At 34.3% G+C, this 121896-nt stretch overlaps 1 pseudogene; it reads right to left on the bottom strand.

The window, feature by feature from the left end:
- Positions 1 to 3691: 3691 nt before the first annotated feature.
- On the bottom strand, positions 3692 to 79971 carry LOC149532708 (ATP-dependent zinc metalloprotease FTSH 2, chloroplastic-like; annotated as a pseudogene).
- Between the last annotated feature and the right edge of the window lie 41925 nt (positions 79972 to 121896).

The following is a 121896-nucleotide window of genomic DNA, read 5'->3' as shown; positions in this document are numbered from 1 at the left end:
GTTTAGTCTGATGGTTGATTAGCTAGGTTTTCCATCAATGCCAAAGAGGGAGATTGTTGTAAAAGAATGTTTTAAATCATTGTTTTGCCATTGATGTCAAACCTACTATTTTTACGAATGATATTTTCTTATAAGGTTCAAGCACTATCACTTAATTGATTGATGAAGAGGATTTGATCAACAAGATGTAACAAGAGCACCTAAAGGAAAGGTTGAGTTATGATGTTGTAATAAAGTGCAAGGATAAAATAAGACAATGGTTAAGTAGAGTATTGATAACATACTCAAAGATATAGAGGATGGTCAGACTTAGACATATTGGAGGAAGAAGTTGTAACAAAGTTCACTACAAAACTTTAATCTTGATCATCAGTTGAAGCCGAGCACATTCTTAGTGGAAGCCAAGTAGCAGACATTTTCAGTGTGTGCCGAGTGATCTTCAAGTGCTGAGTAAAAGATTAGGTGTCGAGCATTAGGAAATTTTTTAGTTGGTGTTGAATAATCTTCAGGTGCTGAGCATCAGGAAAAACATAGTTGATGCTGAGTAACACAATATGCGTTGAGCACTAGTATTTCAATAGTGTCGAGCTATTGCATTATTTCAAATAACAAAGATTCACCAAATCCAAGCTGACTTAGTAGTTACATTAAATTTTGGGAACAAGTTGGAGGATAAGCATGATGAGTTATTGGCACAAAATCCTATGTAAACCATTTTTGGGTAAATTCTAATGAATTATTCAAGAAGTTTCTAGAGGAAACAAAATATGGGTTAGATGCAATGAATCCTACCTAATCCATGAAAATTGAAATTGAAGAAAAGAAGAATCAAGCAGGAAAAAGAACTCCAAGACTTCTATTTAAGAAGTCATAGACCAAGAAGAAAAGAGCTACTGATACTATTGCTTCAGAAGTGTCAAATCTGCAAAGAGATTGAAAGAGTGTCAAGAAGGAGACATTGAGGAGAAGGAAGAGCATAGAGGCTCTACTTCTACAAGTGGTCATGAAGAGATGATTTCACTGGTACATTAAGTATGGATACTTAAGGAGACAAATCTTGAAAGATAAGGCAAGTAGTTAAGAGTTGTAGAGATAGAATGCCAGGCAAGGGTATGTGTAGAGAAGTTGTCTGAGATCTGCAAGATAAGTTGTATTTTGTAGTCAGGTCAAGATTTTCTAATACTCTCTAGAAATTGTATTAGATCTGAAAATCCTATGGAATTAGGTTGGCCTAACAACCATTTGTAAATCCTTTAACATGGTGACATTCCAAGTGAGTGTTCTAAAGTCCTTTAACTAGGCCCACTTCTAACAGGGTGGTTAAATCCTCTAACAAGGTCACATTTAACAATGTGTGTTGTAAGCCTTTAATAGGGCCAACCTTTCATAGGGCATCACTTTAGAAGGGTGAGAATCGAGTAGCATGTTATTGTTGGTTTTTCCCAAATTGGGTTTCCACATAAATCACTATGTCATGTGTTGATTCTTGTGTGTTATACTTACATGTTGATTTACAGTAACTTGCTAATTAGATAAGTTAAAGCTTGAATGAATGAATGATTGAATGGATTCACCACATTTAGTGAAAATTTTGAAAGGGACATCTAGACCTTGAATAACTGATTTGTCCCCCCCTCCCCCCGCCCTCTCAATTATTCTAAAGCAATTCTAATACTTCTTTGAGCAATTCATCCTTTGTTTCAGTCTATTAGCTATGTTAGTCAATACCTTCCTTACACTATCATGGCGTTCCCTCATTGATTGGGAAAAATCCTCAGCATAGCTACTACTTGGACTCCCATATTTCAAGGTCCTCAAATCAAAAGCTCCTCTAGGATGAAAACCACAAACCACTTCAAAGGGATTCTTACCTATTGATCTATTTACTGTATCATTGTAAGCATATTTAGCTTGACCAATGAGTTGATCCTAAGTATACCCATACTTCTTTGTAAGGCACTTTAGTAGGTTTCCAAGACTCCTATTTATGACCTCTGTTTGACCATCAATCTATGGATGGTAGGAAGATCCAAAAGACAAGTTAGTTCAAGTCTTTTCCACAGAGTTTTTTTTTTTAAAGTGGCTCATGAATTTGGTGTTCTTATCTAAAACAATACTCATAGTTAGCCCACGAATCCTAACTACCTCTTTGAAAAAGAAATAGCAATCTAACAAGCATCATGGATAGTCATGTAAGGAAAAAAGTGAGCCATCTTACTAAACCTATCCACAATCATATAGATTCTATTATACCTCTACCTTGTTTTGGGTAGACCAAATACAAAGTCCATACTTATGCATTTCCACCATCTGCTAGGGATTGGAAGTGCACTAGTACATTATAAATCAAAATTCAACCTAAATTTTTGACCAACATATGAAGAGACTTGTTCAATAATTTTTTTTTTTCTTTTTATGCCCAAGTTGGTTGAAATTTTGATCAACTAAGGGTTTCCCAACTTGGTCAAAATTTAGACCAACTCGGGTTCAAATAAGAAAATAGCGAAAAGTTTGTTTATTTGTTATTTCATCTCCATGGCATTATTGGAGCTATTGGAGATGAGGATTGTGAGAGCTATTTAAGATAAGGATTTTAGGACTATAGGAGCTATTGGAGCTGAGGATTTTGGGCATATCTTGTGGGAGGTATGTGATCGATTGGATAGGGTTCATGCTTCCAATGGATTAAAAACAAAGGGTTCTAGAAGAAAGCTATTCTTATTGGGATCTCTATTAAGGAGCATAAAACCCTAATGAAAGAAAAGATATCTCCCCATTAGCAATAGGTAATCCCCCTACAACAAGCCACAAGAAGGGATCTCCTACTAAATGATATGCCCAACTGGGAAGTTCTTCTAGTTGGCATTCATTAGTCTAGGAGCACCTAGTTGATTGCCCAAAAAAAGATTTTTTTAGTGGAAGAAAAAATTTGTAAGAGGTATGCAACTAAAAATTGAAAGAATAGAAAGTGATTTTAATTTTTCTTATTCTCATTATCCTATGAAGAAATATTATTTAAATGATCCAAATTCTCATATATTAATATGAGAATTAGATTTAAAATGGAATTTTTTGATTATGAAAGGACCTCTTAGATAAAGAAGAGGGAGTATTTTCAAAGAATAAATTATTTATTTCCAACTAAATTTTTCAAACAAAAAATAAAAAGTGAACATGCAATGACCCATAAGGAAGAAAAGAAGGAAGATGATCAACCCATCATTATATATAATCAATAGCTATAACCAAAAGTTTAAATGGGATAATAGATAACAAATGGTCTAAAGATTCAATGAAATGACCACATAATACTCAAGGAAATAAAACTTTAATCCTAAATTTTCTGAGTCTTATGCCTATAAGAAATCTAAGTTGTGTTGTGAGCTAGGAAAGGCCCCAAGTTTGGGAAGAAAAGTAGCTAACCAAAATAAGCTACATGGAATGCTAGAGTGTTTCATGGATTATATTTTTATTTCATTACTTGTTATAGAGCCACAACTCTCTACAAATCACATATAATAACATGTATGTTTTTATTATAAAAAAATTTATACATACTGTACATAATAAAACACATGTCTAATAAGAGACACACAATATCTCTACATACCCAGAAAATTCAAGGGTTCTTGCATCCCATTTTGTTGTATAACTTTACACTATATTCTTAGAATCTTCTTAGCCATATCCATCAAGCTAATTCTAGTTGAGGAGAAGCTTGTACATCCTTGCTATTGACTAGGATCTTTATAAACTCAAATAGGATGGCCCTAAACTCATCCCCTGAAAGAGTTTCTTTTTCTAATAAGATCTCTACAATCTTATCCATTGCTGCCCAGTTACTCCTGATGTGACTCTTAGCCACCTCATATGAATTATTTGAAATGCCTCTCACTGCTCTATCAATGTTTTCTGCTAGCTTTTCTAACATGGAATTCCTTTCCATCATGCGTAATCAATATCACAACTTTGGACTATAGGTTCCAATAGAGCCCATGAACCAATTTCAGACATTCCAAACATCATAACCATCTACAAGTTATAGAAAAACATACTAAGTTTCCCATTTGATGCCTCACTTATAGAAATTTTCAAATAACAAGGCTAAAATTAGAGTTGACCTATGTTACCAAAAATGAGAAATGAGAAACAAAATCCTAATGACAATGCAATGAGAAACAAAATATTCAGAACTTGCATATATACGTACATACATATCGATAGATAGATAGATATAATTTCATAATACATAGATAGATAGATAGATATTATTTCATATTTAAAAAAAAAATGGGTTTAGAATTAATGATAAAAAATTTTAGCTCCATATTTTATGTGCATTTGGGAGTGCTTTACAATCTCCACTTAGAGAAAAATACCTATTTTTCCATTTGTGTTGCTTGTTGCAAGTCATTGGTTGCACCTAATGTGACCTTAGGTTCACCAAATATGACTTCTTCTGTAACTCTACCCCAAGAGCCCCCATGCTCTGATAAAAGACTTGTTGCTTGGTAATAAGTCTTGGTTCATCTCCAGGAAAAAACCATGTAAGACCTGTTGTGGCCTCACAATGCACAACCCCATTTTGAGTCACAAAATGAAGACCCCCTAGTTTCAAAATTCCCTATGAGGCATCTAGTCCGAAGCCTTGATCATTTTGGATCCTCCCCTAAGTCTAGGTTAAACCTTGGTCTCTGATTAGGAAGGGTCAGGTAGTTAGACATGAGTAAAAAATCAAGTTTAAGACTTTAATGTGCTTAATGTGCACATATTCACACTAGTAGACATACACACATGTGCAAATGCACTAAGTGCACATATGCACACCTCACCCAACTCTAGGGAAGAATACATACACATGTGTACACCCTCAGAGGTGTGCACTTAACACCCCCCCACCCCTCCCCTCTATTGCATAATGCAAATGTGCATGTGCACAGTTGCGCACATGTGCACCATGCACACCTTGTCAAGGTGTGCATGTGCGTAGCTCCACACTTTTCCATTTATAGGGAAAATTAGCATGCTAATGCACCTTCCAAGGTGTGCTAGGTGCGCTAGTGCACAAAACTAGCTTTTGGGAGGAAAAATCCACTGTCTTGTATGTTTTGACTAGTGTTGACCTAATTTTTTAGTAGTCTAAGTCTTATCGAGTCCTCTTTTGGGTTTTTCAACATAAGATAACTAATAATTGCTTCTTTGTGTAGATAAATTGACATCCTCATTATCCCTAGCACAAAAAAATCCATGATATTGCATGTGCATGGTATTGGATAACTTGTTAGGGTCATAACTTCTGACCTAGAACTTGGAATTCAAAACCATTTAAACCATTGGAAAGAAGAAATAAAATATAATTTTAGTTCCTAAAACAACGAGCCTTTGGCATCCCAAATTTATGGACCAATGAAAGTTTTAACTTTAAATTTTGAGCAGAAGACCTCTGAAAAAGCCAATTAAAAGGACCTAGAAAAGCTTGTTAAAACAGATATGAAAAAGTTTCAAACATTTGATCATTTTGGATAATTTAGGTCTCTAACTGGAAAGGATCAAGCAATTGGAGAGAAGAAAAAATCAAGGAATAGAATTCACAATGCACGAAGATGGGCATAACACAAAGGTGCACAAGTGTGCATAACACGAATGTATGGCACATAATGCGCAAGTGCACAGATTATCATAGTATCTTCATTATCAATAGCAATAGAGATCTCACCTAATCTAGTAACCTTCACCTTCAAAGGAGTCACATGTAAGTTTTGATTCATAAATTTACACTAAAGATCAAAGATACAAAGGTTGGACACATGAACCATCTCAAGTTCCTCATCTTATGAAACTATTAATGATAAGATTCAACACATGTACTTTGGGATTTCAGATAGAAGAAGCAAAAGATGTTCAAGTCTATGACAATTTTGGGTTATAAAAAGGGTATAAATCATAAAAAAGGGAAAAATAAATACATAAGAGTGCTCCTAGACCTCATCTAAGAAAAACCCATAAACCATTTTCAAAACAAAGAACTTTGATTTTTTGGTGACTTGAGCACCTTGCACAAATTCCTTGAAGGTGTGTAGGTGCATAGGTGCACATGTGTGCTATTTACAGAGGTACATCGACAATTTTGAAGAAGTAACAATACACCAATAGTTAACTACTAGTTGCTAATTTAGAGCTTTCCATGCACCAGAAACACATTTTGATGATAGTTCAACTCCCAGAAACACTCAAAGAAGGTCAAGCTTCCATTTTTAGAGGTTCCAGTGACTCTCAGATCATCTTGCAACTTTCTTCTCCTCATCTACTTCTTATTTCTTTGTTTTAAGTTATGTAAAGGCTCATGCACCTATTAATTGATATGAACAAGGGTGGAGTCCTACTTAGCACCATTTAGAGAGTTAGTTTGTATATAATTAGTTTTTTTTATTAGTTTAGAAGCATATGTTTGCATTAAGAGATCTCTCACTCTCAAAAAAAATTAAGGAGATGATTTTTTATAAATAAATGGATGTAATATGTAATCTAGGCTGTTATTTTGATGCAATAATATATGTTATTGGTGCTCTCATTTTGAGTGTAGTTATTCTTACTAGAGTGTGTTATTTTTGTGAATGCATGTTCATGAATAATAATGGAGCCAATGGTTTTGTTGTGTTAATTTGATTGTGTGATCTTTTAGTTCTCATGTTTTCTATGTGTTAATGATTTCTATTGATGTAATGAGTTGGAGAAGAGATCACCCTATTGTTCCTATACAACTTCTTTTCTTGCATGAGTACAATTTTTAGGGTCTTGTATTTTGATGAGAAGTGAAACATCTTTTAGTTTTTACTAAGTTTTAGCCCTTAGATAGTTTTGACATTTGAGTGTCAACACACTTAATCACTTTTTGTATTGAAGCCAAGTACATTGTGTATGATGAGCCACATTGTGCCGAGCTAGCATTTTAATAGGTGCCAAGAGGCTTCAAGTGTCGAGCAAGTAATAGATGCTGAACAAGACAGAGCATAGTATGTGCCAAGTGATTTAGGAATATACATGTGTTGAGAAACATAGAATGCAATAGGTGCCAAGTCAACTAGAATCATATATGTTCCAAGCAAGATAGAGTGTAGTTGATGCCAAGCAATCCAGGATAGTATGTGCCAAGCATCAGTAGTCTAGTATGTGCTGAGTAACATAGAATCAACATATGAGTTTATGCCTTCACAAACTTAGATGTAAGCCATTTTTGGAGCTGACTTAGAGAGATTTCAAAGGAGAAAAAGGATATAGACAAATCATTTACATTCCCTATGCGATCTACATGCAATCAATTAGAAAAATGGAGAAGGCATGCAACCAATGAAAAAAATGCAAGGTATGAGCAGAAATTTGAGATTAAATATGGATCATAGATCTATACCTAACCCTAAGTCTTCACATTCTTTAAAAGGAGGTAAAAAACCCATTGCATATGTGGATGAGAATAGTTTATGAGGAGATTATAGCAAAAGTTCAGTGAGAGGAAGGAAATACTTAGAGAAACAGAGCAAGAATTTCATATCCAATTGGTTAGAACAACACAAGGGACAAGGAACACATACAGAGATTAGATCAAGCAAGGATTAGAATAGGAAGAGAAAATCTAATACCTAACCTAGAAATTGAAGATTGCACTCTATGAAGTCAAATATTCTAATGCTTTCTCACAATTGTATTAGATGCTGAAATCCTATATTGATAGGTTAGCTTAACAGCTAGGTAGGAGAACCTTTGGAGAAGGTGATTGAAAATCCTATGTATTAGGTAGGTTTAACAGACTATTGTAAATCCTTTAACAGGGTGACATTTCATGTAAAGTGTTTGTAAATCCTCTAACCAGGTCACTATTGATATAGTGTAAAGCTTTTAATAGGGTAGGCCTTTCACAAGGCAGACCATCAGAAGTGGTTGAACATATATTGCTGCAGTGATTTTTGTGGGTATCATCCCCACCCCAGTTTTACCTTCTTATTCCTGGAGGGTTTCTAGGTTACCAAATCTCTTGTGTTATGTGTTGATGCATGCTTTCATTTCATGTTTTCTTATATGTTTACATGCATGTAGTTTATTTTTCAATTATATGTTTAAAAGATTGAATAAGGTGAAAAGTGTGTTACTTCTGATTCACCCCACCCCCCCCCCCCCCCCCTCTTAGAAGTTCTCTTCCCATTTGAACATTCCAAAAATTGGTATCAGAGCTACTAGTTCTCACAAGGAAGAAGCCTAACAACTTGGAGAAAAAGATCAAAGGATGGAAGTCTTCAAACTTGGGAAGATTATTGAGAATCAAGTGATTGATGTGCACTTAGCTCTACACAAAGTAGAGGAAGCTAGAGAGGAATTGAAAAAATCCTTGAAAAAAAGAAAAGAGATAGCCATAGCTGAGAATGACATCCACTACAAGGAGATCGACACCACACAAGTGTTTTCCAATGGAGATTCCAAGGAGTTTGACACAACAATAGCTTAATTGATGGAGAAAAATAGAGCTCAAGCAGAAGAGATAAGATCCCTTAAAATGGAACAAGAATCACAAGCCATAATGCTTTGTGAAGTGATTGAACAAAAGAAAAGAGAAATTGAGGATAGAGCCATGCTTGAGGGTGACAAAAGAAACCTTGCAAATAGGCTGGAAGAGAAGACAATTGAGTTTGAAAAGATCTCAAACATACAACTAGACACCTTAAGCCAAATGATGAATGTTCATCATGAGCTAAACATGAAGGACATTGAGATCTCTACCTTGAAGATGCAAAATGAAAAATTATAGAATAAATTGAAGAGAGAAAAGGAGATAGTAGAAAGCTACAACAAACCCAATGAGGCTATCAAATACTTTAAACAATTACTAAAATCACCACAGGCCAGTAATGATACTTTAGGACTTGGTTGCACCAACACTGAACAAGGAGAATCATCCAAGGTAGTAGTAGAAAGGATCAATAAAGGTAATAACTCCAAACCCACTTGTCATTTTTGTAATAAAAAGGGACATACTACTAATGTTTGTAGGAGTAGAAAGACCAATCAACAAGATACATCCAAAAACAAAGGTTATTGTCACAAGTGTAACATGCAAGGACATTCAACACAAGACTGCAGAACCAAGACTATGAGGGCACCAAGATTTGAGGGTCATTGCTACAATTGCAAAAACTATCGACATAGAGAATTTGAGTGCAAATCAAAGTCTATGTGGACAACTAATTAGCTTGCAAGGAGAAATAACAATGTACACCACTACAACTAGGATTACAATACCATGTATAGTTGTCACTATTGTCAAGAGTATGGAAACATTCCTAAAAACTAAATAAGGAAACATTTCAAAGGAAATTACAACAGTTGGTTAAGACAAATCACATGTTTTAGTTGCTTAAAGACAGGACATGTTAGCAAAAATTGCCCAATGAAGGCCAAGGCACCCAAACTAGAAGTCAACAAGGGTAAAGAAAAAGTTGATGTAGAACACATCAGGAAAGAGATGAAAAAGACATGGCAAAGAAGAGATGGATCAAGTTCATCCAATGGAGGGATCACTTCACCCAAGAGGTCAAGTGATCACACTTCATCTAACTAAGCAAAGAAAGATGTATGGGACTGATATACAAAGTCAAATCTAGTTCGAAAGAATAAAGGAGTACTGCCAAGAAGAAATTAGCATGAGAAAAGATGCCAAGCAAAATTTTGTAGAAGATACCAAGCTCCAATGGATGCTGAGTTTCCAATAGTTGCCGAGCTAATAGTTAAAGCTGAGTGAAGTAAAAGTCTAGTTGAGGCCGAGTAAATGAATTACAATGGAAGCCAAGTGATGGTGAAACCTTCAAGTCCCAAGTGTATAGTTGCAAGCCCTATGCAATAAATGCTAGGTTTTGAACCTAATAAAGTAAAAAATCACTCATTTTCAAGTCATTCAAACACAAAACAAAAATGAGAAGAGCAAAGAGGCAACCAAATAGCAATTTTGTAGCGATTTGCACCAATCTCGATAGAAATCCAACTAGAACTCTTCGACTCAAAGGTATTTCATCAAGTACCAAGCTATGCAGTATTTGAAAATTTATTTAATATTAAATGCTAGTTTGGGCAAGATGGCATCTGGGTCTAAAACCACAAGGGGAAAGGATGATCATGAGATTCAATTTATTTGTAATGAAGTTAAATAGCCCAAATTTAGACCAATACCCGAAGTTTCCTATAAGAACAACCTAATTGGTGCTTTGTCAGTTATTCCAAAGAAAGTAGTAATGGTCCAATATGTTAGAAAATGTTATAACTATAGGATTGGAGCCATAGGTGACTTAGAAATTTTCAATGCTTTTGATAAGCTGTGTGACAAGGGTATATTGAAGGACAAGTTTGAAATTGTTGAAAAGAAGGGGTTTAACTAAAGCCCTAGAGTTTTCCCCATTTTATTAAAAAAAAAATGGATTCAAATTGTTTTGAGCCATATTCATGATGGATCATTTTTTTTAGAAATAGGGTTAGTGAAGATTACAAAGAAAATTTTTCATAGGGTTACTGGATTCCCAAAACTAGATCAGCCCAAGACCCTAAGAAGTGACAAAAAGGAGACCATAGAGAAGAACACTGGTGCCAAATGGAACAACAGGGGAATGACCATAGATACCATTACTAATCCTCTACTTGATTTTTTTGTCAGAGTCATATCACATAAATTCTATCAATCAAGTAGGTTGAACAATGTACCATGCATAGTAGTAGATGTTGCATATAAACTTGTGAAGAAGGATCACACTTATGATCTAGCAGAGCTCATGTTACAAAAAATTAATGAAAATCTAGGAGCCATAAGGAAATCAAAAGGAGTTCAATGAAAATTTGGATCAATATTAGTCTGCATATTCTTCTATGTTGTGAAGGAATTTCCATTAGTTGGAAAGATAAGATGGGACTTAAACAAGACAATTGTCACACAAATCAATGAATTTATTGATCAAATGGGAGACAATTTTGATGCTCAAATGGCAAGCTACTTTGAGGACTTTGAGAAGCCCATGAAATAAAGGTTGAGGATACCAGTATCACTAGTTGAGCAACATGTAAATAACATTTGTTTCCTGGTTGACATAGATTACACCTACATCCAAGTTGTGATACCTAGAGTAAGATGGATTAGGCCACTTGGATATGAGCTTGATATAGACCAAGCCTCAGCTACAATCACCAATTTAATTACAAAAGAGATTGAAAAAGATGCTCCTCATTTGGGGACTTATGATATTATCAAATCAAGAGTGGTGACAGACATGAAGACAACATTTGTAGTGAAGAAGAAAGAAAAATGGTAAGAAAAATAAAGAAGACATTTGGGGCAGATATTGAAGGTGATGCAAGTGAAGAGGAGGTAGAAGAAGTTGAAGGTGATAGTGAGGAAGAAGGTGAGAAAGGGAAAGAGCCAAAAGAATTACCACAAGGCCCAAAAGAGGACAAGGAAGAAGAAGCCGAGGAAGCACTCACTAAAGCCAAAGCCACCAAAAGGAAAGCCAAAATTTAGCCTGCACTCCAGCCCAAGGAAAAGAAAGGGACAAAGTCCATTGAAGTCAAAGAAAAGAAACCTAATACAAGGGCTACCACCATGGTTGTAACTCAAAAGGAAAAAGATGAAGCCAAAGAGAAGAAGAAAGCCACAACTCAGACTAGTGAAGCACGAAGGAAAAGAAGAAAATATGTTGCCCAATCAAACTTAGATGAAGAAAGAATAGAGTCTGATGATATCAACTAGTTTAAAGTGGTAAGTCATCCCACAAAGTCTGCCATTGATAAGTTATGTGTAAATATTAGAAAAGAAAACTTGAATGGTTTAAAGACTGTAGATTTTAATAAGCTCAATAAAGAAGAGCAAAATAAAATAGAGGAATCAATGTATGCAATGATGGCTGAATATAAACACACACCTCTAGAGTTAGATAGTACAATGCCTAAGGAACTACATAGGATAATTGTATATAAGTGGCATTTTTTCTTGCAAATAGAAAATTAGATAAGAGAATCAACCCTAGCTACACTACTACTAGACTTGACTAAAGGTCAAATAGCTAAAGCAAATACAAGGCACAATAGTAAATTTTCTCCTAAGAATAGAGCATTTTGCATTCTCCAAAATAAGATAGAGGATGTTGTAAATAAATCCACAAAATTGTGGAATTCAATATAGAAGTCAATTGATGATGTATTTGACGAAGAATATAAGGTAGGGGCTGGTTCAAAGAGAAAAGTAAAAGAAACAACAATGAAATTAAAGGAGAAGAAAAGTGGAGAGGAGAAGAAAGGTGAGGAAGGAAGAGTAGAAGAGGAAACAAATAATGAAGAAGAAAAGAGAATATAGCTAAAGGAGAGGAAAAGGAATTAGATAAATAGGGAAAAAAGAGAGTGCAAGATACATAAATGCCACATCTTAGCCCTCCTCATGCCACCATCACACCTGCAAAGACCATAAAAATAAAGGATGTTATTGCCACCTCATGCCAAAACATTAATCCTTTAACTGTAGAGGATCTCTCAAAGATCCTTCACTAATCTACACTATAGTCACAATTGTGTACAAGCCCTATATTGGTGAGTGTAGATGAACTACAAAGAGCAGTAGCAACACCTCAAAGAGAAAAGGTGAAGCCAAAGGAGCAACCTTTTACACACACTATACTAAACTCCTACTACTTCCTCCACCATCTCCACCTAAGGAAGCAAGTGATGCACTTCAGATGCCGAGTACAACAACAGGGGAAGATAAAAGAAAATAGGAACAGTCAACAAGATCATCCCCAATAATTGTTAAAGGTAAAGGGAAATTAGAAGAAAGGAAGGAAGAGATAAGAGACAAGGAGCAAGCTGCAATACAAACATTGGTTGAATTACCAAAAACTGGTACTCCCACTCAAACTCTTCAAAAGCTGAGCACAGAGATGATATCAACGCAAGTGCAAACACTAGGCTCAAGCTCTAGATAGATAGCCAGGATACTTCACTATGGAATTCCTGAACTTGATGAAGAGATCATCATTCCCTCCTATGAATCTAGCACCCTCACCATAGAAAAGATAAATGAAATACAAGGTGCACTAGATAGGAGAAAGAGACAAGAAGTAATAAGAAGAAAATACAAGTATAGGCAAGCATTGAACGAGATAAAGGACATCTTCATGGATGCCTTCAACTTGCAGTCACCAGATGAAACAAAGCCTATAGTAGAACAACTATCAGATATAGTTGACCAGGTGACTAATGAAGACCTTGATACAAATGTGAAATTAATGAAATGGTTAGAAAGAAAATTCTAGGGTAAAGTTAATGAGAAAATATCAAATGATGTAGCATTGGCACAAACTAAATTGGCTAAGAAACTAGAAAGGGTGAAAGTTGTACTTGGGAACATTTTCTCATTGTACACCAAACTATGTGATTTTTCCAACTTCACACAAGAGACTAGCTAAAGAATAATGAGCTTGAAAATAAATCTCAAGATTTCTAGCATGCAATTTCCAATAAATCTAGCTTAGAGTGAGAAGTATTTTTCATAGACGCTTCACACACAAAGGGAATTAGTTGTATTAATAGTAGATGAGGCAAACATAAAGGCAAAATTGATGCAAATCTAGTCCTCCATAACCCCACACTTAGAGGTCCTCCACAAGGAGCAATCATATGCAAAAACGGTCCTAAAGAAAGATCCAAATATTTCTACCCTAGATGGACTTATACACCTTGTTGTAGAGACTGCAATCCAATACAAGTCATTGGACATTGCATTGGAGAATTGGGATGCAGCTCTAAAAACAATAATGGAGGTAAACAATACATTTTTTGCTAAGTATGGTATTACTCCTTAGAACCCTTTAACATAAATGTCAAAAAGGGGGGGATATATATATTAGGGGGAGATATGTAAAGATATATGGAGAATACCAAATTTTAATAAGTTTTGATTACATTCTTTGATTTCAAAAAGTTTTGATTACATTCTTTCATTTTGAAAAATAAAGTGGAAAGTTTATAGATAGAAAAAAAGAGGGAATCAAGTAATAAATAGTCAGGGGGAGATGTAATTTTTTTGAAACAGATCAGATATAATATATAGGTACAAGAATAGGACAAATAACAAAGAGAATCAGGCACACCAACACATAATTTCATTTTAAGAATGGACTAGGCATAATCAACTCAGGGGGAGTCATAATTTAAGTGTTTTTGACACTCATGTCAAAGGGGAAGATTGTTGGCCCTTAGATAGTTTTGACATTTGAGTGTCAACACACTCAATCATTTTTTGTACTGAAACTGAGTACACTATGTATGAATAGCCATAATTTGTGTCGAGCTAGCATTTTAATAGGTGTCGAGTGACTTCAGATTCCAAGTAAGTAATAGATGTTGAGCAAGATAGAGCATAGTATGTTTCAAGTGATTTAGGAATATACATGTGCCAAGCAACATAGAATGCAATAGGTGCTAACTGAACTAGAATCATATATATGCCAAGAAAGATAGAGTGTAGTTGATGCCAAGCAATCTAGGATAGTATGTGCCGAGCATTAGTAGTCCAGTATGTGCTGAGTAACATAGAATCAACATATGAGTTTGTGACTTCACAAACTTAGATGTAAACCATTTTTGGAGCCGACTTAGAGAGATTTCAAAGGAGAAAAAGGATAAAGATGAATCATTTACATTCCCTATGCGATCTGCATGCAACCAATCAGAAAAATGGAGAAGGCATGCAACCAATGAGAAAAGTGCAAGGTATGAGTGGAAATTTGAGATTCAATATGGATCGTAGATCCATACCTAACCCTAAGTCTTTGCATTCCTTAAAAGGAGGTCAAAAACCCATTGCATATGTGGATGAGAATAGTGTATGGGGAGATTATAGTAAAATTTCAGTGAGAGGAAGGAAAGACTTAGAGGAACATAGCAACAATTTCATATCTAGTTGGTTAGAATAGCACAAGGGACAAGGAACACATACAGAGATCAGATCAAGCAAGGATTAGAATAGGAAGAGTAGATCTAGTACCTAAACCTAGAAATTGAAGATTGCACTCTATCAGGTCAAATGTTCTAATGCTTTCTCACAATTGTATTAGATGCTAAAATCCTATATTGATAGGTTAGCTTAACAACTAGGTAGGAGAACCTTTGGAGAAGGTGATTGAAAATCCTATGTATTAGGTAGGTTTAACAACTTATTGTAAATCCTTTAACAGGGTGACACTTCATATAAAGTGTTTGTAAATCCTCTAACTAGGTCACTATTAACACAGTGTAAAGCCTTTAATAGGGCAAGTCTTTCATAGGGAAGACCATCAGAAGTGGTTGAACATATACTGCTATAGTGATTTCTGTGGGTATCATCCCCACACTAGTTTTACCTTCTTATTCTTGGAGGGTTTTTGGGTTACCAAATCTTTTGTGTTATGTGTTGATGCATGCTTTCATTTCGTGTTTGCTTATATGTTTACATGCATGTAGTTTATTTTTCAATTATATGTTTAAAGGATTGAATAAGGTAAAAAGTGTGGAACTTTTGATTCACACCCCCACCCCCCTCTCTTAGAAGTACTTTTCCCATTTGAACATTCCAACACTAAGTTCCCTTTGATGATTGCATCAATGGATTTGAGGAAGTGTTGCTCCTATTTTCATTGGTTTCCTACCAGATCTTTTCAATGATTTAACTCATAGACACATTGTTACTATGGTTTATGTCTGTTAGGAATTTCCCTTTCAAGTATCTTTTTTATTTGCTTTGCTAACACTTGGTTAAATTAGGAATTCATGCAGTTAGATTGGCAGACTTACATTCATCATAAAATAGAAAATATGAAAAATATATCTCTTTTGTGGTTACTTTTCATTACAGTAGATCAAACATCTTATCTGAATTGGTTCGAACTAGCAAAGGCCTCCCTATGAAAAAATACATTTAATTTCAATTGAGTGGATTCTAGTAGGTCACAAGATCACCCAAAACCTTGGAGTTGATCCCAGATTAACTTTTCAAGAGAGGAGTTTGAAAGGATTCCTTCCGTTAAACATCGTACAAAACAACAACTCAACAATACCATGTGCTTGTCCTCAAGGTACAAGAATAAATTTTTGAATTGGTTCATGTCCAAAGGTCATCATGCTGAGCTTGTAACAACTACCAAAACAAGATTTAGTTGCCTCTAAAACACACATTGATATTATATATTATTTCAAATTAGACTTCCAACTTGTGGTTGATACATATGGGAAGGTCTACATAAAAGCATACAATAAAGTACCAATATTTGTTTAGTTTTGTGTACTTATGTACAAATTGCATGTCCAACTTCATGGTAAGCTAGAAAACTCTTACTCTTTCCATTAGTCATTGTTGTGCCCTCCATACCAGCCACAATCCTGTCTATTGCATCATCTATTTCCCTACTTGATACATATTGTTTACCTCATCTTCCAGTAAGAATTGCTACTTCATTCAAGAGGTTTTCAAGATCAACACCACTAAACCTGGGTATTCTTATGGCAAAAACATCAAGTAAGACATCTTTGCCCAATTTATTGTTTCTTTCATGAACCTTAAGAATGGCTTTGCGACCTTTTATATTAGGAACATCAACAATGACCTGCAAGTCATAGGTAGATGATTTTCAGCATTAGCATCATCATCTCTAGCTTCTCAACTATTTTGATAGTATTGAATGTCATTGGACCAACTACATTTTTAAGGAATCCTATCTTTCTAGAAAATGATCATTTGGACAAAAAAGTTTGAATTCCTCATTTCATTGAAGAGTTTTTATGGAGAACTAAATTCAAATCCACTCATCTAAAAAGATGTGCAAATTGGAAAATGCAACAATAAAGGAACGTAAAAGAATTTCCTTGTTTTCTAAAATAACTTGTCCCTCATTAAACATATGTTAATATAATGTTCACGATGGATCACTGAGTGTGATCTAAATATAAATAAAATGTGCATAATTGATTCTAGCCAAATTAAATTTTAGTATAGAATATATCAATTGTTAATTTTCTCCCATTGGTGATACGTAGGAATAACGTGAGGATTTATATTGTATCCTAAAAATGATGGCTTAGAACTCTCCTCTGCAACCATTCTAACAATATTAGGGGCATTTCCATAGAGTAGCTTATAGGAAGGACCTCCAATATCTTGGGCTTCAAAGTAATTTTTTAATGGAAGTGGCATCCACCATATATCTCTTGCAACCTTTAAGAGAAGTAATACTAAACTAGCTAAAGCTAGAGCTACCACCCAAGAAAGACATTACAAGATCTTAATCGAGAATATTTTTTAGTGAAACCCAACACTCTGAGCTCATTGTTTACATCAATTTAATTTTCTATCCCCCAATTCCAAATTCTAAGGTGACCACTAAATATAAATGATAAACAAAGAAAAATATTTATAGATGGAATATAAATCACAAACAAAAGATATCATCATGATGATATTGTATCATACAAACAAATCAAGGAGGCTTAGCTGGTTGTTGGTGGAAGCTATGATATTTATGATAGTATGTAGACAAGATTATGTTGTAAATTTAGACTTTTATATATTGATCATTGCATTACATTTATAATTGATCTTTATTTGTGGGCTTAAAATCATTTCTCATGCTAGCTATCTTGAGGACATCCATAAATTTTTATTACTAAGATGCGAGTTAAAACCTAGGGTGGGTCTGTGCATCTTCTTTCTTGCTACCTATAAATATTGTGGTTTTATAGTGCACACTCCATTTTTCTTAGAAATGGGGACCCCCTATTTTAATTTTTAGCTTTCCAAATCCCTAGTTCGGGGTCTTAGTCCTTTTTAGGGGCTTTGCCTAGTGTTTTTACCTAACCTGGGTCTTTTCCTAAAAACCCCATTGTCAGAAACCATGTTTTTGAAGGAGAAAATCAAAATTTTTAAATAAAAGGCACACTAGCACACCTAGTGCACCCCTAAAGGTGCGCAAGTGTGCTAGTCATATGAAGAGAAACACAATTCCTCTTGGAAGTGTGTAGCTACACACCTCCAAGAGGTGTGCTCAATCCCAAGACTATAAATCCTAAGACTTCACCCCTATCCTCACTTCATTCTCCTTCAAATCAAAGTGAAGACAACACCTCCACACCTAGTGAGCTGCACTCTGCCCCTCTCTATCACCTACACATAACACACATGTTAATTAACAAACAAGAAGGTGCACACCATGTGCACCCTCAAGGTGTGCACCTTTTTTACATTAACTAAGTTCAAAATACAATTAAAACTTAAACTAAGAGCCCTCACCCGAGTAAAGGTGTGCAGGTGTGCACCTATCCAAGGTACGCACATGCACACCTTTACTAAGGCTAAACATCCCTTAAGTATAATAAAGGGTGCATACATAGTGCACCCCATAAGGTGCACTAAGTGCACACCCTTTTCTTACCTTTGTATTGTAAGGGTGCACACCTAGCATACCACATAAGGTGTGCTAGGTGCACACCCTTAATGGTGTTTTGAGTGTTAAGACAAGGCACACCTAGCACACCTTTGAGGTGCAGAAGGTGTGCCCCTTTTTTGTCTTCTAGAGATAGAAAGTAGGTTTTTAAATATTTTTAAATAGTTTTTAGTAATTAGGGTTTTTGGGTCATAATTTTTTAGTAATTAGGGTTTAGTTGAATTAGTTTTTTCCACCTCTAGACTAATGGATGTTTGTTTTGGGTATATTAAATGGCATCCTCCTTGTCCTCCTTCACTATGAAAATGGCTCCAAAATGAGTGGTCTTCAAATTTCAAGGTGTTCTTACAAAATCACGCTTCTAGGATGAATATTTAGAGATCTAGGATACTAAGCTTGACCATATCGACTAGAATGCCTTCCTAGTTTTATGTAATAAACCAACTGAGACATCTCTTGTGGTATCTACACTCATCAGATCGGGACTAGTAAACATAGTGTCACATCCAGTTTTAGTATAGTTTGTGGAGTTGATCATGGCATTAGTAGGGAATTATGTTTTAGAAGAAAGGATTGTGAAAAGTATAACTAGAGAGATCATCCTAGATCTAAGACCTAAGAATATAGAGAAGGTATTCCATCTTTTGAGAGAAAATCAATACATCAAGTTAGGATATCATCAAGCAGAAAGGTGGTATAGAGAGCATGGAGACGAAGCATCATAAATCATCCAATCTTTGTATCTCATTGATAAGACTCCTCTTGGATGAAAAGCAAGCAAAGTAGATATAACAAGGGGCTATATGAAGGATGATATTAGGTATTATATAGTACTTTTGAGTGGAGTCATGGGGTTACCGGCATTAGGACACTTGAACATATGGATGGTACACTTCATTGAGACCATTAGAACAACAAAGATGCCAATTGATTGGGCTTCAATTCTCAGTGAGAATTTAGATGAGCAACTAGTGGCAGTCACAAACAACCAAAAGTTCTATATGACATCCTATTTCGTGTACTTGTTAGCTACAAGAGCAACAAATTATCCAAGATTGTTCAAAAAGGGAAATATGCAAGATGCAAATGCATGGCCTTATGTGGTATACCCCTAGTTGGTAAAGAAAAAGATTTCAGAGCATAACAAGGAGTACAAAATAGTGAATGATGCCTTCATTTTTGTAATCATCCAGTTCATTAAGGGAGATAATGCAAAAAGGATGTCAGATGAGGTAGTGGAAAAGATTAAAAAAATTGATGCCTATTATATCCAATTTAAAACATTCACTTATTTAAGGGTAGAAGGTATGACTATCAATCCAAAGAAGCTCCCCAAGTATTTGTGTGATAGACTCATATTGCTAGAGATTTCTCAACAACTCTTCTCTTCATATGAAAGAGTAAGGAAGCAACACAAGAAAACCTAGGTATGGCCTATCACTATAGGTCCGTTTAGTGTTGTCTAGAAATAAGATATTGTGATTTTTAGTCTAAGTGGGATCAATATCCCTTGGAGGAATATAACTCTCCTAATCCCTATTTTGATAACATTGGAAGAGTTCAATACTTGGTAGGGAAACAATTCCAACATGAAGATGCCATACAAGATCATTGCATGAATGCAGTGGATGACTATGAAATTCAAATAAGGGATTATTGTAGGATGACTTTCTATTTGGAAAGAAGTGCCTTGAAATTAAAGGTCCCTTTAAAAATAGTACAAAAAGACACTAAATAGGTCCTAGATCCATTTTAAAATAGGGATAAGATATCTAATCAACCTATTATGAATGCACAAATTGATAAAGAGGAGAACACATATAGTAATCATAGGGTGAGGCATGCCATCCAATTAATCAAGGATTGGATTAAAGGACCATTCAAGCTTGATCCAATTCTACAAACTATAGTTTTCAAAGCTACATCCTACCTAGTGAAAGGTAGAGGAGCAAAGGTGATAGTGCCCACATTCACAGCTCAGTCTCTAGTAAGACTAGAAACAATGCATCAAATTGATAGAGAAGTTGGATACTTTAGGGTACATAAGGGTAAAGGCAAGAGGAAAAGAACTTCCCCTCAACAAGCTGAGCCTAGAGAAGAGGCAACTCAAGCATTAGAGAAACAAGGGGTTAGAGAATGTACAAAGAGCAAAAAATGTAGAAGCTATCCAGATTCAGGATAATCCTCAAGTGCCACCGCTAGAACAAGGGCAAGAAACATAAAATAGAAATACAAGAAATGTCTCCACCTACACAAGAGATAGAAGCATCCCCATCAGCTCCCAAGAGAAGAAAGATGAAAAACCCAGTTAAAAGGAGACAAAAAGTGATAAGAAAGGTCATTCCTTTTCAATTAGTTCTAGAGGTTATTCCAAAAGAGGAGGAAGAGGATGATGAAGATGAAGAAGATAACCTTCCCTTGAGTCAAAGGAATCATCTTGCTAGGACTATAGAGATAGAATAAAGAAGAAGTTCTACTATTACTCCACCATCTATTCCTACATAACCTATTTGGGCTACAACTTTTGAGGATAAATTACAACAATGGATTGATGAGCAAGAGGATGAAGAGTTTGATGTCTTTAAGATGTCAAATTTTGATTTCATGTCAGTAGGCACTAAGTTGGTAGGTGATAAGATAAAGGATACCCCAAAAAATCAACCTCCTCAATAGGATTGGAGTCAATTGCTGCCTCAGTCACCAGGACCTTTTATTGCTCCACCATCACCAAATCTATTTTCATTTTGCATGGATAAAGATTCAACTACTCCTCTCCCTTAGGATAATAAAGAACAAGTGCAAGCTGAAGAGGAAGAAGAGCCACAACAAATACCTACTGATGAAGTGTCAAAGGAAGGGTAGATATATGAGGAACCTCAAAAGATTTCCTAGGATATAGAGCTGAGGACTGTGGACTTGACTGACACAAAGATGTCTAAGGTGGATCTCTCACAAAAGGAGAAGACTCCGGAGAGGAGTGATAAGGGAAAAAGCATAACGGTACAAGTTCCATCTTCATCTAAGGATAATTCTCCAATGAAACATGCTCCAAGATGGAGAAGGAAAGAGGTAATGGTTAGACACAAAAGGAAGTGGTATTCTTCTGAGGAAGAGGGAATGGGGGAATTAATTGAAGCTCTTAAGAAACTTAAGTCATCTGTAGGTGATGCATGAACACTAGTCTTTATCACGAGTGATCAAAATTAGGACTTGTTCACCCATGTTACTATCCCTCCTCTATATGTAGATATTGAGGATTTGACTCCAAATGATTATCAAATCAAGGAGGTCATGCTTGGAAAACCCACTGTGGATACTACCAAATTAATGGTCGCTACAAGAATCAAAGAAGTGTTTAGGCACTTAGAACGTAATGAGATTGAATTGTTAAAATTTTAAAAGATGAATGAAATACTAATAGGATATCTAAATGAAGTAGTTGGTCCATTGGATCCTAAAAATTCTGAATAGACTCTAAATGTAGCAATTGAGAAGAGGGATAAGGAGACTATACAAATAGATCCATTTTTGAAGGCTTGTCAGCAATGGAAGGAAAGTTTTGAAGAGAAAGGTGTGAAAATCATACAAGGAAATCTTAAATTGCTACACCATATGCAAAATAATGTGGATAAGATGGTTGCTATATTGAACCAAGATTTTGGATTAATGGATGAAGTACATACTTGGGATAAAGACCTGCAAGCATTATAATCAATAAAGGGTCAAAGGTATCAGATGTTAATAGATGTATATACCATAGATGAGTTAGGTAAGATAGATGATTGGATAGAAAAGATTGTGGATGGCAATAAAGTAATGGAAACATTACATGTGGATATTCATAAGCTTAAGGATCAAACCAAGAGAAAATTTTGGAGGTAGAGAGACATTATAGTGATGCTTGCTTAGACATTTTTGAAGATTATTCAAGTGATAAAATAATAGCTATAGAAGTAGTTGTTGAACACTTTTAGAAGACTTTTGAAGAAGCTTCCACTGATGAGGATATCAGAGAAGCATTTAAAACTGAAGAGGCATTGCTATAATTAGATGTGAAATTAGGAGATTTTGCAAAGACTCCAATAGATGTGGGAAACTATAGGCAAAAAAGTAAAGGACAAATATGAAGCTTTAGATTTTTTGGATGCAACCCAAGTAATGAGGATTATAAAGAAATTCATGAGAAAATACCCAGACATAGTGTTGGTATGAAGTGGAACAAAATCCATAACCTAGAATTTTAGTTTTGATACTTGGTAAAATTTTGCATTTTTTGGACCTACCTTTCGAGGTGCACAAGCTTTTGAGGTGCTCTAGGTGCGCTAGGTGTGCTGCTTCTAAGATACACTTCTTTTGAGGTGCATAGGAAGTTTTTGAAGAAGTTAGAGGTGCATCGATAGTTGACTTCCATTTCCAAATTTTGAGCTTTTCATGCACTGGAAATGCATTCTAATGGTAGTTTAACTCCTACAATCATCCAGTGAAGGTTGAACTTCTATTTGGCACCTCCAAAGACTCCTACATCATCTAATGGATTTCTTCTTCTTATTTTCTCATGCTTTCTTTGTTTTACGAAATGTAAAGGTCCATGCATCCATTAAATGATATAAATAAAGATGGAGTCCTACTTAGCACTAGACAGAGAGTCATTTTGTACATAAATAGATTTTTTTTATTAGTTTAGAAGCACATGTTTGCATAAAGGGATCTCTCACTCTCAACACAAATCGAGGAGACGATTTCTTATAAATTCAGGAATGTAATATGTATTCCCAACCATTATTTTGATGCAATAATATATGTTTTTGGTGCTCTCATTTGGAGTGTAGTTATTCTTGCCTAAGTGCATTATATTTTGTGAATGCATGTTCATGGAATTTAATGGATCCAATAGTTTTATTGCATTATTTTTATTGAGTGATCTTAATTTTGGTGTTTTTTATGGGTTTACAAATTATGCTGACATAGTTAGTTTGAGAAGAGGTCATCCCTTTTGTTTTTGCATAGCTTTTTGTGTCACACGAGTGCACTTTCTATGGCCTTGCGATTCGATGAGAAGTGAAACATCTTACGGTTACTAAATTCCCATCGATGATTGCACTACTGGAATTAAGGAAGCATTGTTCCTATTTTCATTGGTTACCTATCAATCTTTTCAAAGTCTTAATTTGCAGATGTGTTGTTTTTGTGGCTTATGTCTATTGGGGATTTAATTTTCAAGTCATTTTCTTAAACTTCTTGTTACCGAATATTCATTATTTTCTTTTACAAACACTTGGTTAATTTTAGGAATCCATATAGTTACATTGTTAAACTGCATTTATTAAAAAATAGACAAATATATTTCTATTTTGTGTGGTTACTTTTTTTGAGATAGCAAATCGATCCAAAATCTTATCACAAATCTGTCAGAGCTAGCAAAGGCTTCCTGTGAAAAAATACATTTATCTTCTACTAAGTAGATTCTAGTAGGTTGTAAGATCACCCAGAACCCTGGAGTTAATCCTAGATTAGCTTTTCAAGAGAGGAGTTTGAAAGGATTCCTGTCATTAAGCATAATGCAAAATGATAGCCCAACAATAAATGACATATGAAAATAGGCTCATGAGTGTTTCGTCCAAATTATTTTTAAATTTGGATCTTAAGAATTATTTGACCAATCTTCTTCTTTCAAACATCTTCGTAGAAGTGGGCAGATCATGCGATTCAATGCTAAAGAGTTTAAAAATTGATAAATTAAAAAGCTTCTGAGATGTAGTTGAATTGAAAAGGAGATAGATGACTTTCAGTCACAATAAAACTATGTAAAGTTAAGGCAACAAGTCCATTTTTTAATGGAAGACATTCATTTGGTAGGCTAAGTATTATTATGACATTTTTTAGATTATTCATATTAACTTGATATTAAATGAGCTCTTCTCTATCAATTAAAATTCATTTTATTTAATGGTTTTCTATAAATTTTATGTTTCTTTAAAAGTACATGCCAAATGTTTAGCTCTATAATATATATATATATATATATATATATATATATATATATATATATATTCTAGATTTTGATTTGATGGTAGTCAATTTCTTTTTGTTTACAATTGATGAAATCAACTGTAAAATGTAGTTCTTTTCTACATGTATTTATATCTCTTCCTACACATCTACAACATGTTCCTGTGCATAGAAAAATAAGTAAAATGTTATGTTGATATGTAACAAAGGTTGTATTTCAGAAATAATGCCTTATACCTTGATGATGTGATGCTCTTTTCATTTGATCACAAGTATTGATGTAAAAATATAGTTGAGATATCTTAGATTAAAATTCATTTCATTGAAGTTAATTGGACACTTACCAAAATGATCGAGGCACCCTTGTTTATATACCTCTACTAGCCATTTTGGGATGCAAATCTCAAATGAGACTAAAATAGGCCTATAATCCCTACTAAAACCAAATAAATATTTCCCAATTTAGATTTGATACCAAACACTAAGGATAGGGGCAAATTTTAGGGAAAGAGCAACCCTAAGTTTCCCTTGTCCTCCTCAATCATTCTTGTCTTCCCAATATGGATTTGAATTTGGAACAAAGATCCCACTTGGAGATATGATATTACAAATATGTATGGAATCAACATAGGATAAGAAAAAATGGATGCAAAAGGCCACATGGTTTTAGTGGGACCTAGATAAGAAATAAATTATATGGGGATACAATTTACAATGTTTCATTTACACAGGTGAGAAATTATATGGGGATACAATTTATGATGTTTCATATCAAACAAGTGGATTGCTAAAGAAGCTATGGTTGAATATAGTGAGAATGGAATATATGGCTTGGATGACAAGCCATATCAAGTACCTCCTCTCTCAATAGAAAATCATCAGTGCATATTGGACATTTACCCACATTATTGACATGATGGACTAAAATAGTTAAGAAGGGTAGACCTTTTAAAATGCTTATCAATATGTTAAATTGATTCTTAAAACTCTTTTTTAATGTAATCATCATTTCAAGTTCAACATCAAACATCTGGACTTCAAAACAATTTTTCTAGAGATCATTTATAATTTTGGTATTACATGCATGCAGATAAAGCCTAGATATCTTCTATTTCAACAAAAAATTCCAGCATTCAACAAACCTCAGTTTCTCTTTTATGTGATGTAATGTTTTCAATTGAGAACCTCTAAAATCATAAAGTTTAAAAGACATATAGAGTTCATTTTGCATAGTGTTAAGGTTTGAAATCATTATAGGTACTTCAACATATGAATTTGTATAACCCACTTTATTTGATTGCCTAATTAAATGATCTGCTCGCTCTCTGTAAGAAAGTAGACAAAGCTCAATACTTCTTAAGAATTGATTTTATCGATGACATCCTTTTTCTCCTAAGATTCTTCCATGGCGGTTTTGTTCCCATCTAGTCATTTGTTCTCCCCCCTTATGTACTTTTAAAATTGGTCACATCTTCCAAGAGTTGTCCTGTAGCTAGGCGCACTCACTACTTTCACTTAGCACACAAGAAAATTCAAGGTCATAGAATTTCTTCGATTTTGCCTCTTAGGATTATTTATGTCCACCCTCCTCATAATCATAATCCTAGCATCAAACCAATGGGGGTCATTAAAATCTCTCATGATATTTCATCTTAGATTGCATTTATTCTCTAAGCATCTTTTACCCAAGATTATCAAGCGATTCTATTGGTCTTCATCTAAGTTTACAAGAAATGTCGATACATCAGTTTGGTTCCTACATGTGTCTTAGATATGGTTTGTGCCACATTTTATCCTTGCTACTTTTTTAACTGTAGAATCTATTATGTTGTTTCATATTGTAGATATTTTTGCCAACTTTTCTTTTATCCCCTTGCATATTTCCTTCAACATATAACATTTTTTCCCTTCTTCATTTGGGTTCACACCTCCCATGTCTACAAGTATATGCTGCCCCACATTGGATTTTTCTATATCCAACATATAAGAATTCCATTTTTTTAGAAGATTTAAATTTTTTGAGTTTATTGGAACCTTGTCCAACTCTTTTGCTTCTCCATCTTGCATTTCTACAAATTCTTTCTTTTTGTTTCTGTGATTGGATTTTGGGAGGTGATACTTGTAATGAAATCTTCGGATTCTTCTAAGATTTGGTCTTGGTACCTTCTAGTTTTTGCATATTGTCATTCTCTCTCCTTTGCTACTTATTTATTTCAATAACTCACAGTGGAAATTCAAAACTAGGAGTGTACTTTTGTCCTTTCTTCCTTACCAATTTCCTTAACTACAAATCTTTAACCACAAATAATGAAATTTTATATTTTAAAATTACCAATAATTGGTTAGATTTCATCACTATGTCATTCTAAAAGTAAATATAACTAAAAAATATTTCAGAGCCAACTTTCTCATAAAATATAGATATAAACATTTTTCTTTCAAAACCATATGTGCAGATATAAACATTAAGTACAACATTTCAAACATTTTTGTAGATATACAAATTAATTACACCAAATTTTTATTTCAAAACCATATGTTCATATAGAAACATTAAGTACAACATGTCCAATAATTTTGTAGATATATTTTCCTATGAAAAAAGACAATGCCTAGCAATATGAATGTAGAACAAAATAATGAGACAATTGCCAGATTGCGGTATCAGTTCTAAAGAAAAGTTGATAAATGTAATTGTCCTTGTAAAAAGTGTAAGATCTTAAAGAATCAAAGAATTATAATCACAACAATCCAGAGTCATTATAGGCAACATGGTCACATTGAAAGGGGCCACAATTTTCATCAATTAGTGATGTGGATTTCCAACTAGAGGAACATAGATGTGTGAATATCCAAGCCGAGGAAAACACACCAATGGAAGAAGATGATAATGTGCTAGAGAACATGATTGAAGAAGATGGTATTGGTACAACTGATGAGGATGATCATGATGATGGTACTAGCACATTTAATAATTATGATGAAGATGGTCTTGATAAACCTATACTTGAGAAGGCATACAAGCCCCTAGACAATGGCTCCCAAACAAATCTTCTCTCTACTATAGTGTTGTTGGTGAACTTGAAGATTATGAATGGTTTATCCAATGTAGCAATGTCACATACAATAAGGTATGCCATTTTTGTCATCTTCAATGTTAGTATACCATTACTATTTATTGTATTAAGAATTCATATTTGTTGTTATAGGTTGATAGGTGAGTTTTTTCTACCACCATCAAACATTATGCCTTATTCGTACCGAGATTTCTCTACCAATTTGAATCAAATTGCAATGAAGTATCAAAAAATACATGCATGTCCCAATGATCACATTCTATATCATAAAAAACATGAATTTGTAATAGAATACCCTAATTTTCATATTAGTAGATATCAGTCAGATCAAATAACAAAAAAAGTGTCTCACAAGGTTCTTTGGTAGATTCCCATTATTCCATGTCTTGAATGATTATTTAGGTGCACTAAATTGGCATAGTTTGTGGATTATAATGCACACAATAGAAGTCAAGATGACATTATGTGAATGCTTACACATGGTTCTATATTTAAAGAAATAGAAAAAACATGGTCACACTTTAAAGAAGAACCTCTTAATCTCAAAATTTCATTGGTAGTGGATGGTGTCAATCCATTTGAAGATATGAGATCTATTTACTCAGTGTGACCTATTTTTGTTATTAACAATAACATTCCTCCTTAGATGTCCATAAAGAGGGAACACATAATGTTGTCAATGATTATACTAGGTATTTTTTTAATTTAATAGTTATCTAAATTAATTTATAAACATTGCATAAAAATGGTCATAATAATTATGTAATATTTGTATTCATTCAATTACTAGGTAAGTACTAAGTTAAAGACATGAATGTGTATATTGAGCCCCTTTTTGATGAGTTGTTGAAGTTATGGAATGGGGTCACTATGTATGATATCTCTAGACCAATAGGACAAAGACAATTTCAATTTCATGCAATGCTTGTATGGATATTACATGATACCCTTAGGCTAAATCATTTTTGCAATATGCTATATTGTTAAGGTCACATATTTTGTCTATTATAGTGATTATGCATTATTTTTGTATGTATAAGTTGTGCATGATAATTGTACATGATCAAATTATACATGATCTTTTAGGTCTTCAGACAAAGGTAAAATTTGCATGTCCAATTTGTGGCCCGAAGATGAAATCTCACCATTCAAGGAGTTTAAGAAAGTAGGTGTTCAATGAGTTCAGACACTTTCTCCACAATAATCATAAGTATCAAATTATTGAAAAAAAATTTATTAGGAAAAAAGAGACAACATCAAGGCCATGTAGAATGACACCTTATCTATGGAATTTGGAATATGATTGACTAAATTGCTGAGGTAATGTTCAATTTGTGGTCTGAAGTTTGAAATTTATATTTTGATATTGTCTTATATTTAGTAATGATGTAATTGATGCTCGTGAAGGTTGTCAAGGTATCAATGACCAACTTCTTAGAGGAATAAAAAGTTATCCTACTCAATTTAGTAGGTACCATACTACAAGAATATCACAATTGTACATTTTATTTGATGCTATGCATATTGGAAAAAATGTAACAGAAAAAGTATGGAAAATATTAGATGGAAGGCATGAAAGAGAAGAAATAGCAAAAATTTGTAATAACATTCATGAATCCAATCATGCACTAAAAAATTTCATTGAATCAAATAGAAATGGAGACTGCATAAATACGATTGCCCTTCCTTGGTTATTAATGAAGCAACAAAGTGATGCATTAAAAGAAGTCAAAAAAAAAGTTCTCACAAGATTTACTACAAATATAAGTAGTCTTGTATCAAAGAAAGATGATTTTGAGTCAGGGTTGAAAACACATGATTGACATACCTTCCTCAAGGTAAGTCATATTCTCTATTTACAAAATATTTGTAAAATTGTATGTAATACCTATTGTATTATTTCATAATATATTAAAAATATCATTTTTTAATGATTGCAATATGTCCTACCTCCATCCCTCCCACACTAGTTTGACAACAATATTAAACACGCTAATATGATCTTGGACAATACATGAGGTTAGAAGTGTTATTTCTTAGATTTGTTGTACATATATTATATTTATGATGTAATTTACTTTTTATTTAATTTATTATATATTTTTATCTAAAATCTCATTTATATGTTCTTGTGTGTTGAATCTCTTTTAGGTGGTTATCATCTAAAAAAATTGAAAGAAAAAGATATAAAATATTGGAAGAGAAAAATTTCATAGCTTATGTGTGAAATGCAAAAGTGTCTACCTTCAACTTTTTTCAATTCTCAAGAACACTACCTCATACATCAAGTTGAGGAGATTGAACTATGTGGACCTATACAAACTAGGTCAATGTGGATGGTTAAGAGACACTTAAAATTTATGAAAGGCTTGGTTCAACAAAGAGCACATCCTAAAGGTTCTATGGTAGAAGGATATATGGTATACCAGACCATGGTGTATATTAGTGAATATCTTTCCCAGTTTGCATCAAAGATCTATGTAGATCACATTTGTGATCCCAACTCCATTAACATATTTGAAAGGGGGTACTTGATAGAGAAAGGTAGATTGATGAAAGTGAGAGGTAATTTGGGTACCTATAATTGAATACCATTAGTTTTCTCTATAGTTGGTCATGAGTGGAATGCACTATATTTGTATATTAAAAACAATATTGATTAGACGATGGTATGGATTCAACAATTTGAAGAAAATGGTTGCTCATTAACATGGGATGAATTTGCATCATTGGTTGAAGAAGCTCATTGTAATAGAGATTCTAATGTTATGCCAATGGTACCTAATCTAGCATATGAATTAACAAATAGAAAGGTACATAGAAGATTACTAATGATGACCCATAAGTTTAATACAAACTCACAGATTGATGCAAATAATCTTGACATGTTTGAATAATTGCAAATCAAATACCACAAAGCTATGTACTACCATGGCCATAAATTTTGCATAAAAAGTTAGATGAAATAAAGGAAACTTGTGATTCTGGGTTAAGTGTAGTCTTCAAGGTCATTGATATTTTGTCTAGAAATGACATAATCCTCAACAATTTGAAAATCGATATTATGGAATTTTGGATGATATAATTGAGTGCGATTTTAATTCATTCAAATTAGTTCTATTTGTCATCAAATGGTACAGGCTATAGCTGAATCAAAATGATCCTAAGAGAACTATTATTGGATATGATAGTGGATTTACAATGATTAATACAAGGTCATTTGAGCTAGTTAGAGATGAGCCCTATGTTCTTCCAAGTCAATGTGAGCAATTATTTTTACTTTGACGTTCCACATAAATTGGGTTGGTCATTTTTTTTTGGACATGATCCAAGAGGAAGGCCATTAAATATGATGTGATGAAAGAAGAATATACTAAATAATCAAAAGATGCAGTAGCTGATGATCACAAATGATTATTACACAATGATGATGAAGAAGAAGATGATGATGATTTTGGTGATGCTAATGATGATGGTGATTATAATGACAATCATGTTCATGCTGATGAAGATGGTGATAATCAAGGAGATAATGGTCATGATGATGATGGTCATGATAATGGTGATGAAGATGATGATGATGATGATGAATATGGTGGTGGTGATAATGATGATCAAAGTGACAAGTACGATGATGGTGATGATCAATGAAATAATCAATAAAATGTATATCTACATATGATCAATGCCAAGTATGATGGGGTTATGATTTATTTATATAATTTTTTTTACTTGTATGTTTTTATAATTAAGTTATTATGTGTTGAGCTTTTCTATCATGGAGTTCATAGCTACCACACATAAAGTAGAGGTAAGAAATAAAAAAATATACAATGATTTCAATGAATGCATCATGTAATTTTTATCTTCTACATAATTTGTAGCATATATACCATGTAATTTTTGGCTAACTTAAGATAAATGATTTACATATGCATGCTATTTAATGCCTTTGACTAGGATCTTGCATAGTCACATGGATTGACAAGTATAAGTCAATAAACCTTATAGATTTAATTTTTTATTTTCATATCTTCTCTTTACCATTAACATCAACTTTAGTCCTAGTATGTCTCTCATTTTATGGATTACAGGTATCACCAAATAGGTATTTGTTTGATCTGTCTTCATCAAGTGAGGAAAATGTAGGAATAGAAGATAAAAGTGAGACATCTAGTAGGTCTAAAATAGGGAGATCAACTAGAGGTCAAAAGATTAGAAGAAAATTTTTAAATGATGGCAATTTATTCTTTCTAGGGGGGTCATGTTCTTATGATAATGAGAGAAAGTGATAGGCAGGTTCCCTTAAGGTACACACATCTTCAGAAAGAATGGGTACCCAAGGAACTACCTCCAATTAATACTAATTTTTCTATTAATGAAAGGATATATTGCATAGATCCATCTTCATTACATGGTTTGGACCTATTTTCCATGTATGGCATAAGTGTCAATTATAATAATTTTTTTTGAATTGGTGGAGTATGTAGGACCTTGTTAAAATTACAACAATTGGATGCAAATTGTACAATATAGAAAAAGTATGTGTAGGTATGCATTGTCACCAAATTATATAAAATGCAAAGAAAATGCTCAAAGTAAAAGGCTTTCTAAGTATATTGATGGAAGGCCAAAAACAATAGGGAATATTGAAGGATTTTAAAATAGTTCTCAACCTATGTCAACTAATAAGTAGTCAAATTGTATATTCGAGTCACACGAGGGAAATCATATTTTTGTATGTACAATAAAATTAATACATGCAACATAAGAGGTTTTGATAGATTGCAATTTGAATCGTGTAGATAAAAAAAATTCCCTATCATGGGACTAGTAAGTATAACATTTAAACCAATTGCCTCCAATTAATATTGACTCCAATATACAATCTACTATTTTATTAATATTTTTTTTGGTAAGTCTATTAGTTTCATTTCACTGTTGATTGCTTAGAATTACTAATATTTTTCATAGGGTGACATGGATACACCACAAGGAACAGGTAGGGATGTACCTCACACACCTTCTTCAATGAAGGTAAACCTTAATTAGTGTAATTGTACAGATTATATAGAAACAAATGTCATATTATTATTCTCTTTTCTTTATTGATTTGGAGTTATTTTGATGGAATATTACTGATATTGATTTCACAACTTGATACTTATTTATAGGGAAAAGCCAAAATGATAGTAGATCAAATGCAATCTAAAACTCGGGTGTCATTTGTAGATGACACCGCATGTATTGCTGACCCCATCTTCATGGCCCATTAACTTATAAAAAATATAGCGATGAAATTCTTAACCCTGTCCTCAACCAAAAAATAATCAATAAGACAAAGGCACTAAAAGAAGAATTGATACTTAGAGTCAATTATTTGAAGGTAATTCATAATTAATCTTAAGCAATAATAAAAACTCAATAGATGTTTATATTTTATATTATCTTATGGATCATGATTTAAAATATTATGTGTTCTTCTTTAGGATTTTATGACACTTGTGAGACTGTGTGGTCAATATGGTGAGGGTTGTAGCACACAACCTTCATGTAAATAATCCTTAAACCTTTAACCATTCATTTAACCTTTTAGATGCTTCTAGCTAGTATCCCATTTGATCTTTATCTATTGCAACTATCTTTTCTAAAAATGTATTATTCAACTCATGATGAAGTGCAAATGACTCCTTTGGTCACTACTCTAATATTGTCAACAGCATTGTCAGCAACAAGGAGCTTGCATACATCACTGACTATAGCAAGTACAATTCGTAAAACCTTATTTTGCTATATTTTGTTATATGCTAATAATGCATTATTTTATTTTTTGAGTGGATTTTATAATCATGGACCTATTTTATGCAGTAATATATACACCTATAGTTGATAGAACAATAGAGATCACTACTAGTGAAGCTAAACCATTTCTTGGAGCAGCCCGTGTGACTATTACTAGTTCATTTGTAGGGACATTGTTGCTGAAAAAGAAAACTATGTTTCCTTTAAAATTACCAAAGCTTTCAGGTGCTTTAAAATTGTTATTATTTATAGTGTAATTGTAGTTTACTTGTACATAACTAGTTTTGGACTGATAATCTCATGATTTTTTCTATGGTCATCTTTTTGAAATGGCATTAAAGCTATTTGGACCCACCATACATAAAAGGTACATAGTTTCATATCATTGCTACAATATTTTTCTTTTCTTCCATTTATTATACTATATTAAAGTTATTGATCTAACAAATTTTTTTATTTTAAAAGTGGAATAAATAGGGTCCTAAATTAAAAAATCAGCTCATTACATCTATTTAGAACCTCTTTGGAAAAAAAACATTTTTGACAGTGCCCTACTTCTCAAAAGAGCATCCAAACATATAAAGACTGTGAGAGACCAATGTAGAAGGGTTCTAAAGGATAACCCAATGTATGAGCATCCTCTTATGATTCCACCGATAGAGTGGAATGAAATTATAGAAGATACAAAAGAGAAAAGACTTCATTGTAAATGAATTAAACTAGAAAACAAAAAAATAAGGTATGTCATGGTACTATTAAGTAGAATGTAATCATACACTAATTAGTGATCTTTGTAAATATATAATCTAACATGTTTCAAACTTTTCATAGACTACAAGACACATCAAAATCTACATAAGTGAGACTACAAAAGGTTGGCCAACAAAAACTTGGCTTTGGTGGCTATATGAATCTTCACTCTTGACTTGCAAGTAGCAACAATGGAATTTCATATATATATTTTTAATATAATGTTACAAACAATTTTTTTTAATCAAATCATACATGAAAAATTGATGATATTAAGCAAAAAACATAGGACATAGAACTCAATGTAGAGCCCACGGATGAAGATAAAATAAATTCCCTTGAAGGAATCCTATAAAGTCACGGTTGTATGCCTATGCCAAGAATCTAAAAGCCATACCCAAGAATTTGGTGCTTCAAATGAGAAATAGGTAAATTGGTCAAATGAAAAGAAAATCAAATTGAATAGTTGAGAAATTTCTTTTTTAGTGTTAGTTTCCAACATAAATTGACTGCATAATAATGCACATAAAATTTCACTATAGCCTTCAAATCCTATCATATAACTTGTGCATGATGAAGGCCATGATGTGCATCATAGTGGTGGAGGTATTAATTTTCTATTGGAAATTAATCACATAATTATGAATAGAATTTAACATCTTTAGTTGCAATTTGACGTGTAACCTTTTTTGAATATTTTAGAGCATGTTCAAAATGGTCAACATGTTGAGGTGGCAATAGATCAAAATGTTATTGTACATGATGTGGCATTGTCAAGTAAGAAAAATGAATGTTATGTTCTATTGGTTAATGAGATATTTGTAACAATAAAAAAAGAAAAAGAGTATGCCAATTTAACCCATTTACTTGTTATTGCAACAGAGCCCCCTTTAGTGCAACAACCTTATGCTCCTCAAAATAGGAGGAGGCATCATAATTTGAAATTACATGTGCCACAAGAGGAGGAGAATGAGGAAGATATTGACGCTCCTATCAACCTTTACCTTAAGAAAGCTAAGAAAAATAAAAAGAATAAATGATTTTAAAAAAATGCTCTTTGATAAACCTTGTTTGATAAACTTTGTTGGATAGTGAAAGAACATTCTTTTAAGTAATTATCTATGAACATTGCATATTAATATTGATTTTCATGTCATGTTAATGAATATTTTTGTGTTAATGAAGTCTTGATTAGTATTGTGTATTGATGAATTTTATATCATATTTATGAATGTTCTGTGATTGTATTGATTGAATGTTATAATTCATAAATGGATGAATGAAATATGCAATTAGATGTTAATGGAAAATTTAGATTTTGTTTTGGGGGGGGGGGGGGGGGGGAGGTGTGGTGGTGGGGGGTTGAGGCAAGATGATCTTCCACCTTCACATTGTTTGCCTTGTTAAGTAGAGAATATTAAAGTATTTTTGAAACCAAGTGAAGCTCAAACTAACATAAGTTTATTAATTAATCAATTTCATTCATTGCAGGTCTAGAATGATGGGATGATACTCTATGGTATAGGTATGAATCTCTAGAGCAAGATTAGGTACTCAATCTTCTAGCTTCAACATCTTCACCGCTTGCCTCATTTTGGGTCTTGCAACTGGATCTAGGTGGGAGCACCACAACCCTATCCCTACCACTTGTTTTATTTCAACCTTCTTAAACTCCACATTTAACTTTATATCTGCAACATCCAAAATGTTTCCTTGACCATAGGTCTACTACTCTCTTTCCAAATGCTTAAGTAGATTAGAATTGTATCTCTAACTTCCTAGCTTTTCTTGTTTAAGATAGTCTAAGTAGTTTCCAAAAGAAAACTAGAACTCAAAATGAAACCTATTCTAGAGATCCCATATTTACCTCTTGCAAATTTTGAAATGAAACTTTTCTAAATCTAGAAAACCAATGAATTCTATAATATAACGTACCCAAATTTTGTTTTCTTGCCCTCTTTATCTCTGATTTTTGAAGAGACCTGCTTATTGTCTAAATTGGTCCTTCCTAAAAAATCCCCCCTCCCCCTACCCTTTAGATAGTTCACTTCACATTATGATGGATTATTTCTCTTTTAGGATGAGTTCATTGTAATTTTAGGAGGATAACATCACCTTAGATGAAGAGAAATTACTGCTAACAAGATAAGTCACTACTAATTAATAGAGTTAAAACATCTTTTTTAAATGTTAAAATGAATTCACGTGTCCTTAATATAGGCAATGAATACCTTGATGATGTGTATCCCTATGAAGGCAAAATTGACCTATTTAAGCCAGTAAAAATATTTTATTTAATCATTTTATTCCTTCTACAACAAGATCAACTTGTTTTTATAGTGAAGTGAATGCATTTTGTAATCTTTTGATCTCTCAAAGCATCTCCTTTTTCTTCCTTGGTCCTTTTCTTCATGGGGCAAAATTTGAGCATGAGGGAGGATTGATTCATCCCGCCATCCCTCAAGAAATTATCTTTATTTGTCTATAAAATTCAATTCCATTCTTCAAATGGTTTTCATATTTGTCATTGTTCTATATGAATTATGAGATCATTGATTATCTCCTTCTCTTTCCTCGTGACTTTGAGAGCCAAAGCATTTTCTACATTTTCTTAGAATTTTTGGATGATAACTCACAACATGGCATGGAAGTTTATTGGGTATAATACATACCAAGAGAAGCTTGTAGAGAGGTAGAAATAAATGTTATTCATTTACACTTTTGTTTTATTATCATAAAAAGTGGAGTTCTTATATGTTTATTTATTTATGAGTGAAGGTCTTATATATTTATTCCTCTTTGAAAGACTACAAAAACTTGGGTGTTGTGTTATGTTTTTATCTTGTAGATATAGTTGAGAATCTGTTTCCAAGCTTCTTGTTGTGGATGTTATCATCACTACAATGGATTAATTCAAGGAGCCGCATTGATAACTACTGATACAATTCTTTCTATTCTTGCACTTGATTATCTAGTAAAAAAATTTGCTTGTTATATCTCAGATGATGGTGCATCTCCCATTACTTTCTACTCTCTTGTAAAAACTTTGAGCTCTGCCAAAAAATGGGTACCATTCTATATAAAGTTCAAAATAAAGAATAGGGCACCCTATATGTATTTCTCCAAAGAAAATGATTCATTTGTTCTTGATTTTGTTTGAGAATGACAAGATATGAAGGTGACGATGATGTGATTAAAATGCAAAAATCAATAGTTCCTATGTTATTAAATCATTATGCCTCCTTAACATTGTTAAATTATATTTTGTAGGATGAGTATGAAGGTTTCAAGAAAAGGATAAGCTGAACATTGGAAGAAAAAAGTTCCACTTGATTTTACTTCTCATCATAGTGTTGATAGTTTTGTGTATAGAAACTTAGATGTTCGAAACCATACAAATATAGTATAGGTAATAGGGAGAGTATGAAGTTAAAATGATTTTCTAGTATGATTTTGTAGTATAAAATTTAATCAAGATAGTTAGAGCTTCTCTAGAGGATGAATATCTCACACTATTACATCTTTATATGTACAAGTTATTCATGAAAACAAAATGGTTCATGAGAAGAAAGTTGATGCTCTTCCCCACTTGATATACGTTGCTAGAGAGAAATGCCCCAATGTTAGCCATCATTATAAGGCTCGTGCCATGAATGTCATGGTTAGTAAATTTTTTTAATTTATCTTTCTAGAACTTATTTACAAATTTTCTAGTATAAATTTGTGATTGACAAAATTTTTGAATAATTGTTTGGAAATTTTAATAGTAATGTCATCTATGAAGAATAACATGAAATATATAATATTGTACTATCAACTATGATAGGTTTTGATGGTATTGAATATATACTATTTCTTAACATGATTTTTACTGATCTCATGTGGTGTTGGGTTTTTAGGCAAGAGTCTCAAAGTTGAGGACAAATGCTCCTTTCACACTAAATCTAGATAGTGATATGCATGTCATTGATTGCAGAGCTATACAACATGCTATGTATTTTTTCATTGAATGTAAATCAGAGAAAGAATGTGTTTTTTTTAAATTATCTCAATTGTTCCATGGAAGTGTCAAGGATGATCCCTTTGGAAACTAGTTGAAAATACCCATAGAAGTAAGAAATAGTTTACTATCTTTTCTGAATTGATTATTCAAGGCTCTATAGCATTTTTGGCTGAGTTATTAAATTATTATAGATGTAACAATGGAGATGTTGGGTGTATGCCGACTATTGGGAAGGGATAAAATGCACTCCAAGGCCCTCTTTATGGAGGAACCAACTACTTTCATAGAAGAAAAGGCTTGTATGGGTTGCCACCTGAGAGTGATCAACACCAAGAGAAAGGAAGTAAAAGGAAAAAACAAGCTAATAACATATCTTCCATAGCATAGATGCTAACTCACCTTTGATTGGTTTTAGGTAGGATGGTTGCATGTGATTTGACAAAGGAATGTGATTAACGATGGAATTGTCATCATGGACCCTTTTTCTATGAATTGTTACCAATTTTTTTTTTTGTTTGGTAGGGTTTTGTGGGTATGATGTTACATGAAATTAGATAATTGAAAAACCTTTGTCACATAAGCCATTACTATTACTTCACCAAAGAGTTAACTATTTAAAGTGATTTAACTATATCATTTGTGAGTTTTCACCATGTTATTTGATCATTCACATGTGAAGGCACATAACCCAATTCAAACAATTGTCACATTGTAAGATTGCATCAATATAAGCATTATTTTTGTCATTTGACTTATCCTTTTGATCGCCCAATCATGAGTCCCATACTTTAATGGTAGAGTTATGATAATGTAACTATGACGCCTAACAATTAAACTTTAAGTGAACTAGAGAATGTGCAAGTAGCTGTGTTTTGCACCATTGCTATCTTGTACAGGTCACATTTCACTACCTTGTATAAGTCATGTTAAGTGAAACACCAAAGACACGAACATTGTAACCCTCATTCGACAAAATATTGATGGGTTCATACAAAATGTCAAGTTTAGCTTTATTGTTATATCTTTAGGAGTGGATGGTGTAACTCACCTAGATGTTGTGGTTAGAAATTGTGTAAGTATTGGTGACACTAATTCCACCAAACATTTAGCTGATGTAATGAAACCCTACCTTGACTTCTCTATAAATTTATTCAATGCCCCACCTCACTCAAACCATTGAATAAGCATTGGAATTCATCATTTGACATTTCATTTAACCATTAATGAGATTTATTTTGTACAGGCACATCAGAAACCTCAATTGATATAAATGTTGTTTCTTCGTTCGATGTTTCATACAATGATTAGGCTTTATGAGTCAGGATATGCTATAGCAATAATAGTATGATCAAAAGAGATTTTGGGTACTATGGCACTATAGAATATAGCAAACTCTTCTATTGATATATGAAGTAGGCCTCATCTTGGCATAGAGATGAGCGATGAGGAAAGTATATATAACTATGATATATAGCAATCCCTTTTATCACTATGCAAAGAAATTGTAGAAAAATATAGCGACGATCAATAAAGGAGGCTTATCATTATAAAATATAGTGATCATTGTCAAAAATAAAATAAATATAATAATTACAGTGATGAGCGATAGAGATGTTGTATTGCTATAAGTCATTGACCAGGATGTCATCATGGATTTGGCATCCTGGTTGATCGAGGGATAGCATTGGTTAAAATCTTGACCAAAGCATTGACTAGAATGTTGTTGTGGGTTTGCCATCATGGTTAATGCTTTGGTCAAACTTTCAATGAAACTTGGTCAAAATTTTGACCAATGATCTCATTAACAAGGGAAGCAATTTTTGACCAAATGCATCATTGAATGTCTGACATTGACAAGAAATGGTCAAAGTTTTGATAATAAAAATAGAAACAAAATAGTTTGTCAAAAATTTGACCAACACGAGTAAAAAATTTGACCAATTTTCATCGAAAAATGAGTCAAAATATAGTGGTGGTAGTTGGTAAAGACCAACATTTGAGGATGTCCCCTTGCCTTTTTGGCACACTATGCAACTCTCAACATACTGTTTAATGTCTCTAGTCATCCTAGGCCAAAAATAGAACCTAGTGACTAACTCTTGTCATTATGCTTCTCTTGGATCAAATTCTCTCTCATTAAACTTGTAGGATCACAAAGTTGACTGTCCTTAAACTATAGATCATTTTGGAATGTATATTCAAAAAAGTCACCATGAAAGTTATTTTTAAATTCCTTGCATACCTTATAAATTTGTGCAACATCTTCATCATCAATATATAGATCTTTGAAACTGTTTATACTATTACATCTCAAAATTTTGACGTAATTAAAATTATTATAGCCATTGAGTTGAATGGATTTTTCTTTCCTATTCATGTGAAATGGGTAGTTAGATGTAATCATTGATTCCTATAAAATTGGTTGTTATCAATTATTATTCATAACTATTTAATGATGATGGTCGTTAACTGTTACTTGTCATACGTTGATGATAGTAGTTACCAATTTCTTGGTTTTAGAATTATGGTTACTAACTAATCTCTTTACAAATATCTATGTTAAATGTTAATATGGATTTATCTTGGGAACTTGTTATTATTGTGGAAAATGTTGCATGGGTGATTGTAGGAGTAAACAAAGGGGAGAAGGATTGCTTAATGGGATCTACAGAATGGGGTGCTACCTTAGTCCATTTATTTGATCAATAGATATGACCTCTAATTATCTTGGTAAGGACCCAGTGACTTTCATAACATGGTGCACTCATTGGACACACATGAGCTATTGGACAATCATTAAAACATTAAACATTTTAACTTAATCAAAGTACATACTTTTAATGGTTTATATTGAAATTATCATCACTTCAAATAATACATATATATGTATGTGCACATAGGCATAAAAGTATGGTGTCATCATAGTATTAATTTTTACAAGCTCATATCTATTAAAATATGTATACCTGAATATGTGCTTACCTTGAGAAGATATGAAGATAAAATAATCATCCAAGTAATACACATATTTGAATATGCATACCTTAGTAGGTATAACCTTAGACAAATGGTAATAATATAATGTCACCATTTGAATATATATATGTGCATATATATACATATATATGTGTATATACATACATACATATATATATATATATATATATGTATATGTATGTATATATATATATGTATGTATGTATATATATGTATATATATGTATGTATGTATATATACATATGTATATATATGTATGTATGTATATATATATGTTTATATTTATATATATGTATGTATGTATGTATGTATGTATGTATGTATAACATATATATATATATATATATATATATATATATACATACATACATACATACATACATACATACATACATACATACATATATGTATATATATATATATATATATATATACATATATGTATATATATATATATATATATACATATATGTATATATATATATACATATATATATGTATATACATACATATATATGTGTGTGTGTGTGTGTGTGTACATACATATACATACATATATATATATATATATATATATATATATATATATATATATATATGTATATATACATATATGTATATATGTATATATACATATATATATATATAACTTTATAATTTATCCTTTTTGATTTAGTAACCTTCAAATTCTTCCTCATATCTATTTGTCTTTATGAGAGATGAGAATGAACACTTGGCATCTCTTATTTATTGGTGGTTCAACAAGTCTATTTTTTGTTCTTCTTTTTATAACTATTCCAAGAGCCATGGCTTCATCAAAGCCTTTATAATTCTTCAAATGTCTTCTTTTGAATACAAGTGGGGAGAATTAAAAACTTCAGTTCTACAATATATACCTCTGATCCCTTATTTTCTATCATCATTATTTGCTACAATTGATTGAAAAGCCAAGTCATTGCTTATCTGATTTTGGAATACATACTTCCAAGAGTTGGTTGTATAAAGTCAAACCCAAGCTCTATATTTATTTTGATCAGGTTATGTGGTCAAATTTTCTCAATTAATATTTTTTATATGTATGCATTCAAAAACATAGAAGCAAGAATTGTGTTAATGAATTCTATATATCATTATTTGATTGTAATATTGAATAGAATGTTTGAAGAGTCCATCTATCCATGTTGAGTCTGAATCAAACGTATTTGTTATGCCAAGATGCCTCTTGTTATCAGTTGGATTCCATATTCAAGCTATTTCTTTGTAAATTCTTAAAACAAGCTCGTGGGTCTTAAGAACTATATTATGACAATAATGAATATATATTATTTCTTTACACTAGTCGAGATACAACAAAAGATTTGAATCACTCTGAGATTTGACACCTAAGACTCACTATCTGGATGACCAAGAAAGAGGGTGAAGAGGTGAGAGAACAATATGCAAGAAAATGAAAATTAAATCATGTGATATAATAAACTTATTATTTTTAATAGAATCATTAAATAGCTCATGCATGTCCACTTAATTATCTTGTTACAAAGTCAAGTGATGGTGATTAGGTATGAGAAACCCATCCAAAAACCTTGGCCAAGGTTGTTAAAGGCATTATTTCCTTCTAAAGATCACATGATGTTGGTAGTGCTAGTTATTTAGACGTGTACATTCATAATTGTGTAGACATTCTAAACACTTGTATTGCTCAGATGGCTGGACTAGTAGTGCCCCAAGCCTAGCCCTTGGGTAGGGAGGGCCTTTATTTTCAAAAGATTATGTGCAGATGGATATGGTTCATGGTTGGGAGGCTAAGCCTAAGCTAATGCTTCTCCTCTTATCTAAAAGCCAAGGCTTGCACAACCAATTCAAGACTCTCCAATTCTCTTTGTATGTTTCTTCCTCTATTCTTAGCTATGCATTTACTTTATTTTGTGAATATAAAACATCATAGTATGAATGGTAATTTTTTAATTTGCTTTAGAAAAGATGATAGGAAACAATTATTTTAGTTGGCAGTGATTTCAGTTGATAGTTATTTAGTTAAATGTTATTTCAGTTATCATCCCTTGAAATGGAAATAAAGATGTTTTATTTCAATTGTATAGTTGAAGTATTACTTTCATATTTAGTTGAAATCAGATTTTAGCCCTATTTTTTCAGTTAAGAATTTTTTTTTGTTATATATACTTATGCTTTGAAGTTGAATCTCTTGTACTATGAGGAGTCTTCTACTCAAAGCATCAACTACTTTATTCTGCACTCCCTTCTTGTGCTTGGTTGTAAATGTGTAGGCTTGCAAATGTTCTACCCACTTCATATGCTTGTTGCTTATTTTTCCTTGAGAATTAAGGAATATGAGGGCTTGGTTGTTTGAATACACAAAAAATTCCTTTGGGAGAAAATAGTGCCTCCACTTCTTGAAAGCTTAGACTAGAGCATACAATTCTAAGTCATAAGAGGAGTACTTTCTCTTGGCATAATTGAGTTTCTCACTGTAAAAGGCCACTGGTCTCCCTTCTTGGCTTAGGAAAGCTCCAATGGCTACATTTATAGCATCTTATTCCACTTTAAAAAGTTTGTCAAAGTTAGGAAGTACTAGTGTAGGTAGCTCTGCTACTTTCTTCTTGAGTGTTTCAAAGCCTTGATCTACTTGAGGGGTCCGAAGGAAATTTGTCTTCATTCCTCTCTTGATTGTGTCCAACATAGGAGCACATATGCCATTGAAATGTCTTATAAATTTTCTATAATATCAAGCTAATCCATAGAAGCTTCTGACATATGATGCAGCCTTAGGAGTAGGCTAGCTTAGAATGACATCTACCTTCTCTTGATCCATTTTTAGGTTACCCTACGATAGAACAAGGCATAGATACACTAACTCCTATTTCATGAAGTCAAACTTCTCCAAATTTATCATTAGTTTTTAACCATGAAATTTCTTAAAAACATTCTACATATGCCTAATATGTTCCTCTTTAGTTTTGCTAAAAATTAAGATGTCATCTAAATAGACAATAAAAAACTTACTAATGTAATCTACCAACACCTCATTCATCAACCTCATAAAAGTGGATGAAGCATTGGATAAACCAAATGGAATCACAAGCCATTCATACAAACCTTCTATAGTTTTGAAGGCCATCTTCCATTCATCCCCCTCATTAATCTTGATTTGATGATAACCACTTTTCAAGTCCATCTTGGTGAAATACTTGGATTCGCCTAAATAATCCATTAGGTATTCAATTATAGGTATTGGGAACCTATAACTAATGGTGATCCTATTTATGACTCTAGAATCCATGCAAAGCCTCCAAGTTCCCCCATCTTGGGTGCTAAAATAGTAGGGACTACACATGGACTAATGCTCTTCCTAATTAAGCCTTGGTTTAGGAGCTCTTGAATTTGTTTGGAAATTTCCTCATTTTGTTGAGGATTCATCTTATAGGTAGCTTTATTAGGTAGGGTAGCTCCTAGGATAAAGTCCATTTGGTGGTTAACAAGTCTCTTGGGAGGCAAGGTGCTAGGTTTCCCATCACTAACAATGGTCTTATATTCTTTAAGAAATTCTTGCACTTCAATTAGTATCTCTATATTCTTGATAAAAATCCATCTTTAGGTTTTAGAACCAACATAAGCCCAACTCCATCCCCTTCTTCTAGATTTTTCAAGAACTCCTTCTCACCAACCATAAGAACACTTAGTCTTGAGGTCTTCAACTATCCCTCTTCTTGTTAGGATAAACCACATACAGAAATAAAAACTACATGCAAATATAACCAATAACAGAAAAATAATAGAACACACAGAAATGAACACAAGGCACCAAGATTTAACGTGGTTCACCCAATCCCTGGGCTATGTCCACCAAACAAAAAGTTTGATCTTATTACAATCGAGTGATTACAACCTAATTACAATCCGTAATCCCTTACAGCTCAATACCACCGAAAGAACCAATTTCGTATCACAACATTATAAAAAATACCCAACCCTAAGCCCTTTTATACAAGTATTAAACCGATTTAGGGTTATAACATGTCGGCCATATGTCGGCCATAATATGTTGGCTACCATGTCGGCTACTGCCCAAAATTTTTTTTTTGGGGCAATGCCCCGAACCCCACTATTTATGAAGTATGTACAGTACTTTCCTAGTCAGTCACCACAATCTAACAATCTCCCACTTGGGGACTGATCAGGATCCACACTAAACAACAATCTCCCACTTGGAGATTGATCCTGTAGCAATACCACTACCACATGGGGCTCCCACTGGATCAAACCATCCTGGACTCTACTGTTCTTTTATTCATGTTCAGTCTAAAAGACCAACCGAAGCTGAAGAGGAGTTCAGCTTCTCCCTTGTTACAACCTTTGTCAACATATCTACTGGATTGTCATCGGTATGTATCTTCTCCAGCTTTAACTGTCCATCCTCCAAAACTGATTGAATAAAATGGTACCTCAACTGTATGTGTTTGGTCTTAGAATGCAGAGTTGAATTCTTCGCAAGATGAATGGTACTCTGACTATCTGTGAACAAATAATTATCCTTCTGAGGATGTCCCAATTCTTCCAAGAAGAACTGAAGCCATATCATCTCTTTGGCTACCTCTGTAGTAGCAACATACTCTGCCTCTATAGTGGAGAGAGCATTAATCTTCTATAACCTAGAAACCCAGCTCACGGCTACCCCACCAACAGTAAAGACATAACCTGTAGTACTCCGCCTGGTATCAATATCCCTAGCCAAATCTGAGTCAACATAGCCCTGTAAATCAGTAGTAGAGCCCCCAAAGTGTAAACACTTATTGGATGTTCCTCTCAAATATCTGAGAATCCACTTGATAACATTCCAATGCTCAAATCCTGGATGACTCATATACCTGCTAACGACTCCCACTGCATGTGCAATATCTGGCCTAGTGCATACCATAGCATACATCAAACTTCCTACAGCTGAAGCATAGGGTACCTTGGACATCTTATCCTCCTCTTCCTGTGTCTTGGGACACATCTCCTTAGTCAATTTCAAATGACCAGGTAAAGGTGTGCTGACAGATTTAGCATTCTCCATAGAGAAATGTTGCAACACCTTCTCAACATAATCAGCTTGAGATAGCATCAATGTTCTGTTCTTCCTATCTCTACAAATCTTCATACCAAGGATTTGTTTTGCTGCCCCCAAATCCTTCATAGCAAATGTATGTGCTAATTGGCATTTCAGCCCCTTAATATGATCCATGTTAGACCCAGCTACAAGCATATCATCAACATATAAACATAAAATAATGTAGCTATCATCATCCAACCTCTTAAAATAAACATAGTAATCTGAATGACACCTATTATATCCATGCTCATGCATAAAACTGTCAAATTTTAGATACCATTGCCGAGGTGCTTGCTTCAAGCCATATAAACTTTTCTTCAATTTGCACACTAAGTTCTCCTTACCTTTGACCTCAAAACCCTTTGGCTGAGCCATTTATATTTCTTCATCCAAATCACCATGAAGAAAGGCTATTTTAACATCCATCTTCTCTAAATGCAAATATTCAATAGCCACAAGACTTAAAACAGTACGAATAGAAGTCATTTTAACAACAGGAGAAAATATCTCATCAAAATCAATTCCCTTTTTCTGTGCAAATCCTTTTACAACTAACCTGGCCTTAAATCTTTTCTTACCTCCTTCCTCTTCTTTCAACCTATAAACCCATTTATTCTATAAAGCCTTTTTACCTGTAGGCAACTTGGACAAATCCCATGTCTTATTTTTCAGCAAAGAATCCATTTCATCTTTCATTGCAGACTCCCACTGAATCTTAGTATCCACCTGCACAGCTTCATCATAACTTTCAGGTTCACCAGCATCAGTAAGTAAAATAGAATACAAAGAGGGAGAAAACCTTTGTGGAGGTCTAATTTGCCTTGTTGACCATCTAACATTCACTGGTGTGTGTGGTATTTGTTGTTGTAGTTGTTGCACATCATGAGGAATGGCTGGAACATCAGCTTTTGGAGTATCATCTAGCACTACATAATCATCTTCTTTCTTCTCATGTTGCTGCAACAGATCTTTGTACAACACTTTCTCATTGAATATGACTTCCCGACTTCTAATAATTTTAAGATTTTCAAAATCCCAAAGCCTATAACCAAATTCATTAATTCCATATCCAACAAAGACACATTTCTTTGATTTAGCTTCTAGCTTGGTTCTATTTTCAGAGTCTATATGAGCAAAAGCTTCACAACCGAAGGTCTTGAGAAAAGAATAACTCACCTTCTTACTAGTCCATGCTTCCTCTGGAATACCATAGCTCAAAGGAGTAGAGGGACCTCTATTAATCAAATATACTGCAGTATTGATAGCCTTCGCCCACATGTGTAAGGGCAACCCAGCATGCAACCTCATGCTCCTTGCGCGCTCCATTATAGTCCTGTTCATGTGTTCAGCCACTCCATTTTCCTGTGGAGTCCTTGGAATATTTTTTTGTCTACGAATACCATTAGTGGAGCAATAATATTCAAATTCATGACTGCAATACTCACCACCATTATCAGATCTGAGACATTTTAATTTCTTACCAGTCTCATTTTCAACCAAGCATTTCCATTTCTTAAAAGTTTGAAATATATCAGCTTTTTGTCTAAGGAAATAAAACCATACTTTTCTAGTTGCGTCATCAATAAATGTAACATAATAATGAGAGACACCAAGGGAAGATACCTGGGCTGGTCCCCATACATCTGTATGCACAAGCTCTAATTTCTCTTTTTTGTTTTCCTTCCCTATCTTTACAAAACTCACTCTCTTTTTTTTTCCATACACACAACTTTCACAGAAATCCATATTCACACATTTTAGACCTGGTAAAAATTTCCTTGAATGAAGTACTTTCATACCTTTCTCACTCATGTGCCCAAGTCTATTGTGCCACAACGCTGTATCAAAATCTACAGTAGCTATTTGTTCTCCCTGCTCAACTGCAGTAATTGTTCCTGAATATTCATTTTTCTCTAAAATAATCAAAGTAGAAGGAACAATATGACTTGTACAAAGATATAAGGTGCCTACTTTCACACCTTTTGCTACTACAAGGGAACCTTTTGAAACCTTCCAATTTTTATCATTAAAAGTAACTACACAACCCTCATCACCGAGTTGCCCTACTGAAATTAAATTTCTACTTAGTTTTGGAACATGTCTTACCTCATGTAGTAGCCAATGATTCCCATTCTACAACTTAATCTTAATTTTTCCCTTTCCAACAATCTGACAGGGTTCATTATCCCCCAAATAAACAAGCCCAAAATCCCCTTGGACATAATCAATGAAATAACCTCTATTAGGTGTAGCATGAAATGAAGCACCAGAATCTAAAACCCATGAATCATCAACACTCTCTAAAGATAGAGGCAAAGCATCCTCTTCGAATTTGTTACTTACCACATTTTCCTCCTTGTCTCCATCTGATTTATCTCCTTCATTTTTTTTTTGATTCCAACAATCTTTCTTTTTGTGCCCTGGTTTCCCACAGTACTAGCAATCATTTGGTCCTCTCGATTGAGACCTCCTCCCCTTTGACTTTCCTCTTGATTTCCCACAATTTCCAGAGTTACTTCCTCTTTCAGTCGTTCTGTGCTTTGTGCATTTAAAGCACTTCCTGATGTAGATCCACCTGAGGATTTTCTACGAGTTTCCTCACTTAAAATAACACCGATCACATCATCATATTTTAGGGTACTAGATCCAGGAATAGAATTACTCACCACCATTACCAAGCCATTCCAGCTTTCAGGCAAATAACACAAAATCAAGAGAGCCCTAATTTCTTCATCAAAATTGATACCCACAGAAGATAATTGACTAGTAATAGTATTAAACTCATTTAAATGATCTGCAACAGATCCACCTTCTGCCATTTTCATATTAAATAAATGCTTCATGAGAAGTACCTTATTTGAAGCGGAGGGCTTTTCATACAGTGTCGCTAGGGTTTTCATCAAATCTTTTGTGTCTTTGCTTTTGTAATATTAAATGCCACTGATGGTGCCAAGCATAACCGAATGCTTTTGAATGCCTTTCTATCCAAAAGATCCCACTTAGCCTCTGACATAATTCCCTGATTCTTGGCTTTTCCTTCCAACGACTTCCATAAATCCTTCTGATATAAATAGTCTTCCATTTGCATCTTCCATAACTGGAAGTTTTTCCCATTAAACCTATCAACCCTCAACTTACCCTCATCTGCCATTGCTCCCACTCAACCGTGGGACTCCCACTTAACCATGAGACTTTCTTGTAGAGGATAACTGAAAGACAACCTTGCTCTGATACCACTTGTTAGGATAAACCACGGACAGAAATAAAAAATACATGCAAATATAACCAATAACAGAAAAATAATAGAACACATAGAAATGAACACAAGGCACCAAGATTTAATGTGGTTCACCCAATCCCTGGGCTACGTCCACCAAATAGCAAGTTCGATCTTATTACAATCCAGTGATTACAACCTGATTACAATCCGTAATCCCTTACAGCTCAATATCGCTGCAAGAACCAATTTCGTATCACAACATTATAAAAAATACCCAACCCTAAGCCCTTTTATACAAGTATTAAACCACTTTAGGGTTATAACATGTCAGCCATAATATGTCAGCTACTTTCTATTTATGAAGTATGTACAGTACTTTCCTGATCAGTCACCACAATCTAACACTTCTAGCAAGGATTGGATCTTGAAAGTTACTCCATCCTTCTTGAATGAGTAGGAATTTTTAGTCCCATCATATATAGCCTAATTGTAAAATTTCTATGTCCTTCCAAGTAGAAGGTGGCATGCACCCATGGGAAGAATATCACATAGTACTCTATCCTTGTACTTCCCTATAGTGAAATCCACCCATGCCTGCTCTCCAAAAAGTATATGTTGACCTTTATTGAGCCATGTGACCTTGTATGGATTGGGATTATTTTTAACTTCAACTTATTGACTACCTCTTTATTGATTATATTGTCAGTTGAGCCTGAGTCAATGATAGCCCTACACACCTTTCCCATGATCTTACATCCGATCCTAAAAAGTTCTCTCCTCTGATTTGGTTTTTCTTTGACTTGATCTTTTAATAATGTTCTCCTTGTCATCAGATTCTCCACCTCCTCTGATTCTAGGGGTAGCTCAAAGTGTTTGTTGCTGCTACTAGATTCCTCTTGTACATAATTAACCCATTTTTTATTTCCTTGGGAAGTTGAGTCTTTTTCAAGACACCTATATGCAGGGTGTCCTAGCTGATGGAAATGATAACACTTCATGGTGTAAAAGTAAGAGCCTCTTCCATGATTGCTTCTCTGTCCACTCCAAGTTGTGTTAGAGCCTCTGCCCTTGCTAAAACCTCATCTTCTTGAACTTCCTTCTTGTTGTTTAGTTACCTTATTGTCTCCTTGTGATCTATAGTCTAGTCCTCTTCCTCTAGAGCTTCTCCCTCTTCCATATGTTCCCTTACCTCTACCTCTAAATTTTGAGTCTTCCTTCTTTTTATTCTTCTCTTCCACTTTCAAATCAAGTTGGAAGCATTTATGGACTATTGTAGGAGTTCATAAATTGATCTCTTCTTGAACGCTCCATTTCAATCCCCCTATATACCTAGCTACCTTGATGGCCTCATCTTCTTACACTGTTGACCTTAAATAAAAACTTTGGAACTCTTTAGTTTATGTTGCTATATCCATATCTTTCTACTTCAAAATTTGTCTCTTTTTGTGTAGTTGAACCTCATCATCCTCTAGTAGGTATTGCTCTTTCATCTTTGTTACCATGGCATTCCAATTTGCAATGGGTTTCTTTACCACTTTTTCCCTCTCTACTTGGAGATACTTCTAGCATGTTAGGGACAATCCCCTTAGCTTAGAATTGGCCACTTTAAATTTTTGTGGTTCACTCACACCTTCACATTCAAAGTGATTCTCCATTCCTTCAACCCATTCCATCACCAACTTAGTATCCATCTTCCCACTAAACAAAGGAACTCCTTCTAGGGCCTCCCCACCTAGGGCTTTGATGGATTTTAGGAATGGCTCTTCATTTATAAGAGGGCCAAGTTTAGGGATAAGGTATTCTTCATAAATCTTCTCCTTACCCTTACTACTACTTTCACCTTCTTGATCCTTCTTCTTAGCTACCTCAACAACTTCTTCCAACTTGGTCTTCATTACTTCTAGAGCTTCCTCAAGGATCTTGTTCCTCTCCTTTTACTCACCCATGTCTTTGGTCAATTTTTGCATTGGTCACAATATCAAACTCTCCAATTGATTTTTTAAGTTGAAACATCTACCCACAAACCCCAATCCTCTTGCTTTGATACCACTTTGATGTAATGCTAGGTTAAAATGCTTCCTAATCCTTACCTTCCTAAGGATTTACTTAGACTTGATACTAGCATACTATGGTTCCTTTGATTTCCTAATCCCTAGAGGACATCCATCCTATCCTCTATCCACTCTCAACCTAGTTACACCAATGATTATGGTTCCTTCTTTACCCAAATACCTTTTCACAACTCAATTGTTGGCCTTCTTCCTATGGCTTTCCTGACCAATTTACTCAACCATGTTGAGTGAAGGCTCTCAAAAGTAGTGTTGGAATTCCCTTGGACTTCTAGAAAACAATCTTACAAGATAATATTAAGTTCCTTGCTCCTAAGACAAAACTGCCACAAATAGGGCTACTAGGATTAATCCTACAACTTGGGTTTTTGGGATTTAGTCCCAAATTTATCCCAAGGAGGTGGAACAAAAACCTTATATTTTAGAACCCTTTTGGAAACTCTTAAATATTTTATGGGTCTTAGATCTCTAAGGTGTCCATACACCATAAAGCAACTTTTAAGCCTATTTTTAAGGGTTTTACACCAATGCTAACTGGTCCGGTTAGGATATGTTCTTTCCCCCCTTCAAAAAATATCATGATACATTTTCCTATAGTAGGTGTTGACACTACTCAACCATCCTCATTCTACATCACTTGGTTTGAAGTATCAGATGCTTTCAAACCCCAAAACCTCTCCTTCAAATCTATGATTTGCCTAACCAAGTACAACACATTTGCCTAGGGCATCACTTTTAAATGCCTTTCCATGATTTGGAGGCCCCCAAAACTTATATAAAGTATGCATAGAGGCTCTACTTCTATGTTCCCTAAAGCCATGAAAAAAACATGGTAGGAACTCATGGGGGAGTCATTATTGCTCAAATAGTCAAAACTGAAACAACACACATGCTACTTAGAAAAGAATTTAAAAGCCTAAGTAGATGAACACTTAAAAACTAGTAATATGAATAGAAAATTATTGTACAATTATAAGAAACATTAATCCAATATCAAATTTGGTGGTTCAATCCATTTTTCCATATAGGCAATTCAAATGTTAATAACTATCTTAAATTGAATTGGACAAACATGCTTTCACTTGCACAAAATTGCTCAATATAATTACCTACCCTTGGGATGTGCTTGATTGATTATTTTATAGGTTCCAAAAGAGGTTGTATATGGTTGGCATAACCACCAAGATTTTCCTTGCACTTTACAACTATTTTTCCAAGAAGTTGTCAAGCAACTTTTCAAAAAGTTGCACAATCTATACAACTTTTGACATCCTTGAGAAATTTTTCTCCCTCATTTGGGAATCTCCAAACTAATCTAGTTTGATCCAAAAATATTTCTAGAGATGATTTAACCCCTAGGACATCAATATTCATGATTTAGGGCATTTTTTCCTTCTTGACAACTTTTCCCAATTTTTACCCAACTTGACATCTACTGTCTTTCTGTTAGAATTTATAATCTTTCCTCGGTTGTATTTATTAAATGGGATAAACCAAGGTATCCCTTAAGTTGTTTGTCCTCTAGTCCATATGTGAGGACAAGTCTATTTTGTAATTCCTTTATTAAGGAAAATAGTTATTCCTCCTTAAGAGGATTATGACACTTGTTATGCACACATATGAATGTGGCAATCATTCACATGGGAGTTACAAATGACTCCTCCTCTCATCTCTTTATAAGAGATGCTTCTTTCTCATTCTTAACACACAATCACTATGTAGTTCTTGTAATGAGCCAGTGGCTCCATTTTCTCTCTTCTCTCTCCTTCTTTCATTCTTTAGGCATTTTCCTCATTCATATTATTCACAAGGGGTTTTCTTTGCTTTCCCCTTTCAAATATTTGTCTCCTCTTGTTGATTCATTGATGGTTGTTCATTCTTTCACGCTCTCTTTGGATATGAGTTTATGGTAACTATTTTCACAAACTCTCTTGGATTAATTGATAATTCTTTTATTTTAGTTCATTTCAATATTATTGTTTCTAACATGGTATCAGAGCAAACTAACCCTTGTTTTGAGTTTTGTGATGTTGGAATGGAGCTCACCTTATTTCGACCTAGGTCTGCATCATTATTCGCCTGTTACAACATCTATTCTAAGTTATTCTCTGACAACCTTTTATAACTCTTGTTTATTATTTTCAGAATATTATTCAAAGTCTTCCATTTGCAGCATTACATGATAAAGAAAAATCATTGCTAAAAAAAAGGTTGTTGCTATTTAACCACGTTAAAACATATTTTCCTATGAATTCATGTAGACACTTAATATAGTAAGTCTATTTCAAATGAAATGAGTACATAAATGTCTCTTTTCTCTCTCTTGCTATCATAATTAAACCTAAACCTTTTGCATGCCTAAATTTTTTTTAACCCTCTCCTCTGGGCCCAACCCCCTACACTTGATTAATAGAACCCACTGACTCCACTATAATCCCTATGTTGTCATCCCCAGAAGAGGCCCTCATCTGAGGATGAACCCTTCGATTTTCATAGTATCGGACCACCACTAAGATTGTACAAATAATGCATATGCCCTAGCCACCATATCTGTTGCCAGTAGCCCTGCAATATGAATAATTTCCCTTTCAAAATACATGCGATTCCTTAGCCGCAACCCTATCCTCATTGTATCCAAAAGGGTCATTCGTACCATATCCTCATCAAATTTATTCATGGGAATAATTCCTCCCACCCATGCCTTTGAACCATGCAAAAAATAACCACTGATTGCCTCATCTAGTATGGCTGCATTCACAAAAGGTGGATTAATACAGACCTCTTCAATCTTCATCATCATCCTATACTCGGGTAACATATCATATATGTTTGAGTACACTATGGACAATATATTTTTTTGATAAATAGGACGTGGTGCTCTTGGCCTCAACACCCCATCTCCTATAATGCTCCTTATTGCATGCTCTACCTCTCTAGGCATTGCTTGAAATAGTTCATCAAAATCTCCTCTCAGGTATGTTGACTCTAGTGGAAATTCCCATGTTAAAATGGGTATCATAACTCAGAGATTCAACACTTTGTGATCCATTTCCTTTCTGCAACCTGCATTAAAAATTCATAAGGAATATAAGTTTTTTTTTCATGTCAAATATGATGCTTTTTCACACTCTACTTTCATATGCTTTACCTTCACCTAGAATCAACTCGATTGAAGTAAGATTCTAAATGCTTCTCTCTAATTCATTCTCTTTGTTTGCATCTTATAGAATTTTTTTTTCTTTTCTATTTGATTACATTGTTGACTGTCCAATGCATGTTAGCAGATTCATTTTTGGCTTACTTACAACTATCTATTCTAGTTATATTCTTTTGTAACTACTAAACTTTTCTAATCATTGCTTTAACGTCTCTGTTCATGTATGCATAAATTTAAAGTTTTTTTAGTTGTTCATGTAAGATGCTTTTTCGGCTTTCATCATTCTGAAAATTCAATTTTTTTAATTAACAAAAAAGAGTACTCTATTTTGCTTTGGCAGTCATTACTAAATATTGTGATTAGATTTTTTTATTCCAAATTTATCAAAAAATTAATATTTAAGAGACTTTGTCTTTATTTAAAATGTTCATTCTACTTGATATATATATATATATATATATATAAGGATCCTCTCAATATTGTGACTTACCATATATTTATTTAAGTATATATGGGTGCACACATATATATCTAGATAAATATATAATTTTATGACTATAATAATTCAAAAATTGATATATACCTTCACAAAATGAATTAAGTACTCATGTTTACCCTCAATGGAGTTTTATACCTGATATACATATTCTGTTTATTTATTTTCTCAATGATCATCCTTGGATCTCTGCATTTACCTTAATTCTGATTGGATTATGAGTTATCTTACACATTTTTCCTTCAACCTTATTGTGATATTTTGATGTGCACATAGTTGCATTATTATGCTTTTATAGCATCATTCTATACCCATGTTGGCACTTTATGGTTCTATACCATTGATATACATGATTTATATGATATTTTGTTTTGCGTTGCATAGGGAGCCAATTTTTATCAAGGATAACTATGTAGGTCCCCTTAGTATAACTGATACATATTTTCCTTATCTAGCACATGGAGTATCCCTCCATCCTATATTGGTGAGCACTCATTCTATATGGAGTTTCCCTCCATTTGATCCTATCTGTTCCACTTTGATAGGATGATTTCTTTATGGAGTTTCCCTCCATTTGGTTCTATTGGTTCCACTTTGGAAGATTAATATTTATATGGAGTTCTCCTCCATTTGATTCTATATGCTCTACTTTGAAAGGTTGATATTTATGGAGTTTCCCTCCATGTTGTTCCATCTTTGTTCCTTAATGCGAGGATGATATTTTATGGGGATTTCCCATTTCTATCTCTTTGTCTCCTTGGTGTATGCTCCTAGTTGTGATCTATTCATGGTATGGCTTCCTACAGCTTGCTCATGTTTTAGTGTATAGGTGACGAGGCTACCATATCTTGGAGTGCTCCAATACTGGAGACTCTATTTGAGAAAGTTGTTTTGACCCATGATGATTTTTTTTCCTCGTGGCAATGATGTTGCTTCCATGATGGATTTCCAATTTGAAGGCAATATGTTGTTACACCCTCATAATCCATTCGTTTGAGTATCCTATCAAAAATCATGATTATACTAATTTGATCAACATTTCTCTCCTTTTTTATTTTCATATATTAATGTGATAATGATCTTCATACTTTACTGCTTAGATCATGAGTCATGCATGTTATGGATTGATCACCCATTAACTTGTAGTGGGATGATTCATTAAGTGGACTGTCTATATCCACATGATTGATGCAATGTTGATGCAAGTATCATTAGTTGGCCTTGTCTGTGGTCATTAGTACATTAGTATAATATACTTGTCATGAGAAAACTGATCAAACATTTTTGTACTTATTGATAATATTTTGAGCATATACTTTATCTTGATATCAAGTTATCTCCATTTCTTTATGGTAACATGTTTTATTTTCCTCATTGTTTCTCTATCAGAGGTTTATTATCCTTATTCAAAAGGATTTCTAATTTGTATATATGATGAAATACTTCTTGTGGATAGTTGTCTTGTTTCTCGTGTCTATGTTTTTCAGGTAATCCATCCAGGCACATACAAGATTTGGTGTACTTTAATGACCTATCCATTTCTCTCTTGGCTGTAAGAAGATGTACCTACACTCACAAGAGACCTTTTGCATAAAATAAGACATTGTCAAAGATCAATTTGCTGCTATTTTCATTGGAAATTTTTTGGTTTAATACCCTTTGATGTAATTTCCCTAAGTAAAGATTAAATGGGGGTGTTAGAATTTATAATCTTTCCTTGGTTGTATTTATTAAATGGGATAAACCAAGGTATCCCTTAAGTTGTTTGTCCTCTAGTACACATGTGAGGACAAGTCTATTTTGTAATTCCTTTATTAAGGAAAATAGTTATTCCTCCTTAAGAGGATTATGACACTTGTTATGCACACACTTATGAATGTGGCAATCATTCACATGGGAGTTACAAATGACTCCTCCTCTCATCTCTTTATAAGAGATGCTTCTCTCTCATTCTTAACACACAATCAGTATTTAGTTCTTGTAATGAGCCAGTGGCTCCATTTTCTCTATTCTCTCTCCTTCTTTCATTCTTTAGGCATTTGCCTCATTCATATTATTCACAAGGGGTTTTCTTTGCTTTCCCCTTTCAAATCTTTTTCTCCTCTTGTTGATTCATTGATGGTTGCTCATTCTTTCATGCTCTCTTTGGATCTGAGTTTATGGTAACTATTTTCACAAACTCTCTTGGATTAATTGATAATTCTTTTATTTTAGTTCATTTCAATATTATTGTTTCTAACACTTTCCAACTCCCAAATGACATGTTAGGAGTCCTAAGTCATGTAAGAGGATTAAATCACATCAAAGATGAAAAAGTGGGTTAAAAACACACCTTCTCCAAACTTTTTCATGGTCCTAGACCTATGCCTCTTGATAAAAGCTATACTCATAAACACGCATCAAAAAAATCAACTTTTGCAACCCAAAAAGATGACCTCTACAAGGTCCAAACTCACCCATGCCCTTGACTTGGTTAGAGTCAATACAATCCCAAAATATAAAAAAACTATGAAATAAAAAATGAAAGCTTTGACTAGGTGATCCTACACCATTTTTGGAAAGACATTTTCTCTTCTACCATTTATTCACTAAATTTGGTATCTGATCTTCAAACTATGCAATTTTTTGACTATTCCTTGGGCTGGCTCCACATGCATGTAATTTTCTTGAATTGAAAGTTAAATTGGCTATAGATGTAGAATCAAGTGTATAGCTAGAGGAAAACCCTTACACATGAATTATTCATCTTATTCTAGTGCTCAAAAAATTGACATGCTCTTTTTAGATTAAGTTATGCCTTAAACTATCAATACTTTTTTTTTTGCATCTCTTCGTATACAAGTTTTTTTAATAGCACGACCTTAAGTTGTTAAGATTGGTTAATCTCCTAGCCTCTAAATTAAAAAATCCCATTACTAGTAACTAGAAGCCTTCAATATCTACCTATATTCACATGATGCCCAAGGATAGCTTATGACCAACTTGACAGTTATGTATGAACTATTGTTTATGATAAAATTAGATTTGTTTATAATGTTGGTCTGCCCCACAATAGGTGTATAATAATAATGCCCAAGGCCATACTTAGGAATATTATATTCAATCTAAGGACTATTTTCCCGACCATGAGGTGCATTTAATTTGTCAACCCAAGGATGCATACTTGAAATGGTCGACACAATATGTGCACTAGGTTTCTTAATGAGTCATTAAATTTATGCTGCAGCAAAGTAAAATACAAGGAAAGAACCTACATTAGTGTTGTAGGAAACTAACACACTTAACTCTTCACTAAAACTAATACTACAAATATAATTACATGTTAACTTATATTCTAACTCAATTCATCCACTAGAACTGTTCTTACAAATGGTGCAAGAACACTAAAAAAGTATGATGCTATAGGAAGGAACTTATAACTTCTACTCGCAATACTAGAAATACTGAGAACAAATTTATACTACTCTAATATAATTCACCTTCCAAGTGGGCCCCCTTGGTCAACTTTTTCTAATCTACTAACATAGAGTGTAAACCAAGAGCTATTTCATTATGTTCCAAAAATTCCTTACACAAGAACGATACATAAAATTATAAGAACAAGTCACTACAAGAGTCAAAAACTTCTTTTTATAAACTTTCTTCTAACCTTCTAACACCCTTGATCTAATCCCTATAAATAAAGGATTGACACTTATTCAAAATAGGAAAGCAAAACAAACTAACTATAAATCTATCAGAAAGAAAGAAATAAACAATTCACAATATGAGTAATAAAGTCTGAGCAATTGATTTGATACAATAGTGAATGCAAAGAAAATATAACAATTCTTCATAGCCCCTCCTTGGTAGTGGCCATGTTTTTTAGTACTATTATGACTCCTTCCACTCCACCACAGCTAAACCTTAACATTTTCTCCTTTAATGCCATCAACCACCTTCAACGTTCTCCCTTAAATGCTTCCAACCATCTTCAACTTCCCTTGCTAACAGGTTAGTTATAGTGTAGAGATATTTGCAAATAAACATAATAAAATTAAATCCAAATATTAGAACACACATTTTGATGGTTATATGAAATATTGCATTAAATATATAATATTGGCAAATTATGACATACTATCTACCCATGGGTTAATGGTTCTATTCTGGATTTTAATCATCAGTTCAAATAAAGACAAGTTCACAAATGTCTTGGTGGTATTGAAAAAAATTATTAAAATTAACATAAAATAGAGGTAATAACTAGCGTCATCATTTTCCCCATTGTAAAATGATGCTTGTCCTCAAGTATTGCATTTCTTGGTCAGTGATATAAATTCTCCAACATCAGTCCTTCCTCTCCTACTACTTTTGAAGGTGTAGTAGAATCCTTGTATTATCTCCCAAACTTCCCTTCTATTGTCCTCTTGTAGTTTGTTAGGTCTGTTAGCATTAATATCATACAAGGGCCACATGAGCATTGGAGGTTTCATTTTGAGTGGGCTCCATAGTTTTGGCATTGCTTGTTTCCCCAACTATATATACTTTGATACTCGGTGAAGGGCGGCTTCTAAATTGATAGGACTGTGTGGCTCTAATTTTTTGAGTGTCTCAGGTAATCTAGCCCACCTACTTTTAGCATCAACCATGGCTCCCTGAAAGCTAAAGTAAGGTAGGTTCTCATATTCTGCATAGACCTTGGTTCTAGTAGTGAAGATTCTATCCCTTACTCCCTTGTTCTTATCCCCATAAGTTAATCTAAACCAGTCCCTAAGAATTTCTTCTGGTTTACTACTCTCAGTTCTCAACAACAGGGGCTCTGTTCTTTCCTCATCTCTATAATTATTCAATTTTATATCATAATTAGCTTCATTATGCATCCAATACATCAAAGCCCTCAGATGTATATCCCCTATGTAGAGTAAAGGATTCCATTGAGTTTCTATTGGAATGATAAAATTGTGCTTATATAACTCATAGAGAAAGTTCTGCTACCAAGATGGTAGAGTCTGGCATGAACCATATAATTCTTGAGCTGATTTGAATTCTACATTTATATTATTGAGGGTTAGCATAAGTTGGAATAAAAGGAATTGTTCCTTTAAACATGTAGCATAAATTCGAGGTGGTGTTCTACAAGCAAGTGCTTGATCAACCAATTTAAGGGCATGATCCATCCTTTATTTTTGGTTTTCCAATTGCTCTTTCAAATCTATAATTTCCTTGCCTTGGGACATTATGACTTTCTTCATCTTCTTCCTCTCCTCTTTCCATAGGGCTACAACAAGCATATGTTTTCCATACAACTAGAAAAGAAGTTTTTGCAGTTTAATGGGACCACTATCCTCTTCATAGTTATTTTTCTTTTTCCTCTATTCCCTCACAACTGCTCTAAGAAATTTGTAAGCCATGTGGGCTTGTAGGGAACTAGGCTAGTGTCTTTATAGTTTGGAGTACCTTGTTGGCCTATTGGGGAATCATTTTGATTTTGATTTACTTTAACCCTACATTTCTCATTAGGGTTTTTAGGAATTCTTGAAGTTTCAGGGTGAGGAGGAGAGTCATCTGGAACAATTTGTACTAGGGATTTTTTAGTGGATGGTTTGGATGAAGTAGATTGAGCTTCTATTGACACTTTAGAAGTTTGTCCCCTCATTCTAGGACTTCTTCTCATAAGGGTCTCCTCAGATATCATAGTCTTATTTCTACTACTTCCTTTTAGTGTCTCTACTATAGGAGTGACTATTGCAGGATCCATCTTAGTTTTCTCTTGCTTTGCAACTACAGGGTTTGGTTTTTCTTCTACCGGAGCTGAGGTCTCTTCTTGTAATTTTTGTCTTCTCTTTGCTCGGGTGGAGGTAGGTATTTTAGTCTCTTGAACAAGTAAGGGCACATTTTCTTGCACATTCTCTTGTGCATTGTCTTGCACATTGTTAGCTTTAGCACCTTGAATGCTTTGCTCAGTAGGTTCATCAATGGGAGCTATACTTTCTTCACTGGCCTATTTATTAAGGACAACCTGGGGTTGTAGGTTTTTAGCTTGGACAAATTCTACCCATGTCATGGGAGAGGAATCCCTAAGTGATCTCTCTATAAGTAATTTGATTAGGGCATGATGGGTGACAGAGTTGTCCTTCCCCTTTTGGGTTTCTTTAGCATGAATACATAACTTGTTATACAAGAAATTGGGAACATTTACTGGATTATTTTGCATTATGTAAGTGAGAAATTTAAAATGATGTGCATGAAAATATGAAAATATTCCTTCATAGGTGAGGTACCTGATAATGTGCATAACTAGCTCGTTATATGGAAGCAAAAGAGACGTCCTCTTTCAACCCTGCTTGTTATATCCAGCTGAGGATCAGTTGGTGTGATAAACTAAGCCTTGGCTGATCTTACATCATGCATATAAGGGTAATTTTATCCTTCTACTAGTAACCTAGTTACTTTTACTATTCTCTCTTCTATAGCAACAACCATCAATCCCTATATAATAGTTTCTCCCTCATTAAATGTGCTGGTAAATTCTATGGCTACTTCTTCATCAAATGTTGTTAGACTTAAGAAATACCCTAACCAACCAAACCATTAAATCTTCTCACTACCTCCACGTATGAGAGTAAAATAGTATGCTCCACTAGTTCTCATTGCTGTAATTGTCCACCCATTTCTACTTGAAAATTCCACTCCCTACTTTGCTTGCACTATTTTTCTCTTCTCTCCTAGAAATTCAGGCTTTTTTTTTTTTACAAACTCATTTTCATGTTTCACACTCTTTTTTTCTAATTAATGTCATAAAAATTTGTTATGAGCAATAATAATGTAGTTTAATGAGAGTAAATCATAGATATATGAAAATCATCCAAGAATTGAATTTGGATCACTTGAAAATTAAATTTAGGTCACATCATCGCCTGATAGTAAGGAATCATTTAGGAATAAGGGTATGACACCTAGACACTTGCATACTTATAGCAACTAAGTTTTAATCAATAAAGGGAGTGTAAAGATTTGAAAAATCTTAATGGATAAATAGGAATATCATTGGGTTTTAGTAACCTTCCCTACCCCCTATGAAACATGGACAAGTGTCCACACTTGTCATACTTAACACAGGGTATGGAATTGGCATAATGCCATAATCATATAAATAATGCAATACTAAATATAAGTAACAAAATCTATATACTATAAATGAATAAAGATTTGAAAATCTTATATCTATTAGTTGATCATTGCATGTACCAAAAGGTGGCAAGAAATACATTAGTAGTGACATCATATGTCAACAAAGTGGCGGTGTTTATTGTAAGCATTGGAAAATGATGAAGTGGAAGGTAGATGGGTGGTAGGTAAAGAAATGACATGAGTTGGAAAAGAAGAAATTAGAAAGTAAATGGAGAATTTTTGAACTTTATGTGAACATAAAGTTTTTATTATGGGCATGCTTGAAGAAATTAGTATTGAAGAACTGTAGGCAAGAGGTCAACAACTTCTACTATAGGAATGTTACCTATTGTTCATTTGAAGTTGCCACTGAAATTGCTGTAGGAAGTCCTCTTTTGTTTGGGGCCATTTATATAACTTGAGTCTATGGCCATTGACTAAGAATGTAAAAGGCATTGGATCAATGGTACTTATCAGGATGGTTCCATTTGGAAATACATGGTTTATTTCATACGGACCTAACCATCGTGTCTGCAATTTTCCTGGAATATCTTTAAATCTGGAATCATATAGCAATGCCCAGTCACCAATTTTAAATTGTTTATTCTTAATGTGAGTGTTATGCCATTGTTTCCTTTTCTTTTGTATGATTTCAGTGTGTTCTAGAGCAGCCTTGCACATTTCATCAAAAGAATTAAGATGTAGAAGATGTTCTCTCTTTGCTATAGGAAGTTCAATGTTCAACTCTAGTGTTGTTCTTAAAGTTTTATGTTGAAATTCAATGGGGAGAATTGATACTTTCCCATACAGTAGCTCAAATGGTGCGAACCCTGTAGTAGTCTTCCATGTTGTTCTGTAGGCCCAAACAACTTCTAGTAGTTTGCTATTCCAATCCCTTCAGTGCAAATGAACTATTTTGTTAAGATGGCCTCTATCTCCTAATTCATAACTTCTACTTGTACATTAGCATGAGGGTGATACGAGCTTGATTTTTGGTGTCTGATATTATATTGTTTCATAAGTTCTCTGATCAAGTTAGAAGTGAATTGAGCACCTTGATTAGTGACAAGTTCTTTGGGTACACTATAGTGAGTAAAGAATTCTTCATACATAAATTTTGCAACTTTGTGATCATGAGCATGCTTCATTTCTTTGACTTCAACCCATTTTGTCAAGTAGTCAGTGCACACAAGGATATATGATTTTCCATCAGACGGAGGATCAATTGGACCAATGAAGTCCATGCCCCATTTATCAAATGGTGTTAAATTTAGTTGTGGATTGAGAGGCATTTCATCTATTCTTGTTGGTCTACCCATCCTTTGACATTTATCACACTTTCATGTATAGTTAGCTACATCTTTGTGAAGTGTAGGCCAATAGTAACCAGTTGTTAAAATTTTCAATGTTGTTCTTTTTGTTGCAAAGTGTCCTCCACATGGTTTATTATGACATGCATGTAGAATTTCATATGTTTCATCTTCTCTCACACATCTCCTCATAACTTAATTAGGTCCAGAGTAAAATAAGATGTTATTAATCCAAGAGAAATGGAAACTTTTCTCTACTAGGAGCTTATTTTCCTTGCAAGAGAAAAGTGCTAGCATTTTATTAGGTACAATATAGTTAGCAATGTCTGCATACCATGGAGTTTGGACAATAATATGAAATAAATGCTCATCTAGAAATGCATCATCTATTAGAGTAGTTTCGTTCTCATCATGGTGGATTCTTGATAGATAATTAGCTACCATATTGGCTCTCTCAAGCTTACCAATGATGGTGATATCAAATTCCTATAACAACAATAGCTATCTTGCTAACTTACCTGTAATGGCAGGTTTGTTTATGAGGTATTTAATTGCTGCATGATTAGTATGAACAAATATGGGATAGCCAATTATGTAATGTTAGAATTTTTTTAGAGCATATACTATTGCTAACAGTTCTTTTTTAGTGACTGTGTAGTTTAATTTTGGTCCATGAAAGCTCTCTCTAATATAGTAGATTGCATTTTCAAGATGTTGGGATTTTTGTCCTAAGATTGCACTTATGGCATAATCAAAAGCATCTATATGTATGTGAAAAAGCAAAATCCAATCAGGAACCCTAAGTATTGGTGCAATGGTCAACAATGATTTAATCTTTTGAAAGGAGTTGTCACATTTCTTTGTCCAGGTAAATTCAACCTCTTTGGTAAGCAAGGTATAAAGAGGACTAGCTATCTGTCTAAAATTCTTAATGAATCTTCTATAATAGCTAGCATGTCCTAAAAAAGATCTAACATCTTTCTATTTTTTAGGAGTGGGGAGTGTGAGTATTACCTCTACTTTTGTAGGGTGTACTTGGATTCTATCTTTAGAGATAAAATGTCCCAATACTATTCCCTCCTACATCATCAAGAAACATTTCTTGTTGTTGAGAGACAAATTGTGCTCTTCACATCAGATGAGTACCTCCTCCAAGTTTTTCAAAGCTTCCTCAAATGTGACACCAAATGTAGTGAAGTCATCTATGTATATCTCCATGTAGTCATGTGATATATCAGCGAAGATGTTGATTACAACTCTCTAGAAAGTAGCTAGTGCATTACATAAACCAAATGGTAATACAAAATAAGCATAAGTACCCAAGGACATGTAAATGTGGTCTTCTCTTGATCTTCTAGAGCAATGCTTATTTGGTTGTATCCACTGTATCCATCTAAAAATGAGAAGTATTTCTTTCTAGCTAGATTAACCAAAACTTGATCAATAAAAGGTAAATGAAAGTGATCTTCCTTTGTGACATTATTAATTCTCTGTAGTCTACACAGATCCACCACTTTCCTCCTTTATTAGGTACAATAACTAAAGGTGATACCCATTTACTATCAGAGATTAGATAGATAAATCCAACATCCAATAATTTTTGCAACTCTGTCTTAACTATTTTAGGCAATGCTAGGTTTATTCTCCTTTGAGGCTGTCAGAGTGGCAAACTTTCTTCATTGATATATATCCTATGGGTGCAAAGTTTAGGACTCAATCCTACCACACCCTTACAGTCCTGAGCAAAGGTTTTTTCATGTTGATTGAGGAGCTTGGTTAATAGTTCCAATTGGGATATGGGCAACTTATTGTTTACATGAAGATTATGACTAGGGGAAAGTTCAGCAGTAGTTGTTAATTATACCATTGAAACTTTTGGTACTGGTCTTGTAGATATTTCTCTTGGTAATAGCTGGTCAATTATTTTAGGAGTTGTTGGGTAAACACAATCTTCATAGGTACATAGTTATAAGACATAACTTTCATCAATATCTTTGGAAACTATACACTCATTGGTGAGAATACTTTGTACTATATCATCTTCTTCCTACATTTCAGAAAAGATTATTTATGCAACATCATGAGCTAGGCTATAGAATTTAGTTCTTCCTCTTTATCTCCTAAATTTGGCCAAATAGGTTCTCCCAAATCTAGTTGGGGTTGGGTAGGTGGATATAGTTCTAACTTCCTTATATTTTGACTATTTGAAATTGTCATATTGCTTAATCTACAACTAATGTTGGCATTGATAGTGGCTAACTAGGGTCTTCCTAATATGATAAGATAGCCAACAACTTTGACTTTGGGTGATAGGATAAGAAAATCAACAGGGTACTCCCATGAATCTAAAGTCACTATCACATCTTCTATGAGACCATCTGGAGTGATTTTTGAACTATGTACAAGTTGTAACACTATGGGAGTTGTCCTTAAGCCCTCCATGCATAACCTATGCATTATATCTTTTCTCATTACATTGATTTCTGCTCCAAGATCAACTAAAGCATTTTGCATAACCTATCCATTTATGATCAAGTTAACCACTGGACTACTAGGGTCTGAATACTTTGGTGTTACTACCTTCTCTATCATGATATCTACTAGTTGTTGGATACAATTGTCTAATTGTGTGTTGTGTTTGATGTTACAAAAATGTCATATTAGTTGTTAGTCACTTCTTACTAAACTAACTTGGTCAACAAGATAGTTTTCCTTGTCTATCGAGCATTCCTAAAAGATTACTCTATGAAGATAGCATCTACCAAGCTCATTCGAGTGTCAAAAGAATTCTAGAAAAAAATAGTGTTAACCAAGTTTTCATGGTTAGCGAAGGAAAGTTGGATAGAGTTAGTGTTCATCGAGTTTACATGGTTGCCAACAAATTTTGCAAGTTCACAGTGTTAACCAAGCTTCTATTGGTTAACACAAGAAATTGTCTCAGAAATAATGTCTACCAAGTAGGGTCGGCCAATCAAGGATTTTGTTGTTTTGACATAAGAAGCTTAATTATTTTAAGTATTGTTTATAGCCAACTATGGTGATGATTATTGGTCATTATAATTTGTAATTGAGTCGACTTGATAATCTAGATGATATAAATGAGAGGTCAAGTTGAGATTCTAGTGTGTATGCAAGTATGTTGATTGAATTAAGATAGTAAAGAGTAAGAGTAATCTGGAAGGATAAGTAGGTATCCTTGTGGAGCAGAAAAGATTTATTCAATCAAGAAGGATCTAGTATGAAGCTGAATAGAGATCTATAATTAGTAACTTAGTTGCATCACAATCAGGTCATTTCATTATTACTTTCTTACCATTGTAGGAGTGATCTAAAATCTCTTAACAAAGTTGGTTTAACAACCAGTTGTAAATCCTCTAACAAGGTGACAATTATATTGAATTGTTTTAAGACCTCTTGCAAGGCCACTCCTTACAAGATGGCTAAATCCTCTAACAAGGTCATGCCTAATAGTGTGTTTTGTAACCTTTAACAAGGTTGGTTCCTAACAGGGCTCACTTCAGAATAGTGAAAACAATAACTAGTTACATTTGTGGTTTTTCCCATATTAGGTTTTCATGTTAAATTTTGGTGTCTCATTTTTTCATGTTATTTCTCTTATGCTTGCAAATTAATCACTGTGAATGTTTTAAGATTAGTTAAAAGTAAATCGCACTCTGCATTTACCGAGTTACAACATTTTCTATGTGCTTACCGAATATCAACAACAATCAATTTTATTGTTAGTATCCAAGGGATCTAGGAAATATTTTAGTGGTAACTAATTTACCCCCCTCTTAGTTACTTATTCAAATATTTCCAGTAATTAGTATCAGATCTTTTGGTGCTTGTAGGAAAGGTTTCAAGGACCTAAGCGAAAGATCAGGATGTCTTACATGAGATAAATTCCAAAGTTTAATAGAGACAACATTTCAGCATGATAGGGACTCATGAGACTTCATTTGGCTTCCATTAGTGATTCAAGATTGAAATACCTTGATGAAGAATACACAACTCCTACAGGTATATTATCTATTGGAGATATTGTTGAGAAAAAGAACCATAACACCATGATTATAGATATTGCATCTGCTCTTAGCTATGATGAATTTGATGAGATCAAGGACTACAAAACCATTTTTGATATGTGGAAAAAGCTAAAGGATATCTATGGTAGTGACGAAAATGTGAGGAGAGCCAAAGTAGAAAGCCTTTAGGGACAGTTTGATCAAATGAGAATGAAAGAGGATGAAAAAGTTGCCAAGTATGTTGAAAGAATCAAAGCAAGTGTTAGTGTAATCAGAGCTTCTGGAGGAGAAATCAAGGAAGCAACTATTATAAGTAAAGTTCTCAGAACATTACTTCCTATCTATGCAATTAGAGTATCTACTATTCAAGAAAGGAGGTGTGAGACATATCATAAGATAACTTTGGATACCTTAGTAGGAAGATTGACAACTTTTGAGCTAGACAACTATGACAATTATGTTCCAGCTTCCTAGAATATTGAATATGCATTTGAGTCCAAGCTTTCACTTAAGGGGAAAGGAAAAAAAAAAAAGGACATTCAGTCAAAAAGTGAAGAAGAATCAAAGGAAATTTCTAATAGTGATCTTGAATTTTTTGAAGCTTTACTTGTAAGAAAATATTCTAGAGGCAGAGGAAATTACAAAGGTAAAGTTCCCCTAATCTATTTTTCATGTGAAGAAATTGGTCATATTGCTTCCGGGTGCCTAACAAAGAAAGAAAGGATGAGAAGAAAAGTCACAAGTGTAATGGCAAGAAGGATTTCAAAAAATCACAAAACATTCAAGGAAAAAAGGTAAGAAGACTTGTTTTATGGCTAATGATTCTGATAATAGTGAAGATGAGATTGTATACATTGCTATGAAAGATGAATCTAATGAAGAAGAAGATAAGATGGCACTTATCTCTCATGTTAGTAAGAATGATACATGGATCATAGATAGTGGATGTTCACATCATATGACTGGAGAAAAAACAAAGTTTGAACAATATGAAGACTATGATGGTGGTAGAGTAAGGTTTGGAAACAATGAACCTTGTTGCATAAAAGAGAGAGGCCGAATCTCATTAACCAAAGAACTTGCATGTGACAATTCCTATTAGGTTGAAGGAATAACACATAATTTTTTGAGTGTGGAAAAACTAATCAACATTGGATTCAAGGTGGAATTCATGCATGACAAGGAAAGATTGCTGGATGGCAAAGGCAATCTGATTGGAATAGGCAAACAAACAAGAGGTAACCTACTTGATCTTGGTGATTGTTTATGCTTTATTGCTCAAATGGAAGAAAGTTGGTTATGGCACAAGAGATTATGTCATGTAAACTTTGATAATATGGTCAAGATAAGAAAATTCAAAAAAGTGAGAGGTATTCCTAGTTTGAAGAAACCAGATGTTGGTTTATGCAAAAAATGTCAAATTGGAAAAATGGGAAAGACTTGTTTTAAAAGCAAAAACTATCATTCTGAAGATGTCTTGAAAATTGTGCATACTAACTTATGTGGACCCATTGGAATAGAAATCTATAGTGGAAAAAAATTCTTTATTCTTTTTGTTGATGACTATTCAAGAATGATGACTATTATGTATCTTAGATAAAAGTCAGAAGCATTTGAGAAATTCAAATGGTATCTAGAAAGAATAGAAAAGGAAACATGAAAAAGATTGAAGTGCTTAAGATCAGATAGAGGTGGTGAATTCATCTCTAATGAATTTAGTAACTTTTTCATTGAAAGAGGAATTAAAAGATAGGTACCATCCCTTGGTACTCCTGAGAAGAATGGAATAGCTAAAAGAAGAAACAAATCTATCATGGATTGTGCAAGGACTCTAATGATTAAAAAGAATATTGCTATCAAATACTGGAAGGAAGCCATCAACACTGTAGTTCATACTTTAAATTGAGTACAGTTGAAGAAGGACTCATATAAAACTCCCAATGAATTATGGTATGGCTATAAACCTAATGTAAGCTACCTGAAAGTATTTAGAAGTAAATGTTATATCTTGAAAGAATCTATAAAGGGAAAGTTTGATGTGAAAGGTGATGAAGGTATATTCTTAGGATATTTTTATAGAAGTAAGGCATATAGATGTTTGAATTTGTCTACTCATAAAATATAGAAAGTGCACATGTGAGAATTGATGAGTTTGTAGAAAGGACTAAAGAAGAAAGCAAAAAGGAACCAAAAGATTATAGGAAATTTGTTTACATCAAACCTAATACATTGCTAGACACATTTATCAACAAGGAGACTTCTACTCCCAAATCTCCCTCAGTTACCAAGTTGCAAGAAGTTCAAACCGAGTCACAAGGACCTAAGTCACATTCTAAAGCTATCGAGCCTATGCATACCAAGTCTGAGAAACCAGAGCCTGAAGTTGAAATTCAAAATGAAGATAGTGGAATTCATTCAAAAGGAAAAGAACCTATATTGGCTAAGTATGTCAGAAGGCATCATGCACTAGATCAAATTATTGGAGATAAATTAGAAGGCACTATGACAAGAAGTAAGCTAAAAGGTACATGTTTACTTGCTGATTTTGAACCTAAAAATGTTTAAAATGCATTGGAAATTGAAAGTTGGATTGAGGCTATGAATGAAGAAATAGAGAAAATAGAGAAGAACAAAACTTGGACTCTTGTTTCTAGGCCTAAAGATAAAAAAATGTTTGGAAAAAAATGGTTATTTAGAAATAAGATAAATGAATATGGAAAAGTATCAAGAAACAAAGCAAGATTGGTGTGTAAAGGATATTCTCAAGAAGAAGGAATTGATTATGGTGAGACTTTTGCTCCTATTGCAAGATTAGAAGGTGTTAGGACTCTACTTGTGTATGCTACTCACAGAGGATTCAAAATATATCAAATGGATGTTAAATCTGCATTTCTCAATGGTATTCTTGATGAAGAAGTCTACATCAAACAACCAGAAGGTTTTATTGATCTAGACAAAAAGGACATGGTCTGAAAATTACACAAAGCATTGTATGGTCTGAAACAAACTCCTAGAGCATGGTATGATCTCTAAGTATGAAAGGTTGCAAAACTACCTCATACAAATTGGTTTCTAGAGAACTAATGATAACGATAGTTTGTACATCAAGGAAGTACCAAATAACAAGATTCTATTGGTGGAGATATTTGTGGATGACACTCTATTTATAAGGAATGATGATCTATGTAAAGACTTTTTAGAACAAATGAAAAAAGAGTTTAAAATGTCCATGTTTGGTGAGATAAAGTTCTTTTTTGGATTGTAGGAAACAAAGAAAGAATGGTATCTGCATTACTCAATCTAAGCATATCAAAGAGATAGTCAAGAAATTTAGAATGGAAGATTCTAAACTAGTTGGAACCTCCATGTGTATTGGACTAAAGCTTACCAAAGATGATGATTCAAAAGAGGTAGATTAGACCTTATATAGATCAATAATTAGAAAATTATAGTATGTAGTTCATACAAGGCCTAATAGTGCTTTAGTAGTTGGGATAGTAGCAAGATTCTTAGCTAAACGTAGAGAAAATCATATGATGGCAATCAAAAGAATTTTGAGGTATCTGAAAGGTACTGAAGACTATGGCTTATGGTACAAACTTGGAGGTAACTTAGACCTAAATGTATTCACTAATGCTGATTGGGTAGGAAATCTTGATCACAGAAGGAGTACAAGTGGTGGAGCATTCTTTAATGGTAAAAGGTTGGTATCTTGGACAAGTAAAAAGAAAAACTGCACATCCCAATCTATAGCAAAAGCATAAAATATTGTAGCAGTAGTTAATTATTCTAATATTGTTTGATTTAAATGGTTGTTGAAAGGCATGAAGGTTGAGATCAAAGAACCAATTTTCATGTATTATGATAACACTAGTGTAATTAACATATCAAAGAACCCAGTGATGCATTCCAAAACTAAGCACATTGCCATAAAATATCATTTTGTCAAAGAATTGGAATAGAATAAAGAAATCAAATTGGAATATGTTCATACAAAAGAATAGATTATAGACATATTCACCAAGCTATTACCTAAGGATGCATTATTGTATCTAAGAGGTAAGCTAGGGGTCATTCCCCTATTTGAAGCTCACTGAATAAAGTTTTAGTGATGCATCAACATGAACCAAGTTGAAGATCAATTAGTTGATGTAGCATAGTCAAAAGGGAATATTGCATATGAATCAGTACTCAAGGTACATTAATATTGGTATGTGTTGTTTTTGGAATATGTTGTCAAAGAGGGAGAAGTTTACTATCATATCTTTTTGAAATTTGTTTTAAGAGAGAAGTATACTATCATAGAAGTTATGTAATTCCTTCATAGAGGGAGATTACTGGATGAAAGAAGAAGAATTTTTTTGGTAAAAATATAAGAGGGAGAAAATTTCTATTAGAGAAAGTCTTGTTCTCAAATTTTATTATGCTATGACATGTTGTGTTGCCATCAATGCCAAAGAGGGAGATTGTTGGATACAATTGTCTAATTGTGTGCTCTCTTTGATGTTACACAAATGTCATATCAGTTTGTAGTCAGTGCTTACCAAGCTCACTTGGTCAAAAAGATAGTTTTCATTGGTCTACTAAGAATTCCTAAAAGATTACTCTATGAAGACAGTGTCTACCAAGCTCACTTGGGTGTCAAAAGAATTCTAGTAGAAAATAGTGTTAATCGAGTTCTCATGGTTAGTGAAGGAAAGTTGGATAGAGTATGTGTTCACTGAGTTCACTTGGTTGCCAAAGGATTTTTCAAGTTCATAGTGTTAACCATGCTTCTATTGGTTAACATAGGAAATCATCTCAGAACCAGTGTTTACCAAGTAGGGTTAGCCAATGAAGGGTTTTGTTGTTTTGACATAAGAAACTTAATTATTTTAAGTATCGTTTCTAGCTGACTATGGTGATGATTATTGGTCATTGTAATTTTTAATTGAGCCAACTTGATAATCTGGATGATATAAATGAGAGGTCAAGTTGAGATTCTAGTGTGTGTGCAAGTATGCTAATTGAATTAAGAAAGTGAAGAGTAAGAGCGACCTGGAAGGATAAGTAGGTATCCTTGTGGAGTAGAAAAGCTTTATTCAATCAAGAAGGATCTAGTATGAAGAAAAACATAGATCTATAATTAGAAATTCAGTTGCATCACAATTAGGTCATTTCATTGTTACTTTCTTACCATTGTAGCAGTGATCCAAAATCTCTTAACAGAGTTGGTTTAATAGCTAGTTGTAAATCCTCTAACAAGATGACAGTTCCATTGAATTGTTTTAAGACCTTTTGCAAGGCCACTTCTTATAGGGTGATTAAATCCTCTAATGATGTCACACCTAACAGGGCTCACTTCAGAAGAGTGAAAATAGTAACTTGTTGCATTGGTGGTTTTTCCCATATTGGGTTTCCACGTTAAATCTTGATGTCTCATGTGTTCATGTTATTTCTCTTATGTTTGAAAATTAATCATTGTTAATGTTTTAAGATCAGTTAAAATTAAATCACACTTTGTATTTACCGAGTTACAACATTTTCTATGTTCTTACTAAATATCAGCAACGATCAATTTTATTGTTAACATCGAAGGGATCTGGGAAATATTTTAGTGTTAACTGATTCATCCCCACTCTCAATTACTTCTATATTTCCAACAATAGTTGCCTGACAACATGAACTATTTTAGGGTCTTTTTGCTTCCACCCTGGCTTCTTAAAACAAACTTCCTTAATAGCATTTCCATAAAGAGGGACATCCTTGATAGCTTGAAACAGAGGAATTTGAACATGCATGTTTTTTGGCTGCTCAATAATGTCAAATGTCTCTTCCTTTTGGGGTATATATTTCTCTTTATCTAGCCTTTTTTGGAAAGGAGGATTCACTATAGTATGGTCAGTAGTCTTGCTAGATACATCACTTGGCAGTTAATATCTAGTAGTATCACTTTGAGAAGGGGTGTTGCAAGAGTATTTGCAACTATTGTTATAATAGGGTATTCTAGTGCAAAAAAGTTTTACTTGACCTTAAATGTATATCAGATACTTCTAAGTAATATGTAGGGGATTGCTAAGTATTTGTAGTGTACATTTGTTGTTGTGGATGCTTGTTGTTTGGATTTGGCTGAGGCTAAGTAAGCAACTAAGTTAGCTTAAGATTAACATTAGTTGTTGTAGGAGGTGGCATTATTGAAAGAGGTGGAACTGGAGGTGGTAGTTGTGGATTACCAAAATTTTGGTTAGGCCATTGTGAAGGTCCTCTCCATTGATTATTAGGCTATCAATTTCCCTACGATGGTTGCCAGTTGTTCTATTGGTTTTGCCATTGATTGTTTTGCTGCTTTTTCCACTGGTGATTGTACTAGTTTGGCCACTAGTTATTATACTAGTTTGTCCAAGAAGGTTGGGAGTACTAGGAGGGATTCTAATAGCTTTAGTTCTGCCATTGATTATTATAAGGATTTGAAAATTGTAGAAGATCTTGAGGCATACCTTATCTCAAGGCCCATGGTCAACATTGAGCAACAAAGAAAACTTGATCATTGTCCCCATCTATCTTCATGTACTTAGTTGACAAATGCTAGTTCTCTAGGTTGGCTACTAGTTTACATGTATAGTCTTGCTTCTGTTTGCAACAATGAGGATAGTGCTCAACCAATCATGATTTAGCTTATGCATGCTTCTTCTTTATAGTCATTGTGTCGAGATGTGTAGTGACATCATTTATGATGTCCTACTTGAAATCTAATAGTAGGTTAGATATCTCAAGCTTTGAAATACCCTGACTGATTCCTTTAGTGACTATGTAATGAGGTCCTCAACCTTTCTTCATAGTTGACCTTGAATAGTTTTGACAGATTTTCTTGAGGTCATCCCAGGAAGATTGATATACATCACCAATAGCCATAAGGTCCAGTGCTTCTAGACAATTATCATGCACACCTCTCAAAAATACTAGCTTTTATGAATCCTCAAACAATACATGCTAAGGGTTCTTCTATAGTGTATACAAGAAATGTGAAACATAGTCTTCCAATGTTTCTTCCTCCTTTTGTGATATCTTGAAGATATCATCTCCTCTTAAACTAGATGCTTTGCAATACTCTTTATATTTATCTAGAAACAAAGTTTGCATTAATTCATCCCAAGTTCTTGCTACATTGGCTCCTAAGCCCATGAACCATCATAGAGCTAATTATTTTAGTGTTTCTAGAAATAACTTAAGCTTATGGGCATCAGTGTTGTAGTCAATGCTATGACAAAGTATGTCAAACTCAAACAAGAAAGTATCAACTTCTTTAGTTGCAAGGTCATAGAACTTTGGAAGAGTAGTTGTGGGTATATTCTTGAGATTAGCATTATTTATGAGGCTTGGAAGAGGAAATGGAAAAGTAGGTTGTGCCATTAATAGAGGTATTACATTATGAGGTTACTACTGGAAAGGAACATTGGGTACTAGATTGTTAACAAATGGTGGATTTGGATTAGTACTATGAAGGAAACTGGCCAAAATTTCAGCAAAAAGTTGAAGACCACTTGTATCTATAGGTTCTACTCTTGAGGATGATTCTATAGGAAATATAGGGCTTGCATCTTGAAAAGGCAACTCAGCTTCTTGTTCTTTAATGTCTTCATTCAAATAATAGATTCCTGTGGAAGAAATTTGCCATATTCATCTCGTCATCTTTCTCTTCGATGCATGTAATTGAATTCTTCACACTAGTGAAGAAAGTTTTAGGATTGCAAATTCCTCAAAAAAAAGATTTGAACTAAGAACTATGACTCAAAAATGCTCCTAGCTTGACACCATCCCCAGCAACGGTGCCAAAAATGGTCCACCTCACAATAGGTGTATAATAATCATGCCTAAGACCATACTTAGGAATAATATATTCAATCTAAGAACTATTTTCCCCACCATGAGATGCATTTAATTTGTCAACCCAGGAACATATACTTGAAATGGTCGACACAATATGTGCACTAGGTTTCTTAATGAGTCATTATGTTTATGCTACGAGAAAGTAAAATGCAAGGAAAGAACCTACAATAGTGCTATAGGAAACTAACACACTTAACTCTTCACTAAAACTAATGCTAGAAATACAATTAAATGCTAACTTATATTCCAACTCAATTCATCCACTATAACTATTCGTACAAATGCTACAAGAACACTCACAAAGTATGATGCTATAGGAAGGAACTTATAACTTCTACTTGCAATACTAGAAATACTAAAAACAAATATATACTACTGTAATCTGATCCACCTTCTAAGTGGGCCCCCTTGGTCGGCTTCTACTAATCTACTAACATAGAGTGTAAACCAAGAGCTATTTCATTATGTTCCAAAAATTCCTTACATGAGAATGATACATAAAACTATAAGAACAAGTCACTGCAAGAGTCAAAAACTTCATTTTATAAACTTTCTTCTAACCTCTTAATACCATTGATTTGATCCCTATAAATAGAGGATCAAAACTTATTCAAAATAGGAAAGAAAAACAAACTAACTACAAATTTGTCAAAGAGAATGAAGGAAATAGTTCACAGTATGAGTAATAAAGTCTGAGAAACCAATTTGACACAATAGCGAATGCAGAGAAAATATAGCAATTCTTCATAGCTCCTCCTTAGTAGTGGCTGTGTCTTTCGATACCATTATGACTTCTTCCACTCCACCATGACTGAACTTTAATGTTTTCTCCTTTAATGTCACTGACCATCCTCGATCTTCTCCCTTAAATGCTTCCAACCATCTTCAACTTCACTTGCTAATAGGTTAGTTATAATGTAGAGATATTTGCAAATAAGTATAATCAAATTAAATCCAAATATTAGAATAGACATTTTGATGGTTATATGAAATACTGTATTATATATATAATATTGGAAAAATATGACATAATATCTACTCATTGGCTAATGGTTCTATTCTAGATTATAATCCTCAATTTAGATAAACACAAGTTCACAAATGTCTTGGTGGTATTAAAACAAAGTATTACAATTATCATAAAATAGAGGCAATAATTAACCTCATCAAATGTATTTTTCCTTAATCCCTAAATGAAAGTATAGTCCTTTTGTGCATATAGAGTAGCCAAATATGAGAGTTTGATTCATCAACAATGGACTGACACCTATGATAAAGTGATATTAGAATTAAAAAAAAAACTAAGCATGCATGGTTATGTAGAGAACAAGAATGAAAGATCAAAGGTTGTAGATGATCAAATGAGTAACCAATGGTTCTTAACAATTGAAAAGGAATCCAATTGCAAGAGGCCATCATTCTAGGTGTTACAAATGTAGGGTGGAAGGTTTATAATGATCAAACATTACAAATGCTCAAAAAACTCTTGTACATTTGTAGGTTTGTAGACAAGAGTGTAGTGCACATACGTTTTTCCAACATACATGATTCCAAGGGTGCCAAGGCTTTGTTACATGGAGTCTTGGTTGGATGATGAGTTAGAAAAGTGACAATGATGAATGAAGGTGACATGTTTTATATCTTATGCTAAGGAGAAAAAAATGAAAAAAATGGTCTTTATATGTGAATTTAAATTTTATGCCATTACATAAACATATAAAACCTATAATGCTAGCTTGACATCAATGATAGTAATTTTTGACAAGCTCATCGATACTTTTGATATTAATGACAATCACTTACTAGTTTGACAATATTCCTTGATAAAATGTTATAGCTCTAGCCCTATTCATCAACATCTATGATAATATTTTGACACAATAATTATCTACTTAGAACTCTAATCCAGCAACCTAATTGAACATGTTGAATATTATAGTTAAGATGAATTTTCAACTTGTGAGGCTTCAATATTGAGAGAGACACATATTAACCTCATATTAAGGGATTTATTGATGAATATCTTTACATAACTTTTTGAGTGTAAATTAAGATTTATTCCAATTTTTATTATGCTTGTGTTACTTCTATTCTTTTACTTGATATTGCTCTTTAAGTGTCAAATTATCATTTCTTAATATAAGTATTATGTCTTCATTCTTGATCATGAGTTTAAATATGTAGAGCACTTTTTTGGGTATGTAATTCACATGGATCACAAAGAAAACTACCTATTATAAGAATACAATAGGTACACATTCTTCACTTATTTAAACAACATTTTGTATACATTTGTTGCTAATAATAGAAAGTGAAATAAATCCTAACTCTCAACAATTGAATAGAAATTACCATGGTGGTTCTTGTTATCACTAGCTTTTCCCTTTGGATTGTTGGAAATATTATGATAGGCTAAGTTACTGAGAGGGGAGGGCTGAATTAGTGACCAATAAAAATTCAATCCTTAATTAGCCATTAATCCTTCATGAGTATTCTAATCTAATTGCATGCATGAGAAACTAAAAATGTTAAAGCATACATAACACTTTGACACACAATTTGGTGACCTAGAAACCTTCCAAATATAAAGTAAAGCTAGGGTGGATATGATACCCACAAGCTTTAGTACTACAATATAAAGTTGGCCTAATAAGGCTTACAATGATCACTTCTAATGATTTTCCCTATTAGGAGCAATAAGGACTTCTAGGTCCACCTTGCAAAAGGATTTACAAACATACAATGAAGTATGCACTTGGCAAAGAGATTTACATAAGATTGTTAAGTCTACCTTGTGAAAGGATTTGATTGATCCACCTATTAGGATGAAACAATAGCTGATCTCTAATCTGCAACTTGGTTTTCTGAATGAGATTCCTTTGAGTCTAGTAATTGCCTTGCTATGATAGATAAATCTTATGCTTCTCCTTATACTATGATAGCCTTTGTAATTCATTCTTTTTCTCTTCTCTACTTATTATATTACTCCATGCCATACATTGGATGTGATAAAACACATGGCATATATAACAATCCAATTACAATTTACAAAGTTGGCCACAATACAAGTTTACACAAAAATCACAAAGTCAGCCCAACTGCAGGAACTTAGGTTTTGAAGACTAGCTCGATAAGGTTCTGATACTCGACATCCACTATCAATGCTTGACATTGTCCTACAATTGGTAGATGTAGAAGCTTAGTCCATATTGATCACTTCCAAGTAGTCTTGAACTCAGTCTACACTGGTGACTCAACAAATACTGTGTAACTCAACATATAAATTGAATCACTCGATTTACACTGCATAGCTCAATCAATGCTATCACTATGAGCTCAGTATAAATAAGTCACTTGGTTAATACTAAGTAGCTTGGTTAACACTAGACTCACATCATAATAACTACAAACTCAGTATATATATGCCCTGAGCTTTTTCACCATACCTGGAAAATATGCTGAGAGAATGGAAAAAATCCAAAGGGATTTTTTATGGACAGGAATTGATAGGAATAAAAGGTACCCCCTTGTTGTTTGGGACAAAGTTTGTCTCCCTAAAAAGAATGGGGGTCTAAGGATTAGGAAGATCACTCATATCAACAAGGCCCTCCTGGCAAAGAAAATCTGGTGCATCTTTAGTAGCATGGGGGAATGGAGAGACACTGTGGTGAACAAGTATATAAAAAAGCCATCTTTTTAGTTCACTCTTTTCAATGAGGATTTACCTAGAGGCTCAATTGTTTGGAATGGATTCTTAAAAGCCAAGGATTTGGCTAACTCTAAGGTATCCTTGAAGCTGGGAAATGGGGAGAACATTCTTTTCTGGTCGGACAGATGGCTTTCTCAGGGCCCACTCATTAATAACCCCACCAATGGTGTTTGGGCTAATGATTACATCAACCTTTTTGGGCACAAAGTTAGTAACTATAGGATTGATCAAGGATGGAAGGACTTTTCTATCATCTTAGAGGAACTCAAACCAATTATGATCATGCTTAACTCCTTATCCCTTAGCACCAACAAGGATGAACTGGTTTGGAGGGATAATGCCAATGGCCTCTATTCGGTTGCCTCTGCATACTCTACTTTATAGAGTACTAATGCATCCCCTACTTGGTCGAGGGCCTGGCTCTCGGGCCTAATGCCAAAAGTCAACATTTTTTTTGGTTGGCACTTCAGGACAAGAATCTCACCCAAGAAAATCTCATTAAAAGAGGTCATATCATGCCCAGTAGATGTGTTTTATGCAAAGACGAGTCAGAGATAGGAAATCATTTGTTCGTTCATTGCTCTTATTCGAGAACAGTCTAGGACTTCCTCACCTAGGACCTTGACCATAGCTGGTGCATTCCTTCCAACCTCCTGGACTTCTTTAGCCAATGGCAAGGAATATTCAATGGGACTGCCTTGAAGGAAATCAGCTTCTGGCTCCTGCCCCATTTTTGTTGGAGCATATGGAAGGAGAGAAACAACCGAATTTTCAAAGACAGGGAGGAGCCGGCTTTGGTTGTTGGAAGGAAGATCTTCAGTAACATAAAGGAAAATATTTCTGTGAGAAAGGGGGGAGCTTTTGAGACAGCAGGTAGGAAGAAGGAGAAGGTAAAAGACAAAATGAGAAAAAGATAGGAAGCCAAATGGCACCTCCCCCCTGAAGGCTGGCACAAAGACAACTTCGACAGAGCCTCCAAGGGTAACCTTGGATCCTCGAGTAGTGGAGGTGTGGTTAGAAATGAAAATGGTGATAGTATTGCGGCTTTCACTCTTCCATTGGGTTTCTAAACAAATCATTTTGCGGAAGCCAACGTTGTGTGCAATGCAGTTAAGCTGGCTTTTGAAATTGGGGTCACCAATTTATGGTTGGAGGGGGACTCAAATAACATTATTAAGTGCATTAATGGCAATTCGTATCCTTCTTGGATGATTGCAAATCTAATCAATGAGATGAGATAGACACTTGCCAAATTCAAAAAATTCCATGTCACCCATACTTTTCGTTAAGAAAACCCGGTTGCCAACAGGTTGGCAAATATAGGGGTCGACACAGACCAAAAAATGACATGGCTTCCCATAACTTCTTTGCCAACAAACATCAAGTGTCTGATCAACTTGGAGAAAATCCAAGGAAGTATGGAGGATATCAAGATGTAATTATGAATATGAAAGGGTTAAGATATATGGGTACTTTTCATAATAGAAAAATGGGTATTTGTAAATGTAGATATCCTACTATGATTAATTGCCATGCTTTGTGGGTTCTTCATTGCATTCATTTCAGGGGCAACAACAGAGTTATTTTTCTCTACTCCTTGCTTAATCTTGGCGATTCTTTCTAGTCTCACAGTGAAGAGCTTATGAGTAAAACGGGTGCACAGAGTGAGGAGATGGTGGGTGAGAGATGCAGAAAGGAGCCGGCAGGGGACTTTGAGAAATGGAGAAGTAGGTCGAAAGTTTGGGAAAAGCTGGAAGAGGGTGGGGTAACCAAGTATCTCATGAAGCTACATAGTTATGATCATGAGGTGACTAACACTATGGTGGGGTCATGAAAAGAAGGCAGGGTTAAGGTGAACGACATCAACTTCCAAATAATGGAGGAGGTTATCACGATTGTCACAGAGATCCCAAACAAGGGTTTCAAATTCTTCAAGGACAAGAAGCTCTCAGCCAATGCAGTAAGGGATTTTGTGGAGAGTGAGAAGGAATTGAAGGCATTAAAAAAGCTCAACACCTACTATGTCCCCAATTCCATGAAGAAATGGTGGAGGTATGTGTTGAAAGCTATCATTGAATATATTACTTTGGACTCAAGATTTGATAGAGCCTGCACCCACCACTTTGTTATTTTAAATCATTTTCAAAAGAAAGCTAAAATTTCTTTTCCTTTTTATCTGTTAACCTCTATGAGTAAGGCGATGGACAGCTTCAAAAAGAAGCCCATTGCAAACCCAGCTCTACATGAAGGGCTGCTGCTTCTTATCCATGAGCACTTGAAAGCCCAGACCATTAGTAATGCCCCCCTTCAGACTGAGATTGTGGAATTTGGAAGTTCTAGTTACTGCTTAGACTCGGATGACATTCAGAGCCTCAGTTCTAAGAAAGATAGAGTCTCCTCCTCAGGGAAATTTGCGACTGTTAAAAAATCCCCTTTCCCCATAACCCCAAGCAGAAAAGCCCTAGGGATCTCAGGCAGAAGCAAGCTGAGAAGGCTGAGGAGGGTAGCAGTGATGATGAGGAGGATCCAAAGTCTGAGGAGGTGGTGAAGGAGACACAGGAGGAAATAAAGGTTGATAGTGGAAGGAAGAAGTGCAAGAGGGAGAGCTTGGAGGATGTGCGCTCTCATTATGAGGAGAAGTCTATGCTACCCCTTTCTCCTATCCATCTCCACCCTAAGGATCAAAAAGAGGAGAAAGCTGGGTATGCAGAAGGGGAAGTGCAAATAAATGACAGGAGGAAAGCATGGATTAATTTCAATGTCAAGATTGCCAAAATGGGAATCTTTAGGGAGGCCATGAATCCCTAAATCCTAGTGGATAATCAAGAAGAGCAACGGCTTGAAGAATGAATTGATCCAGTGATTGTGGCTATTTCAGACAGAGCCAGGGAGACAGGGATGAATCTCTTAAATAATGCTCACAACAACATGATTGATAATTTTAGATCAATCAAATGGCTCTTCCATGAGCTCGAGAAGGTTAAAGACCAGGTGAAACACATTGAGGCAAGAAGGGAAGGAAAGGATGCCAATAGGAGGACAGACTCGGTCGATATGCTCACTCTGGTGGAACAAAGGATACACAATCTAGAAAACTACAATCACAATCTTGCCAACCAGATGTTTTCCTTGTTAAGCTCCATCAACAAAAACATCATCTCTCTCATGGGCTGGGTCAAAGACAGAGAAACACACAAGGATGAGGATGGAAATGACAGAGACAAGGCCAGAATGAAGGAAGACCTTGCAAAGGACAACTCCACTCCTGCATAGGACCAGGGGAATCAAAGAGGGTAATAGATGGAAATGAAGGAGAATCAACAGGCCTTTGAGGCTACTTAGGTGATGCAGGATCTGGAGCAAAAGAATGAGGAATAACTCTTGCCTATTCCTTTGTTTTTTGCTGTATTTTGGCTTTTTGTGTTGGCTTTTGGCCGTGGCTTTGTCTGTTTCCTTTTCCTGGTCTTTTCTCAGGACTTTTTCCTTTGGCTGGGCTTAATGCTATTATCAGCCTTTGAACTTAAACTTTTTTGGCTGGGCTGTCATGCTTATTATCAATCTTCTTATGTACTAACTTTTGGGTTTCAGGTTCCCTGTAAAACCTGTTTATCTAATCAAAAACTATAAACTCAGTAAGAACTACACAACTTGGTTTGCATTGATAAACTCAGCATACACTAAGATGCTCAGTTTATACTACTGATTATAACCATAGTAGTAACTACTCAATGCAGACTGAATATTGTCCCTTGGACTTAGTAGCAACTATAGAACTTGGTAGATATTGAAATGCTTTGTTAACACTGTTAACTATACAATATTCTTAGTAGATGCTTACAATTTGAATAAGTGTATGTCACTAATAAAAACCATGACTATAATGTCAACAATCTCCCCCTTTGGCATTAGTGACAAAACCACTTATCACTCAAAACTAAATTCACAATGTTCAAGAACATCTTTTATCCATCACCTTATGTCTCTGACTTGGTAGAGTATACTATTTTGAGATTTTTCAAAATTGGTTTTGTAAGAGATGTACCTCTTAGTATCTATATGTGAATAATATGATAATACTCACCCATACATAATATATAGTATACTATACATCTTTTCATATATGATATATACATTTTGTCTTTTTTTTTTTGTACATCTTCTCCCCTTTACACAATACACATCTTCTCTACAATCTTCTCCCCCTTTTTGACATTAATGCCAAATATGTATGCTAGATATACTATACAGTAATGCAAAAATGTGACAAGAAATCTAAATGTACCTTCAAAATTAATGCAATTGTCTTGTCCCAATTCTCTTGCAACACCTTGCATGTGTGCAATGCAATGTGCACTTCTGCTAATAGTTTTATCATGTGGTTTGCAGTGGAGAAGTTTTTGTCATGGATGAGCATTTTAGCATGTGCAATATGTTTCTACAATGCATCCATTTGGGAGAATCATGCCCTATATATTTATCAATGTAGCTCTTATTCTTGCTTCTTCTCTCAGCAATTCTGCCTACATATTAGTTAGGAATTTGATCTTGTTGTAGTGGGTAGAGCTATAGCTTGGGTCAAGTTGTAATTGTTGTGCACTTGCCTTCAGATCTTCATCAATTTTTGATAGTTTATCTTTTATTTCCTTAGTGAAAATTGAAATATCACAAAGTTTACCAAATAGTGAAGACACATTGTTGCAAGAGGTCTCCAGTGAGCCTCGAATAATAGATAATTCTACTTGATGGATAACAATTTTTTGAGCATTAAGTTCCAAAACTTTATTTCAAACTTCTTCTCAGCTCTCTGCAACAATTTCTCTTGTCCATTTAAATCATCATTGAATTTCTAGACTATCTTTGCTAGCTGAGTCAAAATTGGTTGAGAAGTATCAACCTCTGTATTTAATGCCTCTGCAAGGATATTCTTTGCATCTTCTATTATTTGAAATTCCTTGTTTCTTTCTTCTCAAAGTCTCTGCTACTTAGCTTTCTTCTAAAGAATTCCTCCAAAAATGTGCATCTAATCAAGATTGGAATTTGAGATGTCCCAATTAGGAATAACAATCTCCTCATCAAGATCTATGTCTTCTTCCTTCTCTTTTCCTCTACCCAAAAATTTTGTGCTCAATTGAGGCTTGGTCTCAACTAGCTTTGCACTTATTAATTGTATGCTAGGAATGGAAACAATTGTAAAAATAGTAGGACTAGATATAAAAGTAGATACTACACTTATTGCCAAAATACCAATAGTATAAATATTTGGAGTTACGAAAACTAATGTAGAGGGAAGTGTTGGCTACTTGGTAGATGAAGTGCTTGTCACTTTACTCAATGTGATGCTGAGTTGGATAGGTGCAAAGATTGATTAAGTGTTTTTGCTTTTAGTGTTTGTCAAAATCAATCCTACTGAAGCTTTCTCTAGGCTTGATGTTTTCAATTCTTTTCTTGGAGAATGAGTAAGTGAGGCTATGATTGCTGCATCAATTTTCTCTGGGTTAGTCTCCTTAGTATCTTGGAAATCTAGTAAATCTTCCTCAGTAGATTCCTATCCCTATTCTTCTTCCTCATCATCTACATTGTCAAAATGTGTAACTTCTTCATTATCATTTTTCTCATCTTTGTCACTAACACTATCTACAAAATCACTTGGCTTGTGAAGAAGATAAATGTTTTTCCATGTATTTGTAGCATTCTTAAATACATGTTCAATGTCTTTCAAAAATACAAGAAAAGTGTTGAATCTCAAAGTAAGCTTTTTTTAATTCTTTGTGAGAGATTCCTTTACCTCATTGTCATCCAAACTTAGCATCAGTTGATTTAGGGTCTACTCATATATGTCTTTGGTAGTTTTCATGGCATTCTCCTATCTTAGCTTGGTCTTCTCCATTAGAATATTAGGAATTTGTTGAGCAAGTTAGTTTGGAGAATACTTCCATTTATCCATTTTAGCTATTATCAAGTCCTCTATTTTCTTTTGCTCATTTGCAGTTCTAGTTTCATACTTCAGTGCCTTGGAATTTGTTATGCCAGATCTTGATTCTAATTATTTTATCCTTTCCTCAAAAGTAGGTGGAGGCCTCTTGAAGATTACATCTCCTCCTTTATCCACTTTCTTACTAGATGATATTCTTGTAAACACAATAGTACATGTCTTGGCATGCTTGATAATAATTACCTTACCTTTCTTATTCAATGGATTTTCATCCTCTAATTTCTCTTCATCTTTTGCTTTTTTATCCTCAATATCATCTCCTTTTCCTTCAATCAACAAAAGATTGGAACTAGTTTTTAGTTTGGCAATTCTCTTCTTTCCTTTGTTGACTGCTTGAGGGAGTTTGATCTCAAGTTATATTCTAGCCTTTGCCTCATCATAGGTGCCAAATTATATAGCTTTAGGCTCAATATGCTCATTAAGCAGTGCTTCAATAATTTCCTTGGTTTCATCTATTTTTACCTCATAACCAAGAGGTTTTTCCCATACTGTCCTCGGTCTAACTACCTGAATATATACTTTGTCACTATAAACCATGAAATAAACATCATCTTTGTAATCATCAACTAGTTTCTTGGGAATCTTGAATTTGTTATTCATCTTCTCTTTGAATTCATCAAAGTAATTATCCATAGTACTTACATAGTTCTCTCCCATTTCAGCTATATACTCATTAATCTAATAAAGAATAGGTATATCCTTCCTCCACACTATTGTACCTTTAGATGGGAGAATTTTTTGTACATAGAAAAATAGAAAAGTAAAAAGCGAACCAAAATTACAAGGATTTTTCTTGGAAGTTCTTATATTCTCCGTATTCTTGCTAAATCTGTTCAACGTCAACTTGGAAAGGTCAAGTGATAGGTTATTCTTGACCACTTTCTATGCTAAATCCACTACTTCACATGACACGCTATTTAGTCTACTCAAGCTATAAATCTTGTGAGTAGTGACATGTATCCTAAACTTGAGTTCCATGTTAGTAACACAATTGATCTTCACTCCCCTTCAATCCCACTCGACAAGGGTTTCCTTCAGTTCAACCTGACTTAGGGTTTTGGTCATTTACACTTTTGTTGACATGAGAAGACCAGTGATCCTATGGATCATCTTCTTGGTTATCAAAACAAGTTGTTCCAACCATAGTTGACCATTGGGTACAAAAATAATAATATATCTTATCCATTTGATTTGAAAATCCCATGGCATATGCAAAATGTGAGTTAAAACTTTTGTTTCAAGATGTTGATGTTCTAGTTTTAGCACACCATTAATACATAATTCCTTCAATGATTAATCCATCTCCAATGTTCCAATATCTTGAATAGCACATTTAAAATGTGAATGGATATCATTGATCAATAGTACCTTTGGTGGAATTTGTGATTGCGCTCCACTCAAATCTAGGGTGTTCGCAATGGTAGAACTCAACTTAAAATCTGGTGCCTTACATTCCATGCTTTGAACTAACATGTTTGAACCTTTCTTACATTTACTACGAGTGGATGCCATATTTTCTCAGTAGGGTTTGAGAGAATACAAAAATCTTCAGTAAAAATTCACTCAAATTACTTGAATGCTCTAAAGATTACCTTGCACAGATAGCTCTCAAAAATTTTCAATGAGAAATGACTTCAATTTCAGCCTTTTTCATCAAATTTTTCCATAAATGCCTAGTATTATTATTTGCTCAAATGATAAACTATCATCCACTTCACTTGCATTGAATGCTTGGTAGAGTCTTCCATGACTTGTTAACCACACAACAAATATAGTAGCTCCTAACCTTGCTTGGTAGGGTCTTATAGCCCAACCTTGCTCGATAAGGTCTTCAACCCAACCATGCTTGGTAAAGACTGGCATCTTTTACTTGGTGATCCTTTTGCATCTTGAATGCTGATTTGGACCTTTTCATTCTACTACCTGGAACTGATGCGAGATATCTTTAGAATCCTAGTTCTAGTTCTCCTTTTAGAGATCAAGTGGAAATGCTGGAGTCATCCAATTCTTGAGTGACATTATCATCATTTCTTAGACTTGCATTCTTAGAAGATTTTTGAACCCATTGTTGTCTCATCTTCTTTTTGACCTTATTAGCCTTTTCTTTCTTTTCATATTTAATTCTTCTAGTATTCATACAGTTCTTGGCAAGATGACCAATTTTTGTACAAATGAAACATCTTCTAGTAGTGTTCTTGTCCTCATGTGATGTTTTACACAATTCATTCCAATGTGTCAAAATTCTCCATAGTAATGACATCTGCACCAAGCGTTATAGTCCCAACCAAATATAGCTTTCACAATCCATTCTGCTAGGTTCAATATCTTAGTTTTGCATTCTGAGAATTTGTGCCCATGCTTCTTACATTTGTGACATTTTCCTTCAAACTTAGGTTTCTCTTTACATTCATTTGCCCTATGACCATGTTGATTGCGATTGTAGCACTTTCCATTGAATTTAGCTTTCACATTTCTGCAACATTTTTTTGATGTATGACCTATCTTACCACAATAACTGTAAGTAGGTCTTTCATTCTTTTGGGCTCCTTGCTTGGATGATTCACCTTCTTTTGTATATCCAATTCCTACTTTTGCTTTTTGTCTGTAATGGCTTTGTTTATTCAATTGATTCATGTCTGCATGAGATTTCATCATCCTCTCATTGGTTTTCCTTTTAGTGTTGAGATCATTCTACAATCTTTCATTCTCTGATCTTAGATTCATGATTTCTTCATTTGCATTGTTGAGCTGATTAGTAAAGTTTGTCTGCTAAAGGGATAGGCATTGAATTTCATTGTTCTTTCCATATATCTCTTCTTTTATCTTGTTTTTCTCTTCCATGATTTCACACAATCTTATTGACTAGATTTCTTGCTCTCTTCTTAGTTTTCTTACTTCTTCTTGAAGAGTACTATTTTTTTCAAATATTTCATTGATTGCTTCATCATTTTTATCTAAATTGCTTGAATAGATGTCTTCAATTCTTTCTTTAATGTAGAGTTGATCATTCATCTAGATTGCAAGATCTTTTCTTCTTTTCAAGGATTGAGAGAGTTGCTCTTTTTCTTTCTTGAGTTGTTCAATAGCCAATTCCAAATCTAGCTTGTCATTGCCAATAGCCTTGTCAATTTTGAATACCTCCATAGCCTTTGATCTTTGCTCAAACTGCTAAACTTCTTTCTTGAGAACCATAAAGCTCTGATACTAATTGTTGGAAATATTATGATAGGCTAAGTTACTAAGAGGAGAGGGGTGATTCAACATCCAATAAAACTTTAATCCTTAATTAGCCATTACTCCTTCATGAGTATTCTGATCTAATTGCATGCATGAGAAATTGAGAAAATTAAAGCATACCTAACACTTTGACACACAATTTGGTCACCCAGAAACCTTCCAAATAGAAAGTAAAACTAGGGTAGGGATGATACCCACAAGCTTTAGTACTGCAATGTAAATATGGCCTATTAAGGCTTACAATGATCACTTGTAATGATCTACCCTATTACGAGCAATAAGGATTGCTAGGTCCACCTTGCAAAAGGATTTACAAATGTAAAATGAAGTATGCACTCGATAAAGAGATTTACATAAGATTGTTAAGTTTACCTTGTGAAAGGATTTGACTAATCCACCTATTAGGATGAAATAGTAGCTAAACTTTGATCTACAACTTGGTTTGTTGAATGAGATGCCTTTGAGTGTAGTAATCACCTTGTTGTGATAGATAAATCTATTCCTCCTTATATTGTTGTAGCCTTTGTAATTCACTCTTCTACTTTTCTCTACTTATTACATTACTTCATGCCATACATTGGATGTGATACAATACATTACATATATACCAATCCAATTTCAAATTACAAAGTTTGTCACAATACAAATTTACAAAAAAATCACAAAGTCAGCCCAACTGTAGGCACTCAGGTTTTGAAGATTGGCTTGGTGAGGTTCTGATGCTCAAAATCCACTATCAATGCTTGGCATCATCATGCACTTGATAGATGTAGAAGCTTAGTCCATATTGATCAATTTCAAGTAGTCTTGAACTTGATTTGCACTGGTGAATACTGTGAAGCTCAGTATATAAACTAAATCACTTAATTCACACAGCACAACTCGATCAATTCTATCATTATAAGCTCGATATAAATTGAGTCACTTGTTTAACACTAAGTAGCTCATTTAACACTAGATTCACATCATAGTAACTGCGAACTTAGTAAGCACTGCAAAACTCAGTTTGCACTGATAAACTTGGCATACATTGAGATGCTTAGTTTATACTTCTGATCATCACCATAGTAGTAACTACTTAGTGCAAATTGAATATTGTCCCTTGGACTCGGTAGCAACTGTAGAACTTGGTAGATACTAAAATGCTTGGTAAACATTGTTAACTGTACAATATGCTTGGTAGATGCTTACAATCTGAATAAGTGTATGTCACTAATAACAAACAAGACTGTGTATATTTTTTGCTAATAATAGAAAGTGAAAATAAATCCTAACTAACATGGTACTTGTTGTTATCACTAGATTTTCCCTTTGGATATCACTATGCAAATAGATATTGAAAATAGTATAGTTCAAATTTTGCTTCCAAATAAAAGATAGAGTTGTACTAATTAGACTTTAAAGAATCATAATCATATCTTCATACAATCATAATCACATCTCATAGAATAATATGAAGAAATCATAAATTTTGTTGCCAATGTAGCTCTAATTTAGCTCTAATATATCTAATTAAACTTGGAATATTCTATTGTAATAGCAAGGGATGAAGTATAATAATGTGAATATGTTAGTGTGAGTAAAAAACCTTACATTTTAATTTATATGTTTACTAAAGGGCCTGTTTGGCTGTAGGAATAGGAATACAGGAATATGAATATGTATTCTAAATTTGTTAATATAAGAATAGAAAATGAGAATACGTATACCTATTGTCTATTTAATTCACCTAGATTTTGATGTGGAATATGTTTATTACATGTTTGGTTATGTAAATAGGAATTGGAACAAGATTATTTCTTATGTTTTTATTTTTATTCAATATTTTTTCCCTTAACATTTTATTAAGTTGGTTTATTTTTTATTTTTGAAAAAGGTAATTTCTTTTATTTTTTGGTTAAATTATTGGAAATTCACCTTTTTATCAAAAAATGACACACAATCATAAACAATTAATTATACAAAACAAGATAGTTATCAAACTAGTATAGTTTATTTGTCATTTTATACATATTTAGTCACGATAATTAAAATTAAACTCTATTACCTCACCTAGAATTGGAATATAACCTAGAATAAGCATTATTTATTTATTTTATTATTTAGCATGAATGCAATGTTTTTTTAGTATATCTAATTTAAATGTATGTTTAGTAACTCCAAAAAAAAAAGTACATTAATTTATAAATTGTTATGACGTTACAATTATTTTGCCAAATATTTGTATACAAAACTCATAAAACTTGTAGTAAGGTTCTACCTTTATTAATTGGCACATAGGGTTCCAACATAGAAGGCCAATAATTACACATAGAAGGTAACACAAAAAGATTATTTCAGCCTCTCATGCCTTACATGTTTTGCATGCATTTCCTTCATCATGTATTTCAGCTTTGGCTGAAGCAATGCCAACCCTAGCTACCTCTCATGCTTTCCACATTATGCACTCATTGCCTTCATCATGTGAAATTGTAGAGCGGACAACATCAAACCACCTAAAATGTCCACAACCATGGTTCCCCTACAATATAAAATCTATAATAGTTCATATTGAATAGATTACATGTCGTTAATTTGAAACATACTATATATAACATGTCATTAATAACCTTCTTTCTATCGGGGCAAGACCAAGACTGGTGCCTAGGATATTTATTTGTGTGTGACATTTTTAAAGGGTACAACCTAGAACCACATGGGAAATTATGAATTGGCACATCTCTCAAAGTCATGAATCTTTTAGCAATAAGCAATGCACCATGAAAAGTTATCAAAATGACATGCAAGAATGAATCCTATTTCAATAAAGAATGGATCTTGTATAATGAAAAAAAGCTTCGTAATATATTATACCACTAATCAATTTAGTGAAATCCAATTTAAAAATGTAGAATATCTGTATAGCACACCAACACATCTAATAGAAACTCAATTAAACAATTTTACTTTATATTTAGCTACAATATGTATAGCAAAAGACCAATTAGCAATAATGCAAGAAAGCTTTACAATATGTATAGCATGAATCCAATTAGAAGTAATGAAAAAAATTATGCTATAAGTCATGAGGAGCATGATGAATGCACGTGAAACTATTTCATAGAAAAATGATGGTTTCTTACTCTTCAAACAACTATTTACTGGTAATAATTCTATTTCTCATTAAGAATATATTAATGTTAATAGAAATGGGTGCATACACAACCTATCAAAGGTGTCTCCTAAAACAAAAACATCATATGAGTTGGGTGGAGAGATGATTTTTGAAGCATCCATGCCTTCAATTTTTATTATTATTAAGCTCTTTAGTTGCTATATTTGTAGGATACATTGACTAGTCTAGACCTCTCCTCTGCTAAGTTACCTCTACTTTCTATTTAACATCAAACAATGTATAAGGTCATCAATGCTAAAATGCTGAAAGGGGGTTTCCATCGTCAATGAAACAAATAACCAAAAGAGCCTCCATAATTTTTTAAAAATTATTTTCCACGAAAAGACTTGCTAGAGAAGTGAAGTACAATAATGAATGAAAAAATCAATTAATACACCTAATGTAGATCATTTCTGCCATTGATCTTATGCTACTCCAAACCTACATTTTCAATGTATTAAGCCTTGATGCCCAAAATCTATAACAAAGGATAAAGGGACCCTTTGACCATACAAAGACCTACCAAATGTGAACCATCTATTAAACTTATAATGTATTTCATTCCTAATAGTGATTTTTATATTATATTTCTATCTAGATGTGACTCGCTTTCAGTTTACCTTGTTCGAGTTTAGAGTGTGAGAGCATATGAAATTGTGTGATGTCCATTTGTTGTGCCTTATTTGCTTAGTGGGAATTTAATATTTAGAAACTTGTGCATGTTCAATGCTCAAGTTGGTAGAAATCTAATAATTTATTAATTTAGCTAGAAGTAAACATGACTATTATAATCTCTTCCTTATCCAAGCAATCTACATTAAACTTCTTGATGCCTAAATAGAAAGAAATAATATTAATACCATGAATACTAGTAAGGTAGTAAAAATCAAATTAGATCCCCTAATGACAAGAAAAAGACCAAAAAGTTAGCTCTACAACAAACAAAGAGGTTACAAGAATTGTAAGCATTGTCACCTACTAATTGCACTAATCATGGAGTTAAAATCCCATGGGTAAATAGAAATAATGTTTCATAATGCAAAGTTTGAGTAATGTTGAAAAGACATGTAACATAAATAGAGTTTGATACATCACTTTGACATGATAGTTAAATAGTGACATTTAGAATAAATGTTAGTTTTAATAAAAATATTATAATCCTCCAAACTTATATCTAACACAATCTTCCCTTGCCTCTACATCCACCTCTAAGAACCAAATAACTTTTGTTGGTTCATGCATAAAACTATCAGATGCCATAGTCATTGTCTCCCGACTAAGTCTAGGGATTGCTTTCAAGGTAGCAAACACATTTGCAACATCTTTCTTACTATCATCTTTATCAAATCTAATAGTGTGAGGCATTTTGATTCCCTCTTGTATCATATGGATGCTTTTAGATATTATATCCAAAAAAGCGGCCACGTTTTCCTTCCTCCTCTTTTTCCTCGTTGTTGGTGTAGAAGGATTGTTTCTAGTGGATGTAGTGGATTGATTTGACTGAAGGAAATCTTCATCTAAATTAGAAGCAATATTCACTAGCATATTAAAATCTTCATCATCATCTAGATCAAAAACCTCATAAAAAAGGTTACCATCTTCAATATCTTGTGTTGTTACAGCTATGTTTCCTTCTACCATGTCATTCTCAACAATTACTGCTAGATCATTAAAATAGGTAAATGTCTTCTGTTGGAGTTGATGAAATCCAACTCCAAAGATGCCCAAGATCACTTGCATGCAAAAAACCTGTCAAAGGGAAGCTAAGGAGAGAAGAGCGTGGAGCAAGGGAAAAACCCTAAATGGACATGAAAGATAAAATATGCAAACACAAGAAAATATGTATTTACAATATGCTCAATGAGATATGTTGTCAAATACAATGAGGGAGAGACTGCTTATAAAGGCCTCATGGAATCTCCTAGAACAAGCTAGAAGACGCTAGGATATAAGTGTGACAACTAAGCATACATCCACATGAGGTGGAAAGTCCTTGAACAAGGTGAGAGGATAAGTATGACTTAGGAGAGAACAAACTCCCATATTGTCAACAACTTATAACTAACTCTTAGACTACAACTAATAAATGAAATACATTTACCTAAGTAAGCTTAAATAAATAGAATAAATAATAAATAATTAATTATTTACTCTAACATCTTCCTCCTATACAATTTTGCAATCCTAAATTCACTACTCTACATGTTGGAAAAATTAAATAATTATATATTTGTTAGAAATTGGAATTGGAAATGACTTTAAAGAGGACAATACCTTCAAAAGTCCATCCCATATATTGTCCTCAACATCCATGTATTGAGTTGTCTCGTTCCAAGAAAATCCACTTGTATTTTGCAACTCTTTCATTATTCTATACATGGACTTTCATGTTTTTAATTTATTTTTGAAGTTATCTCTTCTAAGATTCAACTTCAACTCTTCATTGAATCTCCTCTCTATCGCTATCCATGCTTCTTTCCAAAAACCTCCTTCACCTTTCCTCCCTAGAGTAACTTGCTCAAGGAGAAAATCTAGAAGTTTTCACTCCATCTCTCTAGTCCATACTACTTTTGGACTTCTAGAAGAACTACCAATTGGGGTAGCAATGGGGGGCATATAGACATCCTCATGTATGATTGTTAATAGATTTGTGAAACACATTCTCATCTTTGAGATAAGCTACTATTATATTGCTGCAAAACTTGCAATATATAGTGAGTTGTTAGTAATAATGAGGTGTTAGAGAGTGTTATGTAAAAATTAATTTGAAAAATAAAATTGGATGTTGAATACTTGACATAGTCTCTTTTTATACAAGTCATTAATAGTAAAAAATTTTAAACATGAAGGAAAGATATATTACACTACAATATATGTTACACTAATAATCATCATATCAGATGAAAAATCAAATAAGAATAGGCACAACTAGTGAGCTACATATAAAGACAAATGTGTACAAAATTTAATGCCATGATATAGACTCTAGAGTAATAGAGCCATTCCACTCAAACTAAAACCAAGACATGCATAATTGCATAGAAGAAATCTGGATTCACTAAAAGCAACAATATTTTTAATTTTTAAACTTTAACCTCACTCGAGCAATGGTAATTCAAACTCCAAGCATCATAACTTCAAAGACCACTATATGTTGTCAAAAAAAAGACCAAACAAGAGTTATCATTATTTTCTCATATGAGATTTTATGAAAGTTGAGTGCCAAAATTCTGTTCCATGTTGATATTATGCTCATACTTTGATGAACAACTTATTAAAATGGTTTTTGTAATTAGTAATAATTATATGAACAACTTGAGAAAAATAGTTTTGGATTGCCCTGCTAGCCAAACCTCTTGAGGTTTGAAACATCGCTCTCTATCTTAAATCTGTGCTATTTTTGTAGCATTCTTCAAAAGGGGTCCTTTCAAAATTTTGATGAATTATACTTTAGTCTTCATATGGGTTTCTACATCCCATCAACTCCAAAGCCTAATATATATGCTACAATAGTCAACTTCCAATCATATTAAAATAAAATAATATCATAGTCAATATTGTATGCTATGAAATCTAGTGCGTTAAGGAATATCAAAACTAATCTAACATTCACAAGCTATATTAAACAACAATACTTATGATAAGACAAAGGAAACACTGTAGAGGAAGGAAAACCAAGAATGGAGAGCTTCCCAAGTGTGAACTTGATGTTTCAATGTGTCCAAGTGATGATGGATGCATTCTCAAATGTGCTTCAAGCCTTCAATGGGTAGGAACCTTCAAAGGGGTAAAACATGGTGTATGTGGTTAGTGTTATTTTTTGCATGGTAAGGGTGAGCTTTGATGACTTTTTCTCCAAAGGGATAGTATAAGTTTATATGAGAGTTGGATATGAATTATGAAGGGAGAGGGCTTCATTTATAGGCCAAGGGGTATTAGGTTTGGCTTAGGATGGGATTAGGAGGCAAGTGGGTTGGGACTTAATGAGGTAGGTTAATTAGCTGGCTAAGTGGGGTTAACATGGGTGAATGGGTTGGATTTTGATAATGATAGGGTTTAGGGATGGTTAGGGGTTAGGAATTGATTTATTAAATGGTTTTTTTAATAAAACGGAATGCGAGATTAAATTAAATAGATTTATGCATTTATTTAATTTAATAGATGAATAGGGATTTGATTGATAAATTGATTTTGGGTTATCATTTAATTTTATCAATTGGACTATAGTTATTTAACTAAATTAATTAACTAGGGGGTGACAATTAATTAATTAAATATTAAATATTTGATCAATAATGTCCTAGAAGATGACTAAATAAGATTATTTAGTGATGTAATCAGATTTAGGTGTATACATTTTGCCCCCTCTTTGACAAAGTGTTGGGACAACACTATTTTAAAGAATTTTAAACATAAATGATGTGAAGAAGATTTTTTTGAAGAAACATAATTGCGCCAGTCGTGAGTAGAAGAGGAGAGACTGGAATGTGTGATGCCCCCTAAAGAAAGTGATTTGGAGAGAAGACGATGCTCGATGACTTCTTGAAAAAATACAAGAAGCCAAGGTGAGCAGGAGGACTAATAAAGTGTTAAATTTACAATTAAATTACAAAAATAATAGGGCTAGAGGAAGGGGGGGGTGTTGGTGGGGGGGGGGGGGGGGGGGGAGAGTAGGGGGTAGAGAGGGAAGGAGGGCACCATAGGGGGGGACTATAAGAGGGTCTAGGAGGATTAGAAAAGAGTATATTCTCTCATATTGGCCATGAGATATTGGTTTTTGGAGCTTTGATTTGGAGTACATGATGATTGCGCAAGGACAACCAAAGCATTGGGCAAACATAGTATGATGAGTATGAGCATGGAAAACACCAAACTAATTGATAGACACTAAAATTTTTCTCTTTTAATTTCTATTTTATAGCTATAGCATTCCCAAAAATTCAATGATGCATTCTTGTAGGCATGGGTCAAGCGAGATCACTCTAGGGACCAACAGGTTCGCAATCCTGCAAAAGGGCCAACAGAAAAGGGATAAAAAGAGGGGTGAAATTCATTTTCATGGGAAAATGAATCCAACTTACATCTCTCATAAGTTGGTGATCCTGTCTTATAATTTTTTGCAGGAAAGTGATTTTGATAGTGGGAAAGCTTTTCCATTTGCAAAAATTCATTCTCGTGGGATAAGGTTGGGATAGAGTAAAATTCAATATAGGAATGAGGTTTAGGTTGACTGGGAGGGTAACAATAGGAGAGACATTCCTGATGTGATTTACAACTATGAGAATGCAGGGTTTGGGTGGGGTTGTGGGAACATTGGTTACGGTTTGAGTAGGGAGGGGGAAAGTATGAGATGTGTTCCCACTGGGATGTTTAGCTATGGGAATGCTAGGATAGAGATGGGTTGTGGGAATGCATTCCCAGTCATGGGAATGTAGGAACAAGATTAGGTTCGAGGGGTAAAAGGGAGGGTGCTGAAAAATAGGTAGATAGTTTGTAAGAGAAACATAGAACTAACATGAGTGTTGTTTTTTTGGATGTAGTGGTCACTTGATGCATTGTTGTCATGAGAGCGATGCATGGCAGTTCTTCTTCTTGGAGAGTAGTTCACACCAGTAGATTGGGGGAGGATTGATGCCATTGGAATAGGTTATTTTGTAAGGTTGCCACATATTTGCACATACATGGTGATGGTGATAGAGTTGTGTAAGAATTGGCATAATGAGACAGGGATGTTCCATCTATCAATAGGTGAGATGACTATCACTTTGGAGGATGTCTATAAGATCTTTTGGCTGCCAGTGCAGGGCACTCCAGTGATTACTAGAGAGAGGGCTATGCAGTGACTAGTGGGACCCAAAGTCCACTTCTAGATCTTGAGGGGTTAGTTTTCCTTGGATGAGCACTTGGATTAGGTGGTTTTAGATTAGTGTATATACTTTTATGTGCGTAGGCTAGTGTCAGGGTACATATTCCCACATATTGGTTGTACCAAAGTGACTTTGGTGTTGATTCTTATGATAATCTAGATCATATATGAGGGAGTCTCAGCTACATGGGGTTCATTGATGTTGGCCAAGCTATATCAAGACCTTCACTAGATAGTGTGTCAAGGTGCAAGGTGCTACCAGGGGAGGAGCATGGGCTTTCCAACCCTACTACAGGTGTAGTCTTGGGAGCACATTATGGTTTTTAGATTGATTGGATGAAGGGAGAGGTAGCTACTGGTATACAATTAGGGAGATCCACTAACATACCACCATACTGAGGATGTAGATTACTAGCAAGTCTAGTTGGATGAGATATAGGTAGTGACATGGATGCCATACATGGGTCTTGGGTTGTGGGCAGAGGAGAGATAGCAACTATCTTATACCATTTTTTCATGATTAATTTTTGGTAGGTGAGAGTATATAGCTAACCAGTATCAGCTAGACAAGGTGCTATGACTATTCAGATGGCCACATGATGTGCTAGGGGATCCAATCTAGTACCAAAGAGTGACTAGAGAGTCAGTTATGCTATTTTGGCCACCTCTATAGAGAGACGGTTTATTTAAGGTATGGTGAGATCTAGCACCCCAAAATTGGGACTAGTTTGGTGGGGTTGTAGATGTTGGGTCCTCTCAAGGCTATAGGGATTAGTTCTAGCACTTGAGGCTAGTAAGGAGGGCACATGTGACAAGGGTGGGTGTGGTGGTAGGGGAGATATCCTGAGCGATGAGGGGGAGGCATGAGGTGAGGGATTGAGACAATGGGAAGAGGCTTTGGTATAAGGGGAAGTTCCATAGAGGTAGAGATGGAGGGAGGGAGATAAGAGGAGGGTAGAGAGAGGAGGGGAGACAGGAGGAGGTGAGACCATAGATGGAGAGGGGACAGGGGGCCTAGGGACTAGTTGGGGGAGGGGAGATAAGAGGATCATCTATGGGTGGAGGAGATGGGGGACTGACATGAGATACACATCCTTGAAATAGGCACAACAGGCTATGAGCTAGTTGCCACATGATACACAATAGGAGAGGGATCAACTTAGAGTTTAGCTAGATCAATTTTGACATGAGTTTGATGTGGCTCAGGGACAACTAGATTGAGCAAAGATTAACCTAGGGGGATTACAATTGGAGATGGGGTAGTTGAAGGGGAGATCAAAGGTGATGGTGGAAGAGAGGGGGAGGCTCCAAGGGAGACTAGACACTATGCATGAGGAGAGAGATAGGCTGGTGGTGGAGGTGGCAACCTTGTCAGAACATATGGTGGTGGGGGAATGATTGGAGGATCTAAGATGACTGAGTGGGGAGGTGGAGGATCTATGGGAGAGAGAAGGTTTCTATAGGAGGAGATACCATGGAATTGTGCCAGTGGATTAGATTGAGCATTATAGGAGGTCAATATATTCGGGTATTGTGTGCACACATACAGGCATGCAGGGTAGGGGAAAAGTGGTTAGAGCATTGAGGACTCACAAAGGACTGGTGGATCTCAGCAAATAGGGTAGAGACACAAGTTAGGGAATAGATAGAGATGAGAGAGGGGGAAAAATGGGAGGAGGGATGAGGTAGAGAGTTTAGGCAGTAGAGGAGGGAGGATTAGGTCACCACCACCACCAAAGGTAGCGCAGGGTGCACAGAGGGACCCTTATGAGTATCATGATGAAGCAACAATGGACAAGGATATAGATGAGTAGTGATATGCTACATTTTAATGATTGACAAGATTTTGGTTGATGTATAGATATGTATTTTGTAGGCACAAACCCAGATGTATTTTTATGGACATTTGTACTATATGGACACTAGATTAGACTATGATGGACTTTTTTTTTAGGGATGGGTGATGCATTCTTTATTCATTGACGATATATATATATATATATATATATATATATATATATATATATATATATATATATATGAGCATTCTTTGGGGTGGGATATGTGTGTAATGAGAACAATGGCTATGAGATTTTTAATGTATTTTTTAATGATATTTTTTAGATATGTAGAGGAGGTGGATTGACATGTGTTATGCAGGATGTGAGGGTGGATTATGAGGTGGATGATATGTATGATTATAATGACCCTTTGCAATGCAGGATGTGATTTTGTGTATGTGAGATGCATAATGGTACTGATGTGTTTGATGTGGGATGTGACATTATTTATGAAATGGATGATATGCATGATGTTACCGATACTTTTATGATGTAGGATGTGATGTTTTTTTTTATGAATTTGAAAAAGACTATGATGATGTAAAATGAACTGAAAAACTATAGTGATGCAAGTGATAGCTAAAAATGGACCTAAAGCTATGATGATGGAAATGATAACTAAAATGAACCTAAAACTATGATTATGCAAGTGAGAATGGAAATGAACCTAAAACTATGATGATGGAAAATGATGAAAATGAACCTAAAACTATGATGATGAAAAAGAATAAAAATGAGCCTAAAACTATGATGATGGAAAAGGATAACTAATGAAATTAAAACTATGATGATGGAAAAGGATAAAAATGAACCTAAAACTATGATGATGGAAAAGGATAAAAATGAACCTAAAAATATGATGATGGAAAAGGATAATTAATGAACCTAAAAACTATGATGATGGAGAAGGATAAAAATGAACCTGAAACTATGATGATGGAAAAGGATAATAATGAACCTAAAACTATGATGATGGAAAAGGATAACTAATGAACCTAAAAACTATGATAATGTAAAAGGATAAAAATGAACCAAAAACTATGATGATGAAAATGATACAAGAAATGAACCTAAAAACTATGATGATGGAAAATGATAAATAAAATGAAAGAGATCATGATAATGAGGTGAGAGACAAGTGGGAATGATACAAAATGCAAGTAGGATGATGATAGGGAAATTCATGAGGGTGTAGGAGGACAGGTAGGATGGATCTGTAGCATATCACTGATCAACCATAGCCTTGATTTGAGGGGGGAAATAATGTGCACAAACTTTGAACGTAGATGTTTGTAGGAGAGATAGGGAGAGATGATAGGTACGGGGACAAGAGAGAGAGAAAATGGGAAAAGGTGTTGGATTGGACTCATGTGTTGGGGTGGAATTGGGAGAAGAGACTAGGAGGACTAGGGATGCTTTGGGAATAGGAACTGTAAGAGAGTTAGGATAGATTGATATGGTAAGATAGGAATGTGTAGGATTGGTAGGATAGATGGCACGGTAAAAGTGAGATGAGGGAGATTTTTTTAAGGAAAAAGGTGATGGTAGGGTGTGTGGGAATATTCTTGAAGCTTGAGGGTGGGGTACTTTGTAAAGAAGTACCGCCATGTAGTTTGAGTACGTAGTTTGATATAAGATTATTGGGTATATGCTAAGGTTACCAAGAACATCAAGGCATGTACCCCAAATATTATATAGGACTAACTCAAACAATCACACAAGGATTTCCCCAGCCTCACAATCCTAGAGGAAATAGAATAGAAATGATACTCAGTAATTCAAAAGCAAACAATATTTCCCAATTGCACCATGTGATCAGAAATGATATTATGTTTGGAAAATGCAAGGGTCACATCCAACTAATTCACAAGTAGAAAAATACCTTATCAAAACCTTTCTCTCTAATTGCCCCATTTGTAGTGCACCATGATATAAAAGATGATGGAAACCTTGAGGAGGAAACAACCAAATTTCTTGTAAAAGATACTTCAAGAACTGAAAAGTAAAATCCAATATCGAAAGAAAGAATAAATCTGTAAAAAAGTAACCTTTTTCCAAAGAGATCAGCAGGGCTAGATACTAATAGACCAAGATTAGACATGATGAAGGATGCATCCTGTAAGGACCTATTGGTATTATTTGGGGCTATGAAAAATTTGGCAACTATAACCTTTATAGGACAACTCTTTGATGGCAAGGAATCTTGCTAGAGGGTTCAAAGAATGACCTAGACTAGGGAGGACTAAAAAAGAGTATATACAAAAAACTAACCAAGATATGTTCAAGAATTTATATAGAAAGGCTTAGAGTAATAGGCTAGCAATATATTTACAATGGGACAAAGCTCATGATGAGGATGTAGCATGAGTGATATGATATAGTAAACTATTTTTCAAGGTTATGATACAAAGATATGGTACAATAGAGAAGCTATGTGTGATAGGATACACATGATATGATACATGGATATGATACATGTGGGAGGAATCATGGTATAATGCACTGCTCTAATTCAATTTCCAAGCTCAGGGATAGGGATAGTGATAGTGATAGTGATAGTGTGGCTATGGGATGTTTGGAGCACCTTAGGGAAATGAGAAGATGGGTGATGAGAAATGGGGGAAGATGGTGTGGGAGATGTAGATTGCTGATAGATAATGAAAGGGTCAAGTAAACACAAAACTTATTTGCTAGGTTTTTACCAAGGTACTTATATTGCCAAGTTTTCACCATTAGATGATTATTTTTCTTTACTATTTCTTTTTTCTTTTTTGGATTTTTTGGTTTTTTTTGGTTTTTAACATAGGATTAGTAGGAAAAGCTAAAGATTTTAGGCATAGAATTTTTTTAGGTGAATAATGTTGGTGGGATCATTCAAGGTTTCACCCTCCCAAGTGTTGATAGCTGGTATGCTTTGAAGCCAAAAGATGTTGTAACAACATATGGCCCAAGCCACATGGGCTCGAATTTGCCCTTGTTTTCTTAGTCTACTTAGACTTTCATGTTTTCTTTGAGGACCATGTCAGCTACTTGAAATTTCCACCAGTGAATCTTCCTATTGAAGTTGTGCTTGAGGCAATTTTGATAGACCATGAGGTCATAGGTCTATTGTTGTTTTTCATCAAGTAGATCTAATTGTGTGAGTCTGGCTACTCAATAATCCTCATTTGATATCTTTCCTCGCAAAGAAATGTGCAAGGATGGGAGTTCAACTTCAATAGGTAAGATTGCTTTGGCACCATAAACTAGGGAGTATGGGGTTGTGCCCGTGGATGTACAAAATGAATTATGGTAAGCCCATAGGGTGGGGTTGATTTATAAATGCCAATCATGGCCAAAATCATTGACAACTTTCTTGAGGATTTTGAGTAGGGTTTTATTAGTTGCCTCATCTTGACTATTACCTAATGGGAAGTAGGGGCTGGAAAAATGGTGATGAATGTAAAGGAAGGTGCATAACTCTTCCATATTGAGGTTCTCAAAGTTACCTCCATGGTATGTGAAAATGGTAGTAGGGATACTGAAGTGGTAGATAATGTGATAGAGACAAACTTTGATACTTGAACTCCAATGGTAGTATTAAGTGGGACTTCTTCTACCCACTTGGTGAAGTAATCTGTAGTAGTGATAATCCATTTGTGGCATTCTGAAGATAGAGGTGCAATAACACCAAAAAGGTCAAACCCCAAACATGAAAATGACCATGGTGGTGCAATGGATTGATGATTTTGAGCTAGAGAGATCATATTAGATTTGCATGTTGCTAAAAAGGTAGACACCTTTTGATGAAGTCACAAGCATCAAATTCTAGCATAGGCCAATAACATCTAACTCTAAGTATTTGTTTAGCTAGGACTACATCGCTCATGTGAGCACCACAAAGTACAATGTGTACCTCTTTAAGAGCCATTGAAACCTCATTTTGGTCTAAACACCAAGAGAGAGTATTGTGATAACCTCAATGATATAGGGTGTTAGCTATGATAGTGTAGCAGGATGTTTTACAAATGAGGTTTTGGCATTGGGTTCTTGTGAGATGGGGAGATATAATACCATTTAGTAGATAAGCATGAATTTTGTGGTACCATGGGGGTTGGGGACCAACCAAGATGCATAGTTGTATTTATTCATCATTCTCATATGCAAGCTCATGTAGCTACTTGACTAAGAATTTATACTATGTAGCTTCTTAAGGGATCTCCAAGAGTGAACCAATAGTAGCCATGGCATCTGCAGCTTTGTTTTGCAACCTTGGTACTTATGTGAATTGGATCTAAATGAAGTGTTGCTTCAACTGATCTACCAATTCTTTGTAAGGCTAGAGTTTAGCATCCTTTATTTTATACTCATCAAGGACTTTCTTGATAATTATCTATGAATCTTTGAAGACCTGTAGCTTTGTGATGTTCCACTTAACTATTATTTTGAGCCCTGTAATAAGAGCTTCATACTCTAAGATGTTGTTGGTGCACTGGAACTAAATTTTGAAAGACTTATGGATATAGTCATCTTGAGGAGTGACCAACAATATATTGGATCTAGAACCATGGGAGGTATAAGATCCATCAAAGTATAGTTTTCATGATGGTTGTTCCTATATTAGCAAATATATTCATCTAGAAACTCCATAATAAGAAGTTGGTTAGTGGCCAAGGGCACATCAACCAAGTGACCTATTATAGCTTGTCCTTTAATGGCCTTTCTATCCACATATTGGATATCAAATTCACTAAGAAGCATGGCCCATTTAGCTAGGTGGCCTATGAGTAGCATACGTGATAACATCTATTTCAAAGGATAAATCTTGGATATAAGTTACATAGTATGACGTAGCATGTAATGATGGAGTTTCTAAGTGGAAAAAACCTTGAGTAAAGTATTTTCCATAGGTGTGTAATTAACCTCATAACAAACTAGAGTGTGATTGATGTAGTAAATAGCCCTTTCTTTTCCTTTGTTATCAAGTTGTACTAGAAGCAAACCTAGTGTTGTTAGGGTAGCTATTATGTAAAATATTAATGGTCTTCCAACACCTAGCAAAACTAGGATAGGTGGGTTAGCCAAATATTTATTGATTTGTTCAAAGCTACACTGGCAAATAGGATCCCACCTAAAATTTTGGTCCTTTTTGAGAAAATTTTCAAATGGTTGACACTTATCTACTAGCTGTGAGATGAATCTTTTGATTGATTGCAACTTCCCTTGGAGAGAGAAAAGTTGTTGGAGTTTCTTGGGAGGAGACATATCCATGATGGATTTGACCTTCTAAGGGTCAATTTCAATACCATGCCTTGATATAATAAACCCTAGGAGATTTTTAGATATGACATTGAAGACACATTTCTTGGGGTTGAGCATGAGATGGTACTTGGATAGTTGATCAAACACTTCCTCAAGGTGAGATAAGTGATCAAGGGCATTAAGAGATTTGACTAATATGTCATCCATACAATCTTCAAGGGTTTTGTGGATGACATCATGGAAGATGACCATCATAGCTTGCTGATAGGTTGCCCTGACATTCTTTAACCCAAACAACATCATGTTATAAAATGTTCCCCAATGGGTGGTGAATGTTGTATTATGTTGGTCTTCTTTTGCTATCTAAATTTGATTGTACCTAGAGAAACCATCCATAAGAGATAAGAGCTTGTGGCCTACAATGAGATTGACAATCATGTCTATATTTGGCAAAGGGAAATCATCTTTAGGGTAGGCCTTGTTGAGGTCTCTAAAATCTATGCAAATCTTGATATCATCAGAGGGCTTAGTGATAGGGACCATATTAGAGATCCAATCTGAATAGTCAATTGGGGAAATGATCTTCACATCTACCAATTTTTCTAACTCTGCTTTGACTACTAGAATAACTTTGGGATGCATCTTTCAGATTTTTTGCTTGACTAGTTTGACCTTTGCATCTATGACCAAATGATGTACCACTAACTTAGGATCTAGTCTTGGCATGTTTTGATAAGACCATGCAAAGAGGCCAACATTTTCTCAAAGTACCTCAATGTGAAGTTTTACTTGTTCTAGTGGTAAAGATGTTGCAATGTATGTGATCTGTGGTGTCTCTATTAGATTGATGTTGAATGTTCTAGTTTCCTCTATCATAATTAATGATACAACATGCCTGTGATCATGCGAGGGAAGGATGAAATATCCATGCTCAGGTGCCTCAAAAGGTTTTCATTGTTAGATATGTCCTTTATCTTCATTTCATTTTTTTAATGATCTGATGGTGGTCTAGAAGATTTTTCGCCAAGGGATTTTTTCTTTTCTTTTGATCATTTTTGCGACTAAAGATTTCATCCTCCCCAAAGTAACCTTTAGGGTCCAACTTGTAGACATAAGATGATTGTGGTAGTGGATTTTTGTGTGGTTTTTAAGATCCCATGAGTCTGAGGAGTGTATGTTCCATAGAGAACTTGTCAACATGGATAATGCTTGGTTGGGCCCAATCAATGAGTTTGGGATGAAGGGGGGTAGGTCTATGAGATTAATGGATATTTGACAGAGCACAAAGACCCCTAAGATAAGTTCATCAAGGAAAATATCATCATAGGATTTCTTTTCGACTTCCTTAGGGATTTCCTCAACCTCTATGAGATTGTTCTAGATATTTAAAAAGGCATGACCATCCTTTATGGTGCCCCCAGTTGTGGGGAGTCCATAGCCTAAACCTTTCTTTTTCTCTTCTTTGTATGCTTCCATAGGTTTTTTGATGCCTATTTCTTCACAACCTAGACCACCTCCTTGATAATCCCATTGTTTGGTAGCAAGGTAGTGTGAGTGTGGGTATTTTTTCTTGAAATAGTCAAGTAGTTATTTCCCCTTTGGGGGTGGAGCTTTGTATAACCATGTGTTGATGTCATGATTTTTTCCCTCTCCATCGAGGATCCCATTGGAAAAAAATGTGGTAGGCCTAAGTTGGAGAGTTCTATCTAGCTTTGGCACCTAATAGGTTAGGTGCCCTCAAGTATGTGGATCAAGAGGTAGAGCACCAAAAATAAAAGCATTTGAAAGGTTGCATTCCCCACAACTTTGGTAGTTAATATTAACCATGGGAAGAGTGGAGGCTAAAATGGTGTCTGGATCATGGAAAGTGTTGGAGGAGCTAGCCATGGTGTTACCAATCTCAATTATGGGACAATGGTTGTTTTATGAGGCTTCTACTGCATTGCAATAAGAAAAGGGTTCAAGATCAACATGGATAGTTATCTTAGTGCCATGATGCAAAAATTTGACACACTGATGATAAGTGGAGGGGATGACCTTCATAGCATGAACCTATGGTCGATTGAGGAGGATGTTGAAGGGTAGGTTAAGATCAACTACATGATAGATTGTTTCCTAAGTACAAGGGCCAACTCTGATAAGTAGCAAGATAGTTCCTTTGGTGGTTCACTCTAAATTGTCATAGGTTTTGATAGTAATGAATTCATTTAGGATATTAGCCTTAGTGTATGCTTCCTATTTGATGAATTTAAAAGTACATAGATTTAAGATAGATCCATTATCTGTCATGACCCTTTTGACAAAAAAGTCATAAATCATGATGACAATGTGGAGTGGAAGGATGTGATCTAGCTCAACAACTAGGATGTTAGAAGTTTTGAAGGAGAATGTGTATGATGTAGAGCGATGGCCTACCAGATTACAAAATTTTGTGGCATTAATATTAGTAGGGATGTGTGACTTGTGAAGAGCACTATCAAGGATTTCAACATACATATATGAACATGTTAGGTGTTTGTGGCTCCATTGGTAACTATGTTTTTATTTTTGTTCCAATACTATGGTTTGTCATTATATTTTCCTTGTTATTGGGTGATTTCTTTGTAAATCTTAATGACACCATCTTTAATAAGTACCTACTCAAGGCCCATGCCTTTCTCTTTGATATCCTTGTATGTTTGGAGACAATTCATAACCATGTGGTGTGTGAGACTAGGATGTGCATTGTTAATGAACATCTTAATGAGGTGAGGCTCTGGGATAGTACAAGAAATCTGTGTTTTGAGAGTTTACCATCTTTGTAATTAATCAACAAGGCTTTTTACTCCCTTTTTTTTGGCATCAACTAACTTGACTATGGATAATTTAGTGTTAACTAGGTAAGTGTATTGGTCTACAAAGGCTTTTGATAGTTCAATTTTTTTTTAATGGTGCCATAGGGGATCTGACAGAACCACTCAAGAGTAGGCCTCCCTAAGCTTTTAGGAAAGAGGCACATGAGAAACACATCATTGTAAGCCACTTCTTGATAGTACATGAGTTTTTTTTGACATGTGTGATTGGATCTCCTTTCCCCCTAAATTTATCAAACTTAGAGACCTCAAAATGTTTGGTAAATGGTGTCATTTTTACTGCTCTATCAAATGGATATGGATAGACAACTTCAAATTTGAAGGTCTTGGATTCTGTCTCATCTTTGAGTGTTTTTAGAGCATTCTTCATCTCTTCCCACTCAAGGTTAAAAGGTGTTAATGTTAGTGCCCCTAGCCCTAGTGCCCCTAGTGCAGGGTATATTTTGCATTGTGCAGGTGAATATGAATAGTTTTGATATGGATATTGTGGTGGGTGAAAGATAGATTGAACTTGATGTAGGAGCATCCTAGGTTGTACTACTATCCTACATGTTTTTAACTTTCTTTTCTAACTGAGTTACAATGTCCTGCATTGCTGAACTTTTAGTGGTGTCCAAGCGTTGGAGGATGCTTTAAGTCAGTAGTTGTTGCAGATTGATCCTTTGGGCACCAAGTGCTTGTGGTTGTTGAGTTCTCTATGGTTGCCGAGCTTTGGAGGATGCCATGTTCATAGTTTTTTCTGAGTGACCCTTTGGTTTTCAAGTGTGTGTGTTTGCTGAGTGATCTTTAGATGCCAAGCTCGTGTGGTTGCCAAGTGTTCATTTGAATGTCGAGTGCCAGTATTTTGTGAAGTCTTCATTTGTTGAGTAGTCTATGTCTAGTTCCAGTTTGGGCCAACCTTGCTCACATTTAATTTTGGTATAGGTAGTTAATATTTGTTGTGGGCTGACTTATGGCTATGCATACATTTAATCTAAGGTTTAGTTTTGTGATAGGCTAACTTGTAGCTGCACAAGTATTTAAGGAGGTCTAGGATTAAGTTTTAGATAGAGAACAGAGGATAGTAAGAAGCAATAATGCAAAGTAGGATCATCAAGGATTGTAATTAAATTTTTATATGGTTGTAACCCAAAATGCCTTACAACTAGGCATGTATGTTGAATATTTGAAGAATCAATAAGTGTTTTGCTTCTTCCTCCTTTGGTGGTTATTCTTTGTGTTTTATTTCTGCTGGATTTACTTGCATAGGGTGGTGTGGATAGCTAGGTATGCCTTTGGCCCTAGTTCTTCATCCCTCTTCTTATGTTAGGTGGTATTAGAGCTTGAGGTTTATCCTTGTGGTGATTGGATTGTGTAGAACCCTAAGTGAATTTGGTTATAGGGTTGTGAATCTATGGATTTGACCTATAACTTGTAGAGGGCTACGATCTTGCTAGAACTTGATTTGTAAAGATGGATTGAGTTACAAGAAATGTTGATAATGCAATATTAGATACATTGAGACAAATTGTAGCTAGATTAGATGCTATTGGAGATAGCCCAGAGGAGAGGAGCACATCTTGATGATGTAAGTGATGATGAAGCAGTAGTAACAAACCCTAATCTAGAACCTAGAGAAGACCAAGATGTGGCAAGGTTATTGAGTGTATTATCTAGGGAAAATTCAAAGCCTACTATAGAAGTAGTTCCTTATGATGGGAAATTGGATACCAATGATGTGGTAGATTGGATCTCTAAAGATTGGATCTCTAAAATGGAGAAGTTCTTTGACTATGAAAATACCCCTGATAATAGGAAGGTAAAAATTGTAGTTACTAGGTTGAAAGGACATGCCTCACTATGGTGGGAACATTTACAAATTGATAGACAAAGGAGAACAAATGAGAAGATCAGAAGTTGGGTGAAGATGGTAAACAATGTAAAGAAAAAATTCCTTCCTATTGATTACCAAGTTAGCTTGTTGAGAAAGATGCAAAATTTAAGAGACATGAGTGTGAAAGAGTATACTAAAGAATTCTATAGGTTGGACATTAGATCTAGACATGTGGATGATGATGTTGAGAGAATTGCAAGATACATAAATGGATTGTGATCAAGAATTCAAGATGAAATACATTTTGTGAAATTGGAAAGTGTGGAAGAAGCATACCACTATGCCTTTAGAGCTGAGGAGATTTCACAAAGAAGCATGAACAAAGACAAAGAGGTAGAGGTGGTAGATTCTAGAGAGGTAGAGGTAGATCCTATGGAGAAGGTGGTAGATCTAACAATTATGTGCAAGATAAGGGAAAATATGAATGGAAGAATGATGAAAAAGGTAAGAACAAGTGAAAAGGTGGTGATTCTTACCAAGGAGGTACTAGTTCTTATCGAGGAAGAGGTAATCCTTTTTCTAGAGGTGGATTTCATGGTAATTGTTTCAAATGTGGTAAAGAAGGGTATAGATCTTTTGAATGTAGATCTTCTAAAAGTGGGCTAGGTAATAGAAATGTTGTGATTCAAGGAGATGATGATAGTTCACTAAGTGGACCTGAGGCTAGAGAAAATTTGATGGTAAGAAGAACCTTATATAATAAGGGAAGTGATGAGGAACCTATCCTAAGGTGAAGTCTTTTCAAAACCAGATGTAAGATGGTTGGAAAATGTTGCAAGGTGATCATTGACAGTGGAAGTTCTACCAATTTGGCATTAGAAGAGTTGGTTACAAAGTTGTAGTTGTAGTGGCTGAAGCATCCTAAACCCTACCATGTTTCATGGATCAAAGATGAGCATAAGATATTGGTAAGTGAGAAATGTATTATGAAGTTCAAAATTGGACATTGAAGTTTTCTGTCATAATATGCCTATGGATTATTGTCATATTTTGTTGGGTAGACCTTGGCAATATGATAGACATGTTATATATGATAGAAGATTGAATCAATACACTCTTTAGGTGAATGAGAAGAAACAAATATTGCTGCCTTTGATTGAAAGTCTAAATGAGGTTAATTGCACTGCAATCAAAGTTTGCATGGTTAATGAGAAGCAATTTGAAAAAGAAATGAAAAAGAACCAAGATTTTTTTGCTATAATCCCTAGAGGACCAAGTTTGGGTAGTAATGGTTGAGTGATGGATGGTAATATTGACTGAGTACCAAAAGAAATTGTAGAATTGCTGAATGAGTATAAAGAGATTGTTGCAGAGGATATTCTTGATGGTTTACCTCCAACGAGGAGTATAAATAATTGTATGCATCTGATTCTTGGAGCTAGTTTTCCAAACAAAGCACCATATAGATTGACACCTATAGAGAATGAAGAACTTAACATAAAAGTGCATGAATTATTGGAGAAAGGTTTGATCAGAGAAAGTTTGAGTCCATGTGTTGTATCTATGATATTAGCACCTAAGGAGAATGGAGAATGGAGGATGTGTACTAATTCCAGGGCTGTTAACAAGATCACAGTGAAATATAGGTTTCCTATGCTAAGGATGGATGAAATAATGGATTGTTTGAGTGGAGCAAAGTATTTTACCAAGATTGATTTGAAGAGTGGCTATCATCATATCAAAATTAGAGAAGGTGATGAATGAAATATTGTTTTTAAGACAAAAGATGGTTTGTATGAATGGTTGGTTATGCCTTTTGGTTTGACTAATACACCTAGTACTTTCATGAGGTTGATGAATGAAATTCTAAAAAGATTCTTGGGTAAGTTTGTGATTGTTTATTTGGATGATATTTTGATATTCAGTAAGACTAAGGAAGAACATCTTGAGCATGTAAGACAAGTATTGTAGATATTGAAAGAGGAAAAGTTGATGATTAATCTGAAAATGTTTTCTTTTATGCAAGAGGAGATTGTGTATTTGGGATTTGTGATCTTAGCTGATGGTTTGAAGATGGATCCTAAGAAGGTTAAAGAAATTTTGGAATGGCTTACACCTAAGAATGTGGGTGAGGTAAGATCATTTTATGGTTTGGCTAGTTTTTAATTTTAGTTTTGTTTGTAATGTTATGACTGAGACAATGAGAGGAGATAAAAAGTAATTCAAGTGGACACATGGAGTTGATAAGAGTTTTGAAACTTTGAAACAAAAGGTTGTTGAGCTACCTGTATTGGCTTTGCCTAATTTCAATAAGGTATTTCAAGTTGAATGTGATGCAAGTGGTAGTGCAATAGGAGCTGTATTAAGTCAAGAAGGTAAACTATTTCTTTCTTTAGTGAAAAGTTGAATGATCCTAAAAGGAAGTATTCTGTGTATGATCAAGATTTTTATGCTATTGTTCAAGCCTTGAAGAAGTGGAGATATTATTTGATTCCTAAGGAGTTTGTGTTGTATACTGATCATAAAACTTTACAGTACTTGAGAAGTTAACATAAATTGAATTAGAGACATATGAAATGGGTTGAGTACTTGTAGAGTTTTACATTTTTTATCAAGTACAAGAGTGGAGTTACTAACAAATTTTTTGATGCATTGAGAAAAAGACATTCTTTATAGACTAAGATGAAGGTTGAAGTTCTTGGTTTTGATGAAATGAAAGAGTTGTATGATACTGACCCTAATTTTTTTGAGGCATGGAGAAAGTGAAAAGCACCAAATCTAATGGATCACATAAGTAAGTATGATGAATATTTTATTCAAGAAGGTATGTTGTTCAAAGGTATTAAGTTGTGTATTCCTAGAAGTTTAATGAGGTTGAATTTGATTAAGGAAAAACATAGTGGTGGATTGGCTGGACATTTTGGAATTGATAAGACATTGAGCTTGCTAAAAGATAAGTATTATTGGCCAAAAATGTATAAGGATGTTCAAAAATTTGTGAAGAGATGTGGAGTTTTTCAAGTTACAAAATGAGTAAGTCAGAATATTGATTTGTATACACCTATTGTTGTTCCTAAGAAACCTTGGAGTGACATCAGTATGGATTTTGTTCTTGGATTGCCTAAAACAATGAAGGGATATGATTTTATATTTGTTGTTGTAGATAGATTTTCTACAATGACTCATTTCATACCTTGTAAGAAGACATCAGATGTTAAGCATGTTGTTGAACTTTTAAAAAAAGAGATTGTGAGATTACATGGATTACCAAGAAGTATTATTTTTGATAGAGATAGTAAGTTTGTTGGTTATTTTTGAAAGACTTTAAGGAAGAAGATGGTACTACGTTGAAATTCAGTTCTACATTCCATCCACAGATAGATAGATTTTCTACAATGACTCATTTCATACCTTGTAAGAAGACATCAGATGTTAAGCATGTTGTTGAACTTTTTTAAAAAGAGATTGTGAGATTACATGGATTACCAAGAAGTATTATTTCTAATAGAGATAGTAAGTTTGTTGGTTATTTTTTAAAGACTTTAAGGAAGAAGATGGTACTAAGTTGAAATTTAGTTCTACATTCCATCCACAGATAGATGGGCAGACAGAGGTTGTGAATAGAAGCTTGGGTAATATACTAAGATGCCTAGTTGGAGATAAGCCAAGTAATTGGGAAGTAGTGTTAGCACAAGTTGGGTTTGTATATAATAATTCTATGAATAGGAGTATATGGAAGACACCTTTTGAGATTTTTACTAGAATAAAGCTTAGAGTAGTGTTAGATTTGAGGAATGTTGCTGGTGGATAAAAGAGAAGTGCTGCAGGAGAAGAATTTGCTGATTTTATGGAATCTTTGCATAAGGAAGTGAAGCTAAAGTTGGAACAAAGTAATCAAAAGTACAAAGAGAATGTTGATAACTCTAGAAGACATCATATTTTTGAAGTTGGTGATGAGGTGATGGTTCATTTGAAGAAAGGAAGAAAATCCACTTGGAATGTACACCAAGTTGAAGATGAAGAAGTTTGGACCATGTAAGATCTTGAAGAAGTTTGATAGTAGAAATTCTTATAAAGTTGAGTTGCCTAATGATATGGATATATCTCCTATATTCAATGTTGTTAACTTATATAAGTATCATGAGTCAGATGATGAAGTTATTATATTAGATAATTATCCTAAGAAGTAGATTGAAGAAGTTGAACATATATTGGATTAGAGAGTTAGTAAGAGCACAAGAGGAAAAGATTACTATGAATATTTGGTGAAGTGGAAGAATAGACCTATTGAAGATGCTTCATGGATTTCTCAATCTGAGTTGATTGAGGAGAATAATTTCTTCTAACCCTGGTACACTACTATTCTGCATGTTTTTAGTTTTCCTTTCTGACTAGGTTGCAATGTCTTGCATTGCCAAAATTTTAGTGGTTTCTAAGTGTTAGAGGATGTCAAGTCTGTAGTTGTTGTCAAGTGATCCTTTAGACATTGAGTGCTTTTGGTTGCCAAGTTCTCTATGGTTGTCAAGTGTTGGTGGATGTCAAAATTTTAGTTGTTGTCGAGTGACCCTTTGGTTTCCGAGTGCATGTGATTGTCGAGTGATCTTTGGATGTTGACCTCGTGTGGTTGTTGGGTGTTCATTCATATGCTGAGTGCCAGTATTTTGTGAAATCTTTATTCGCTGAGTAGTCTATTTTTAGTTCCAATTTAGGATGACCTTGCTTCCATTTAATTTTGGTATAGGTAGTTAATATTTTTTGTGGGCCAACTTAAGGCTATGCATATATTTAAGGTAAGGTTTAGTTTTGTGATGGGTTGACCTATGGTCACACAAGTATTTAAGGAGGTCTAGGATTAAGTTTTAGATAGAGAATGGAGGATAGTAAGAAGCAAGAATGCAAAGTAGGATCATCAAGGATTGTAATTGAATTATTATATGGCTATAACCTAGAAGGCCTTATAGCTGGGAATGTATGTTCAATATTTGAAGAATCAATAAGTGTTTCACTTCTCCTTCCTTTGGTGGTTGTTCTTTGTGTTGTGTTTCAGCTATGTTTACTCACATGAGGTGGTTTGGATAGATGTGCATGCCTTTGGCCCTAGTTCTTCATCTTTCTTCCTATATTAAAACTGCAATTTGGATGAGATTGATTGGTTGTTGGGGTGGTAGTTGGACAAGTTGTTGCATCTATTGGGTAGACTATTGTTAGGGTGGATAGATATAAGATTGTTGCCCAGATGGATAATTCTACTTTGGTGCTTGGACATATTGTTGTTGTGGTGGTTTTTACTAGAGAGGTGGTGGTGGAAATATTGGAGCTATGTTTTGAGATTGTACATTTTCCCAACATATGTTGGTTGTGCTCCTACTTGAGAAGGCAATTGAGCACTAATGGGTGCCAAATAGTTGGTGGAGGGAATCATCCCTATTGTTGATGGTTGCTATTGTGGGATTATTTTTCTACTTCCTAAGGGTGGCATAGAAAAGTAGTTGGTAATGGATGGTAATGGATTGATTGGGGATGGTGGGGGTTGATGTGCTTGGAAAGTTGGCACGAATGAAGTACTAAAATGGCAACTTGTGTTTGGCCCTTGTGTTTGTCCAAAACCCCAAGTACCTAGTGGGAATGGAGTGGTGGTATTTGGCATAGATGAAAAGGGATTAGAGGAGATGAAAGGTGGATTGATAGTTCCTATTGGTGTCATCCTTGTAGTGGATTGTGATGCTAATTGTGTGCTGGGCTGAATTTTTTTGGATGCACTACTAGTGAGTATAGATGAGGTAGAAGCAACATTTTGGGAGATGTAGGGTCCTAAGATATTAAAAGAATGGATGCAAATTGTGAAGTCATGGCAGTGACAATGCTGGAGGTGGTAGTTTACTGAGGTGTTGTATGGACTAGTGATTGTGCAATGGTGGATTGATTGTTTTGCAGAATAGGAGCACCAAGTTGGGTTGATGGGATATTTGGATCCATGGGTTTTGGTTGCAACATTTGATGCCCTCCTTCTAGGATAAAAAGGGATCATTTGGATTGGATTGACCGATGGGAGGTGGAAATCTACCAAATAAGGGATGAGCATAATTTGATATATCTAAAGGTGGTGGTCTCCCAAAGACAAAGACATTAATATTGTCTCTTAGGAGATTTTCCATAATGGTTTCTCTATTCTGATCTATGATGGCATTAATAATAATTACATGTCCTAGTTGGTTCATGAAAGCATCTATATCTAGGGAGGGACCCGAGTCCTCTAGATTTTGTGGTGGTGGATCATGTGTGATTGAGGATATTGTTGGATATGGTTGTGCACTTGCTAAACTACCACTAAGATTAGGATCCATGTATTTCTTCTTCCTTTTTTTTTTAGTGAGACATGTGGTAGGTATCATGAAAGGATGATATTCCTAATGACAAAATGAAAAATGCTTATGACAATGAGTGCACGTATATGTGGATGGATGGTTTTGCTAAATGTTCTAAAGGATAAAACTATGATGGAAGGATTTTCTAGGATGCAAAAAGACGTATGATACATGCACAAGAATGATCCTAGTGCTAATACTATGATATCTAGGAAGCCTAAAGATGAGTGATGTGATGTTAAAGTAAAAGAGAGGATATTTTTCCTATATCTAAGATCAAGATATGATGGTGATATCATTGCTAAGGTAGCCTTGTGACATTTTGGAAGACAAATAATGATCAAGTGTGGATCCTAACCTTTTTCTCAAGGTGATGAGGGGCACAAATGACAAAGATAGATTACCCTAAACACTACTTAGTTTGATAGATAACCAAGATAGTGTGGTGGATGGAGGATGTAGGGTAAATAATTCTCAACAAAGTGACACTAAATGCTTAAGTATGATGGAGGATTTTTGATCTATGATTTTGATTTGGATGGGGTTGGATTTCTAAAGCACATGACCTAAAGATGATGAATCTATAAAATGCCTAAGTAGGATGAGAACCTATATAGACCTAAATCTATGATGCGATGAGTGGAAAGTGTGTGTTGAAGAAGAGGAACCTAATCAAAGTGGATATAGCTACTATAGTTAATGAGGATTTGGTTGACTCCACATCTTAAGTTTAAGTTTTTAATTTTACAGTCCCACTCGGTTTGTGTAATGCCCCAGTTGGGAACCTAAAAGAAATAAACCTAATATGTTACAAATTTTACTAATATATTAAAAAAAAAAAAAAACAGCATCAAAGAAACAATAATGGGGAAGCAATATATACATACACATTGAGAACACGTAATCAATTACAAATACAATTTTAATTCCTCAAGGGTTCCTTCATGTTGAGTCACATTTAATAAAGTTTTATTAATAAGTTTAAGTGTCAATTAAAATGTCCATAACCATAAAATGAATAAACACATACATAGTCATATAAGCAAATGCATAAGTACAACTAATAATATGAAAGCACATATAATGAATAAAATCCATTGCACATGTCATAGGGTATGTGAAAATAGATACGAGTACATCAATATACAATACAATATCCCATATGATCTCAAAACACATGATACATAGATACATCAAATGAATAGAAATCTTCACGATAAGAGGAAGAATGATAATGGTACTACTATATAAAGGAGCATCCAACATCTATCAATCTGAGGGGGACCCAAATGGTAAGAATACACTACCTCCTGATTGCATGGTCACCTAATCAAGCTCCCACTCCCACCATGTAGGAGAGATAATGTAGAATCCACACACAAATAATCAAATCATACAATAATCCTAGGCAAGGAATTTTGATAGCCAAAACTACCTCAAGGGTAACACAAAACTACTCAAGAAGGAGAGATAATCAAAATTGAAAGGACACTCATTTCAATACTAACATCTCATACCAATTCAACATACAAATAACAAAACCAAAAATATACAACCACCTTGGAGTCAATATCAAGTGTCACAAGAACAATGACTAACAGATAACAACTCTCATTAATAAAAGTAAACTACCAATCACTAACTCCAACAATAAAAATATCACTAATGAATAACTGATCATTCATTAATAAAATCCAACCATCAACAATAAGTGACATCAAATCAATGAGTAACACCCATGTCAAATGGTTTCTTCTCATTTATTTTCAACTATAAGGACGACATGAATCTAGTTCTTTGTGGAGGACCATGGTCCTTTGGAAAATGTTCTCTCACTCTTAAAAAATGGGAGCCTGACATGGATTTATCAGATTCTTTTCTCTTAACTACCCTGATTTGGGCTAGACTCCCTGGCCTCCCTTTAGAATTTTGGCATGAGGACATTTTTAAAGGTATTGCCAGTTCTTTTGGTGAACTGGTGGCACTGGATAATGCTACAGTTGCTAGAACCAAACTTCAAAGTGCTGGACTTTATGTTAAAGTGGCAAATCTAAACCATCTTCCAGAAAAGGTGGAATTAATTTCTAAGCTTGGTAAAAAAACTCAAGAAATTATTTTTGAAGATCTTCCAAACTCTTGCTATGCATGTAAGAAATAGGGTCATCTAGTTAAAAACTGTCCCTCCAAAATTAAAAATCATGCTAGCAATGAAAAGGAAGCGAAAAAGGCTAAGGTTCAACAAAAGAAAGTGTGGAAACCCAAAGAAGCTCATCTCAAAGAGTAGAAGACGAATGTAGATTCAAAAGCTCCACATGCAGAGTCGGATAAAGTTATTGAGAATCTTCATGGGGAAGAGATTATTTCTATGCCTGATATTGTGAAAGTAAACTTTGAAAAATAAGGGAATCGTTTGCAATTAGAAACCATAATGCCTGAACAAACAATAGATGATCTGATAGATTTATCAACACAAATTGTTATTTATCAAAGGATGGAAGATCGATGGGGAGATTCAGATGATAAGATAGTGCTTGAGGAAGGAGAAATCTAGGTTGAATTTGGAAATCAATTTGAGGAGGAAGATTTTCATAATATTCAGTTTAGGGAGATTCAAGTGTTTAACCCTTTAAATTCTCAGGATGATAATGATTCTCCTACAAATGAGCCTCCTCTCCTAGAAGTTGTGAAAGAAAATGGAGAAAACTCAAAGCATAAACCAAATCAAAGAAAAAGGGCTGGAAAAAAGAGCAACACTAAGGGGGTAGAGACTAGAAGCAATGAAATAGAAAAACAAACCAAAGTGAAGCCTCTTGCTTCTACCTTGAAAATATCTAGAAAAAGAGCAGATGAGTATTCCAAGGTGAAACTAGATGTTGGTTCCCTAGACAAACCTAGAAGAAGAACTTCTAAGAAAACTAGAGAGTTAGAAAGTATGCAAAATATAGCTGATGGTAGACAAGTAACTATTCTGGATTTTACCCCTAAAAGATAGAAATGAAAATCATTACTTGGAATATTAGGGGGCTGAATAGCTTTCATAAACTTGACGTTGTTAGGAATTTTTTTAGAGAAAAGAAGCCTAATTTTCTCCTGCTTCAAGAAACTAAGATGAATAAAGAGAAAGTAGAACAGATAAAAGCTTTTAAAAATTATTCTATAAATGCCAGTAGTTCAGAAGGTGCATTACAGGGAACTCTAATGCTATGGAAGAAGAATTGTTATTCTAGAACAATTCTAATTGCTAGTAAATATCTTATGATAGCCAAAATTACTAGTGTTGACCAAAAGGAGGGTTGGTATATTGTGAATATATATGCTTCCAACATTAAGCACCCAAGGAAAAAGGTCTAGGATTCTATTTCCAATTTTAAAAGTAAGGATTATTTTGGATGATGGATTATAATGGGAGACTTCAATGTTCCTCTCTATGATCATGAGAAAATGGGAGGTAATGCTACACAGCTGGAACAGAGACTGGACTTAATGGAGTTTATAAACAAAGAGGGTGTAATGGATATGGATCTCCATGGAATTCAGTTTACTTGGAGTAACAAGAGAGTTGGTAATGAGTGTATTCAGGCAAGGCTAGACCATTCTCTTATCTCTCCTAATTGGACAAAATATTTTATCTGTAAGTTAGAAGACGACCAAAAAACTGGCTTGAATCATTCTCCTCTCATTTTCACTGTTGCAAAGATTATTTTAAGAAGAATTTTTCTTTTAGATTTGAGAAGATGTGGATGCAGCACCCACAGTTTGAAAGTAAAATGGAAGAATGGTGGAGTATTGATATTGAAGGTACAACTCTCTTTAGAGTTGCTTCTAAGCTTAAAAATGTCAAAAGGGAAGTCAAAATTTGGAATAAAAACTGCTTTAGGAATATTTTTGAGAACAAATCAGCTATGAAGGAGGATATTCAAAATACCTACGATAAAATTTAGAAGGATGGATATACTCCTAACCTTCTTAAAGAAGAAAATGAAAAGTTGGCCCAATATCATGACATCATTAATAAAGAAGAAATCTACTGGAGACAAAGATCAAGATTGTTATGGTTAAGTGAAGGAGATAAAAATACCAAAATTTTCCATCTTTTCACTTTCAAGCATAGAGCCAAAACTCACATTTCACATCTAAAAAAGGGAGACTTGTAGATTGATGAGGATAAGGACATCATGGAAGAAATGGTGACTTTTTTCTCTAATCTAATGATTATTGATCCCAACATTAATTTGGATCATTTGGCTAATTTCCTTAGAGTGATTCCTCCACTAGTTTTGAAGGAACAAAATAAAGTGTTAAGCTCAATTCCTAAGGATGATAAAATTTTCAAAGCTATTTGTTCTCTAAGAGGAGATAAAGCACTTGGTCCTGATGGCTTTCCCATGTTTTTCTTCTAGAAACTTTGGAAATTGTTGGAAAAGATGTTTGTGATGCTATGAAGGAATTCTATGGAGCTAAAAAGATGCTTAAGGAAGTCAATTCCACCTTTCTGTGCCTGATTCCTAAGAAAATATGAGCTGACTCTCCTGATTAGTTTAGACTGATCAGCCTTTGTAATTCTTTCTATAAAATTATATCCAAAGTTCTCACTTCTAGATTACTCCTTGTGATTCCTTTGATCATTGTTGATCAACAAAATGGCTTCATCCCAGGTAGACAAATCCTTAACTCTGTCATCTTAGCTCATGAGAATATTCATTCCTTGTCATGTTCTAACAATTAGGGATTCATTATGAAAGTAGACATTGCTAAGGTCTATGATAAAGTTGATTGGACTTTCCTCTCAAACATTTTACATGCTTTTGGCTTTGACCATAAGGTTGTTGGTCTTATTCATTAGTTGATTTCAACCTCTTCTGTTGTTGTTTTGGTTAATGGAAGCTCTTCTCATTTTTTTAATCCTTCTCAAGGATTGAGACAAGGTGATCCTTTATCCCCCATCCTTTTTATTATTATGGTTGATTGTTTGGGGAGATACATTGGGGACTTGGCCCAAAGAGGAGTTATTAAGGACTTGCAACCTTCTTCCCATCCTCTCATTTGTTCTCATGGTTAATTTGTTGATGATACCATCTTCATGGGAAAGTTTGAAGTTAAGGAAGCTAGAAGTTTGAAGCAAGCTATTAATTTATATTCTTCTACCTTAGGCCAATTGGTTAACTAAAATAAAAGTGTTGTGTTCTTTATCAACACCCCTATCCCTAGATAAAATAAAATTGCTAATATCCTTGGATGTTATATAGGATCTTTCCCTTCAACTTATTTGAGTCTTCCTCTAGGCTTGAAGGTCCCTGATTCCTTTTGGGAAGATTTTATAAATAAATTCAGCAAGAAGCTGGTGGAATGGAAAGGGAATCTTTTAAGTTAGGTAGGTAAATTAATTCTCCTCAAAGCTTATCTTCAAAGCATACCAACTTATGCTTTAAGTCTTTATATAATTCCAATAAAATTTGCTGAGTCTATTGGTAAAATTCAAAGAAATTTTTTATGGACTGGCATTGAGGAAAAAAAGAGAATGCCTTTAATTTCTTGGGATCAAGTTTGCAAACCTATTAGTGAAGGTAGATTGAGAATCATGAAAATTAGAAGTATGAATAAAGCTCTCTTAGTCAAACAAGAATGGAGAGTTTACCATGATAACAAAGAGTGGAGCACCATATGGAAACATAAGTACCTCTTCAATGCTAAATCTCTTCCTAATTTTCTCTCTTCTCCTAATGTTATTCATCCTTCTTCCATATGGGGAGCTATTCAGCGGACTAAGAAAACTCTTGGAAAAGGGTGTTCCTAAAAAATTGGAAATGGGATTAAGGTGAGATTTTGGTAAGATGTCTAGTTAAAGGATCATCCCTTGATTGAATATTTTCAAGACAAGGCTCAACTTGACTTATGCAAGCAGAGATATGACATATTAGTTAGTCATTATTGGCAGAATGATTCCTAGGTGAATTTGACTGACATTGATCAAGGTTTCAATAACATCCACTTATCTCTCAATGTTGTCTCTCTTTATCCTTCTCTTGAGGATGAGATTATTTGGCATGCTGATCCTAGTGGCCAATTTAAAGTCTCCACTATCATTGTCTCTAAGGAAAATGGTAACCAACCTTTTTGGTCTTATGCTTGGATTAAGGGTATCATTCCCAAAATTAATATCTTCTATTGGATTTTGCTTCAAAATAAAATTTTGACCTTGGACAATTTGCAAAAAAGAGGTATTAATGTGGTTAATAGGTGTACTTTATGCAAAAATGGATTTGAAGGTAGAGATCATTTGTTCTTGAATTGCTCT

This window comes from Cupressus sempervirens, chromosome 10 (genome assembly GCF_028749045.1).
Source record: "Cupressus sempervirens isolate cs-2001-9-10 chromosome 10, ASM2874904v1, whole genome shotgun sequence".
Lineage (NCBI taxonomy): Eukaryota > Viridiplantae > Streptophyta > Pinopsida > Cupressales > Cupressaceae > Cupressus > Cupressus sempervirens.
This window is presented reverse-complemented; position numbering and strand designations above follow the sequence as displayed.